The 123335-nt window shown below is 37.2% G+C and overlaps 2 protein-coding genes across 4 annotated transcripts; both read right to left on the minus strand.

Annotated features, from left to right (window-relative positions):
- Positions 1–20446: 20446 nt before the first annotated feature.
- Positions 20447–109985, minus strand: LOC127453086 (inactive phospholipase C-like protein 2). Of its 2 annotated transcripts, XM_051719148.1 has the most exons (6): positions 109394–109980; positions 72832–75318; positions 64633–64836; positions 52569–52644; positions 30506–30615; positions 20447–21953 (listed from the first exon to the last, which is right to left on the minus strand). In XM_051719148.1, the coding sequence occupies exons 1-6, from the start codon at positions 109613–109615 to the stop codon at positions 21753–21755; spliced, it is 3300 nt and encodes a 1099-aa protein (XP_051575108.1). In that variant the 5' UTR covers positions 109616–109980; the 3' UTR covers positions 20447–21752. The 2 variants fall into 2 exon arrangements, with proteins under 2 accessions (XP_051575108.1, XP_051575109.1); XM_051719149.1 differs by lacking the exons at positions 20447–21953; positions 30506–30615; positions 52569–52644 and adding an exon at positions 61866–62258 and having other exon boundaries at positions 109394–109985.
- A 6124-nt stretch (positions 109986–116109) lies between these two features.
- LOC127453217 (cysteine-rich venom protein ENH1-like) lies at positions 116110–121480 on the minus strand. 2 transcript variants are annotated; one of them, XM_051719462.1, is made up of 8 exons: positions 121455–121480; positions 121232–121320; positions 120354–120454; positions 119800–119890; positions 117463–117605; positions 117064–117149; positions 116875–116957; positions 116110–116714 (listed from the first exon to the last, which is right to left on the minus strand). In XM_051719462.1, exons 2-8 carry the CDS (start codon positions 121293–121295, stop codon positions 116572–116574), a joined length of 711 nt encoding a protein of 236 aa, XP_051575422.1. In that variant the 5' UTR covers positions 121296–121320; positions 121455–121480; the 3' UTR covers positions 116110–116571. The 2 variants fall into 2 exon arrangements, with proteins under 2 accessions (XP_051575422.1, XP_051575421.1); XM_051719461.1 differs by lacking the exons at positions 121232–121320; positions 121455–121480 and adding an exon at positions 120563–120708.
- Positions 121481–123335: the final 1855 nt, after the last annotated feature.

The raw sequence follows: 123335 nt of genomic DNA on the forward strand, positions 1-123335 counted from the left end.
CTGGTCTTAACAGTATTGGGGGCTCTAAACCCAGGACTTCTCGCACCTTAAGCAAGAATCAACATTTAAAGGTGAAAGGTCACCGTGTGACTGGTTACACCTTTAAAGAGAGTTGTCTGTCCTCTGGAGACACCTCTGGCTGTTAAACGTTCAGTTAAGCTGTACACACAACCTCTGCCATACGATATCCTGAGGGAATTATGAGAAAGGTTACTCTATGAGGGATGCTTTTAGTTTTGCAGACGTTGCATGTTTAGGGTGCAGGTGAGCGACGCTTCACGCAGGAGTACAGACAGGTGTCAGGCTTCTCTCCCTCTGCTGGCCCTCAGGGGACCCGAGCCATAATAAGATACACACAAACACTCGCTAAGGGCATCATGAAGATGCACACACAGATGCATGTATGTGTGTACACGCACACAAAAAACAGTATTTTCTGAGCTGCACCTGCCCTCTAGTGGTGCCCTGTGTCCTCTTCTAGTTCACTAACAAGTGTTCAACAGAGGAAAATGCCAACTTTACAGTGTAATTACTGTACATAAATTTTTTCTAGTGTTGAAAAAATAGAACAACTGATCCCAAAAGAAATGTTATTGCTCAGAGGCTGATTTTTCATTGCTCGGGAGACTTAAGAGACAAACAAATGGCGAAATTGTTGACATACAGTTGACAAAGAGCTATAATAGTAATTTTAACAGCATACATTAGCTCAGTTAATTCAGTTTTGAGATAAATTGATGAGAAACGTTTGTGCATACATTTTGACTGCAGACATTGATATCTCGACAAATCTGAGCACAGTTTGAGAAACTTTGAGACTCTCATCTGTAGTAGACGTGAGATTACTGGGATTGTTTTCTTAGTAGGAAAAACCTGAGAAAAAAGTTAGATATATATCTATCTATATCTATAGTGTTCTATAGTTGTACTTTGATTATAATGTACAGTCAAAAAATACCTATTTTGAAGATTTATGCATTTAAATTTCATAGCAAAATTCCATAAAATTGACTTGTGTAATTTTAACAAAATTAAATTAGTAAAACCTAAAATATTTAGTTTGTTTTTTATTATTATTATTACAAAAAAATTACTAATTTCAATTTAAAGGAATTTTTGTTATGAAATTCAAATATGTTGGTTTACAATAAGGTTCCATTTTTTAACATTAGTTAAAACATTAGGTATCATGAACTAACAATTTATTACACCATTTATTAATCATTATTAATATCAGTTAATAAAAATAAAAAACATGTGTTCATTATTAGTTCATGATAGTTAATTTGCATTAACTAATGTCAACAAATACAGCTTTTTATTTTAATAAGGTATTAGCATATGCTGAAATTACAAAACAAAGAATATTAAATGCTGTAAAAGTATTGTTCATTGTTAATGTTAACTAATGTTGTTAACAAATGTTGACAAATTGAACCTTATTGTAAAGTGTTACTAAACATTGAGTGCATATAATAAGATGTATTTGTTTATTTATTTATTGGTTTATTTGTGTAGAGACAGTGCAAAAACATGATTCCAGCACAAAAACTAAAAAGATGCATTGTACATGGAGATTATAGCACATGCTAATTTGCATCTCAGGTCCCTAGATAGGCTTTTTTCATTAAAAACAACATAAATCAAGCAATATAAACTAATCATATACAGTTGAAGTCAGAAGTTTACATTCACTTAGCAGCTCTACTCAATTGTATGATGTGAGGTATGTAGACATTTTAACAAGAACAAGTACACGAGTAAAGTATCTAACCTGATGCCATTCCTTTAATAAATGCATCATTCTTTCTGTGTGACGTTTCATCACTGGAAATAAGGAGTCCAAACTCCTGTTGAACTGCGCCAGTGGATGAAGCTGATGGTGACAGGCAGCACAGAACGCACTAGTGGAGACAATGCGCTGTGAATTGTGGCTGTACGTGATAGCGACATGCAGTGTCCAGAATATTAATTTGATATAATTCTCCATAGTGGGCCTAATTCTGTTCTATTTCTAAAATCTCTGGCCGGACTTTGGACACCCCTGGCTTAAACCCTGCCTCTTTCTTATAAATACCACAACCTTGCGTAGAGTTGAGCGAAGCATCAATTGCATGTTGGTGAAGATGGCAAGGTGTATTGTCGTCTGTTTTCCTTCAAAACTATCGTTCCTTAACCCAAACTTTCTTGGTTACGGGTCAGCTGGCTTGAATATACATTTCGAATGAGGAGGAATAACGGCGAATTTGTGGTTGTGGTCGAGACATTTCACTTCTGAACTGCTGAGGTGATCACTAATGAATACAAGCTTCGGATGCCTCAGGAGTTTATTTATATTTTTGAATGCAGTTATCTTGGATGCACAGCACAAGTAAGTGTATTTTTTTTTCTCCTTTTTATTTTGTGTATTGTGATTCAAAATGTTAAAATATGGTTATCTTTTACTCACTCGTTTTTCAATGGCTACAGCCTGTTCATAAGCAAAGATCGCGATGTGCTCATGTGTTTATGTTGTCAGTTTGGTCATAAATGTGTTGAGATCGCTGCTCAATTTCACCGATAACTGGCTCTGACTCGAGCAGCATGGTGGTAGGGGTGTGTGTCCGCTGTAAACTCACATTCAGATCTGCCTCCATTCTGCTATGCAATGCCCATATATTTTACAATCCAATCAACAACCAGTGGATAAACTCAAATCCCCGCCCTACACTTTTTTCTTGTTCGATAAGTTCGATTGTTTCACCCGGAAATACGTCACGATACAGAAGTCGGTCGCAACTTCCCTTTCATGCCAACTTTATCTTTTTCGAAAGTTTCTTTACGTCTCTATCAAATGTGAGTTGAGAATCTAAAATTATACCTAAGAACTTTAACTCTTTTACCTCTTCTATTTCTTTATTTAGTATCTTAATTTTCATTGTTCCTTTTTTTTCATTGTTCCCCTCCATGTTGTCATTTAAAATCTCAGCTGCCTTTGCTGGTGATTAGCTGATGTGTAAAAGACAGTGTCGTCAGCAGAAAACTGACACTTAATATCTGGGCAGCAACTTGGCAAATCATTTATAAATAAACTAAAAAGCAATAGACCTCAAATTGAACCTTGGGGTATTCCTAGTTTATTGTTAATAAAAGATGATGTTTCCTGCTCAATTATCAGACATTGCTCTCTTTTTTGTAGGTAAGAGGCAAACCACTCAGATGTTTGTTTACTAAAATTAAAAGCAGTTAATTTAGACAAAAGAATATCATGGTTAACAGTGTTGAATGCCTTTTTCAGGTCAAGAAAATCTGCTCCCACAACATACCCCTGATCTAAAGAACGTCTTACATTTTCCAAAAAATAACAGTTTGCAATTTCCGTAGAGAGCTGGGGCCTAAAAACTGTTGTGGGTGAAGGAAATCATTACTCTTTAAGTGATTTATTAATTGTTCTGCCACTACCTTCTCTAAGACCTTAGACATGACAGTGAATAAGGACTTAAATTTTGATCAGTTTTTCAACCAAAGAAACTGTATCATTTCAGAAGACATGGATTAAACCACTCAAGCCATACTTTTATACTGCCTTTGTTTTTGTTTTTTTACTATTTGGACCTTGAAAGCTTTGGACCCCATAAACTAACATTTTAAGGACAAAAACATTTCATACATTCTTCAAAATATCTTTGTTTGTGTTCCACCGAAGAAAGAACGTCAAATGAGCTTTGGAAGGCATGAGGATGAGTAAATGATGAGAGAATGATCATTTTTGGGTGCACTATCCCTTTAAGCAATTGTCTTAAATAGATTGTGATTACATTTTAAATGTAAAAGTATGCCTATTTAGTAAATGTCTTATATGCAAAACCCTTTTAATCATAGTTAAAAATGCATTTCAGAAATGTACCATTTTTACCTGATCATCTGAGCGTCTGCTTTCCTCACCATAAAAACAACTGATCATTTCTATGGACGCCTTTAACATCTTGACTGACTCATGTGATATATTTCATGTTTCATACACAAGTTTTGAGTGAGTAACATACCCACAGACCAAAACTGCACATTGTCAGCCACTGACTGTCTTGTGAGTTTTATTCCTGCAGGGGGCGTTTGATGCTCAAAACACCGAATCCTCCATGCATCCGCATTTTAATCTAAGAACGTTTTATATCCTTTTGAAGATATTTTACAGTGGATAGTTATTTTTAATAAAAACGATAATTGCAAGGATTCATACCTGTGAATGAAAATACACCTCAGTATTATCTATAAAAGCATTTTTTAAAATCCTCATCCAGTAATAATAAACGACTGCGACTGGCCCATCCTGGCCAGCGCTGAGAAAAGTAACAGGTACCACATGACAGTGCTATCTAGTTGGGTGATACCAACTCGTACAACTGAGGGGGGACTTCAGTTTATTGTCTGAATATGACAGACTCACAACCATGCAGTTGCAAGGTATCTCATACTAAATTATTTTCAGCGTTGATACAAATATACAAACAAGGACAGATGCATGATTGGGGGGACAAATCACCCCCTTCACAGCATTGGGGGTGACGTGTCACCCCGTCTCCCCCTATTCCACGCCAATGTTCAGATGTATTCAGATGTTTTTGCATTTGCTCGAAGTGAATAATGAGGGGTGAAATTGCCTGCTCAACCTATTAGAACTGCTTCATAACCATCTTAAAGCCATTTTAATGTAATGTTCTTTCATATGTAACAATTATTAATCTTATAGTTCGTATAAAATCCTTTTAAGTTTAAACATTGGCCACCAACATCTACTCCGTTTACTTATTTAAAACAAGACTTACATTTTGTGGTTCTTTCCACACTGGCCTTCGGCTTGCTCACTGGGGCATACTTTCAAATCTCATTGTTCATATTAACCGCACAATGAGGACTTAAATAGCATTTTTATTTGTATTAATTTTTTTTAACAGTGCAATTTTCTGTAAAGCTTCTTTCAAACATAATGTGTTGTTAAAAGCACTATACAAATAATAAAGACTCGACTAAGAGTGTTCCATATAGCTGCTTTTTCAGTGTTGCAGTACCCTCAGTCACCACCAGAGTGCAGCATAAGATCAGGTGAGCAGTAAGAAGTGGTACAGTCACAGTGCACCTGTGACTATGTTTAGAATAGTACACTTGCATACTATTACTATTTCTGCTGTATTTAAAAAGTTTACTAAGCGCAGAATGCACATATCCCACAATGTAATGCATTCGACATTACATTTTCACTGGGACAAATGAACCAGAAGACTTTTAACATCTCTTTCTCCACTTCACATTTGATCAGACTGACAAAAATTGAAGCCATTTTTACACCAACTTGGATTAAATATGCAAAATGATTTTTGTTACATTTTTTATTTCAGATAAACGGATGCCGCTCGTTGAATTAAACATGCATGTGATGAGGTTATGTGATAACAATATACTATGGTTTGAAATGTTTATAGATGTATACTGTTTCTCATATTATTTTTGAAAGCTAGCACACAGTGTACAGTATATTCTGCACAGTATTCAGTAAGTAGTAAGCTAGTAGTCCATTGCAAACACAGCCTAGGTGTCCGTTTTTGTCTTTTTTTTTTTTTTGTTGTTGTCTTTTTTTTGTTTTGTCTTTAACAGTGTTCATACGTGATTGTGATCTGTTGCCACTGACCAGTCGAATCAACAATAGCAGTAAAATGGACATATTGCGAGGTATTTGTGGAATGGAGAAAAGTTTATAAAGTAGATGGAATTGCCTGTGCACTTCCTATCTTCAAATATTGAGTCATATCTCATTTGAGCAGAAGAAATGAGAGTCAGGGACTATATCCCTCCGTCATAACGGGTGAACTGGCATATGATCAAGTGAAACGAATGAAGCTTACTTGAGGGGAATCATGGTTTTTGGATAAAATGGATTAATACTGGGGTTTTATGTTTAGTCATTAATAGATGATCCGAAACAAATTGGCTAATCTAACTAATGGCAGTGTTTTTGATGACGGCTACAATTATCGTGATGACAACCACTGAGGTCTGAAAAAACCTTCAAATGTGGAAATAATTGGGGGGGTTATAAACATTGTGGTGTTTATGAGACTAGTTAAGGTTGACTATTGATTAGAACTTCCGATTTTTACAATTTCTGGAGAAAATGTGTATTTTCTTTGTTTTGAATTGAATACTACTATTAAACTACTCTCACCATTTTACCAGCATATGAAGTAGTTTGGATACTGTGCACAATATGCAAATTTTCAGTATGCATAGAATTTCCAGAACAAATGCTGTGTCCCACAATGCAACACTCTTGACTTGACCTCCCATTTCTAGTGTGATGGATGAACCTGACGCAATAACAACTGTGTGATTTTATTGTCTTCTTTTTAACTCATTGTTTGATTCTGTAAAAGCATTTTTTCACACAGAATTTGATAAAAAAAAAACAAAAAAACAAATGCAAAATAAGCATTTTAAAGATAATATTTAGATCCCACTGAATTTTAACTTGCATAGTAGAAAGACATGATGAAATAGATTTTTAAATAGTTGAAATATGTATTATTACATAATGCCTGCAGCAAAAATACACTATATGGCCAAAAGTTTGTGGACACCCCCTTCTAATGAACGAATTTGGTTACTCCATTAAATCCAGTAAAGAAAAATCTTAATGTTTCTTTATGTAATGGCTTGGGCTTTGTGTGCTTCCAAATTTGTGGCAACTGTTTGGGGATAGCCCTTTTCTGTTCCAGCATGACAATGCCCCTGTGAACAAAGTGAGGTCCATACAGAAATGGTTTACTGTGTCTGGCGTGGAAGAAATTAACTGGCCTGCACAAAGCCCAGACCTGAATCCCACTGATCACTTTTGGGGTGAACTGGAACAGCAACTGTAAGTCAGGCCTCATCGACCAACATCAGTTCCTGACCTCACCGATAGCCTTGTGCCTGAATGAGAGCAAATCCCTTCGGCCATGTTACTACATACAGTATAGTGGAAAGCCTTCCCAAAAGAGTGGAAGCTGTTATTACAGCAAAGGGGGAAGTTGATGCCTAAGGTTTTGAAATCAAATGTTCATCAAGCACATATAGTGTCCACAAACCTTTGGCCATATAGTGTATATATGAGACAGTATACAATGTGTATTGCACAGTATTCAGTAAGTAGTAAAATTGTAGGTTTGGGAACCGATAACCGGTCCTCACTCGAAAAACCAGTGACGAACAATCTCCAAACAAATAAATGACTCTAATGAGCCAGTTCATTTGAATGTACAGTACAGCACGAAAATATACAGAGTGACAAGTGTAGTCTGATTCCTGAACAACAGACTCTAATGAGAATTATTATTATTTTTTTTTTAAATCTCCAGCGCAACCAATGTTGTCAGATTTCTGAATGAACAAAAGACTCTGATGAGCCGGTTCTTTTGAATCTAAAGCACGAAACACATAGCGTGATCAGTGTAAAGTGATTCCAGAATGAATGACTCTAATGAGCCAGTTCTTTTTAGTGAATCAAAAACACTTCGGTTAAAAATAGTTCTAGATATTGCGGATATACTTTACAAGTTTTGTTCTAATTGGTGGAATTTTTATTAAATAAATAAATGAAATGCGTTAGCACCTTTTTTTTTTTTTTCAGAACTTCTTAATATGTACTGTAGGAAGACATATTGGATTGCATTTATACATTAAAAAAAAAATCTTTGAAAAGTAATTAAAAAGTTGGTTATTATGCCTTTTGCCAGAATTGTATTAAATGTATCTCTAGAATTTGTTCTATCTGCTTTGTTGACATCTGAAATGATCTCATCATTTGGCAACAGACTGCTGAGGGAAGTGAATGCAATAAAAAATTGCATTTAATTTCAAATTTTATATTTTAATAATTTTATTTCTCAAATATAAGAGTTATTAATGGAAGCGAGGAATTCGAGGAATCTGAACTGTAATCTTTAAATTCCTCACGAGCTCATCCCTATAAACTAAAATACTATTTCTGACATGGTCATAGTGATGCTTGACTGTAGCTTACACAGTTACAGTAACTTCCCCCCTTATTGCAAACATTCAAGTGTTATTAAACTCAACAGATTGAGAGGGAAATGCACGATTCATCACATGGCCTGCATTAAATAATAATAATTCTCTCCATCTTAAGTGAGTTCTAATAAAGCCATTGATACACAAGCCTCTTGAGCTCTCGTTTAGTATTCTGCATGCACAATAGCCGAACATCTTGAGTGGAAAATGAAATGACTAATTATGCAGTCTTGCTCCATAAACGTTCAAAACATGGGGTCCTGTGGGGTCAAACGTTTCTATTGTTGTCTTAGTTTTGGGGATTGAAAAACACATCATTACCGACACAAACTAGTTCACACACACTCGGACTAAAGCTTTCGACAGAAGAAAGATCCACACAGTTGGTTGACCAGCATAAGCAGTCATTGTCTTGTGACTTTGTTAATGGGTGACCATATGAAACCTCAGCCCTCCCTTGACCTTTGGGAAAATGTGCTTATTGTGGAATCCACTCAGCAAGACTGCTCAAAAGAGGACAGATAATTAAAAGAGTAGGAAAATGTCTTTCATAGCTCAGGAGAAATAATGGAGTTTTCGTTGAAATAGCTGTATTGCAGATGTTTCTCTTAATTTCTTGGCAGAAATGAAAAAGAGACAGTTGTTGACAAAGTAAGAGGAGAGAGTAATGACATAAATGTTGATCACATAGATCATTTGGTCTTGGAAGAATTTAATAAGATTGTGTTTGTATTAAAATCTCTGACTTTTGATTGCAGACTTTGGTGTCTTGGCAAATCTGAGCACAGTTTAAGACTCTGTTGAGATCTCATCTGAACTTCTAGAGGAGTTACTGGGTTTTTTTTCCCAGGAGAAACATCCGACAAGCAGGAGACTTCAGCATTTGCTTTTCATTTAATTTCCTTGCTGTCAAGGTTATACAGATATTATGGAGATCTCATTGGTAACCCTTCTGGTAACATTTGGAGAGTAGTTTGAAGTTCCTCCTTCACTTCACTTTAACTTTGACTTCCTTAATAAAGTTAACTGTATAAACCAAAGAGTTTAAACTAAAAGCACTCTCAGTGACCTGTGTATTTAGTTTGGCCCATCTCACCAAGCGCAGTTAACATAGAGTCAGGTGAGGTTTTAATCTTGGAGGTTTGCTTTTACATAAACATCTCCTCATGATTAAGCAGAGAATAAATCATGACATCTGGGGTTAGAGTATGTTTAATTCTGAAACTAAAAAACATGAATCTGTATGCCATCAGGTTACGCTCCACCTCTTGTGAAATCCTTCAAACAAAACCAACTTTAAGAGACGGGACATTCCATATTTCTGAATGGTTCCCCTTTTATTCCCAAAAGCCGAAGGACAGCATTCCATCTGAATGATTATTAAAGTAATTTTTTCACCCAAAAATTACAATTCAATCATTATTTACTCACCCTCATGTTGTTCCAAACACACATGCAGCATTTATTTTTCTGTGAAACACAAAAGGTTTTGTTGTTGTTTTTAAATAAAGTTAGAAGAAGCTTCACACTGCTGTTTTTCATACAACAACAGTTCTTTGTGGCCTTGTCTGTCAAGCTTGTTGTATTTGTTAACATTAGTTAATGCACTATGAACTAACAATGAACTAACAATGAACTAACAATGAACAGTTGTATTATTATTAACCAACATGCTGTAAAAAATATATTGTTCATTGTTTGTTCATGTTAGTTCATAGTGCATTAACTAATGTTAACAAATGGAACCTTAATGTAAAATGTTACCATATTTTCTTCTTTAAATAGCTTCAATGTAGTTAGCTACTTTTTATTAGTAACTTGTAATGTAGCTAACTACTTTGTTTTTTAAAGAGTAGCTAGACCAGGGGTAGTCAATAGGTGTGCTCAGGTCCAGATCCGAACCGAAGGACAATTCAATCTGGACCGAGATCTAAATCTTTGTGCTAGTTATCTGACACCTGGCTAAGTGATTGTGTAAGCATACATGTATACACGTGCGGAGCAGGAATAAAGCATGCCCAGAGCTAGAGAAAAATATTTCTCTCTAGAGCTGGAATAAAGCATGTCCAGTGCTATGCGATTATTCCCTAGTGCTGAACGCGCTTTTATTCTTTCTCTCAGCGCATTGCCTCTTTCCACGCTATAGAGACGCCGCATAAAGCCTAATTCATTGTACGTAGTTGCAGGCAAGGTTATTTTAACAACAGTGGCGGAGACGCCATTACGGATACTGGCATCTTTTGCTTAAACACTGCAGAAAACAAAAATAAAGCAAAGTGAAACTATCTTCATCTGTCTGATGTGTGATTCAGATGGTTCAGCTAAGCCAGGTTTGTGTCAGGACAAGTTAACGTGCTGCCTTAAGACTATAACGTTTTTTCCATCTAGATTTTGCTTTATTATTCAGCATGTTATGAGTCTTTCATAAAAACAAACAGATTTTTGTTCTAATTTTGTGAAAATTAATCAGAGATGTCATCATGGCATGGGTGGCAAGTAAAGCCTATTTATACTTAAATTAAGCAAACAGTATTTGAATTCTTCACTGATGTTGGAGGGGTCGAGGAGGCCGATTGCACCACCTTTAGTGATCCGCTTGCGCCCCTATGCATTGCATACCTTGCATATATGTTTTTTGCGCCTCTGACTGTGGCTGTCTCTGGGCCTCCAATGTCCTCATCCCTGCCCAGTCTTGAAGAGACTATTTTGACTGTTTAGGATTTGCTTTTTTTATTTTTATTTTTGTAATTTTTTTACAAAGTACTATTGCTTCCAATGTGGCAAGTTATGAAAACTATTTAAAAATCTATATTATATAATTTCATAGCCACATGACACTGTGTAAGATACGTATTATTATCCGGACATTTGCTGGGAAGGAAATGTAGAGACCGGACCTCTTGGAACTTTAAATGAATACCCCTGAGCTAGACTGTAGTTTAACTATTTTAAATTAGTAGCTTCCCCAACACTGAAAGTTATTGTATGGCTTCAGGACACTTGGTATATAGCACCGAATTTGTATTTTTTTTGTATTTTATTTTTTAAGCTTGATGGATGTGGTCTCTATAAACAATAGTTGTATGGAAAAGAGCCATGTAAATAGTGACAGAATATTCCTTTTTGGGTGAACTATTCATTTAATTTGACTCTAGAACACATAACATCTCTGTTACACTGAAGGAAGGCAGAGTGTTTCTAATAAATTGCAACTTGAAGATTCTTCAGGCTTTATCTCAGGGGAGAGCAGCTGTATTCTCGATGGGCTTTATGTGAGGGCACTGAAGAGAAATAGGCCACCATTAGCACTGTAAGCAGCTCATATGTGTGTTTATGGAAGCTATTTGCAGGCTTGTTTTGGTCTTGCCTCAGGCTCCATGTCCCGGTCATGATCCCAGTGCTAGTTCTGCAGGGACACAATCTGTCTCCAAAGTGCAGGAGGTGCCATGCTTGACCACAACAAAACAGCCCGTCTCAGGACAGAGTGACTCGGAAAAAGGGTTCGTTTAGCGTTAAGCCAAGCATTAAACACAGACTGCTCGACTCGAAGTTTGAAAAGAGAAAGAAAACATGTCTAACCCCTCGACCTGACTGTCGTTTATTCAGAAAGAAAAGGGATGGATGTTGAATAAACATGCCACTAACACTCCTCCATAACAAAAGCTGTAAGATTGCATTTGAAGCACTTTACAACCAGTCCTGTTAGAGTAAATAGTTTTCTTTTTCAAAGACTTGGAAGATGCAACCGTTTCAGAATTTCTTTAAAGGAATACTTCACAGTGCTGGGTAGTAACAGATTACATGTAATCTGGATTATGTAATCATATTACAAAAATCAAGTACTTGTAATTGGATTAAATTACATTTGAAAATACTCAATCAGATTACAGTTACAGTTAAAAGTAACTTTTTATAGATTACATGATTACATATTAACAAGGCAACAGCAGTCAATTGTTAATTTGATCATACTAATCCTTTTTTTTTTTCTCAGTCTTTTAAATTCACACTGCTTATATATGTTCGGTAATCGAGTGTTTTCGGAAGAGAGGGGGAGGGTTGTGTGTAATGCACTCAGAACTGATACTCGCTACTAGCCAGTCAGGTGAAGATGGAGTGGTGTACCTCAGCATTTATCTACTGGATCTATAGAGATAATTTCATTTTTAAGAATGAAATTACACCAATGGTGTGCAGCTCACACACTGACCTTAATTGCTTCAAAGGATCTAGTGGATGCCATCTCTAAGGGTCCTGCCCGCAGGTTACACACTAGTTCAACTGCAAAATGTGTAGCAATATGAAACAAAGCCCATCGCTCTACTGTTGCTGCTGATGCAGTGGAGTCCACTGCATGAAACTTGACAAAACTGTTCCTTGTGTGACTCGGTGGAACTCTGCTGCTTTAAAATATTCTGCTCTTTTAGAATATTCCTACTGTTCGGGGCCTGGGTAGCTCAGCAAGTAAAGAAGCTGACTACCACCCCTGGAGTCGCGAGTTCAAATCCAGGACGTGCTGAGTGACTCAAGTCAGGCTTCCTAAGCAACCAAATGGCCCGGTTGCTAGGGTGGGTAGAGTCACGTTGAGTTAACATCCTTGTGGTCGCTATAATATGGTTCTCGCTCTCGGTGGTGCGTGTGGTGAGTTGTGCGTGGATGCCGCGGAGAATAGCGTGAGCCTCCACACGCACTAGGTCTCCGCAGTAACGTGCTCAACAAGCCACGTGATAAGATGCACGAATTGACGGTCTCAGATGCGGAGGCAACTGAGATTCGTCCTCCGCCACCCAGATTGAGGCGAGTCACTACACCACCACGAGGACTTAGAGCACATTGGGAAATGGGCATTCCAAATTGGGGAGAAAAGGGGAGAAAGATAATATCTTGCACCTCAGCTTTGGAATAAGTGATGGACTATCAATAAGCAGTAAGGGTTCAAAGTGTTTCAGTGTTTTTAGATGAAAGCTTTGACCTAGCAACGTCATTGCTGTTGATTTTATGGTCATTAATGTTTGTTATGTTGCTATTGTTTTATGCACTTAAAATGAACTTGATGTCTCAGTGTTTTGAATTATAAACTTTGGCCATGCACTGTCATTGTTGTTAGATTTAATGTTTATTTAGTTCATGTAATGTTTAATGCACATTTTAAAATGGCATAAGGAGCTCTTTTTGTTAGTAATAAGGAGTGGAATACATTTTCTTCCTGTTTGTACTTTTATGATATGTTTAGTACTGCAAAATTCAAAAGAACTGGCATATAAAAGCCATTCATTTGGGAATCGGACTAAACTTGTCTGTGTTTTGCGCTGTAGAATTAGAAGAACCGGCTCGTAAGAGTCATTTGCTTAGGAATTGGATTACATAAACTGCGCTGTATATTTTGCGCTGTAGATTCAAAAGAACCGGCTCGTAAGAGTAATTTATTCTGGAATCGGACTACACTGGTTGTGCTGTGTGTTTTGCACCGTAGATTCAAAAGAGCCAGCTAATAAAAGCTATTTGTTCGGGAATCGGACTACACTGGTCTCACTGTATGTTTCATGCTGCTGATTTGATTTAGTATCAGTGTTGCAGTGCTGTTGAATCGCTGCACAGAAAGCACTGTCATCGAGTATTTTAGTACTGTGTTCCATCCGTATCGGTGGAAGAATGCACATTCAAGAACTGTTAACGGCGCCGAAAGTCATGAACGTCATTCAGTTCCAGTATATTTTCAATAAATAAACCAGTTCTGAATAAGAACCAGTTCTCAGATCACAATGCTACTCTTACTGTATGTCAACAAATGTCTCTTTTGCTTTCATTTTTATTTCCCCTAAGGAGTTTTAGAAGACATCAGAGGCAAAGTTGATCCTCATAACTGATAACTCCATTACTTCTGAGCTATGAAAGAGCAACATCTGAGCATCTTAATTTTCAACCTGGGGACATCAAAACAGCTTCAGCTTCAGGGCACTCTGTGTTCTGATCCTGAGTATAGATCAAAGCTTGCAGCTATAAAATTAGAAGGCAGCGGTGAAGCCAATATAGCCTTCAAATTCATTTTGAATGGAACTTGCAATGAAAATGTTATTGTATCAGTCGTGATCGCGAACCTGCTGAACACTACTATTGTTTTGCGAGGAACAGATTGATTGGTTTGCTGTGTATTGTGTGCATTTGAGTGGATGCATATAGCGTGGCCTCCATTTGACGGCCACATTTGTGCTTTATTGTTTTTGTTTGTTTTTTTTGCTTCAGTTTAACATCCCAGAGAGAGCAATATAACAATATAGAAACAAAACCTTCTCTGTTTGTTGTGTTTTGAAGAAGCATATGGAACTATGGAATGAACAAGTGTCTTTGTGCCAACTCCTTGAATCTTTGGCTTTATTTACACTGCACCCAAATACAGTTTGTTTTTCAAATCTGATCTTTAAGACTGACTGTGCACAGTCATTTTGCGGGTGGTGAAAGAGAATAGCGTTGTCTGATTCTGAATTTTTTTTTTTCAATGAATTATTGGTTGATCCAGTTTACAAAGCCTGTCTGAATGATTAGTTCATTAATTGGACTGATTTGACTTAATGATTTGGTCTTTTCAGTGATAAAATGACTAAAATTCATCGTTTTCTCATATAAAGCTCATAAATGACTTCAGAAGACTTGGAATATAGCACACAAGTCATATGGACTTCTTTTATGGTGCTTTTGCATCCTTTTTGTGAACGTGTTAGTTCCTTTCAGACGAATATGTTTTTTGTTTTTTTTAATCCGATACAGAGTACTATCAAGACCAATATTGTTGATGTCGATACCAATACAGATATCTCTATTAAATGGATTTTTGTGCCATTTCTGAGGATTAAATGGGTAATTTTAGCCATTTAACATTATATTTAGCCATATATATATATATATATATATACTTTAGGATTGATCCACTGATCCCTACTGATGACTAAAATTACATTAAATCCAATCTGATCAATTGGACTGAAAATTTCCCTAAAAAGCAGATTTTAATTGGATTTTAAACATATGGATATGGTTTGAATTGGGTTTGTAATTCTTTTTTTATTTTTTTTTGCCGTTTTACCAATTTGAGTCAAAAAAGCTACATTGTCCTGCCTGCACAAAGTCTTTGTAAGCACACACTTAGACTGGTATTTGGCACGGTCACGAGTTAAATGTGCCTTGCTGTGTTTGTATATCATTTTCTGCGATTTGTTGACTGGTTCTGTCACACATCCTGCTCACTCAGCGACACATTTGATCTAACACAGATCTTAAACTCTGTGGTTGGCATCAACTCTAATGAACTCTAATATAAAGTAATCTGACAACTTACTAAGAGGTAGTGGTCATTATAACCTTAGCTTTTAAGCTTGTGAAAGACACTGCGCAAGGTCTGAGTTAAGTGTTACTGTTAAGGCCAAAGTATCCTTTGTTTTTTATCCACTTTTTTGGCGCAAATTTCATCAGCACAGTATGTGCGTACTGTCCACGTGCAGCCCACAATCCGCATCGACTGTGCGTGCATCAGCCACCGACTGCACTAAAGAGTATCACAAAGCACTCGTAGTGAGCATGCGAAGAATGCCCCCCTACGGGCTCACATTCAAAAGAGTTTATGTGCGTGAGACGTATTGGCATGTGGAAAAACAAAGTAAATCCTAGCCTCTAGGTAACTGATTAATGTGTGATATTCCAAATAAAATCACTTGTAATGTAATCACTTGCTCTGCTTCTGAAACCAACCACCTATCTCCATCCTGGTAACATCCACTTTTTTACAATCCAATCAGTTAAAGGGATAGTTCACCCAAAAATGAAAATTCTCTCATTATTTACTCACCCTAATGATATCCGAGGTGTGTATGACTTACTTTCTTCACCAGAACACATTTGAAGAAAAACAGAAAACGTTCTTAGCTCAGTTGGTCTTTAAAATGCAAGTGAATGGAGATTTATCTTTTGAAGCTCCACAAATCACACACAGTCAGCATAAATGTCTTCTAAAGCGACATGATCGCTTTTGGTGTGAAAAAGATCAATATTTAAGTACTTCTTTTAACTCTAAATCAGGGGTATTCAATTAAATTTCCAAGAGGTCCGATCTCTCCATTTCCTTTCCAGCAAAAGTCTGGATAATAATAACTTAATCGGTGTCAGTAGTCAGTATGGCTATATATATATATTTAAGCAATATCGCAAGAGTGCGATATGGCCCTACATCAGCACTGCTGTGATTCGGCCGTATGTCGAGTGCCGTAGGTAATCACAGCAGTGCTGATGAAAATTACAGCCCTTACATCTTGGTAATTTCTTGTCTTTTGACCATTTAAATTTAGTCAATATTTCATCATGTCATATTCATTAATTCTAGTCAATTTTACTCCAAGTAAAATGGCATAATTTTAGTTGACAAAAATAACATTTTAGTTGATGAATGTGCAAAAGAGCATTTTGAAAAATGCATAAACTACTTAAAATTATTTGAACATACAAATCAAATTGTATTGTCTATTATGTAAGATTAAACAACATAGGAAAACTGTCCTTTAAAGGTCGTTTTCCTCTTGTCTTTGTAATTGGTGACAAAAAAAAAACAAAACAAAAAAAACTTTGTCGATGAACAAAGTAATTTCTTTGACGAGATGAACACTGACTGTGTTTTCGTTATACTGGGAAACAGTGTTGTAGTCAAGACCACCTAAACCGAGACCAAGTCAAGACCAAGACCAGAGTGTATCGAGACCAAGTCAAGACCAAGAATTTGAGGGGTTGAGACCAAGTCAAGACCAAGACCAAGGCAGGGCGAGACCATGTCAAGGCCAAGACCAGACCAGTGCGAGTCCCACACTGCATGACACACTTACGATAACATGTGGAACATGCAAACCATAGACACTCCACAAATTGATCTGAAAGATCCACATTACCATAAAAACACCCACAGAAAACAAATGAAGATTCCTCTTCATTCTCCTCTTTTATTGGCATATATAAATATGTGTGTGCGTGTGTGTATCAGGGTACCATAAGAAATGTCTTGATAAAATAATCAAAAGGCACTGCAGAGGTGAATTTTTTTTGTTCTTTGTTTTCTATGAGCAGACAAATACAAACAAACACTAAGGAGCTGAAATCAACTTAACCATCTTTATTCAGCACTCCTTTTCCAAGTTTTACCATCCACCTAAAACAATACATTTTTTGTGCAAGCATCGCATCAGGTTTTCTGGATGACTCTTCCCCTAGAAACCATCACAAAGTACAGAATATATCAAACAATTATTCAATACTTAACTCTTGACTTTTTTCTGTCTTTTCTTAAACACTATAGTAAGTTTTTTGTTGTTTTTGAACCAACAACAAGCCTTGTATAAGTGTGGCAATTTGCTAACCACATAGCTAAATCTAGAAAATAGAACAAAGAATGCCAAACATAAGCTAAAGCAGCTTATTTAAAATGTTAATCTTTCATACAATTGTAGCGTTATGTCGTAGCTGGCATTAGCTAACGCTGATGTAACGTAACTTTATATACATAACCTAGGAACAACAATGTCACCACATGCCCTGTCCCCTCAATCTCTCACAAAGTTAACACTGCATTAGCTACATCCCTCAATATATGTTAACTAAATTAGGTAGCTTGCGCACCTAGCTAGGTGGCAAATAGCTGGCGAGTAAAAATGCAGTCGATTCCAAGATGAGACCGAGACCTTCAAAAAGTGGTCCGATCTCGAGTACTACAACACTGCTGGGAAGATACACCAATCAGCCACAACATTAAATCATCAATCATACCACCTGCCTAATATCGTGTAGGTCCCCCTCGTGCCACCAAAACAGCTCTGACCCGTCGAGACATTAACTCCACAAGACCTCTGAAGGTGTCCTGTGGTATCTGGCACCAAGTCATTAGCAGCAGATCTTTTAAGTCTTGTAAGTTGCAAGGCGGGGCCTCCATGGATCGGACTTGTTGGTCCAGCACATCCCATAGATGCTCAATCAGATTGAGATCTGGGCAATTTGGAGGCCAAGTCAACACCTTGAACTCTTTGTCATGTTCCTCAATCCATTCCTGAACAGTGTGGCACGGCGCATTATCCTACTGAAAGAGGCCACTGTCATCAGGGAATACCGTTGCCATGAAGGGGTGTACATGGTCTGCAACAATCATTAGGATGGTGGTACGTGTCAAAGTAACATCCACATGAATGCCGGGACCCAAGGTTTCCCAGCAGAACATTGTCCAGCGCATCACACTGCCTCGCCGGCCTGCCTTCTTCCCATAGTGCATCCTGCTGCCATCTCTTCCCCAGGTAAACGATGCACACGCACCCGGCCGTCCACATGATCTAAAAGAAAAAGTGATTCATCAGACCAAGCCACCTTCTTTCATTGCTCCATGGTCCAGTTCTGATGCTCATGTGCCCATTGTAGGCACTTTCGGCAGTGAACAGGGGTCAGCATGGGCACTCTGACCGGTCTGCGGCTACGCAGCCCCTATACGCAGCAAGCTGCGATGCACTGTGTGTTCTGACACCTTTCTATCATGGCCAGCATTAAGTTTTTCAGCAATTTGTGCTACAGTAGGTCTTCTGTGGGATCAGAAAAGACGTAATAGCCTTCGCTCTCCACGCTCATCACTGAGCCTTGGGAGCCCATGACCCTGGTCCCTCGTCAAAGTCGCTCAGATCCTTTCTCTTACGCTCATTATCTGTTTTTAAATCTTCTCTTAAATCTCATCTCTTTTCACTGGCTTTTAATAGTATGTAATGTCCTGGTCTTGAATCGTTGTGTTTTTATAATCTTGTATTGTACAACACTTTGGTCAGCCTTAATGCTGTTTTAAAATGTGCTATATAAATAAAAGAGCTTGAACTTGCCCATTTTTTCTGCTTCCAACACATAAAATTCAAGAACTGACTGTTCACTTGCTATCTAATGTATCCCACCCATTGACAGGTGCCATTGTAACGAGTTCATAAATGTTATTCACTTCACCTCTCAGTGGTTTTAATGTTGTAGCTGATCAGTGTATGTTGAGGGGTCTGCCTAGCTCTCCTAATGCTGTCACATCTTTCAAAAGAACTATTTAAGAAACCTAGAAGAGCAGATGCTTCCTCTGGAAGGACTTCCTCTTTGGGAGTTTTGAGGAACTGTCCCATTCAGGACGGAACAAAATAAACTGATTTTGAATGGACTGTGAGTATATGCGTGTATCAGTGTCCCATTCCGTGTCTAATCTTCCCAGGTGTCCCCAGCAACAAACCCAGATCTCTCCCCAAGGCTTTTCCATTGCTTTCCACGAACTGTAGTTTAATCAATAGTAATGCCTTCAGTCTACGAGCGTCATGCCATTGAGTGAAAAATCTCTACTGGCTCACTGGGGTGGCTATAGATCTCCCAGGATAGGTCGTGTTTTAAACTCATCTGTCGGAGAAAGATCTATCGGGTAATAACAGCAGAGAGTCTCATCGCTGGCATTATAACGATTGCTATTATGCAAGCTCATGAGCAGGAGCCAAGTGTGATTCATCTAATGACTGGAAGGTAAACAGAGGTACAGTGTATATATCATCTGTTTCAGGTGTCATTACTGTGTACTTTAGAGAGCTGGACGTGTTGTGAGAGCCAGTGCTGTGATTTAATGATCTTTCACATACAGTATACGCACTGCTGGATAAGTCTTTGTTGGTCTTACCTGGATATATTTTTATGACGAAAAATGACAGCACTTCAGATCTGTTGAAGTACGTGACGTCTCAGTAATGACTTGATGTATTCTAAGTAAATAACTATAAATCTAAAGCAGCAATTTTAGTGTTTCTCACAAAAAATGTCAAGAACACACAGTTTCACTGCAAAATTAAAAGGAAGCAAAAATAATTTTTTGCATACATTATTACATTATTTCAGTTGTAAACTGTTTAATTTATGCAGCCATTGTTATATTTTATAAAATACAATTTTATACAATTGATATTAAGAAGAATGGGAATTACAACAATATTATGGAAAATTCTTAATATATATATATATATATATATATAGACGGAATACACACTTATTCTTTTTAAAACTCAGAAACATAGTCCCTGATTTACAAGGATCCCAAATAAAAGTTTTGTTTGCTTGTGCAATCAAACAACTTGCGTACACATAGTTTGGTTGAGTTTGGTTGAATAATTGCACAAACATCCACCCATATTTTTAAGGAGGCTTTTAAGTGTAGTAATACTAAATACCACCCATGCCACTAGCCACCCGGGGCACTCACTTGCAGTTCACACTAAATATCACAGGTTTTGAGTATAAAGTTTTATATGATTTATAAAATACACATTTATTTTTGTGTGCAATAAGCATAAGACGTGAGACTTGAGAGAATCTTGACAAGAAATAGTTCAAAAATTTAATTAACGATTTATTTCAGAGCGTTGGGTCTAAACAGGGTTTAACAAAACTTATATTTTCTTGGAAACTATCATCCACTCCTCACTGGTATAAATGGTTCACTATAGTTATAAATACACAACAACAGCACTGAAATTCATCAACAAACTGTTTCTTTTTTCATGTCTAGTTAAATCTCTGGTCACAACTTGTAAAGTCCAATGGAAGTAGTTCACAAGATCCAACAGTAGCATGGCACAATGAGAAGACCAACGGAATGAGCCGAGAGGCAAATGCTGACAAACTAGAAGCGACTTGTCGGATTAAAAAAAAGGCAATGAAAGACAGAGCTTCAAAAACATGGCAGAATTATATTTTAACTGTATTCTCATGTTAACTACATTGTTTCCAGGAATGGTTGAGAAGCTTAACCACAGCACTCGGCGTATAGTATTCAGTTCGTTCTAACAGGCCACGTTCTCACTGCAGCTAAATTTGGTTTCAGGCCACTGAAAAACTTAGGTAGTGACAAAGACATTTACATTAAACAGTAACTTCGACATTTTAAATGCAGTCATCGCTCCCAAAACGTTGCAGTGTGTACATGGCCAAAGAAACTTTACAATCGGCCTATAAGCTCTTCGCTATTCACATGTACAGTAGCTGCTGGTAATATCTAAAACTATACTCTCTCTCGAACCACCAAGTGGCGTACGCCCTTAGATTCCTCCTGAATCTTCTAAGATCATTTCTGGCCACATCTGTACAAGCAAACAAAATATGAACTCTTTTAAAACATCCATTTCTTTTAATAAAATAATCTCCATTAAAAGTTCACATAGCAAAAAAGGTAACAGATCTCCATGTATATATTTTATACTGTATATATACACACACACACATACACTATTTTGGCAGACAGAACATTAATTAGTTCTTATTGTAAACAGCATGCCTCTTGCCTCTTTCCATTCACACTCGGATCCAAATCTGAATTCTATTACATTCATGGCTCCAATTCGAATTTCTCTTAATACTCTTAAAGTTTCTGCTTGTAGAAATGCCCTAAAGCGAGGTTTGGAACGCCCACCTGACCCTAGAGACCGGACACAGGAAGCAGAGGGGGTGGAGACAAGAACAAGAAGTAGACAAGACCTTTGCTCCTCTCGTAAAAAAACCCTTTTCTGTCCGTTTCTTTCAGGGGCATCCATCGGGTGATGTGCTAAGCTCGTTTGAAATGTTCTAAGACACCACTGCTTCACCCTGGGATCGAGAATCAGGATTGGTGGGATTTTTGGCGGAAGGGTTCAGTAACTTCAGTTCTCCTTATCCATGATGTCCTCCTTGCTGACAGCTTTCTCGGGAATGGCGTCCAGACTGCGCCGGCCCTTGGAGTCCGATCCTGATGATGACCCGAGCCCTTCTTTCACCAGGTTACAAGTGACCGCAGCAGAGTGGATCTGTTCCAGGTTTTCGAGCACTTCTGCGCGGGCGTGTTTCAACAGATCGGCCTGGCCCTGAGAAGACAGCAAGACAGAAGTCAAAATGAGATGACATCAAAATGTCACTATATGTGTAAAAGTGCACTCAGTAGGGCTGTGTAAAAAAACTGATTTCCGATTAACTGCTATCTTTATTCGAACGATCCTAATATTGATTCTTAAAATCAAAAGATCGATCTTTTACTCTGTCAGGGGTACTCATTACATCAGTCGCGATTGACCAGTCAATCACAAGACAACCACTGGTTGATCTCGTTAAAAGGGTAGAAAGAGAAATGAAAAAATAAGGAGAATCTTTAAGATCACTTTTTATTTCACCCACGCGCTTTTTGATTTACTGGCAGGCGGCTTGTGTGTGCGCTTTACAGTGGTGTGAAAAAGTGTTTGCCCCCTTCCTGATTTCTTATTTTTTTGCATGTTTGTCACACTTAAATGTTTCAGATCATCAAACAAGTTTAAATATTAGTCAAAGATAACACAAGTAAACACAAAAATGCAGTTTTTAAATGAAGGTTGTTATTATTAAGGGAAAACAAAATCCAAACCTACATGGCCCTGTGTGAAAAAGTGTTTGCCCCACCTGTTAAAACATAACTTAACTGTGGTTTATCACACCTGAGTTCAATTTCTCTAGCCACTCCCAGGCCTGATTACTGCCACACCTGTTCTCAATCAAGAAATCACTTAAATAGGACCTGCCTGACAAAGTGAAGTAGACCAAAAGATCTTCAAAAGCTAGACATCATGCCGAGATCCAAAGAAATTCAGGAACAAATGAGAAAGAAAATACTTGAGATCTATCAGTCTGGAAAAGGTTATAAAGCCATTTCTAAAGCTTTAGGACTCCAGAGAACCACAGTGAGAGCCATTATCCACAAATGGCAAAAACATGGAACAGTGGTGAACCTTCCCAGGAGTGGCTGGCCAACCAAAATTACCCCAAGAGCGCAGCGACGACTCATCCAAGAGGTCAAAAAAGACCCCACAACAACATCCAAAGAACTGCAGGCCTCACTTGCCTCAGTTAAGGTCAGTGTTCATGACTCCACCATAAGAAAGAGACTGGGCAAAAATGGCCTGCATGGCAGAGTTCCAAGACGAAAACTACTGCTGAGCAAAAAGAACATTAAGGCTCATCTCATTTTTGCCAGAAAACATCTTGATGATCCCCAAGACTTTTGGGAAAATACTTTGTGGACTGACGAGACAAAAGTTGAACTTTTTGGAAGGTGTGTGTCCCATTACATCTGGTGTAAAAGTAACACCGCATTTCAGAAAAAGAACATCATACCAACAGTAAAATATGGTGGTGGTAGTGTGATGGTCTGGGGCTGTTTTGCTGCTTCAGGACCTGGAAGACTTGCTGTGATAAATGGAACCATGAATTCTGCTGTCTACCAACAAATCCTGAAGGAGAATGTCCGGCCATCTGTTCGTGACCTCAAGCTGAAGCGAACTTGGGTTCTGCAGCAGGACAATGATCCAAAACACACCAGCAAGTCCACCTCTGAATGGCTGAAGAAAAACAAAATGAAGACTTTGGAGTGGCCTAGTCAAAGTCCTGACCTGAATCCTATTGAGATGCTGTGGCATGACCTTAAAAAGGCAGTTCATGCTCGAAAACCCTCCAATGTGGCTGAATTACAACAATTCTGCAAAGATGAGTGGGCCAAAATTCCTCCACAGCACTGTAAAAGACTCATTGCAAGTTATCGCAAACGCTTGATTGCAGTTGTTGCTGCTAAGGGTGGCCCAACCAGTTATTAGGTTTAGGGGGCAATCACTTTTTCACACAGGGCCATGTAGGTTTGGATTTTGTTTTCCCTTAATAATAACAACCTTCATTTAAAAACTGCATTTTGTGTTTACTTGTGTTATCTTTGACTAATATTTAAACTTGTTTGATGATCTGAAACATTTAAGTGTGACAAACATGCAAAAAAATAAGAAACCAGGAAGGGGGCAAACACTTTTTCACACCACTGTATGTGCGGATACACAGCTAAATGGTTCAAACTTTAAAATTCTGTGATGCACGTCTTGTTGAGGTATTAATGTAAACAAAGTCAATATGTCTAAGTGAATGTAAACAGCAGGACAAAATTGCGCATTTTTTTTCAAAATACTGGACTTGCAGCCTAATAGACCTGCGGCTGTCTAGTATGTCATTATTATTAATCAAACAACAATAACACGAAAATGAGAAAACCGGTCACTGCTTTTGGCTGAATAACTTTATTAGCTATAAAAAGTATGAATGTATTATAATCATACATTAAAGACCAGTAATTAAAGTGAAAGTTCACCCAAAAAATTAAAATTCTCTCATCATTTACTCACCCTCATGCCATCCCAGATGTGTATGACTATTTTTCTTTTGCAGAACGCAAACAAAGATTTTTGGAAGGATATTTCAGCTCTGTAGGTCCAAAAAATGCAAGTGAATGGGTGACAAATTTTTTAAGGCATCATAAAAGTAATCCATACGACTCCAGAGGATTAATGTCTTCTGAAATGAAACGCTAGGTGTTTGTAAGAAATGGACCAATATTTAAAATGTTTGCTTCCGGCCAGCTGTGGTTTGCATGTTGACGGGGGTGGAGTTCAAACTGTTTCTCACATGATGTAAGCCTCCTCTGCATAGATATTCATATACCTTATTAGCAGCTGTTCCTATGGACCGCGATACTGTTTCCACACAAAAGCAGTTTATGCAGCGGTCTGAGCAAGGAGCTCGATCTGAGGCATCACTTGCATTCAAAGTGATTCAAACAGCTTTCCTTGTTGACCGTTCCAAGATGGCACCGCAGTTGATCAGAATCAGAATGAGCTTTATTGCCAAGTATGCTTACACATACAAGGAATTTGTCTTGGTGACAGGAGCTTCCAGTGTACAGCAATACAAAAACAGCAGGAAGACATAGATAATAATAACAAATAAAAAAATAGTTATATACATACATACATACATACATACACACATACACATATGTAGTGCAATCTAATACAAATATGTTATCTGTTATGTACAGTGCAAATACAAATCTGTTATGTACAGTGCAAATGTTTTTTTTGTTGTTTTTTTTTTTTTTAGAGGAATGAAATAGCAGAAGAGGTTGGATGTGTTGGATAAATATAAAAATAGACTAAACTGTGTATTGCACATAGTTATTGCTCAATGGGGCAATTTAACTGTTCATGAGATGGATAACCTGAGGGGAAAAAACTGTTCCTGTGCCTGACGGTTCTGGTGCTCAGGGCTCTGAAGCGTCGGCCAGAAGGCAACAGTTCAAAAAGGTAGTGGGCAGGGTGAGTGGGGTCCAGAGTGATTTTTCCAGCCTTTTTCCTCACTCTGGAAGTGTATAGTTCTTGAAGGGGGGGGCAACCAATAATCCTCTTAGCAGTCCAAATTGTTCTTTGTAGTCTTCTGATGTCTGATTTCATAGCTGAATCAAACCAGACAGTTATTGAAGTGCAGAGGACAGACTCAATGACTGCTGAGTAGAACTGTATCAGCAGCGCCTGTGGCTGGTTGAACTTCCTCAGCTGGCGAAGGAAGTACAACCTCTGCTGGGCCTTTTCACAATGGAGTCAATGTGTGTCTCCCACTTCAGGTCCTGTGAGATGGTAGTGCCCAGGAACCTGAATGACTCCACTGCTGCCACAGTGCTGTTTAGAATGGTGAGGGGGGGTCAGTGTTGGGGTGTTCCTCCTAACATCCACAATCATCTCCACCGTTTTGAGCGTGTTCAGCTCAAGGTTGTTTTGACTGCACCAGACAGCCAGCTGTTCATCTTCCCTTCTGTATGCACACTCATCGTCATCTTGAATGAGGCCGATGAAAGTGGTGTCATCTGCAAACTTCAGGAGCTTGACAGAGGGGTCATTGGCAATGCAGTCATTGGTGTAGAGGGAGAAGAGTAGAGGGGAGAGCACACATCCCTGGGGAGCACCAGTGCTGATTGTACAGGTGCTGGAAGTGAGTTTCCCCTGTCTCACTAGCTGCTGCCTGTCCGTCTGAAAGCTGGTAATCCACTGACAGATAGACACAGAGAGTTGGTGTAATTTATTCTGGAGTATAGCTGGGATGATGGTGTTGAAAGCCGAACTGAAGTCCACAAAAAGGATCCTTACATATGTCCCTGGTCTGTCCAGATGTTGCAGGATATGATGCAATCCCATGTTGACTGCATCATCCACAGATGTGTTTGCTCGATAAGCAAATTGAAGGGGATCTAGAAAGGGTCCAGTGATGTTCTTCAGGTGGGCCAACACCAGTCTCTCAAATGATTTCATGAGCACAGACGTCAGGGCGACAGGTCTGTGGTCATTAAGTCCTGTGATTTTTGGTTTCTTTGGGACAGGAATAATGATTGTGCGTTTGAAGCAGCATGGGACTTCACACTGCTCCAGTGATCTATTGAAGATCTGTGTGAAGATGCGGGCCAGCTGGTTAACACAGGATCGAAGACACGCTGGTGAGACGCCATCTGGGCCTGAAGCTTTCCTTGTCTTTTGTTTCCAAAAGACCCGGCTCACATCATCTTCACAGATCTTAAATGCAGGTTGAGTAGCAGGAGGGGGAGGAGGGGGGTTGCAGGAGGTGTTGGTGTTTGTGTGAAGTGAAGGTCAGTGTGGGTGTGGGGGTTGTTGGTCCACCACAGGGTTGGGGGTAGGAGTCCTGTAATTTGTGAGTTGTTTCATGCCACTCCACACTGATGCAGGGTCGTTAGCTGAAAACTTGTTTTTCAGCTTCTCAGAGTATCTCCTTTTAGCCACTCAGATTTCCCTGTTCAGTGTGTTCCTGGCCTGATTGTACAATAATTTATCCCCACCTCTGTAAGCATCCTCTTTCGCCTGACGAAGCTGCCTGAGCTCTGCTGTAAACCACGGTTTGTCGTTGTTGAACTTTAAATAAGTCCTAGTAGGAATGCACATATCCTCACAGAAACTGATATATGATGTAACAGTATCTGTGAGATCATCCAAGTCTGTGGCTGCAGCCTCAAAAACACTCCAATCCATGCAATTGAAGCAGGCTTGTAGTTCCCGCTCTGCATCATTGGTCCATCTCTTTACAGTCCTTACTACTGGCTTGGTTGATTTTAATTTCTGCCTGTAGGTTGGAAGATGATGAACCAGACAGTGATCAGAGAGTCCCAAAGCTGCTCTAGGAACAGAGCGATATGCATCCTTTATTGTTGTGTAGCAGTGATCCAGTATGTTCCTGTCTCTGGTGGGGCATGTGATGTGCTGTTTGTATTTGGGCAGTTCACGTGTGAGATTTGCTTTGTTAAAATCCCCAAGAATAATAATAACTGAGTCTGGTTATTGTTGTTCCATGTCTGTGATTTGATCAGCCAGCTGTTGCAGTGCCGCATTCACGAGTTTGGCGCGATATACACACTCACCAGAATAAACGAGGAGTAGAAAGGCTTACAGTTAATAAAGAGCGCTTCCAAATTAGGACAGCACATCTCTTTAACGTTGTTACATCTGTACACCAACTTTCATTGATGTAAATGCATGTTCCACCGCCTCTCGTTTTCCCCGTTAACTCCGCAATGCGATCCACTCTGAACAGCTGGAAGCCCGGCAGATGTAACGCGCTGTCCAGAATGGCTTCACTCAGCCAGGTTTCTGTGAAGCACAAGGCAGCAGAGGTTGAAAAGTCCTTGTTTGTGCGGGTGAGGAGATGTAGTTCATCCATTTTGTTAGGAAGAGAGCGGAGATTCGCAAGATGAATGCTCGGCAGGACAATAAACACAGGACAAACAAACATAAACAACAAAACAATAGGAGCGCTCCACACCGAGGCGGCCATCCGCAGCGCCATCATGATGTATAAAGATGATCATCATGCATCCAAACCAGCCAAATGAGGCGTCTATGCTCCTCTGTTGTAAACAACACTGCGCTTCCGTATTTATTTCGTATTTCACGTATCAGTTCTCGCGTGAACTTGCCAATGTGACGAGCTGCATGACCTCGACCCTTGTGAATTCTTTGTAAGAAAAAAACGTTTTAAATATTGATCTATTTCTTACACACACTTAGCGTTTCACATTAAATAAACCACTGGAGTCGTATGGATTACTTTTATGATGGTTATATATGCTTTTTGGAGCTTCAAAAAGTCGCCACACTTTCACTTGCATTTTATGATCCTACAGAGCTGAAATATTCTTCCAAATATCCCAAAATCTTCATTTGTGTTCAGCAGAAGAAAGAAAGTCATGCACATCTGGGATGGCATGAGGGTGAGTGTATGATGAGAGAATTTTCATTTTTGGGTGAACTAATACTTTAAAGTAGTTTTATGTTACTTTTCATTACTTTTTCCAATTTCTGAATGTTTACTTGAATACTTAATACTGTTGTTTTTATTAACTTAAATCCCTGTTTTCTTACTTTGTATCTTTGTTCTGTTGTTTTTTATTTGTTCTATTGCTTGTAGTTTGCTTCTTAATTTCTGACAGTTTACTTGAATACTTCACAACTTAAAACAATGTTTACTCAAATCAATTAGTATTTGGTTGTGATCCTGAACTTGGCATTGAGAATCATCAAATTGCTTTCAAACGACATTATAACTGAAATATAACAAAATGAATTGAAACGGAATCGAATCAGGAAATATGTATCAATACCTAGCCCTAGCACTCAGTCAGTTTTATGTCAATGTTGCGCTGGATTTATACTGACACCTAGCAGCACAAAGCACTAGTTTTCTGTTACAGATGCCTTTGTAGACATTTGCATTCCACCATAATAAATGTATTCCAGTATGAGGTATCATTCATGTCCACAACACAAAGGGTGAGGGATGAGGTACGTCTCAAATTTAAAGTGATAGACACCAAGACATGAAAGTTCTGTCATTATTTACTCACCCTCATATTGTTCCAGACTCATACGACTTTTTGTCTGAACTATCCTTTTAATACTTAGACTTATGGATTCTGAAAAACTCCCTAACCCAAAGTATAAGCTATAATAATATTGGTGCTTGCCATAGCAAATACCACTAATAAAAAAAGAAATGCATAAATGCTGAACTACAGCGAATTAGATGTAATTTGTGTTCTAGATGTGAGAAATCTATAATAATAGCTCTGCGATGGACACCATGTCCTTAGTCATTTTCAACACAAATGCTGTGTTCAGTAACAGGGTTGTGTAATCAAACAGACAGTAATCACACATTCACCATTTAAGTCTCACTGATGCTCTTTAACCAAAGCAAATCATCACCTTAGTGCTTTCTTATAGCTGACTGGGTTTCCCTGACAACGGCGATTTGAAGCATGGGGCAGTGCGTTTCAATTTTGAACAACCTCTGTTTTGACATCTTATTTTCAAGGGCACACACATTATGGGTGTATACAGTGTTGGAGAGCAACTAAATAAAACGACCGACACGTAACCACACGTAACGTAACCACATTTTTGAGTAGCATTACAGTAGTTCAGCTGTTTTCAAAATAATGTCGATTTTTCTGTGTAACATTGCTGAGCTAGTCTAAATTCTGTTATAGGCTATTTGTCCATGTTTGTTTGTTTGATTCCAAAAGAGGTTGCACATCCTTGTATTTAATAGTCAGTGTCCCCCAAAACTGGCACAATGGATGGGAGACCATTAACATTTATCATGTATTCCAAAAAGTTAATTGCGAAACAAAGAAAAAAAGCATCTGAATTCTTTCTGAAAAGGTTTTTGAGTTTAGATATGTGCAAATCTTCATCTCAAATGTTAAAGGGATAGTTCACCTAAAATGAAAATTCTCTCATCATTTACTCACCCTCATGCCATCCCAGATTGTATTTGACTTTCTTTCTTCTGCAGAATACAAATGAGGATTTTTAGAAGAATATTTCAGCTCTGTAGGTCCATAACAATGCAAGTGAATAGTGACCAAAGCTCTGAAGCATCAAAAAGCACATAAATGCAGCATAAAAGTAATCCATACGACTCCAGTGGTTTAATCCACGTCTTCTGAAGCGATCCAATCGGTTTTGAGTGAGAATAGACCAAAATGAAACTCCCTTGTCAATATAAATCTTGACAGAAATCTCCTTGGCAATCGTGATTTCAAGCTCAATTACACTTCCTATAGCGCCATGTAGCGCTCCGAGCATGTGCCAAGCACTAAGGAAGTGTAATCGAGCTTGAAATCATGATCGTGCCCAGAGACTGTAATGGCAAGATGTACAGTGAAAAAAGGGTAATATTTTGGTCTGTTCTCACCTAAAACCAACTGGATCAGTTCAGATGACATTGATTAGACTAGTGGAGTCGTATGGACTACTGTTTGATGCTGACTTTATCTCCTTTATGGAGCTTCAAATGCCTAGACACCATTCATTTGCATTGTATGGACCTACAGAGCTGAGATATTCTAAAAATATTCTGAAATATTCGAAAAATCTTTGTGTTCTGCAGAAGAAATACATTCATAAACATCTTGGATGGCATGAGGGTAAGTGATGAGAGAATTTTCATTTTTGAGTCAACTATCCCTTTAACAGAATTTTTCACCAGGTGTTAATTGGCTGTTTAAAATCACCTTCAGAATCGTGATGTTCCAAGTGAAGCTTTCCACAGATTTATGGAGTTTTCTTCCTTTGAGTCCCTCCTTCACCGCCATGTCATGCAGATTCTCATGGAACTCCATTGCTGAAATGAAACATTCAGAGGTACAAATCAGGGCTGGGCAATATGCAATATTTATTATTTTACAAATTCCATATATATATATATATATATTAGGGCTACAGACGTGTTAATTCAGTGCGATTCATTCTATAAAAAATAACGCATAAAAAATGTAACATAATCGTGGCTGTTTCTCAATGTACGTTCTTGTGTGTTCTTATGTTCTCGTTGATTCGTTCTACGTCGTCATAAACTGCTGAAGTTAAATTCCAATCCTCAAGAACACAAGTACCGAGGATGCAGGAAATTACCCGGATGTGTCCTTGATTTCAAGGTGCATCGGATGGTGACTTGTGGGCAAGAACTCGGTACTACGGTGGCAGACGAAGGACATTTATCATTTGGTTTTTCCTCAAGAGTTTCCCGCTGTAAGCTCGCTAAAGTCTGACGGCTCGTGAGAGTCGTTACTCAGTCAACATCTTTTATTTTCTCATAATGGTTTTTATTAAATGTAATTAATTTTAATATAGTAATAAACACATGGAGAAAATTAGTATTTACAGACTTTATTCTTTTAAAGTGTCACTAGTGCTGCAAAACCTCAATGGTGTGATGATATTAATGCATAATGCCAGTAGTTCTCTCACTGGGTTCAAATGTGTTTTGACGGTTAATTGCGCAACAGGAAGATCGCAGCACATCTCAAAGCTCGCAATAGATGCGTTCTGTGTCCCCCTGTCCTGCTTCCAAGGTAGCTTGGCAAGACTGGTCTTCATAAGAATGCAAGTCCATTCTCTGTGTTCTTCGAATTGAGAAACACCCGAGGACTCATTGTTGCATTCAAACACAATTTGATGGAGCACAAATCTGAACACAGGGATTTCAAGTTTCAAACTACGTTTAACCTGACACAGCGACCTAAAAACGGTGCGTTTATGACGCGATGCAACCAAATTGAGGTGCTCCAAAAGCGTCCATTTGATGCACGTGTACATTAACGTGTCCTTAGACAAGCCCTTATAATAAATCTCAGACTGATTGACGAATTCACCACAAAATCATTGGTATTCATTGTAGTTAATTTTTGCTGTTTATCACTATATTTTTGACGTATATAAAATAGGATATTTTCAAGTTTTATTAGTTATATTTAGTATTTATTTTCTGTTCAATTTACCAACAAATATTAAGCCTATTTTTAGATGTATGCATTTGAATTAAAATAGCATAAAAATTCATCAAATTGAATTGTGTAATTTTTTTATCAAATTAAATTAAAACTTTAAATATTTAGCAGTTTTCATTTAATTTTACTTAGTTTGAGCTTACTCAATTTGATGGAAATTTGTTGAATGCATTGATCTCAAAATATATTTTTTTATGTAGTATAAGTTTGTTTAATATCTTGATAACACTTTACAATAAGGTTGTTTTATTTTACTATTATTAGTTAAGGTGAACTAACAATAAAAAATACTTACAGCATGTATTAATCTTGGTTAATATTATCAACATAACACTTTTTTTTAAATCAAAATTTGTAAATGTTGTATAGTAATAAATTAACATTAAGTAAGATTAATACTACAAATATTTTTCAATGTTAGTTCATAATATCTTATACATTTACAAAGGTTAACAAATACAATCTTACTGTCAATCTTACAATATCATCAACGTAATTAGCTACTTTATGTTAGTAATTTGTAGTGCAGCTAGCTACTTTTTTAAAGTGTAGATAGACTGTTATTTATTAACATTAAGTTGAGTAGCTTGTAGCTTGGGAAGCAACAGGTTCAAAGTAGCTTTCCCAACACTGATATACTCAACAATGTTTTAATGATGCAGTCTTTAGAAAACATAATGGATTCATTTAAAAAAGCATAAAACAAATTGTGAATATAACGTGAATATTCCATATATCCCCCAGTTCAATATTTTGCAGAAATCAGTTGTGCCTTTATATTTATAAAATGCTTTGTTCTTTGACGATTTCAGTTACCAGAATAAAAGAAACGATGGGATGCGGTCTCATTGTGTTTGCTGTTTAATGTCCACACAAGTGTCAACTTTCTCCTCGAGCATCGCCGCGTAAATGAGGATGGTAAACACTAGTGACATGATCAGAACACAGGTGTCTAACAAATATAAAAAAACAGAGAAGGAAGAGTGAGAGAGAGAAAATAGATATGAGAAGATGCAAGATGCGTGGGCGCAGCAGACAGACATTCGGTCCTTTCAGAGCGCATTAGCATCAAGGCAAAGAACAAGAGAAGAGATTTGTCACCCAAGAACCTCACTGTTGCGTTACTCTATTTATTTATTTTTTTCATTTATTTACACTGATCTGTAGAATGAATGCAGAGTAGGAACCGTCCAACAACCAACTAGTTAGTGAGCTGACAATTTTTGAGCATTATATTTTTAACATGACATGTCAAGTTAAGAATGGTTCTACTTTTAAAAATGCACATTGAGACTCCTGCATTCTCTTCCATTCTGTTGCGCTCCGTCCAGCAATTTTTTAACATAAACGCACCTTGTGTGAACGCCCCCACTAAAGAAAGTATCTGATCAGGGTCAGGTGAACCTGAAACCAGCACAATTATTCAGGGTTCCCTTAACACCAATTAGTTAACTAATCATTTGACAACCCACCAACTAACTGATTTTGAAAATATGTATTTTGCACATCACTAATGCAGAAGAGACAAAAAATAAACAGAAAACAATCAGTGACGTCAAGTTGTGTGTTGACAAGTTGAACAATCTATTAGGAAAATGAAAACCAGCAGTGAAAAACTAAATATTTTCATATACATCAGCAACAGTGTATGGGAGTTAATGTGCCTATAAATGCCTTCTGTTCAATTCCGTTGCTCTGTGTCTAGCTGTTTTTATGCAGCAACATGTCCTGTAGGGGGAAATAAGTTCTTAGTGCCGACATCCTTTCATAGCTATGCAAACTCAGCAGACAAAATGATCTCGTCACTGCCTAGCAACCCTGTAAACACTTGCCGGTATTCTGTAGCGACACCTCACTAAAAGGACATCACTGATTTAAACGTCGGTCTCTAGATGCAGATCGCTGTCCAATGAGGCAGCACACAATCCTGGGGAGACAGTGTTTGACTTCGTACAAATAGAGCATATTACTCGAGGGAGGAAAGCCATTACCGGGAATAGCACGGGCATATTTCAAGATGATTTGTAATCATTCTTGACTTTACTTTCACACTGTTAACCTCAGAGGTGGTGGTGTTTGCAAGCCCCTCGGATTTGACGGGCGGTAAGCAAGGAGAGGTGCTGTCGGTTTAATGATGCGTTATCGTGCAGAGGAAGGCGGCCAACGGCAGGGGTTGCCTAGCAACATACTGCAGGCAGAGTGGGAAAAACCGGGCTGTCATTTTACATACACAGTTCCCAAGCGGCGTGTCTGTGAATGCATGCGCTGTGACACAGTGCAGTCACCATGAAAAGAAGTCACGTACCTTGACTGCACAAGTGAAGGCGGCATTGTGCTTCCGAGGCACCTGTGCATCACTTCGTAGCCCTTTATGTGCTTTAAATGACTTCATTTTTCAGGAGGAAAAAAGAGATACTTGTAGTTTGATGCACTGCATACTATAGCCATGCCTTGCGGGTGTACGCTTGCGTGATCTGTCAACTGCAAAGACAAGAGTGACTGCAATGGCAATAATGCTGTTAGCTCTTTACCAGTGCATTCCTGCAGAAAAGACCATAGTATGTTGTTTTGAATGCTGTATTTCCCCACCAGTCTTCTTTGTGACTACTAAACCACCAGCCCTGAGCTTTAACAACTACCCCACACCACCCAATCAGCTAGACCAGCATCAAACCAGTACAAACCAGCACATATACTGTATAACCTATGGGCTGATGCTTACATCGTCTGTCATCTGCAATGAGGAGGGACTGTTATGGCAACATGCATTTAAGTATTTGCTAGTGCACCAAAACTTTTTGTGCAAACCAAGTCATGGTCAGGGTTTGGCATCCGAATTGATAAAAAATAACTTGGTTTAAAATGTGCACACCGTCCCCACACTCTTTCAGAATTTAAAATAGGCAGTCGGATCTGAAACAAATATAAAGTCAGTCAAACATAAAACAAAATGTAAAATTGCACATTTTATTATAAAAAGTAATCTGATGATGTCAGACATTAGTGTTTTACACTGCAAAAATAACTGAATCCCGGTAAAATATCTAACTTAGCCCTGTCTATAAAAACGCACTTAAACGATTTAATAAAAATTCATAAAAAAATTTGTTAAAAAATGTACACAATTAATCATGTCCCCGGACCGTAATATCCTACCATTGGAGCAATTCAAGCTTAAAGAACCACCTTTTTTTCAGCAGGGGGCAGTAATTGATAGGCAACATGCAGCTACAGACAACAAAACACACTCACAGTGTTCAAACTAGTAATGGCAAAATTACACTTTATGAAGCAATGAGGCTTTCAATACAAATGTATTGAAAATAGGTTCATTTCTTAAAGCTTCCATATATGGTTCAATTTACTGCAATTTGGTGGTCAAAAAAAATTAAGCGCATCTTGTAAGCCGCTGTGGCTGACAAATTTTTGAAGCAATAAAATGTATTATCAATGCTATTATGGTACTGTTAATAATACTGTTTTCATGTTTTATAACACGGCTCTCTGGAAAACTCGATTCTGATTGGTCAGTGGCCAAACGCTGTGTTTATGATGCAACGCAACAATCGGCATGAAAAATGTTAATCAATTGACAGCCCTAATTTTAAATTGTTATAAAATAATGTTTCTCAGGTACATTGATCTTGTTTAAAGGATGTCTAGATATTTAACTTAAAAAAACAAACAAGACAAAGACTCTTAATTTTTAACAGCAACATCTATCTTTTTGGCAAATGCATTTGCAGTCTGTAACGCAGTTTTTTCAGGTGTCTGGATGGCAATATGCATATGGAAATGACATGCAGATGAGATTATGCGTAGTAAAAACAGGCATCAAAATATGGTTATTCAGGGCAGGAGACGGGGTGGGGAAAGAAGCTCCTGCATGTAGTGAATATAAGGTGAACTTTATGAAGGTTCTTGTGCAAGTACATTCTTATAAATCTGACACTTTTTGTGTTTACGCAAAATCTGTCTTTTGTGTTTGTATGTGTACTTTTAGGATGAGATCTATGCAAAGATTTATACATAAGGACCCTGAACAGTATTGCTTTAAGCTGTGTGCACATTGTGTGATTTTTATTTTCTCTGCATTTTACAATAAAAGCCAAGACAATAAACATCTTAAGATTTTGGTCACGAATGACAGCGCTCTGTCGCTTTCCGGCATCCTCACTGGTATGCGAAATTGAAATGATACCGTACAAACCAAAGCAAGCCCTTGTGCTGTTGTGTCTGAATTCTGTCGTGGCTGAACGAAAGAGACCATTTGTGGACTGCTCATTCTTCGACGTATTTTTAAGCAAAGTATGATCGTAACGTGAAGGGAATGCTAAATAAGAAATTTGTTGCATATCATGGCCAAACTATTAACATTTTAACTAAATGTCTCTCCACCTCTCTCTCTGTCATACACACCATCAATTGCTGTGCTTTTATTTGTTATTTTTTTAGATGGTTAGCAGCAGTCAAACTGTCCAAATTTTGTTGGAGGTTTCCAGATTCATCAGCCATCTGTGAGTATGCCACACTTAACGATAAAAAACGAATAAGAAAGAAATCTTTTACGCATTCTGAAATTTGTCTCAGATGACAGCATCATGGCCGAAATGACAGCATGCACCTGGCTTTACTCAAAAGGCAGTTTGTCATTTACTCTGCCTGTTGATCAATACCTGGGAGGTCTTTTGCAGTGGCCAGTTTTGATAGATTATTCAAGATTGTCGATGCCAGAGTTTTCCATTGGATGCAATGGGGGGATGACGAAGTATTGACCCACTTTTCCAATTCACAGTGAGCTTGACCTCCTGATTCAACTCCCATTGGAATAGCATTAAACCACAGCAGTACATTTTCTACCTTCGATCTACTGCATATTAAGTGAAGTAATGCTGCTACAGTACCTTCCTATGCAGAGACAATTATAAGTAAGCCATTTGTAAGTTGATTTAAACTAAAAGTGTAAAGATGTGTCTCAGTGGTGCTTTCAAAACATTTCTCTGATTGAGTATCCCGACCAACCTGACACAGCAACATTAGCTAAACTAATGGCGTGACTATTTGTTTGGCTGGCATATAGCAGATTGAGACTAGTCGCACAGAAATCACATACTTCACCTTTAAGGGAGGCAAGTAACTGCAGAAATTGATTTATAGTGTTCGCTTCAGATTAGACACAGCCATTCTCTGTTCGCTTGTGCTGGGACAAAAGAGGATGAATATTTTATGTGGCCACAGAGTCTGGAAATCAATAAAGGCTTTGTGGTGTTGTCACACTTGTAATGAAAGATATTAGGCCGCATTAAAAGTGGTGAAAACAAAAAGGTGTTAAGCATAAGAACAGTGAAAAATGGAAATGTTTGCGTGATGACCCGAACAGATTAAAATAATGTGATTGGTTCTTGCCCCTAAAAAAGTCAGCCACAAAGCTAGGGAGGCAAGGGTATTGTTATACAGTTACTAGGGTGTTCTGGGTGTTTGTTAAGGTGCTATAAGTGGTTGTAAGTATGTTGCTATCTGTGTTGGGGAAGCTACTTTGAAACTGTAATTTCAAGCTAAAAGCTACATATGAACTAGTTAAACTACAGTCAAGCTTCTCTTTTTAAAAAGAGGCTTGCTACACTACAAGTTGCTAACTACGTTGAAGCTATTTAAAGAAGAAAATATTTTCAGATATATAACAATCAGATTGTGTTATTAAATTCCAAAATGTGTATCTAGTTTTAAAGTACAGTATATGTAATTTATGTAGTATATATGTTATATATGACTCTCTTACCAAAATTAAACATGGTACTACTACACTAACTAGCTATTTGAAGTAAAACCATAGTAAATACAAAATGAACAATGGTTACTACGGTCATGGTTACTGTAATATTACTATAGTAAAACCATAGTTGCTATATAGATACTACAGTACTCCTATAGAAAAACCATGGTTATTTGTGTCAAAACCATGGTTTCTGCCAAAAAATAAAATGGTTCCCACAGTCATGTTTACTAATACTACAGAAATAACATGGTTAATTTCTGTCAGACTTAAACAAATAGGGTGAAAACTAGAGGTCGACCGATTGCGGATTTTGTCGGTACCATTAAATAAGCTGTTGAAAAAGGCAGATAACAGATTAATTGGCCAATATTTTATTTTATTTTTTATTTTTTTATCAATTCATTAATCGACCTATTTTGAAAAATAGGTGCTCCCAGCTCACACAAATATACATATGGGAAACAAAACATTAACTCTTCTTAATCATCTACAATGTAGCTACATTGTTATATAGGTTAATATACAACAGTCAGTTCTGGTCCTTGAATCTGATTGGACGAGAGACGTTCCATGAGTACTTAAGTCTCTCACCATCAGCACTTCGGACGCTTCACTGTTTGTACCACCCCGCTTGGGTTCTTTTCATTTTTCCCTGTGACATTAAAGGTTTTAGCCAGCAGGTGCTGACAAAAGACTATTTTTATATGTTATGAGTCAGTAAAATTTGACATGCATAGAGTCGGCCCTGTCAGTGAGCAAGTGGTTTCTTTGAAGTCATCGGCATTGTCTCTCACTCCACGATCGCTCGGATAACTACTACTAACTGACAGCTTAAGCACTAAGGCTTATCACAGCTGAGAAACATATCCGATGGAGTAATCACACATACTGAGGGCACTTACCTGATACTGGAGTTTCTGCATTGTGAAGCGATGCGATCAACATAGCGGAGGAGAGAACGGTTTCTATAGTGAGTGACTCTTGCACACCGTGTACAACGAAATACTCAGGGGGGACCCATGCTTGGACAGTTATTTTAACAGAGATAATAGGATGTTTTTGACAAGAATTCACATTATCACCCCAAATTATCAAATTAGCATAAGTCCCCCTTTTGCTGGAAAGAATGGATTGAGAGGGGTGTTGGAGACCTTTATGAAAATGGAGCTTTGAGATCATTTGAAAATATAATATAGCAATTTGGGATTACTAGGTCTCAATTTCTCAGGTATTTACAGCTGCACCATTTACTTTGTACTATTTTTGGTGGTAGTACACAGACCCTAAAGCTGCAGACACCCACTGTATGGTGCTCAGAGCCTTTGGAAAGGGTCATGAAGCGTCAGTGTATTATTCCTCATTGATTCAGAGTGATGGGGCCTTAACAGCTCTTAAGAGGTTATGGGAAAGAGATTTGAACTTGGTATTGGAGGATCGGGAGTGGGATAGAATTTGTAAAAAAAATTAAACTATGTCTAGGGATGCAAGGGTATGCCTTATTCAGTTTAAGATTTTGCATAGTTTCTACTGGACTGGATAGATTGTTTTGGCTTGGTTTAAAAGACACACCTACCTGCTGGTGATGTCAGTTGGAGGATGGAGACATTGCCCATGCTCTGTGGTGCTGAATTCTGGGTAAGAGTCTAGAATTTTATCTGTGAGGCTCTAGATACTCAAATTTCATTCTGTCCCAGACTATGTATATTGGGTGATGGGGCGGTTATTAACGTACTGTAGGTGACAACTATATAAAAGCTGGGTCCAAACTAATGATTGGCAGACAGATAATTCTTAGAGGATGGAAGTCAAAGGGCGCTCCTTTATTTCAAAAATGGTTCACAGAATTGGGCAGGGTAGCGGCATTTGAAAAGATGTCATATAAACAGTTTGGCAGTTTAGACGTGTATGGTAAGAAATGGGACAAATACTTGACCTTTCTGGAAGGCTCTCAGTGAGGACCATGTGTAGAGAAACATGATTATGGTTGAAATTTTATATTGTATCCATTGTGGAATTTTTCTTTTCTCCTTTTCTCTCTTTATTTGGTGATTGTTATATTTTAATTTTTTCAAAAATCATTTTTTTTTGTGTGTGTTTATATTGTATGTGTGTGACTCAGGCTTGACCATGGTGATGTTTGTTGAGGGTTGGGGACTGGGTGGGGGACAGGGTATTAATGGGGGTTAAAAGGGGATAAAACAGCCCAAGCCTTCGTTAATAGTTCTGAAGTGGTGTTTTTGAATTAGTGAATTAGAGGCTTGTGCTTATCTTTTTAACTAGCAACGGCAGATCCTGATCCGTGGCGTAAGAAAGTAGTTTCATGCACAAGTACGTTTTTTTTTTGTGACAATCCTTAGTTTTTCCTCAATGTTTTATTTACTTGTTTTTGAACTGTTGTATAAAAGCAATAACACTCGCAATCCTGTTGTATGGCCCTAAATCAGCACGGCTGTGATTACCTGCGGCTGAATCACAGCCACGCTGATGTAAGGCCATACAGCATTCTTGCTTGTGTGTTGTCTTGCTGCTTTAGTAAATACTTTATGAGCAGTAATTCATCAACAGTAGATCATCAGTGATCCAGTGATACACTTTTTTCCCCTTTTCTCTAGAGACACCATCAGTGAAAATCAACGTGAACATTAACACGAACTTATGATTAACGTATATCTACTTAACAACAAAACCTCTTCAGAGCGCTAATATTTTTTTTTACCTTAAAAAAGGAATAATAATAAAAGAAAAATCGGTAACTATCGGCTTTGATTTTTGCTGTTAACCGATAGTTCCCAAAACAATGTAAATAAATAAATATCGGCACCGATACATCGGTCGTCCTGTAGTGATAGCATTAAATTGAACATAAATTCATACTTAAATAATTTTGACAAAATAGTCAATTTCAATGAACCATCTAAAAAACTGTCTTGCTAATATGAATCAGAGCTCTCAATGCTAAATATAAGGGAATCGTTTATTTTAACCAGTTAATTTACATAAACTGTCTGAAAAAATTATTCACTTTAATTCCCCAGAGAAAGAGGACAACTCAGGTGAGCGAGTTTGATTACTCCCAAAGCTCCATTGCTGCATTCGCAATAAAATCTGACAAATGTAGCGTTTTGTGATGCTACAGCGCTACTCATTGGAAAATGAAGCTCGTTACATGAAAATCTACACTACTATACTAAGTTAGTAGCATCGCTACTGTAAGTTAACTACTCCTCAATGCTGGTTGCTATGTATTTGCTAGGCCGTTCTGGGTGGTTGCTAAGGTGCTATGAGTGGTTGTTAGTACATTGCTATGCAGTTGCCCAAGTCAGCAGAGCCCAGCTCCAAATTTCTGTAACACTCTAGATATGACTTGGGTCCCTCTCTCAATGTAAGTGTATGATTTATTTTTTCACCCATTTTATTGTCGGCCAAACAAGTCTAAGTAATAGCGCACCTCTCCTGAACAAGTTGCATGATTTGAGGTATCATTCATGTTGATAGCACAAGTGATGCTTCCATTGCAAAAATGTAATATTATGGGCAAGAGTTTTTTTTAATCCCTAACTCCAAGTATGAGCAATAGTAATAGTGATACTTGCCTTAGCAAACATTTCTAAACACATTACAATAAGGTTCCATTCGTTAACATTAGTTAATGGATTAAGTATCATGAACAAACAATGAACAATTTATTTTTTACAGAATATATTCATCTTTGTTAATGTTTGTAAAAAAAAATTGTCCAATGTTAGTTCATAGTGCATTAACTAATACAACTTTTGATTTTATAATGTATTAGTATATGTTGAAATTAACATTAACCAAGATTAATAAAATGCTGTGAAAGCAATGTTGACTGTTAGTTCATGTAAATGTTGTTAACTAATGTTGAAAATGGAACCTTTTTGTAGTGTTACCAACATTTCTAACTCCAGTGCATTAAGATTTATTTTATTTAGGAGATCAATGACCGGAAATGACATGTGTGATAATGGAGTGATAGGCAAACATTGATTCAGTGTTGTCTTGACAAAACAAGGGGTAGTGTTTGCGTTTGTGCGCACCAGTGATAATTGTTCATCGAGAGAACACATAATGAACTCTTTAACAGCTTCCTGTGCCAAGATTCCATCAGCCCAGATCAATAAAAAAACAACGCCAACCCACCGCATCGATTACCTGCCAATTTCATGGCAACAAAACCAAGGTGAAGAAAAAACTAAAATAAATAATGATTATCAGAGTTTCCACTTTGCATCACCAAGCTGATGAGCTGAAATATGAACACTTTCAAATATAAAAAGATAAATGCCAAGGGGAAATTGATGATATATGAATTACAGCAGGAGTGATTCATATTCACGTTTTTTTTTTTTTTTTTTGCCACAGCTTATAAAATGCATGACTTTATACCATGTACTGGTCAAATACGCGATTGTTTTTCCTCATTTATGTGAAAATGACAAAGAATAGAAATTCAATATTTTGAATACTTTTTCTCCCAATTTGGAATGCCCAATTCCCAATGTGCTTTTAAGTCCTCGTGGTGGCGTAGTGATTGGCGGAGGACAAATCCCAGTTGCCTCCGCGTCTGAGATCGTCAACACGCGCATCTTAACATGTGGCTTGTTGAGCACGTTGCCACAGAGACATAGCGTGTGTGGAGGCTTCAAGCCATCCACCGCGGCAACCACGCTCAACTCACCACGCACCCCACCGAGAACAAACCACATTATAGCGACCACGAGGAGTTTACCCCATGTGACTCTACCCTCCCTAGCAACCGGGCCAATTTGGTTGCTTAGGAGACCTGGCTGGAGTCACTCAGCATGCCCTGGGATTCGAACTAGCGAACTAGCAAACTCCAGGGGTGGTAGCCAGCGTCTTTACCACTGAGCTACCCAGGCCCCCAGAAATTCAATATTACATGTTCTTAGGAGTGACAACCAAATCAACAGGAGTGCGTTAAACGATTTGCACTTCACATCAGGTGGTTCTTCGCCTCTACATCGTGCATTAAAAATGAAGCACTAATGCACTAAAGGCTGTGCATTACAATGATTTTACAGTGGTAAATGTGTGTTTTTTGGCCATGTTCGTACTAATCTGTTTTCATTTGAAAACTCATTGATTTCGCTAAGTTTACACCTCTTATCAACACTGAAAAGTAATTTTCCTCCACCAAAAACGGAGACCTTCGAAAACATACTTTGAAAAACGTTGATATTAGGAAACTGAAAACGGAGGTTTCAAACAATTAAAATAATCATTCCGCTCAGTATTATAGTTAAGCCACATCCACACTATTATGTTTTCATTTTTAAACATTGATTTTGCTATGTTTACTCCTCTAAGCCACACTCCACCGAAAATGAAGACTTTCACAAACACGCTCCATGCATACTTTGGAAAACAATGATATTAGGAAACTGAAAACGAAGGTTTTAAACTATCAGTTTCAAATTAATTACTGTGGACATGGCCTTAGAGTGGCTTACTGCTTTTTTAAAAAGGCGGCAACAGCAATATGATAAAAAAAAAAAAATGTTAAATAACAAAAATGATCATTAATACACTGGCATGTGGTGGAGGCAGAGTGCTATCTCAGTGTGGATTATTATTTTATGTTTGTATTAATGTTTATAAGTCAAATATAAATTCCTATTTTAGTTCCAGTTGACATTTAAATAGCTTTAAGGTTAAACCCATATAAATCTGATTTATCACAACATATGATATAAAAAAGAAGTCCTGCATAAAAATATACATATACTATAAAAAGTCACATATTTTGCTTATAAATGCAACAACATAACAAATTACTAAAAATGGCTGTTCTATATGTAACATATACAGAATTTTCATTAAATCAGTTTATTATCATCCAGTTCTGTATAGGCTATGTACATACACTACCGGTCAAAAGTTTTGAAACACTCATTCGTTATTATTATTTTTCATATTTTAGAATAATAGTAAAGTCATCAAAACTATGGAATAACATAAATGGAACTATGGGAATTATGTTGTGACTAAACAAAATCCAAAATAAATCAAAACTGTGTTATATTTTAGCATCTTCAAAGTAGTCACCCTTTGCCTAGAATTTGCAGACATGTACTCTTGACATTTTCTCAACCAACTTCTTGAGGTATCACCCTGGGATGCTTTTAAACAGTATTGAAGGAGTTCCCATTTATGTTGGGCACTTATTGGCTGCTTTTCTTTATTATTTGGTCCAAGTCATCAATTTCAAAAACTTTTATTTTTTTAATTACATTTTAGTTTTATAATGAAATAAATGAATATGGTGGCACAGTTATATTTTTGTCTACAAAACTAATTTTAAACATTTAAGCATACGCCTTCAGATCAAAAGATTTTTAAGATCATGAGAAACATTTCAGTCAAGTGTTTCAAAACTTTTGACCGGTAGTGTATGTGCCCCCAAAAATGAATATTATATATGTTAATTGCCATATATCATATTTCAGTACGGGATGACATATGAAATACCTTTTAACTTACACTGTAAATAAGCATGAAATACTTATTTTTCGAAGTTGATATTAACACTTTTTATTAAATCAAGTCAAATCAAAGGCTCATCAATTTTATGCATTATTTTATCATTATTAAATTTTCATTGCCTCAAAAACAATACTTACAAGAATATTGCAACATGCATATTTCATGTATATTTCATCTGTTTGCCTATTATTTTTATAGTCGGCTTATTTTTGGATCATCCGTCATCTACTTCTCGGTAAACAGGGTTCGTGATGGCACAGATCTGTACCTTTAAGAGCGAGTGCTCACTAAAACGCACGTCACTCACATAGCATTTCAGATTTCAAGTTATTTTAAGTTATTTTTGATTTGGATGTGACCAAAGGTGTGGTTGTCTATGTCAGTTAATTGTTTTCTGTGCAAATAGTTTCTGCACTTCCATCAGTTCGTCCCATTCATAGGGATCTGCAGTGACACGATGCGAGGACGAGAGCATGAGAGGCGGGCACTATCGCAATGACTGATTGACAGCGTATTGAATGAATCGGCATTAATCGGAGCCAATGTCTCCCCTCATGTGACTTTTTCGCTGTATTCGGCAGTTACTCCCCCTCACATTCACACCACACTATCTCTGAATGAGATCGCAATAGACCTTATTCACACTAGCGCCATCTTTGATTTTTAATGGGAATGAAAACGAGGCTGTGAGGGATAGACTTACAGTCTCTTCAATGGGCTGTACTGCAGTTTGAGGTGTTTTTGAATCATTCCGTGGACAAAACATTGATAAAATATCTGTCCAAGAACATTCAGTATACCAAGAACTCCAGACAAAATGAGTTGTGGAAAATCAGATGTGATCTAGGAGCTTTAAACAACTTTATACCGTTTGTGCCATTGAAGAGACTGTAAGTCTATCCCTCAAGCCTCATTGTCATTCCCATTAAAGATGGTGCTAGTGTGAATTAGTTCTATGTGCTGAAGGGAGGCTTGAGAGACACTGCCACCCTCTGAAACTTTATCCACTGGGTGTCGCTGTTTGACAAAGTGACTTAGAAAGACACATTGTTTGAGCAAACATTACATATCATTTTATTTGTATTGTATATGTACAGTCGTTTATTTTGCTCACCCAAATTTTTGAGGAGACACTGCCTTCCTTGCTTACTCTGAGAAATCACCACTGCATTAATTTTTTTTAATCAATATTCCGCTTAGTATTTTAGTTGGGCCACGTCCACACTAATATGTTTTCCTTTGAAAACATATTCATTTTCCTACATTTATGCCTTTCATTCACACTAAACTGGTGTTTCCCTCCACCGATACTTTCAAAAACGCTCTCCATTAGCCCTTGTGCACCCTTCATTACAGGTGCATTCTTCAGGCTTTTGTGGTCAAATTTGACCCCAAACAATAACTGTGTAATTTTGTACCGTAATCATGGAATGTTTTTAAACAAATGTAATAACAAAATTTTTAAAAACTCTAAAGTTTTGCAGTTTTTGGGGGGTTGAGGTATTTGTTTTTTTGTTTTTTTTACTTTATTTTCCTCTAAATTACTAAACTACACCATTCATTTTCATATAAAATAAGAACATTTTATGTCACATTCACTTCAGTGAAGATCTACATTTCTCAATTTAATTCAGGGAGAAAACATGAAAAAGGTGTAATGCATTAGGGGATTGCTTCCATCTGCTGGGGGAAAAAAAAACAACAACAAAAAAACTTTAAAATCAAAAAGTCCTGAAATTATACAATTGTAGCCAGTAGATAGCTGCAGAGGTCCACTCACTTGCCTGATTGTAGCAAACAGATTTTTTTCTGTTCTGCATTTGGATATATATTTAGACATTATCAAAGACATTAAAAAAAAATCACTATTTTTGAAAAAGTTTAGCATTTTTATGGTTTGAGGTGTTTTGAAGTATCAGTTTTTGCAATGATGCCACATTATTATTACAAACCATGCTGTTACAAAGAGAAGACTTAGAATACAATTTGTGTTACCAATCATTTATTTCAAACATCCCAATTCAATAAATCAATAGAATAAATTAATAAAAAAATGTCAATAAAACCAACAGCAATAAACAGGAATGAACAGTGATAATTAATTTTGTATACAAATTTAAGACTTAGAATAATGTTTTGCTCCCGTCTCTAAGCATAAACTTTCTCACAGTGAAAAAAAAAAACTGTCAAAACCTCAGATTTTGATCTGTATGTGTGTGTGCATATGTGTGTGCGTGTGTGTCTGCGTGCATGTGTAAAAGCATGCTTTGTGCTAAGTATTATTTCCTCACCCTTTCATTTATGTGTGTGTGTGTGTGTGTGTGTGTTCTCCGTTCTGGATGTTATGTTCTCACCCCTTCATTTCTGTGTGTTCTGCATTGTGACTATTTTATTTGACAAATTCTATAAAAAAATGCTCTCTTTTATAGTCTCACCTTTTTATTCCTGTGTGTGATTGTGTGTGTGTGGGTGTATGTGTGTGTATGTGAGCATGTACGTTAAACATTGTGGATTTGTTATAGTATCACCCCTTCATTTCTGTATGTGTGTGTTATGCATAGTGGCTGATTTATTGATTTTATTTGACAAATAATAATAATAAAAAATGCTAGTTTTATCCTCTCACACATTCATTTCCTATGTGGGGTCAAATTTGACCCCGAACATCACGAATGTGAGTTTTTTTTGTCACTCCACCACACAACCTCAATCCAGCCCAATTTTATTTGTGTGTGTATAGATAGCAAATGTAGGAAAAGTCACCAAATCTCAGTGGTGTAAAGTAACGAAATACAAATACTTTGTTACTGTACTTAAGTAGCTTTTTTCTAAATTTGTACTTTAAATATTTAATTTTGTTGCGACTTTTACTTCACTACATTTTTTAGACAAATAAATACTTTTTACTCTGATACAAGGAATCTGTCACCAAGACAAATTCCTTTTATGTGTAAGCATACCTGGCAATAAAGCTGATTCTGATACAGAGCCTCTCGTCACTCGTTACCCAGATTTTAAAAAAGTTTGTTTCATTATTTGCAAAAAGAGGACACAGTGTGTGTGTTTGACTGACAGCAGCATGAGGACAGACATTTTGCGCATGTGCTCATCACGAAGTCTGCATCAGACCAGCGCGGCGCACTTTTATGTAGCTAATGTCTGAATTAAAAAGCCTAAACATGCATCCAAATGCACAGATAAGATGCCATTTACCCTAGCTGTATTTAAACCTAACGGTATAAATGTATTTATTACTGTATAAAAGCTACAGAATACGAGGAACACAGAAACAATGGAGGACTTCTAAGATGCTGTGGAATAATGACAGTAGGTGTTTTTTAGCATATGATTTTGTTTAATGCATGAATGATGAATGATTATGAAAGGAAAACTTGAGTGTTGCATGCTTTTGGTTTTCAGTTTGGTGCACGCATGCTGTTTGGCTGCTTTTAAACACTCACGTGTGTGTGTGTCTGCTTGTGCTATAAAGATCGCTCATGTCGAGTTACACTCGTCCACGATTTCCCGGGATTGTCCCGGTTTTAACCGTCAGTCCTGGAAAAATTCAATTCCATATTCCAATCGCAAAATATACCATCATTTTAACATTTTCCTTAAGCGCTTGCCCATATGAGCACTTGTTTTTTATGTGCAAAATATTCAAGAAGGCTGATCAAACGTGCTCTGCTAAACTGCTCTCTCATATGAATCTTTAGAAAGTTCAATTCATTTAAGTGAGTCGGTTCGTTTGGACGATTCATCTGTATGAAGCTCTCCTAAATCATCCTCTCCCTCTCATATGAAGTATTGATATGTTCGATTCATTCTAGAGAATCGGTTTGTTCGGAGGATTCTTATACATAAACCGTATGAAAGGGTGATTTATTTCACACAGAATACCCTAATGTCTTATTTATTGCTGAATATTTAGTTAAATGCTGCTGTTCACCCCTGTTTTCGACTAATTTACATTATCTCTTCAAATACTGTTTATTACTGTTAGTTATATATTTTTTTAATAAAGATAATACTTCTCTGTAGTTAGACCCCTTTGTTAATCGCTTGTAGTGTAGCGAACTATTTTTTAAAAGGGTAACTTCTACTCAAAATTGCTCAGGGACAAAGTAAGTAAATATGTTAAACTTATACAGGATATAATATGATTGATATTTGAATATGCTGTTCATGTTAAATTCCATGGACTATAAGCAGGGCCGGCCCTAGCATTTTGGGGGCCCTAAGCAGATTTTCCTACCTATAAGTATCCAAACACACCCAACATCAATAACTAAGCAAAGTTAAATTATGCAAATAAACAAGTCTATTTATTCAAAAGCATAAAGCTTAAAAATGTGAAACTATCAATTGTAGTTTATCAGCACAGGTATAACTACTTCAGGATTACAAAAAAATAAAGAACAAATCAAACACACATATCACATGCACAAATTAATAAATATATTTAATGAAATTCTGTGCAATTAAATAAAGAATTAAATTACCAAACTAAGGTATGGTACAGTAGATGATATTTACACTTGCTGTAAATAGTAGGATATGCTAGTTGCACCTTGATGTATATTAAAACAGTATTTAATCTAATAAGTGCTGTGACAGAACTTAACTACATCGCTGGAAGCAGGAAGAAATGCAACTGTGTCATGAATGCTGTCTTTAAATGCTGAGCGTGGCTTCAGAGAGAGTCTAAGATCTGATGTCGCCACATATTCAAATTATATTTTAATTTTAAAGACGGGTAAAATCTTCGAGACATCTGAGTTTTAATTTGACGTTGTCTCCTACGTCCTCAAGAGGGCGCAAAAAATCAATATAAACCACTCAGCACTGTTTTAGCAATTGTTTATTGCAAAGAACATATCTGGCTGTTAACAAATGTGTGTAAAATTATAAAGTCAAAAGATTTAGCCAGTTTATATTCTCAAATCAAATGTAAAACAAGAAAAGAAACATATAAAAAAAACGCTTCTATGTTAACTTAGTGTTGCACACAGTACCTATACCAGTGCCAAAGTACTACCACAGACTCAGGCTTTATAATACCTGCAGAACCAGAGTGTTTCTCATTAAATACAGTTGAATGTATGTACCTAATGCTTATGCAGCGAGACGCTGATAAGAGAGCAAGACATAGTCAACACACAACTGCCAAAGACCTGCATCTTGGGGGGGGGCGTTCACTCTGAACGCATCCATCTTTTTCTACGTAAGTATGTGCTAGACGGACGTCTTTGACAGTTGTGGCATGTCTCAGCGTCTCATAAAGAAATTTAAAAGGAAATTCAGCATTTAAAATGCATCGAGACCCGTGTTCTGTTCTATTCGTTGCACTATGTCTGTTTTAGTCCAAGAACAACAGTCATTGTCAGTGCTTGGCACACATCCAATATTCAAATGCTCCTTTTCGCATTCGAAAGTGCATTTTGTTTTATCTTACATTCAACGAATATTTGAATTTCGAATTTTAATTTGACAGTCTTACTCAAAAACTAAGGGGTGAGACGATAACACGCTCACAATGCAGAACATACACGCACACTCAGAGAACCAGGGCATCAATAAGTGGAGCTCTGCAGACATCTTTTGGTCATTGTTAGCATTACAAATCGTCTGTTGTTTTCCAGCTATCTGACACACACACACACATTTGCAAAATAAATTTGTTTGAAATTGCAAGATGTTTGCTTAAGCACCATCAGCCAATAAATTGGTGTGATTGTATAAGGGCTTCTGACCACGTGACACTCAGATGGTGTCCCATAGCGTTCATATGCAGCGTACCTTTCCTACGAGAGGGAACCATGTTTTTTAAGGAAGCTAAGTTCAAAAGGGGTCATTTTTGACTGCAAAGCTACATTAGGGTTAATGCATACTTTGGAAAATGATGATGTAAGGTAATTGAAAACAAAACAGATTAATGTGGATGGATGTGGCCTTATGCTGTGTTCACTTAGGCTATGTTCAGACTGCAGGCAAATTGGATTTTGTCTCGAATCAGGTCTTTTCAAGCAGACTGTCCGCACTATTAATTGCAAGTGATCAAATCAGATTTGCGCGTTCAGACATAACCAACCTATCTGCATGGGTTGCTTTGGTAATGACGTAGGTGTACCCACGTGACGATGCTTTCAAAACAGATACGGGAAAAATGGAGGTGCATCATCTCGCTCTCCAAATAAGCGCCCTGTCCAGTCGCGGTGCAGAACACAAGAAAAACTCAGCGACGGAGGAGACTGGTAAATATTGTGATGTTCCGTGCTGCAGTCACCGATTTTTGACGTCATCGTTGTGTGTCATGTTAAGAGTGAAGCAAAAGACCATTTGAAATCCGATTTGAGCAGTCAGAGCATCCGGACTGAGACGCATCTGAAAAAATCTGATTTCAATCGCATTTGAAACCACCTCCCGATGTGGTTTGAATCAGATTCGGAAAAATCAGATTTCATGTGGTTTTTTGCTGTCCAGACTAAAAAAATCGGATTTTTATTGGCAGTCTGAACAAGGCCTTAGTGTCTGAAGTATTGTAATTATGAGTTTCTATTGGACGTGCCAAATTATTTGTTTCTGTGGCAACATTAATGATGCCAAAACATTTTTTTTTATTGTTGATAACAGCAAAGTATTTATGACTACATTTGTAGATGTGTAATCGTAATTACGGTAATTCTAACATGACATGAACGCACCATTAGGCTACGTCCACACTAATACATTTTCATTCGAAAATGCATTGATTTAGATACGTTTACAGAGATTGTCAGAAACACTCTCCTTTACCGCATATTTTGAAAATGATGATGTTGGGACACTGAAAACGTAGTTTTCAAAATAAAACCAATTAGTGTGGATGCGGTCTTATGGGAATATTCCTTGTTGTAATTCCAACTGTTTACTCTGATTCTTCTGTTTTATACTCTAATTGAATTTTCAGAATTTTGCAGTTAATTGCTGTTTCTTGATGTTCATTTTCTTGACATTATTATGCATTTACTTTGAGTTATTAAATGTTTATGTTTGAAATAAATTATTGGAAGAAAACATATTCTGTGTCTTCTCTTTGTAACACCATGGTCAGGTTTGATTGCAAGCATAAAGACATTATCTGCAAAAATTGACACTTCAAATCAAATTTAAAATGCTAAACTTTGACAAATAATAGTTTTATTATGTCTAAATATATATTCAAATGCATATCTTGTGATAAAATATAAAATTAGGTTACAAGCCATCAGATTACACAGTAGGTGGCTACAGCCATCTACTGGCTTTTACTGGGATTACATGGTTTTCAAGAGTTATTTATATTTTGTTAACCAGATGGCAGCAGTCTGCGTCCAATATATGTCACAGTCTCATATTTTCTTCATGTTTCAACTTATAGAAGTGTAAGTTCTGATTTTTGTTCTTCAAATATTTGCTTATTTGTTTATGCAAATGAATGTAAATAAGATAAAAATAGCATGAAATCCCAAAAGAAATGCATAATTTTATTGTTCTTCAGGGAAGGAAAATTTTTATTATCATTATCATCATCATCATCATCAAAAAAAGGGTTACACATCTAACCCTTCCGGTCAAAAATGACCGCGAATCCCAAAAGGAGGTGCCATTTTTCAATACCATAGGAGGGTTAACTTGAACTGAACCCGGAATATTCCTTTAATTAGCCTAACTGTTGGCTGGCTGTTAGTGGTTGCCAAGCAACATAACAACTTATCACATTATTATAGAATGTGCAGTCACACGTTTTATATTGTTACATTTTGCAAAGAGTGGATGTAAAGCCGTCTGTTTTCTAGATTCAATTTTGATTCTTTCATCTGATTTGATTTGTCAGATTAGAAGTGAAGTATAAGATGAGGCCACTCTACTTATTAAAAAAAAAAAAAATCAAAAAAAAAAATCAATGCAAATTCAAAAGGGCACAGATGCACCTTAAAATTACACAAACGCTTGATAAAACAGACTGCTGCCTTTCTTCTGCATTCAGTGCTTCTCTTTCATTATAGAGTGAATGCAATCAAGACTGATATCCGGCAATCGCATCATGCAGCTGCTGGAGTCACCATTGATTGTGGGGCTTTGATAGGCCATAGATGTTTACCCTTTTTCTGCCCTGTTAATTAAGACAGCAGAGAGCCACTGACACTATTGAGAGTCAAAAAAACACTTGATCGGCGTTTGAAAAGCAGGACATCACACAGGTGAAGAGAAAAGCTTGCGCAATGAGCCTTTTGTAACAAAACACGGCATAATTAGCTTATTCTCTTTGAGCTCTTTTAGATTGACACACTTGTGTATTCTGCGCTCTATTTCAGAGGTAACTGCGATCGAAGGGACGCGTCGATCGAATGTGTTCCAAGAAACATCTCTCCCTGGTGGAACACAGTCTTTTTTTTTTTGGTCTCACACTCGCTTTTATTCACCATCCTGAACCATTCATACTCTCTTACAGTGTTTTTCTCTTACCTGTTTTCTGGACTTGCAGTATTCTGTCGTACATGCTATCAGAGTTCTCGAGCAGCGTTCGACTTGTCTGGATCATCTGGGAAACACAAGATAAAGAGATATATAATGAACATCCATGTAGTTACTGTAGCAACTTGATGAATGAAAGATGATGCCTGGCCTCATTAATAATGTGCTACAGTGCCTGTACACTGGATGTCAAAGATACTTGTGTTATCTCAATCGCCAAATACTGTACAATGGCCCCACAAAGTATTTGTACACTTAACCCACACTTAAAAATGTAAGAATGTCATTGTATTAAATAAAAAAATATCAAACAAAGTGGCACTTTTTTTAAAGTTATGAAGCACTGGGGGCCTGGGTAGCTCAGTGGTAAAAGATGCTGGCTACCACCCCTGGAGTTCGCTAGTTAAAATCCCAGGGCGTGCTGAGTGACTCCAGCCAGGTCTTCTAAGCAACCAAATTGGCCCGCTTGCTAGGGAGGGTAGAGTCACATAGGGTAACCTCCTCGTGGTCACTATAATGTGGTTTGTTCTCGGTGGGGTGCGTGGTGAGTTGAGCGTGGATGCCGCGGTGGATGGCGTGAAGGCTGCTACGTCTCAGTGGCTACACGCTCAACAAGCTACGTGATAAGACGCGCGGGTTGGCTGTCTCAGATGCGGAGGCAGCTAGGATTCGTCCTCCACCACCCAGATTGAGGCGAATCACTACGTGACCATGAGGACTTAAAAGCGCATTGGGAATTGGGCATTCCAAATTGGGGGAAAAATCCACAAAAAAAAAAAGAAGAAAAAAAAGATATGAAGCACAAGCTAACTCTGTGGTATTTGCTTGCCACATGACTTTTGTTAATCCTCAGAAAGCTCTAGCATCATTTGTGTGCAGACGTCACTTGCTTTGATATTTTGTTCTCTAATGTAATGACAGGGATAGTACACCAAAAAAAAAAGAAAAAAAAGAACATTTTGTGAAAATGTACTCGCCCTCGTAAACGTCATATGACTTTCTTCCATGGAAAACATAAAGAGATATTAGGCAATATGTTAGTCTCAATCACCATTAACTTACATTGCATCTTTTTTTTTTTTTCCTCTATACACTTACAAAGGGTGGTGACTGATGCTGTCACCTTGCCAAAACACTTTTGTCTTCCACAGGGAAAAAAAGAGATTTGGAATGACATGAGTGTGAGTATATGATGACAAAATTTTCACTTTTGGATGAAATATCCCTTTAAGTGTAAAAAAAAAGAAAAAAATAAATAAATGCCCAAATACATTTGGGGGCCACTGTAAAAATGTATGTTTACCACATGGTTAGAAGCAGAAGACAATACAAAAGAGGAAGTAAAAAAGAGGAAGTACAGGGCTATTGCATGTACACCGCTCACTTAATGAGTAAAGTCACAGCAGGACAGAAAGTGGGGCAGATTATGTAACAGATACGCTCTTTTGTTGAGCGCGGACCCACACCCTTCTAATGAGGTGAGCTGAATCCTAATTTAATTATGGGAGACCATTAAAACACTCTAAAACTAATTCAGACAGACATCTCAGCACAGGGCCAATGGCTGTATAACCTCCACTGCACCCATAACGACACTAAAGCCACACCATAAACCCATAGTCTAGAATAGATCTACCAACTTCTTTATAGAAGAGTTCCCAAACCTTTTGTCTAAGAATTTCTATGACTTTATCAATTGTTAGTGATTACTAGATAAAGATCAAGTATTAAATGATCATTGAAAATCATTTTATAGAGACTACAAATGCAATCAGAAACCGTAATTGAAATTGATTCTGAGTGGACAGTCTTGTGTTTTTCCAATTTTTAAATTGCATTATTTGTATTTAATTGCAGTATTTACATTGATTTGTTGAACACGTGCTAAAAACCGGTACTGTCACTTTAACAAAACCAGCATTTCTAAGCACAAATAACGAGAGCGACTCGATCTCATCTGTGCTATGCATGATTCCAATTAAATGTTTAGTTTTGTTGTTTTTGATCAACAACTGACTGTAGAAAACAGAAAGGGTATTAAAAGAGACTTTATTCAATGACAAATGGGTTGCATGGATATCGTCCTTGAACACACATTACACGGAACAACTTTTAATCCCAACACGCAGTGAAAGGATATCGCTGCTGAACACTCCCTCACTATACTACACAATTCATTCATGATGAGTGAAATATGAACATTTACCAGCCAGTTGCCAATATGTACATTTTAGCCGCAGAGCGTGAAATTTGGTTGCAAACGCAAGTGATTTCCTCTCATTGTATTGGAGGGATGTGCACAGAGTAAAAGATCAATCTTGGGATTTAAGAATCAATATTCGAAATCGTTCATCTTAAAATGAAGATTGTGATGCATCGGAAGATCGATATTTTTACCCACCCCTATTTGTTATTGTACCTTTAACACTTCTATATCTAAATGACCATATAAAACTTCTACATCTAAATGTAAATGACATTTTACGCTTGGATAGGGCTGAACCTTCATGTCATTCAAAGTAAACAAAGTTGCTGAATCATTAGTAGGTGTTGAAATGACTGGTCACACTGTATGCTAATGTCCTTTATGGTTTTTAAAAGAACCGTTTTTTTTGCAGCTAAATTTCAATAAATGGGATTCAATGGGCTCAGGAGGGACCTTTGTGTTGTTACCGTTACCTATCGTACATCAAACTTTTATTTTAAAAGAGGATAATGCTGTTTTCTGTCATACATCCCCTTTAAAACATTCATAATGTCTTCATAGATTTGTTTGCTCATGTATTTAAAGGTGATGTTATGAAGCAGACCTGAGATATTTCGTTGCTGTCGTGTTTAGTGCCAAACCCATCTAACAGGATATTCTGCTTTACTCGAGTGCTTTACAGGATGTGCTCATCCTGACCTTTAGACTCTTGAAATGCTGGCCCTCATCATAAAACAAAGAACTTTGCGAAGAGTTTAAACACTTGAAAGGTGAAGCGTGTGATTTCAGTGCCGCTAGCATCACCAGAATTGCACATATAATCAGAATCAGAATCAGAATGAGCTTTATTGCCAAGTATGCTTACACATACAAGGGATTTGTCTTGGTGACAGGAGCTTCCAGTGTACAACAATACAAAAACAGTAGCAAGACATAGATAATAATAAAAAATAAAAATAATTATACACATACTTACACACACACAGACACACACATACATACATTACACACATACACATACGTAATGCAAATCTAATACAAATCTGTTATGTACATTGCAAAATTATTATTATTTATTTTATATTTTTTCAGAGAAATGAAATGGCAGAAGATATTGGATGTGTTGGATAAATATATAAAAAAGAATAAACTGTGTATTGCACATAGTTATTGCTCAATGGGGCAGTTTAATTGTTCATGAGATGGATAACCTGAGGGAAAAAACTGTTCCTGTGCCTGACGGTTCTGGTGCTCAGAGCTCTGAAGCGTCGGCCAGAAGGCAACAGTTCAAAAAGGTAATGGGCAGGGTGAGTGGGATCCACAGTGATTTTTCCAGCCTTCTTCCTCAATCTGGAAGTGTATAGTTCTTGAAGGGGGGCAGGGGGCAACCAATAATCCACTCAGCAGTCCGAACTGTAATGAGGGGGGAATTCACTAAAAATTGTGCCTGGTTAAAGGGCAGTTTATTAGCATATGCTGACTGCGCTGGTTTAGCTCCGATTAACTAAAGGAATTATGCAGATCAGGCAATGGCGCAAACACGCACACAATAATGCAATTTGCACAGAACAATTCTGACATTGTGGGCCAGTTCTGTATGCTTTATAGGGAAAGGTGTGGACTGTACTACCACGTCTCTTTTCAATAAAATTCCATTTGCCGCCTGCTTTTCTCAGGCAAGTAGCATGGAGTTTTGTAAATAAAGTGCAATACGTAACAAGCCTAATTTGCATAGAAAGGAGGTGTGTTTGCACAGACAATTACTTCATTTGAAAACTCAAGTCACAGAGCTATTTCAGTGCTGATTGCACCATCTTAAACTAGATTGCAGGTGGTTCTGCTCTGAAATACCACACGCAAAATTTCTTAACTATTTAGTGAATTCGCCCCTGGTTGTTTAACGAACACATTTCCCGAACACAAAACAGATCAGAATCAGAAATGGCATCAGAATTGGTAGAAATAAGTTCAATTCTTTTCTGTTAATCAGATTCAAAATCTGTTTAGTCCGTTTTATGTCATCACTCAGAAATATTTACAAAAGTCTTCACTCATTTCATGTATTAAAGGTGCACTCAGTAACTTTTTGTTTGTGTCATCTTGGACTTACAGTGACACCTAGTGGTGTGGATGCAGCATCATTCAAAATCAATAGTTTTCAGTTACAGATGCCATTGTAGAAATTCACTATTCACAATCAGCCATGATTAACTTAATCCAAGAGTGAAAGTGTCCAATAACAAGATGGTAACTGAGATTAAGCGAGTAGTATTCAGCTGGTCATGTGATTCTAAAATGGCAGCCCTCATGAGGGCACCCCTGCCCCATGTAGAATAAAACAGCTTTAATAAAATCACTGATATGACTAGAGTCCTCATCTCATGTGATTTTATACATATGTTTCAAAATTATAATTCATTTCTTTAGGAAAATCGTATTAGTGCACATTTAAAAAGTTTTATTTAAAATAAACAGATAAAAATTGCTACCCATTACTATTTATTGTTATAGGCAATTTGTGCATTTGAATGAAAATGACTAAATATCAATTTTCCTTGTTTTCATTAAGTGAAAAACAGGGTGGAAAACATGTCATGATTATTTGCAATTAGATTTTTGCTATATTTCACATCTTGCATTAAATATTTTGATTGGAAAACCAAAATCACCATTTTAGAGGGGCCTGGGTAGCTAGGTAAAAGACGCTTGCTACCACCCCTGGATTTCGCCAGTTCGCTAGTTCGAATCCCAGGGTGTTCTGAGTGACTCCAGCCAGGTCTCCTAAGCAACTAAATTGGCCCGGTTGCTAGGGAGGGTAGAGTCACATGGGGTAACCTCCTCGTGGTCGCTATAATGTGGTTCGTTCTCGGTGGGGTGCATGGTGAGTTGAGCGCGGATGCCGCGGTGTGTGGCGTGAAGCCTCCACACGTGCTATGCCTCCGTGGCAACGCGCTCAACAAGCCATGTGATAAGATGCGCAGGTTGATGGTCTCGGACGCGGAGGCAACTGGGATTCATCCTCTGCCACCTGGATTGAGGCAAATCACTACGCGACCACGAGGACTTAAAAGCGCACTGGGAATTGGGCATTCCAAATTGAGAGAAAAAGGGGAAAAAATAAATTAATAAATAAATAATCACCATTTTAAACCACTTAAGAGCAAATACTTACAGTAAATACTGAGATATACAGTATATTTTATATTGACAGCAGGCAGGAAAATATAAATATTTTTTAGCTATATTGCCAAGCCCTATGTGGTTGTACATGAATACCAGTAAAGTGAATTATAGAAAGATGATTTTAAAAACCTCTTTGAGATGACATTGAATCATCTGAATTCATTGTTTTGAGCAATCCCTTGCTCTCATGATGAAGAGGCGATATATTAGCATTAGCTAAAACTAGTGCAGGCTTTTAATTTAATGCAGTCAGGGAGTTTCTGAAATACTATAGAAGGGCACCAGTCTTTTTGTACCTCAGGTTTGCCAAATTGAATTGTATATCCCTATAGTTGCGTAGCACGTGGCAAAGTCAAATATTAGTGGCAGATTATTTTTCCATGCCAATGATGAGAAAAAACAGCTGCCTTAGTTTCCCGCCAGCATCTTTCTCTGATGAGCCGTGCTCAGAAATCTCTCACAGAGATCAGTCATGAAGCTGTGGCAACCTTCCAGGAAGACAAGGCAGAGCGCACACTTTCTGATGGCCTCGCCATGTGGCGATGGTTGCCCGTACCTGACAGAGCGCCTGCGGAAAAGCTGACAGAACACCCGTTTCGGAACAATTTCCTCATACAAGAAGTGCAGTAAAGAAAAGAAAATCTCACCCTCATGACGCTATGCTAAAGGTGTGTGATATAACATATGCAATGTACTTTTTACTAGCGGTCGGCCGATAGTGGGTTTTGGCGATACTGATAACTAAGGTGGGGAAACAGGCCAACAGGCGATTAATCGGCCGATATTTTTTAAAAATCTATATTATGAATGAATACTTTCCACTCAATGTAAAATAGTGCTGAACTTTAGTAAGTATCACTTTCCACTTTGGTGATACTTCAGTACATTTCTCCCACAATGGTACCTTCTTCAAAGCCTTTCCAATCTGAAATTAATGAAACTGAATGAAATTAAAGCAAAAACTCAGGCTGCATTTTCACATAAAGTTGACATTAACATGAAATGTACTTATGATTACTGATGATTAACTTATTAATCTACGCAGCAACAAAACCTCTACGGAGCACTTATGTTTATAACCTAACTGGAACAAACTGGATGCCGCTTAACCTCAACGGATCAGCACAAATTCATAAGTGACGATTTTTTATTCAAAATGACAAATTAAGAGGAAAGATAAGCAGTTTACATTCTTGACTTTGGAACATTGTTCTAACCATTCGATCAGCTAATGTTAGCATCCTCTCCACCTTGTCAGCAATGCAGTTCTCAAGTGCAGCAATTAATAATAGCCAAATTAATTATCAAACCACCTTTGGTTGTCTTAAATGACTGATTTATTGTATATATACCAAGGCTTTTCTCTGCTGATGTTTTAAATCTGCTTCTGAAGCATCTGTTTCTCTGCATAGCCTAGTCACGTTGCACAACAAACTCCACGCGGAGTCAGTGATTGTTTTTATTTAACCTCTAGAGAGCACCATTATACTGTAGAACCAAGGAGTTCAGACTGTAGAATGCTCCAGCGCTGGCCATGAAGAAATTAAACCAAAAATAACTATCAGAAACTATGGGAGTTCATTTTTTACGATTGCTGATAGTTAAAAAAAAAAAAACGATATATCAGTTGACCTCTACTTTTTACCTCAATATTTTTTTCTTGTATCTGAATTAATCGTGCATGTATGCGTAGTAATTATATGTAGTTGTCTAAAAGGTCTTCAACATGTCACAGAAGACTTCATCCACAACATGCATTAAAGGTGCACTAAGTAAGTTCTTGTTCATGTCGTCTTAGACTTACACTGACACCTAGTTGCCTGGATGCAGCATCATTCAAACTCAATATTTTTCAGTTACTGATGCCAATGTAAAAATTTACAATTCACAATCAGCCATGATTACTTTAATCAATGAGTGAAAGTGTCAAATAACAGAATGGTTACTGAGATTAAGCGAATAGTATTTGGTTGGTCATGTGAATCTAACATGGCAGCCCCCATGTGTGGATCCTCTCCATGTAGAATAAAACAGCTTTTATAAGGTTACTGATATGACTGGAGTCTTCATTTTAATGTGAGTGCTCTTGATTTCCTATATAAGTTTCAAAATTACAATTCATTTCTTAAGGAGTACAGCTTTTTTAATGAGGAAAAAATTATTTAGTGCACCTTTAAGGCAAAGAAATGTGTGATGCAGAAGTTATCATGTTCAACTAAGAGAAGCAATAGGAAATGGTGTAATTCTGAAAATGTACTGTGATAAGCCATTTAGACTTTGGTTTAATGAAAAAAAAAAAAAAAAAAAATTATATATATATATATATATATATTAGAACAAAATAAACTGGTTTTTAACTGATTACCAACATTTAAAAATAAAGTTTTCACTCCGGAACAACTGAAAGTGACTTTGTTCTCGTTTTTGGTTATGTTCTGCAAAAGATTTCATACGCTTTCGGTTTTTCATTCCTTGGAACTTTTCAGTCCCTGGTTCCAAACTCTAATGACTTTCTTTTGAAAGGGTTTAGAACATCGTGAGGGTGAGTTAATGATGGAAGACATACTAAAACTACTCCTTTGAGGGCCACACCACCCTTCTTTGGAGTAACTGTAACACAATAAGAGACATGGTCCATTCAATCCATGGGTCTGTGTCCTCATGCACGCACAGCAGTAGCAGCTGTCTCAATTCTGACATGCACTCTGTCATTACATTACTAATGGCTGAAGAAATTGCAGCCTTGGCGGCAGATCCACCACTATAAGAGGATATTTATAGAGCAGAGGACCAGAGGGAGGACAGCAGCACCTCCTTTCCAACTGATACACAAACAGCACTGCTTCTACTCAAAGGTACATGAGCATGTCGTTCAGCTCATTCATATCTGTACGAGTGCTCCATAAGCAGTCTGTAATAGCTATTAGGACTGGGCATATGAAGATAAACAGTACACCATGGTGCAACAGTTGACGTGTCAACCGGAAGAGATTTTGCTATATTGTTTATACCATGGTAGAAATATTTGTACAGTTATCAGTGGACACATGAGAGTGATGAAGAAACATGGAGTTATGTGAAAATGTAATTTGTTTACGGTTGCCAAGCACTGTCACATATTGCTGCATTTATATTAAATTTGCTTGATACGCAGTCACAGCTGTGTGTATATTAGCTATTTTACAATGGCTTCGATGTGGCTCATCCAATCAGAATTTTGAGTCGTAAACATGCATTTTATATGCGTAATTGTAGCTGCTAGACAGACAGACAGATAGATAGATAGATAGATCGATAGATAGATTTAATCATGCCCCCAACCTGTATGTAAATCGATAATAAGGAATGTTCCTACCATCGGAGCAATTCTAGCTTAATGTACCACCTTGATGTGGCAGTAAGGGTCAGTCAGTGCACCAGCTGCACAGGCAACACGCCTAGTCAAACCAACAAGCAGTACACTTGACACAGCCTTCTACAGACATGCTCTTGAGCTCAGTGACAGCTGAGTGGAGCACAACTAGTCATAAGTGTTCACAAAATGCAACACTTATGACTAGAGGTGCTAAAAAAACGAGTGAGACGTGACACAACCAAAGTGAGACACTTCAGAAGCGTCCGCTGGACACAAGTAGCCTAAATAGACCACCAATGAAAAACAGCACTAAGGGAAGTAAGCCAATAAAAGGGTTATGTTCAATGATATGGACATAAAACAAACAGTATTTTGACTTTAAAGCCTTTCCGGCCCTGCCTGCTGGCAGGCCTTCCCCACCTTCCGCGACCTGTGAGGGAGACAAGGGGAGGTAAAAACAAAACAACAAAAAGAGGAGAGAGAAAGGCCAATGCGGAGCGACAGTGAGAGAGAGAGAGGAGAGAGAGGAAAAACTTACTTGCTGGTTCCCAGACACGCCGTCGCCTGGTCCTCGATCACTCCTCCACCCTCTGGCAGACAACAGCCGCTCCTCCCCGGGCAGACCGGAGCCAGTCCTCCGACCCCTGGCAGACGGAACGCCCCTCCGCGTTTCGGCAGCCGGTAGGGAACTCCTCCGCCCCTGGCAGCGGCTCTACCGCTCCAGGCGGTCGGCAGCGAGCCCCTCCTCCCCTCGTGGATGGCGGCCATTCTTCCACGTCCAGGCGGCCGGTAGCAACTCCTCCGTCCCCCGGCGGATGGCACCGGCTGCACCTTTGGGGTGGATGGTAGTGGCGAGGACTCTACGACGGCGCATCCCTCCTCCTTCCCGGGCTTCGACACCAGTGTAACAGGGTTCAATGAAAGGAGGAGGTGGGAACTAGATGAAGCATCATAGTAATTTAATACACTTAAACACACAAACGTAAACGCATACAAGGCAGCTGCCTGTAGCTCTCTCTCTCTCTCCCGAACTGCCGCATCTCGTTGCACTTATCCCTCTCCTTTGCAATTAATGCATTATCCGTTTTTTTGTTTTTTTACTTCCTGAATCTTCACACGAAAGGTGTCCCGATTTGTTCCTGGCAGGCTACTCATTCTTACAGACTCGGATTAGGGTGGGGGCAGGGTTAGGGCACCTGCTGCCTGCCAGGAACAAACCCAGGCACATTTGTACAATGGGTGAAACTTCACTAATGTTTTTCCCCACTTACTGTGGCTAAAACTGGCATTTTCAGGAGATACTCTCTTAAGTCATGTGCACATCCCCGCACAGAAACTGATTGTGTGGAGCAGTGCACACTTATTCATAACATGCGATGCATGTCCCTGGCATAATAAACACGGGAGCGGATTTACTGTATGGAGAATGAAGACTTCATCCCCAAGCGGTGAACCAGGCGTGCAAGAGATACGGGCAAGTTACTGTTTCTCTTCGCATCGCCTGTAAATGAGCAACTACTGTGCTCTGAACCACTGTCAAAAGCGAAACCACGAAAGAGAGACCCAGCATGTGTGCGATAGAGACTGAGAAGGACCTGGACGTTCAGCAAGCTGCACACTGGTATACATGTAGAGACTAAATGGCAGCCAGAGAAAATAATAGTTTTTACATTTTAAACTTCAACAAACTAATCTTCAGCATTCAGTATGTTTTATATCTGTATGTATAGTGTCTAATAACGCATTGTCAATGTACACTTAAGATTTTCTTGCCAATAAAGTTTGATATGAATTGAATCTGCCCATTTGTTCCTATTATTTTAAAATGTCCACTGGAAAATACATAAACTTGTATCAAAGATTAATACCTGTAAAAATGTGCCTAATTAACTTGTATTTTTATAATGGTTTTCCATAGTTTAATTGACAGTCTTCATCTGGGACTAAAACAGTCAAATCTTTTCATAAAGTTTTATTTTAAAACAATTGAAAAAGCCTGATAAAAACGTTCTAAGTCAGTTTTAATGTGACCTTCATGTAACAAAAATGGGAAAAAGTTGAAAGCTGTTAGTTGTAATACAAATAAACCCCTGGAAAAACCCATAGCCTATACTTTTACCGTGATGTAGATTACCGTGACCGATTTTTGTCATTTAGCTTGGCTACCATAAACAACCTACAGTTAGGTTAATGAACTGTATTACTTGGCGAAAGAATTGACTATTGTAAAAAATCACATTTTTTTTTAACACTGATGTTGCTACGTGAAGAAGCAAGAAAACTTGTTACAGTGATTTTTTTTACCACAGTTGAGGGTATTTTATGCATTCTGCTTCAAGTTATGTCTTACATCACCCTTTCCAAGAAACAATTACACATTGTCACAATAACTTCCAGCTGTTGATTTTGAACTGATTTTAGGACAATGTGTGCACAAAACCATGACCTCTGGACTCATTACTATTGAATGTATTGAATAGCAGTGAACTACATAATGACTGCTTGTTTACAGAGTTGTGTGGAGTTAGGTCTCGTATGGATCTGCTGTGGTCTTCTGCGGAGACCGTAATTGCGTTCCTGCTCATCAAACTGCTTAACTTGGCTATTCTCTATTCTGTTTTCCCGGAAGTTTGAATTTACATTTTGCGAAGGTGCATTATTCAAACGCAAACATATTATCATGACCCATATTGCATCATTACAAAGCATCAAATCTGAATCAATATCCAGTGAATGTAAAAGCATGCATACAGTACTTTGAAACATGCTGACAGATTTTAAGTGCCACAACTTTTTAGAACTGTAAATGATGTCACGTTTGACATAATTTATTCCTTCATATGTTCATTTAGACAAGACATCATTTACTCACCCTCATGTTGTTCCAAACCCATATGGCTTTGTTTTTTCCATAGAACACAAAAGGAGATGTTAGGCAGAGTGTTAGCTTCAGTCACCACTTACTTTTTTGCATCTTTTATCCATGCAGTGAAAGTGAATGGTGACTGAGGATGTCATTCCCTTACATTCTGCCAAACATTTCCTTTTGTATTCCACAGAAGAAAGTCATAGAGGTTTGGAGTAACATGAGGTTGAGTAAATGATCGAGTAAACTATCCCTTTAAGCCCCATTTTATTCAGGTCAGTTTCTTCAGTCTGTCACTAAGAACTGTCGTTGAATGGAAAAGAGCTGTGATGACTATTCAAAAATTCTCCTTTTGGGCTCCGCAGAAGGTTAGTGAAATGACAGAATTGACATTCATGGGTGAACTATTCTTTTAAAGTAAAGAATTTTATTCTGAAATGCTCACCATGTCATAAGCAGTGACCACTTTCTTCAGGACTTCAGGCAGCAGACCCTGGGCCTCCACGGTGGGATACTGATCCTTGAGGTTGAACAGCAGAACTGGGCTGTTGTCCGGCCCGATGAGGCGCGGCGAGAGGGCAAGAATACACTGCTTCAGGTTGGCCACCGCAGACAGACCGCAAAGCTCTTTAAATGGCACAATGGCATTCTGTTGAGTACAAGTAGATCAATTTGTGTGTGTTTGCACATTTAAATTTGTCAAAAACTTTTCTGTTTTGCATCAGAGGACTTGTTTATATTTTTTGACCCCAGATTGTTTTATGAAATCTATCTATAACCAAATGTATTTCAAAAATGCTTTGAGAAAGTAGACTTGAAAAAATGGCATTAATGTTTGGAATAGAATACTAGTGAACAGAACGCCATACTGCACAGTAAACACTGTTTAATGCCTAATATCTTTAAAAAATAGCGCATATGCATTATGCAAGTGTTTCAAACAGTAGTATGCTACATTGTTGTCACATGTCCTCATCACTTTGCATGTTTAATTCAGCTGGTGTCATACAGATATCACACTGCAGAAATGTCATGACTTACTGTATGTTATTCCGAACATTGCCAGTGACCTACTTGAGGGAGGTGATATGAAAACAGAAACCAAAAGGCAGAAAGGTACCAGCTTTCTCATAGTGAAAGTCTAAGAACAAGAAATGTGACATGTTTAATGTCTTATGTTTTATATCTGTTTTATTGAGTGTCTTTTACAAAAGCAATGTTCTGAATATGGGCGGATGACAATTTTTCTTGTGAAAGCAGCTCTACTGCTTTGAATATCTAGTATAAATCAGTGATTCCCAACCAGGGGTACGTGTAGCCCTGGGAATACTTTGCTTTGTTAAACCTATAAAACAAAAATTACAACTGTAAAATAAAAAACAGTGGGCCCTATTTTAAGAGCGTTATGCCTTAAGCGCAGCGCTATGCACTATGCGATATGTGATACGCGCAAAGCAGGCATGGCCATGAAGTTTTTATATGTTTGGGCACAAGTCTAGGCGCAAGTGGGTTGAAATCATGTGTGCGCCAAACACTAATGGGCTGGGTCAAGTGAAATTTAATTCGGAGGTTAATTCTGAAGTCTGCGTCCTTTTATGTATATACACTGGCAGCCAAAAGTTTGGAATAATGTACAGATTTTGCTCTTATGGAAAGAAATTGGTACTTTTATTCACCAAAGTGGCATTCAACTGATCACAGTGTATAGTCAGGACATTAATAACGTGAAAAATTACTATTACAAAATGAAAAAAATGTTCAGAACTTAAACTACTTCAAAGAGTTCTCATCAAAAAATCCTCCAAGTGCAGCAATGACAGCTTTGCAGATCCTTGGCATTCTAGCTGTCAATTTGTCCAGATACTCAGGTGACATTTCACCCCACACTTCCTGTAGCACTTGCCATAGATGTGACTGTCTTGTCGGGCACTTCTCATGCACCTTACAGTCTAGCTGATCCCACAAAAGCTCAATGGGGTTAAGATCCATAACACTCTTTTCCAATTATCTGTTGTCCAATGTCTGTGTTTCTTTACCCACTCTAACATTTTCTTTTTGTTTTTCTGTTTCAAAAGTGGCTTTTTCTTTGCACTTCTTCCCATAAGGCCTGCACCCCTGAGTCTTCTCTTTACTGTTGTACATGAAACTGGTGTTGAGCGGGTAGAATTCAATGAAGCTGTCAGCTGAGGACATATGAGGCGTCTATTTCTCAAACTAGAGACTCTGATGTACTTATCCTCTAGTTTAGTTGTACATCTGGCCTTCCACATCACTTCAGTAACTGTCTGGTTTGGTGCAGCTACGAAATCAGATATCAGAAGACTACAGAGGACAGTTTGGACTGCTGAGAGGATTAATGGTTGCCTCCTGCCCTCCCTTCAAGAACTGTACACTTCCAGACTGAGGAAAAAGGCTGGAAAAATCACTTTGGACCACACTCACCCTGCCCACTACCTTTTTGAACTGTTGCCTTCTGGGCGGCGCTACAGAGCATTTTAACAATTAAAATTGCACCATTGAGCAATAATTAATGTGCAATACACAGCTTGGTCTATTTATATTTATCCAACATACCATACCTCTTCTGCCGTTACATTTCCTTGCTTCTGCATATAACAGATTTGTATTTGTATATTGTACATATGTATATATATATATATATATATATATATATATATATATATATATATATATATATATAGTCCTATTGTGTATTTCTATATATACTTTATTTTCTATTCACTTTTTATTTTTATTCAAATATTCTTGATGCTGTATTGTTTGTGCACTGGAAGCTCATGTCACCAAGACAAATTCCTTGTATGTGTAAGCATACTTGGCAATAAAGCTGATTCTGATTCACATCTCTTTCTGTCCTTGTTAGAGCCAGTTGTCCTTTGTCTTTGAAGACTGTAGTGTACACCTTTGTAAGAAATCTTCAGTTTTTTGTCAATTTCAAGCATTGTATAGCCTTCATTCCTCAAAACAATGATTGACTGATGAGTTTCTAGAGAAAGCTGTTTCTTTTTTGCCATTTTTGACCTAATATTGACCTTAAGACATTCCAGTTTATTGCATACTGTGGCAACTCAAAAACAAACACAAAGACAATGTTAAGCTTCATTTAACGAATGAAATAGCTTTCAGTTGTGTTTGATATAATGGCAAGTGATTTTCCAGTACCAAATGATCAATTTAGCATGATTACTCAAGGATAAGGTGTTGGAGTGATGGCTGCTGTCTAAATTTGATCAAAAATGACTTTTTTCAAAAAGTGATGGTGCTGTTTTTTACATCAGTAATGTCCTGACTATACTTTGTGATCAGTTGAATGCCACTTTGGTGAAATAAGTACCAATTTCCTTCCGTAACAGCAAAATCTGTACATTATTCCAAACTTTTGGCCGCCAGTGTACCATTCCCTGTCAAGCACCAACAATATAAATGCAGACACCCTATTCATAAGAATTTGGCTGTAAATGGACTGTATGCAATGTATCCCCTGCTCTCTGACTGTATTGTCGCCTGCACTGCATCAGACCTCGATGGATGTTCTCTATCGGCCTCTCTGTTAGAACTTTTGGCTCTCGTCCTGCTCACCCGTGTCTCGAAATATGCTTTGCTTCTTTCCCACTGTTCATTGTTTTGTAATGTATATTTGTTATATGTCTCTCTGTTTAATGTTTTATGTTTTATTTCTGTAAAGCATCCTTGAACTTTGGAAAGGCACTATACAAAATAAACGTATTATTATTATTATTATTATTATCAATCATTTTGATCTACAGACACAAATCAAGGCTAGTATAAAAAGTGATCGATAGTTCTTTGATATTGTCTGCTGCAATGTAGCAACTGATTTTAGACTTTGCAGCGAGATTAGACTTGTTACTCAAACGTCTTAGCACAATGACCTATTTCTCAGGAAAACAGTAAATTGCGCTTTGCACCACTTCATTAACATAAAACACCCCCACAGATAAATACTCCCACCCATGCCCACTTGTGCTGGCATGAAAATTGCGCTTAGAACTAGTGCTCTGACAAAAATTAGATAAGGTGTTAAGCACAGTCATTGCGCGTAGCGCGCTGCGCCTAGCCCGGTCACGAAAATAGAGAACTGTAAAAAAAAAATTATGAAAATTAAAAACGTTTACCTTCACATGCGGTTACTTTTTAAGGAAAGAAAACCAAATGTACAAGTTTTGTCAATATCAGTGGATGACACTGGTTACGAACATACATACAGTATACAGTGGCCCCAAAAAGTCGAGGTTCTACCGATTAATCGGCACCGATAGCTGGTTTTGGAACTATCGTTATCGTCAAAAATTAACATTGATTGTTTGCAGATCATTTTCTTTTTCTTTACTGCCTTTGGAGAATCCAAAGAAGAAATAAACAATCCCGAACACCTCGTGGTGATTTGCTGTTTCTGTATCTGTCGTATTTGACAGTATACATCCATATTTTATCCTCACTTTAATACATTTTGTTGTTTTATAATGAAGTGTTCTAAATTGAAGCAACCACATGCAAAGAAAAATGCGAGTATTTGGAAATGTGCGCCGTCAGCACATACATTGCATCTCCAACTTTATCTAGTGAATAACAATATAAAAAGCTTAATTTAGCTAAATCTTACAAGTTGAGTCACTGTTTATTGACCGCTTCAAAAGACATATGAAGCATGGGCATTATCGAACGTTTATTCATATAACCTTTATGTTATAAAAATAAAAAAAAGACATATGAAGCATGGGCATTATCGAACGTTTATTCATATAACCTTTATTGATTTTTGAGTTCATGTTGAATTTGATAGATGATGTTCCTGTAGAAAAGATTCAACAGTACTGGAATACTGGACAATTATGACAAGATATCGCTGATGATCTGCAGTTGATGATTTACTGCTCATTTGTGTTATAATGTATGACAATGTTTACCTTATAGTGTTTATATTGTAGGCTAATACGTTGTAGATGATTGAAAGTACAAATGTTGTTTTTTGGACTCTTGTAGCCTCTATGTCTGTGCCCGTCACAGTAAGGAAAGACTAAGGAAATTTTGCACATTCAATAAAGCTATTTAAAAAACAAACAAACAGGTTTTTGGCTTTTCCACCACCTTAGATATGGGCAAAAATCAATATCGGTTGACCTCCATCAAAACGTTTTTGGACACTTTGACAATAAAGGAAAGTTCCAGGTTCAAATCAAGTTAAGATCAATTGACAGCATTTGTTGCACAATGTTGATATCACAAAAAATAATTCAGAAGTACAGAACAACAGAAGTAACTAACTAACTGTAGAATTATTTTTACTGATAAATTATAATCTATAAAATTAGATATATTATATAGATCATTTATAGATTATTCAGTCAAAAATTTCTGTGACCTGTCAAGCTGTCTAAATCGTCATTTTTGAGGTATAGGACTACTGTTTTTAAGTGGATGAACATCTTGATGATGGATGCCTCTTGATTTGATATTTTCTTATATAATATAAACACATTCAGGCCACTGTATATAAAGACTCTATACAGAGGAAGATTTATGCGCCAGGGTACTTTACTTGTCTCGCTCACAATTTAAGTTTTCAAGTTTCGTCCCATCAAAAGTCTCAGCCAATCAAACCAGTATTATACTAAATACAACTGCTTCAGATTGTGAGAAAACTACTTGAGGCTATTTTTCATCCATAGTATTGATTGTTTTCGTTTAAAAGTGAATAACTGTAATAATGGCCATTTTAATGATAGAATTGGTTTGTGGCTCTAGTTCATAAGACTAAAAATACTGGATAGCATTGGTGTAAATAACTGTGAAGATGAAGTAGTGTGACTGAACACACAAGAAGTGTTATAGTCTCTAACCCTGAAACTGTTTCCACGGGAAGAAAGCAATGTAAACATAACTATTAAAATAAACTTTAAAATACAGCATGTTATGAGAAACCATAACAGAATAGGTCATTGCCCAGAGCAGGAGACATTTTACTGTTCCATTATCTGACTTTAAGACTTTAAATGTAAAAATACTGGTGTCTCAGGCTGGGAAATACTGTATATTACATATTCACAATATATTTGAAATTATATAAAATCTCAGTCACCATTCACTTTCATTGTATGGAAAAAAATGCAATGAAAGTGAGTGGTGACTGAGGCTAAAATGTTGTGTTTCACAAAAGAATGAAAGTCATATGGGTGTGGAATAAGATGAAGATGAGAGAATGAGTGAAACCCATGATTAAAGATGCATTTGCATCATCAAAAATGTTCACAGAAGTCCCTATTTGGCATTCATCCTGTATTAAATTTTATGTAGGTAAAAACTGCTGCGTATTACTATGTATTGTTTCATTGGTGCATATAAAGGAAAATGTATTTTACTTTTTGAATTAGGGCTGTCACGATTAGAAAATTTGGCTGAAAATTTATTGTCAAAACAATAATTGTGATTATGACAATTAATTGTCTGTTTTAGGGCTATGACGATTGTCCCTTTAAGGGCTTTCATGATTAACTGTCATATAATTGTCATATTTTTTAAGGTGTACATGTGTGCTTCATACACCGTAAGCATCATACCACCAGAGTGGTGGTGGCGTAGTGGGCTAAAGCACATAACTGGTAATCAGAAGGTTGCTGGTTCAATCCCCACAGCCACCACCATTGTGTCCTTGAGCAAGACACTTAACTCCAGGTTGCTCTAGGGGGATTGTCCCTGTAATAAGTGCACTGTAAGTCGCTTTGGATAAAAGCATCTGCCAAATGCATAAATGTAAAGGTAAGCAGTAATTTTTACACATTTAACTTGAAATATATAAATCAAATAATAAAATATGGATTAAAAACTTATGAATGACATGAAAAGTAATGTTTTAAACATCAAAATATTTCTAAATACTTAAAATATGTCTCTCATTTGTCAGCTTAAGTTTTGGTCAATATTACATTTACACTGTTGTTTTTTGAACCTGCATATTTACATTATATATTTTGTATATATATTTCATTATATTTATATAATATTTTATTATATTATACAATAGTAAAATACTTCTGTCCTAATTTCTTCACTTTCACACATTATTTTAATGCTCTGATTAAACCCACAATCCCATTTTTTGTCATGAAGCAAAACCTTTGAGATTTCGTTTCAAAATATAATTGGAATTAGAATGCCCAGTAATCGTGGTTATCTCAAATTACCGCAGTTATATCAAATAACTGCGATTCAGACGGTTATTTAATAATCGCGAAAGGCCTATTTTGAATTAAACATTTTGAACCTAATTGGTAACAATGACTGTTTGGTTGAAAATATGGTTGTTCTGTCAAAAGTGTAATATTTATCGATATAATATGTGAAAAATGTATTGCTAGCTATTTTCCTAATTTGTAAGTTGCTTTGGATGAAGCGTCTGCTAAATAACTAAATGTAATGGATGGATTTAAATTCTTTAGCATTAAAATAAAGAAGTTGCATTAAAATGTTGTGTTTTGATTATTGATCACAGATCTATAATTAGAATGAAATTATCCCTAGAGTTTGCATGTGTGCTTTTTAAAGCAACAGAAAAAAATGAAAAATAAAACATTTAAATACCACCTGTGGTACAATCTTTTAGAAAGAAAAACAAAATCCATGAGACAACCTAATCTCTTCTTAAATGGGGTATAACAGACACATGTCTCTGGGCATACTAACCCTGTGTTATGTAACACATTTTCCACATCAAATATTAAACAGGAATTTGGCTGATCTTCTACCTGTAGCCTATATATGAATATATTCTCAGTTTTCATGGCTAAATAAGGGAGTTTACTATCTGCAGCTGATCTATAAAGTACACTTGTGCCAGTCCAACAAGTTGTGCAACACTGAGGAATTACAACCTGATTAAAATCAGCAGTTTTGTTTATCTTTACGAGAAAGGCTTCAGTTCAAATGCTGCTGGCCTTGCGAAGAGATACTTTCTGTAATCTGTGGCTACCTCTCAAGGTCATCTTTCTGATGTGTTTGCCATTTGAGAAAACATTCTCACGCCATTGAAAAGAAGATACATGCCACCCATAATTTCCACTAATCCAGTAAGGCATTCACAATGGATGTGAATGGGGGGGGGTTAAAGGCAGAAATCTGAAGCTTAAAAATGTACAAAAGCACTTAATAAATTATTCTGTTAAAACTTGTGTATTATTTGAGGTTGTGTATTATGATCTTTTTAGGGTTTGTGGTGTCATATCGTCATGGCAACAAAGTTTTAAAATTGGATATAACTTTACACAGAAAAGGTTATTACCCATATTATCACACTAAAATCATGTTAGCACGCATATTGTTTATGGTTACTTTTGAAACAGTGAGTATTTTAACATTTACGCACCTCATTCACTTCATTGTAAGTGCTTCTCTGTAAGCCAGATTGTTTTTTTGTTTTTGTTTTTAAGAAAAGGTGGGACAAGTCTAAATAATTTTGTGGTAATCAACATTATGCCACAAATGTTGTTGATTGTAACTTTTATTGAAACCAGAATATTTTTCAGAAAGGATGTTCCTTTTGGGTTTATTTGTTAAGATAAATGGCATTAATTTGAAAATAAATAAATAAATAATAATGTTATCTCACCTGCATGTTCTCTCTGAGGTCTGTGGCTTCCCGAATTGGCTGTGCAGCAGTTTTGAAGACTTCATCTAAAGACTTGATGAGAAGTATCCTCATGGTGGCATATTCCCGACCCCTTTTACCTTTGCGGACAGAAAGCCCCCTTTTGTGAGGCTTACCGCCACCCCGGCGGTTCGTAATGGCCACATGGACAAAGAGCCAGGCGTGTGGTAACACTTCACCTGTAAGTGACTGGAGTGGAATGTGGCGGAAACCTGGCTGAATGCACTCAAAGGGAATGGTGTACTGACCAATAAACTCATCCCCAATGTAGTCGTCATCCAAAACGACAAAGCGCACCATTGCCAGTTCTGGAAGGTTAATTTGAAACTCAAAACTCTCATCAAAGATGGGACTGTCACCATTCTGATGGACCGTTTTAGTCCTTTGCTCCGCGCAATCTGCGGGGATGCCATGAATTTCAACATAAACATAGGGATCTACGACATCACCTTTGGCACCTGAGCCCTTGGGTTTGGGAAAGTTGTGTCCACTAATAATCTTTATGTGAAGAAGCTGTGGAGATACTCCAGGAACTGAGTCCTTAGTATTGGCACTGAAATAAGACACCTGCTCCCTCATGATGGCTGGGCGTAGTACGTAACCACAGTTGCCGTTTTGTCGAAACCAACCGATGTTAAGGTCCATCATGAGACCTGGTGTTTGGTAGTTCATTGCTACTATTTGACAGCCACATTTCCAAAAGTCCTGAGGGTTCATGTTGCTGGAATCAATCCGCATTGGACTGGGGTAAACCCTTGCGAGAAACTTCTTGTTGTAGTTAACAAAGTCACCAGGGTAGTCAGTGGCACATCGACTGGCAAAGACCTCGTTAAGGGAGCAAAGCTCCCAGTGCTTCTGGTTCTGGAAAGCTGTCTGAAAGTCCTTAAACCGAACGGATTTACACAGGGTTACCAAATCAGACAAGTCCTTGGAGAGCTGAAACCGTTTGGGTTGAGCAACCGTTTGCTGTTCCCCTCCCTCAATGTTCATCCGTTGAGACATTTCCGCCCCTTCGTCCTCATCCGTCACCTCACCTTCCGAGCCAATGAAGTTGCTCGCTAGTTTCTTTCCCTTCAAAAGAATCTTGCCCTTCAAGTCCGAGGGGGACGGAAGGTAGTTGTCCTCAGTGTTGGGAGGATCTGAGTGAATTTTGTCCCCAATTATCTTTTTGAGGTGTTGAAACATTACCTTTTGTTGCTGTAAAGAGCAGTGGTTCTCCAAGCACAAAATCAAAGGAAATTCAGATGCCACAAAACCATATTTATTGATGATGTCAATGACGCTGCGGAAGACGATCTGTGTGGTCTGTGTATGGCCAGTGTAGATGACCGGTTCATTGTCTGGCCCGTCCCACACATCAAGTTCCACACTTCTGCAGCCCATCTTTAGGGCACGGATGTACCCGGTTATGTCAGACGGACCCCTGAACTGGTCCTCAATCAGATAGGTATTATGGGAAGAATTGATGTAGTAGTGAGAAAGTGGTTGGTTCATATCTTGGCATACTGTTTTTTGTTCAGGATCAAATATGTGACATTCTGTTGACATGAGGTAATTGGTAAATCCATCCAAGGAAAGCCATCCTTTGAGTTGCCCCTCTTTTGAGGGTTCATATTTCTGAATAACTTCTACACTGATGTCTTCACTCACCTTGGCCATACCCTGTTCTGCCTCCAAAAAAATCATCAAGTCCTTGGTATCGAGAAATTCCTTGTTGCTTGAGAACTGAACCAACAAAAAATAAATCTCTGGTCTTGTGCAGAGGTCATGAAAGACTTCAATGAACTCCTCCTTGGTCACGTCGCTACCTGTTTTATCTTTTGCTTTGTGCAACTCTTTAAACTTGAGCTCTATCTTGACATTTTTCACTCCGGGATTTAATTTTTTGATCAGCTGTACAGCTGAACAAAGACTGATGTATTTTCCGCCAATCACATTGGCTTCATCGAAGAGGTCACCGAGCCAGGAGGCGCGCATGTTGTCCTGGCTACTCTGAATCATGTTAAGGGTATGCTTTCCGTAAGATATGAGGTACCTGAGTCCCGTCACCCATATATTTGCTACATCCGCTGAATTTGACACTAAATCGAGTGACTCATAGTTCTCCCCATAAATGATGGAGAATGCACAATCCTCAGAAATCTGATCCGAAATTCCATTGGTCCTAAAGGTGTCTGTGTTTTTACCAGTTCGCACCTCTTTAATAGATTTGATGTCAATCTTGGCCTTGTCGGACTCTTTTTTGGATGGCTCCCACCGCAGAGACTGCATGTCAGCATCTAGGAGGAAGTAACGATGGTAGACTCTTGAATTGGAGCGTAATTTCCTCAATTCAGAGCCGTCCACCATAGAATTAATGCAGTCGCTTGCACTGCTGATTTTCTTCTCTGTTGGCATGCTACTGAATGACACCGTCTTTTTCCTCTCCTTGCATCGTCTGGAGCCATCCTGGAAAATTAAATGATTTACCATCAGTATTGAACAACTTAACAACTATGGGGGCATTAACACTTGGTCACTTCATGCATTTTACTGATCGATCATGAAAAGACCAAGTGTAAATGCCCTCCAAGACGGATATGAAACGGATATAAATCCGCATTCCATTCAAAACTCGGTCAAGTGTAAAGGCATCTTGCCATTCAAACCACATGTGTAAACTTTACTCCACCCAAACAGTGCTACTTCAGTGCAAAATGTGAAACAAAACAGCTGCTACAGAGTATTTGCATAGGGCTTGCATTGCAGAAACAAATAATACCAAATTAAGAAATGGATGCATGTTTAGTAGAGACAGAAATTTTTTCTTTATTTATTTGATGCAGATCGCTGACGAAACTATAGGCGCAGCTGAATCTCATGGACATATCTTAACTACGACAAGCCCTGAGGGGGAAAATGCAAAGTGCACACAGACACACACGTGCACTTGGCAAAGACACTTGGAATCAAAAAAATAAATCACATATTTTAAATTCGCTGCCCGGCATTAGCGTGAACACAGAAGTGAACTCTGATTTATTTCCATATTGCGCGCGAATAGAATATCCGTTTGGTGGTGAATATTACGTTGATGTGGCCAAGTATAAATGGAATGTGCTTAATCAATCATATAGCAATCCGATCAGTAAAAACGCATGAAGTGACCAAGTGTAAATACCCCCTATAATGTGATAAAAATTATAAGTAACAAAAAGGGTTTTGAAAAAAAATGAAGTATGTTTATTTACATGCACAATGTCTTCTCTTAAATATTTTAATTAATAAAAAAAAAACTTTGACAAGAATTACTGATCAGATTTAATACAAATATGACATCTGACAAAATATGAGTCTATATAACTTTTGTTACAATATGCACATTTAGGTTTAAAACTTAAATGGGTAAAGAGATGATTCAAAACAAGATTTTGTGTCTACTGAGCAAGAAGAATTAATAAGTTATTTCGATGAGTCCTTTCTGGGTTTCATCATCTGTGCTTGTATGTGCAGTAATCACTGTGCATCAATGTGTCCTTTTCTTTAATAACACACCGAGCCCAGAGGCAGGAAGATATTGAACTAAACCGGGCTTAATTAAGAAAATAATTACAACCGTTTCACAAAGACAGAGCAGTTAAAGTCTTGACTGGAATTAGTATGGCCAAAGGAAAAATGTAATATAAACTGAAATGTCCCTGGAACTAAAAAAATCCATTCTGCATTTTGAGTTAAGAGTTGATGAGCGCATATGCTGACAATATTTCTGTATTTTGCGAATATGTCACTTCTAAAGCAGATTACTGCATTCTCAGTAAGTAATAATAGTAATAATAATAATTAAAAAAAAAAAAAAAAAATATTTATATATATATATATATATATATATATATATATATATATATATATATATATATTAACATTTTACAATAAGGTTTTAATAAATGCATTGGGTATCATGAACTTATGATGAACAATATATTTTTTACAGCATTTATTAATCTATAAAGTCACAATTGTTCATTGTCGAAATGCCATAACTAATGTTTACATATACAACTGTTAATTGTAAAAATATATTTGAATATGTTGCAATTAACATTAACCAAGATTAATAAGTGCTGTAAAAGTATTGTTCATTTTTAGTTAATTTGAACTAATATAGTAAACTAATGTTAAAGAATGCAACTTTATTGTAAAGTGTTATAATAATTCTGATAATTGTGACAATTTCACACACAAACAAAACATATGGTTTGGAATGACATTTGGGTGAGTAAATATTGAAAGAATTACATTTTTGGTTAAAATTCTATTCTTTTGTTGCCTTACAGGCATCTGTATTTTTTTAGGAAATGCATATCTTGTCTATAGTGACGTAATTTTCGACAGCCATCAAATGGCAATTATATAGAATAAGCTACTCACTTTTGTAGATGATATTAATGTGCAGTAGCATTCAGTAGTCCAGTCTAGTGGACTTCATCACATTCAACAAACCACTTGTATGTACAAATTGCATCAGACTGTGGGTTCATTAACATATAGATAGCCATTTTAGCCAATGACTGCTGCCTTATATGTTAAAGGGTCCATGAATTTAGCCTGAAAATCTGTTTACAGAGAATGTTAGCCTCAGTCACCACTCACTTTCATTTCATCTTTTTTTTCAATGCAATGAAAGTAAATGGTGACTGAGGCTAACATTTCTACTTAACATTCTGTAAACAACTGAACCGCACGGTTTGCCACCCACGGTTCGGGAAGCATTGGCACCAAGGTCGGTTCACCTCACGTTTACTGACGCATCTGGAGCACAAGTTTTGGTCAAGAAAACCAAAAACAATTAAGATGCTGTTATAGTAATACATTGATACATGATTAACAATTTACGCCGACATCACCCAGGGAAAGAGCCGCAGGTGAGCTGAAACTGCACACACTCCCTTCCATTTTTAAGCAGGCACTCAGTGCTAATTCGGACAGACATGAAACAAAAACTAAAGCGCTTGTTGTGTTCATGTGGGAGTTCCATGTATGATTAAAATACTCGAGCAGCATTATCACAACATCCCTTCTCGTATGCATTCTAATAGCAAGGTTATTCCTTCTATAGTGATGTACAGCTTCCAAATATTGAATATATATGAGTTTGAAGTGCACTTTATGTTGATGCATGTAGCATAATAGTGCAGGTATTAACTTAAAATGTTGATTTAGTAATTAGAGAATATGTTGTTGTTTTTTTAGTTAAGGACTCTGACAAAAATTAACCGTAGCTTTACTATAGTAATATTGTGGTAACCATGACTGCTGTCACCATGGTTTTCTGAACAGAAATCATGGTTTTGATGCAATTAACCATGGTTTTATAACAGTAATACTGTAGTTTCTATATAGTAACCATGATTTTACTATATACTGTAACCATGACAGTAACCATGTTTATATTGTGGTTATTATGATTTTACTAGAAATGCCATGGTTAAACTATGGTTACTGTTGTAAATCAATGATTGTTATTTAAGGGCAAACCTGTTGAAGTGTTTACCAAATAGATTATTCTTTGGATTTGGCAGTAATGTTTTTTATTTTTTATTTTTTTAACAAAGTAAATACTGAACCATCCTGAAACCGTGACCCTTAAACTGTGATACAAACCGAACCATGAGAAATTCGAACCGTTACACCCCTAATATATATATAAATGTATAAATATATATATGTATGCATGTATGTAAAAATACATACATGCATACATACACACATACACACACACACACACACACACACACACACACACAGTATATACTGTGTATATATATATATATATATATATATCTCTATATATGTTCTGCTCAGGTGGCATAAGGTTCTGCCCAATAGAAATAGGTTTTGCTCAGCAAGAACAAAAGTTAGAGGGAACATTGCTAACATCTCCTTTTGTGTTCCACAGAAGAAAGAAACTCATACTGGTTTGGAAAAACATGCGGGTGAGTAAATAATGACAGAATTTCATTTCTGTGTAAATTATGTCCCTTTCTTTTGGACATGTATATGCAGATAATTATGCAGAAAAGTGTTTTGTAAAAACAAGAAGCCTAGAGGTCTGAAGAACAGTGGTTGGCTGTTACATAATACACATTCTTCAAGTCTTCTGAAAAAACTTGAAGAACTTTGAGGAATTAGTGGAAATATTATATTAAGCTTTAAGCTTCTCTTCTCACTGCTTACTGACAGACACTTCCAAGAAATGAATGACTAGTTGAGGGATTTTCAAACTTTTTCATGCCAAGGATCCCCAACGTATGCTGATCCGCTTACATTGGACCCCGTTGCTAAAATAATAAGGCAGATATACATTTCCATGTCTAAAGTCCATTTATATTGTTTCAGAAAAGTAGCAAGTGTAAAAAATTATAAAGACAACATGCTGTTTTCTCTGATTATTTACTCACTCTCATGATATCCCAGGTGTGTATGATTTTCTTTCTTCACCAGAACACATTTGAAGAAAAATGTCTTAGCTCAGTGGGTCCTTAAAATGCAAGTGAATGGAGATTTCTCTTTTGAAGCTAAAAAAAAAAATCACACACAGTCAGCATAAACGTCATCGATACGACTCCAGCGGGTAAATGAATGTCTTCTAAAGTGACACGATCGCTTTTGGTGTGAAAAAGATAAATATTTAAGTACTTTTTATTTAAGTAGTCTCTCGTGTGATGTAATTCGTGTTGCCATGGATACAGTAATCTCACGTTCTCCACTCGGTTGAGACATCCAAGATGAGCACACAAATGCACCATTGTGAGTAAAGAAACAGATCAATACAGATCTAAACCAAAACCAACCAAGATAATGTACAGCGTTCCTCCTCACTTGTAAACAGCGCTGCTCTCCCAACTGTGATGCACGTGCATCAGTTCTCGCGTGTTTCAAATGCCAATGCGATTACGTCACATGTGCTTACCACTACATTACGGAAGCATGATTTAAAGTAAAAAAAAAGTACTTAAATATTTAGCCTTTTTGCACCAAAAGCGATCGTGTCGCTTTAGAAGACATTAATTTTACTGCTGGAGTTGTATCGATGGAGTTTATGCTGACTGTCTGTGATTTTTGGAGCTTCAAAAGAGAAATTTCCATTCACTTGCATTGTAAGGACCTACTGAGCTAAGACTTTTTCTTCAAATAGGTTCTGGTTAAGAAATAAATTAATACACACCTGGGATATCATGAGGTTGAGTAAAAAATTGGAGAATTTTCATTTTTGGGTGAACTATCCCTTTAAATAATTGGCATTTATATTGTCATTGGACTAAAGCATAAAAATGATTACAAATATTATCTGGAGAATATTTTTCTATTAAGTTGATTGTGTAGATTTTTTTTCTATCCACTATTAGGGTAATCTTAGATGTAAAAACCTGAACCTCAAAATTTCAACAAATACATTTGTAACACATTTTTACAGTAAATAATGTTCCAAAGCAGCTAAGGGAGAAGAGTCCCTTACAACACTGTAAAGTCAACAGTGGCGAATAGAATCTATGATTGTAAACAAGAATTGTATAGAAAAGTAATTATTTCAAACCTGTATTTAGAAAACAGAATGAATCAGTAATGATATCAAATTCGGTATGTTACCTTCTTCTGGGGTTCTTCTTCTGGACTTTTTCAGAGACCCCTTCACACCAATTTGAGGCCCTCTGGGGGGCCTTGAAAACCTCTGAACTTGATAATAAAATTTTTTTTAGACAGCACTAAAAATAATTTGTCACAGACAACGCATCAGACATTTACAACCGATAGAAGCCTTTGGCAAGTTCAATCGTGAGAAAAAGACCACCATCTGGGGCTGGAGTCACTTAAGGTCTTGTCAAACAGCACTCAAAACAGACCTTGGACAATCTTTTGTGTAAAGGACAGTTCACCCAAAAATGACAACTCCTTAACATCTCCTTTTGTGTTTCAAGGAAGAAAGTCATACAGGTTTTTAACAACATGAGGGTGAATAAATTATGTCAGAATTTTCATTTTTGAGTGAATTAACCCTTTACATTTTGAGCTGTTCCTCTCAGAAAGCTATTAAAAATGAAGACTTAGAAGAAGACTTAAAATATATCAAACGAGTGATATAGACTACTTTCAATGTGTTTTATGGTGCTTTTTTTGTGACTGTTTTTTAATGCTTGGAAGTAGGGAGTTTTTTACGGTTAGATTGCCATCTGAACAAAAAAAGGCTAAAAAGTCATATATCACAACTGAACATGTTGGTGGAAGCTTTTCTTAAGGATATATAGACTCTAAGCACAGCCAATACATTAGGAAAACTGATAAATACACAACAAATGAATAGGATGTACTGTATATAAAAAGAGATGCTCCAACATAGGGCACAACACCACTTATCTGCCTTCCGGGGGCAGAATGATCAATGTAACTTCAATGTAACCAGAGTGCTTGGAGACTCTTCAAAAGTGCATAACTGTATGATCATTGTGGGTGTGCAACATGTAGTTCACGGCATTCAACAGTTTGTTCTTCTGCAACGGTTTATAAAAGCAGTACATTGTCTGTCAAACACTCCACCATAAAGATTCGGACTCCATAAAAATACTGTCCTTGAATCTGTCCACAACACCTCACAAATAAACTGGTGGACTATGCATTATAGTGGGAACATTGCTTACAGCAGGTGATTTAAAGTCCGATAATGACTAAAACTGACATTTATTGCTGAATGCGGTGAATTTGTATACAAGCAATTCTTTAAATAATGAGGATGAATTAAGACACAACTTCTCAAAGTTAACCACGCTGACAATAATTACAAGCAAATGCTCCAGGGCTCCAGATTTTCCTAACAGTGCGATTCAACCTTGCAAGAGGTCGCACTGGTGCGACTACAAAGTTGGCCGACTCTCTGATTATGCGCTGTCGGTTTTTGTTATGAGAATTATCAAATGGCAAACGTTCCAAAAGCGAAACAAAACTCTACCCGGATGGTCACCACAGCTCAATGGACAGACAGCGAAGAGCATGTGTGTTTACACATCGACAGGTCTCGAACTCGAGCAGATCACCATAAACAGCGCTGCGAGAAGCACGGGCTGGGTTGCGGATTTGCCATTTATTATTGGTTTAAAACCTCTATGAAAACCCCTAATGTGTCAGTGATTAAACTAGTTTAAAAAAAGGCTTTGTTTGTCTTCAGGTGACTGTATTTTAATCTGTAAGATCCTGATGAAAGGAAATCGGGAAATAATTTCTAACTCATTCACGCTGTTAGAGTATTTTAATTTAGCCCAACATAAAAAAGGTGTTAACATTTTACAGATTACTTTTGTAATATCTATATATCTACATCTATCTATCTATATTTATTTATCTATATCTATATCTATATATATATCTATATATATATATTTTGCCTTGTGTAAATAAAACACTTCATGCTTTTTAACCCTAGATTCTAAATTCTTACGGTTAAACCATGACATTTTAATAGTAAACCGTATAATCATGACACACAAATTCTATAAGTTTGGAACTGCGTGAAGGTGAGTAAATGATGACAGATTTAAAGATCCCTTTAAATTTCAGACTGTTCATTGCACATATTTACATTTACGCATTTGGCAAACGCTTTTATCCAAAGCAACTTACAGTGCACTTATTACAGGGACAATCCCCCCAGAGCAACCTGGATTTAAGTGCCTTGCTCAAGGACACAATGGTGGTGGCTGTGGAGATTGAACCGGAAACCTCCTGCTTACCAGTTTTGTGCTTTAGCCCACTACGCACACAGCTATCGGATGACTTCATAAGACTTAGAATATACCATTATTAGGGGTGGATAAAAAATATTGTTTTTCCGATGCATCACAATCTTTATATCAATTCTTAAATCCCAAGGTCGATCTTTCACTCAATGTGCAACCCTCCACTACAATGAGAGGAAATCACTCGCATTTGCAACCAGATTTCACGCTATGTGACTAAAGTGAATATATTTGGCAACTGGCTGGTAAGTGTTTACATTTCACTCACCAGTAATTGTGTAGTTTAGACGTAGTGTTCAACAGCGAGATCCTTTCACTGTGTGTTGAGAATAAAAGTTGTTCTGTGTAATGTGTGTCCAAGACGAGATCCACGCAACCCATTTGTCATTGAATAATGTCTCTTTTAATAGCCTTTCTGTTCTTTACCGTCAGTTGTTGATAAAAAAAACTACAAAAAAACATTTATTTTTAATCATGCATCGCACAGATGAGATTAAGTAATTCAAGTCCTCTCTAGTTAACATGCGCTCATTTAAAGGTGCTGTTTACAGAAATGCTTTTTTTTTTAAGAGACAGTATTGGTTTTAGCACGTGTTCAACAAATCAATGTAAATACTTGTAAACAGTACAAATTATGCATTTTAACAATAAAATGTAACAACAATATCTTATTTATTGATTGAATACATGTATTTGTTGTGACCAAAATTATGAAAAAGTAATAAAATATCATTAGTAAAATGTATATTTTCCTTATGTACCTAGTTAAAAGGTCCCCTGTATAATTAACAGCATTAGCTGGGAAAGAATTGATTTTATATGTAAGCAAAAGGGACATTATAACTGAAATATACCTATATGAATCGATATTGAATCTAATTGAATCGAAATCGGAATCAAATCGAGAGCTTGTGAATCGGAATCGAATTGAATCAGGAAATTTGTATCAATACCCAGTCCTAACCATTATGCCATGTTATTCCTTGCATAATTTAGGAAAGACTGCAACACTTCGAACTTGTCTTCTCAAAAGACAAACCAGAACCAGAAGCTCTCAGGAAAAGCTGAACCGCATGATTGAATATAATCCGTTTGATCTGGGGAACAATGCGGAAGGTCCCGTCTGTCTGAGAAGCGGTTTGAGCAGTGTTGACCTTTAGGTGTGGCTGTATGCAGGATAAGGTTCCTCTCTTAAGTCGTGCCTTCTAGGCAAACTGTCCTTCCCCAGGATTTCCTTAAGGCGTATAGGAGAAGCCATTCCATCCCCGGGCACCAAAAACAATGATGTAAAACCTCCTCTGTGTCTAAACAGCAGTTTTATTGCTTCCATATAAGTCTATTTCAGGAAAGTTACATAATGGCCTCTTTTCAACCCCTGCTAGGATTGGGTCAGGCATTTCATTCAGTTTTAATGCAAACAATATGATTTATGTTCACATGAATGAAAACACTCCTCTTGTAATCTAATTCGTTTGAAGATTTACGCAAAGTTACTTATAGAGTTCTGTTACCTGAATGAAGTACTTTTTCAAGTATTTTTATTTATTTTACCTGAATTAATAAAGTTATTATTAGTAGCACTTTTAATATTGCTTAAACTATGGTTTTATGGATTTGAACAAACCCCTAACCCAAAGTATTAAACTTATTAACTGGCACTGTTTGTGCTACAGACATGAACGATACCTCAAATCAAGTGGCTTTTTTCAGAAAGGTGTACTATTACCTTTCAAAGCGATCAAATATATATATATATATATATATATATATATATATATATATTATTATTATTATTATTATTATTTACGTTATTCTATGTAGGAAAGAAAATGTACAAAGATTAAATAAGTAAAAAAAAAAATAATGCAACAAAATTAAAAACAAATTAAAAAGTTCTGTTTCTTAAAACGAAAATATACAACAAAAAAGTGACTCCACGGGAATTTGCCTCAAGTGCAATTGTAATTCAATAAACTGCTTCAAATCACTTTACAAATAAATATGTCAATCACAAACAGCTGTTTCCTTTTTACTTTGCTGTCAGCACTTCGGTAACCCAAAACACATACCGACTGAACGTTTTCTACAAATAAATGTGCACAAATGTTACTGAGGTATTAGAGCGAATGAGGTACACAGTCATTAAGATAATCCAACAGAGGGATTTTAAGAGTATTTTTGCCTTCAAAATTTGCTCTGTGTTGGTCTGATAAGGGACTGTTCTCCACTCCCACCTGATTATAAGTCCCTAATGGATTGAAATGCATTTTTTCTGGCTAACTGCACCGCTCAAACTGTGTGTCCCTCAGAGATATCCACTGGGGAGACACTATTCATCCACTACTCTTCAATATGTCACTTTTTATGATTACACTGCAGTACAGATAGTATTGCTTTACTGAGAAAAAGGTTTACATCAGCTAGCTTTTAATATACTGAACAAATTCATCAGAAAAACATGACAACATGCGGTAATGCCGATTTTAAAGCCTCTCAGCAAACTTGGGCATGAGAAATATTGTGGTCCCAGAAAGTATGTGGAGAACATAAATCCAGCAACTCTTGTTAAAGAGCATGGCTGGGTCTATGCCTCTAGGCTTGGGCGATATGGCCTAAAAAATTATCACAATATTTTTTTTCATATCATTCCATATCGATATTTATCACAATATGTGCATTTAATATAATTAATGGGGGCAGAACTGCATTCCACATGTTGCTTAGAGAGTTAATTAAACAAAACTTGTTTGTTTACAAGTAAACTCCATAGGGTAAGATACCTTTAAAGTACACTCAGTTTAGGATTTAATCCGACTCATGGTGTGTGACTTCTTTTGGATGAAATTTAGCCAATTTCATTGTCTTCAGCTGATGTTTGACTCCACTGAAAGACTTTCTTGTGACGTTTCACTGTCCAGCTCAGTAGGTGGCAGATATACACCATAAACTGGATTGCCAACCGGCAACAGACGTCACCAGAATAAGAAAACTTTGTGTATGGCTGAGTTCGGAATTGCATACTACCATAATGCTCATACTATTTCTGCCATAGACACATATGGCAGTAGTAGTAAAAGTAGTATGGGTAGTATGCCATTCCGAACTCAGCCTATCTGTCTGCATCCCGCAAGACTACAAGGAACACCCACTTCTTGACACGCCCACTACACGTAATGCCCCCTTTGGATCATCAAGCGATTTTATTGGCTACAGAAACTTTTAAAATCCTATGCAATCGCTGTATGATTCATTTTCTCTTAAGTCTTTAAATATGACAAAGAATGGGGGGCCTGGGTAGCTCAGCGAGCATTGACGCTGACTACCACCCCTGGAGTCGCGAGTTCGAATCCAGGGTGTGCTGAGTGACTCCAGCCAGGTCTCCTAAGCAACCAAATTGGCCCGGTTGCTAGGGAGGGTGGAGTCACATAGGGTTACCTCCTCGTGGTCACGGTTAGTGGTTCTCGCTCTCAATGGGGCGCGTGGTAAGTTGTGAGAGGATCGCGGAGAGTAGCATGAGCCTCCACATGCTGTGAGTTTCCGCGGTGTCATGCACAATGAGCCACGTGATAAGATGCGCGGATTGACTGTCTCAGAAGCGGAGGCAACTGAGACTTGTATTCCGCCACCCGGACTGAGGTGAGTAACCGCGCTACCATAAGTACCTATTAAGTAGTGGGAATTGGGCATTCCAAATTGGGGAGAAAAGGGGATAAAAAATGTAAAAAATAAAAATAAATAAATAAATATATGACAAAGAATAACTTTGAAATTATATGTCACATATCATTTTATTAAACGGAAGATATAAATGGTAAACTGAACTTACTTGTTTAATGTGAAATGTTTTGGAAGTGCTCTTTACTCTATTCCTGAAGGTGTTTGTACAATTTCTGCGTGTTCAATAATAAAAAAAGATATAAATGGTAAAATAAACATTTATCTGTTCTATATTGTACAGTTAGCTACTAGCATACAGCTAGCTTCTTTTCCTCTTCACTTTCATTAAAGCTGCACTATGTAACTTTGTGCTCTCTAGCGACATCTGTGGTTGAAACATAAAATTACAAGCAATTTGCAGAAGAATACTCTTCTGGCAGATGTATCTCATGATTTGAGCTTCACTGGACATCGCCTTTGTGTGATCATGACTGGAGCCGGAGTCATAATGTGCTATTTTCATGTTGATATTATGTTATACGATAACATTCTTACTTACATATTTGAATGAATTTTACACTTAAATCGCTTTTCTGACACTACACTCAAAGCACTTTTAAATAGAGAACAGGGGATTCTCCTTAGCCATCACCAGTAGATCTTAATATGATTATTCAAGTGTTTTATCTACTATTAATGTTTGAATTATACTACAATTTTCAATTTAAGAGGTTAATCTTGTGATATGGCTGATACGAGTTCAATAGAAGACTTTATTATTTTTATACTATATTGTCCAGCCTCAGTTACTACAATAGCATGTCTATGCAATGCACACAATAACACCGTAAACCTAAAACATAAAACGAGGATTAAATTATGATGGGGATAAAATATACTTTATTAAATGTAAAAATAATATGCTTAAATATGCAATATAACAATTACAAAAAGCCGGAACACGAGACAGCCGGCACGCGCCAAATCGAACCTGACAGCTCAAAATACAAATAATTTTTATAGGCTTACCGTAATGAATCTGGGTAAGGTAAGAACATTGTTTTGAACACTGATTGTTTATGTACTAAATCGATAATGGCAATTTGTTCATTTTTAACCAAAAAACCTGCAAACATAGTGCAGCTTTAAATTTCTCCTCACTGTCGCCACCTACTGATACAGCAGTATGAATGAATTTAAAAGAACTTTTAATTTGCAGTATATTTAATGATTTTACAAACTTTTCATTTTTAAAATCTTTGTGGTTATGGTTACGTTTAGAGTTATGGATAGGTGTAGGTGTTTATGGTTGCTGTGGGATGCCAAATAAACATATTCAAACAGTGTATGAATGTGGCATCTAACTGTTCCAAGACTTCAGGATTTCGCTGGTTATTTGGAGGGGGTGTAACTTGTTGTGGGCATGTCTTGTAGTAGTCTTGCAGGTTGCAGACAGACCCTTCTCTGTGACAGCGCTATGGATCACGAAAAGAACGTTTAACTAAAAAGTACATAAATAAACAGCAATGGTGTTGATGTTGGAGTTGTTTGTTGTGTTCAGTCGACAGCTGTTGTATTGCATTTTCAGTGCTGTCTTGTTCGGTACACAACGATATTAAATTAGCCGGTTAGCTAGCTGCTGGCTAGCAGCAACCTAGCCTGACTGAATGAATGAATGAATGAATGAACGTTACATTTATATAACGCTTTTCTGACATTACATTCAAAGCGCTTTACACAGTAAACAGGGGACTCTCCTCAACCACCACCAGTGTGCAGCATCCACTTGGATGATGCGACGGCAGCCATAGTGCGCCAGTACGCTCACCACACACCATGATTTATAGAGCCAATTAATGGATGGGGATTATTAGGAGGCCATGATTGAGAAGGGCCATTGGGGGAATTTGGCCAGGACACCAGGGTTACACCCCTACTCTTAATGAGAAGTGCTCTAGGGTTTTTAATGACCACAGAGAGTCAGGACCTCGGTTTAACATCTCATCCGAAGGACGGAATTGGTTTCCATGACAGGGCAGCCTGCTGATACTTCCTAACAGGCTGATTTCATTTGTGTGATTCAGTTAGCTAGTTGTGTGTATTACTTTTCCAAACTGCTTGCATTTTTAGAGACACGCAGATGCTCCGATTGTTTCAATATAGAACATAGGCTAAATATCGAAAATTACTCAAAAGTTTACTATCGATAACACAAAAATTTATTTTTTTCGATAAATATTGATATCGTTTTATCGCCCACTTGTACCTCAAACCCCCCCAGTCAGACGGCGAAACAACAAAGCCCTCCCAGTCAGATGAAAAGAGAACCTACTGTCCACCCTAAAAGTTAAAATGCGTATGCGTTCATGTACTTGCGTAGAGTATATTTCGACCTTTGAAAACGACAAAACACGGCGCAATGACAAAAGACATCCATCTAGAGTGTGTTTACATAGACAATTAAAAAGTAACGCAGGCAGAACAATAAGTGTTTATGAAGTCATAATCAGCCATTGTAGTCGTGATTTGTGTGAAAGTGAATAAAACGCACAGTTGTTGTAGCATCTTTAGTGTTACTTTCACCAGGAAACTGCGGCTAAACGTAGAATTCGGCATGTAAAATTCAGTTTGCAAATATGTAGTAACGTTCGTTCTATGAGACTTCAGGACCTAAAGTTTTCAAAGTTTTGCATTTTTAATGAAGAAGTTTTCTATAAAGAATCTTCAGCCAGTCCAACTTTAACCTCCTACGCACACTTGCTAAGCATCAGGGCACATCCCAAGATATCATAAAACATGTGAAGTGTTCATCTCACCTCTATAATGGTGGCATGGATTGCTAATCACGTCCTGCATAATGAAGTAAAGAATTGAAAGGGTGGCTATTGCACTTCAATCACGGCTGTCCCCTTTAACACACAAGCTTTTTCCAGATGAAGAAAGAGTCCAATTAAAGTCCTTCCTATTGAATATGAAAATCAAATCTGAATGCAGCATGCTGGGAAGCTTTTCTTTAACTGCAGTATTGAAAGCTTTAAAAATGCATGTTTTCCAATAAATTAATCAATACACTTCTGTTTAATCATAGTACAGAGACGTTTAGGGTTTAATCTCACAAAACCTGACAAGAACACGTTTTCACCCCATAATCAGAAGAAAATCATCAATTGTATTTTGCATTAAGATTAAAAACTATTACAATTATTTGCATTGTTGCTACACTGCACTGATGCTATTTTCATGACTATTAAAGGTGCTATATGTAATATTTTTACTGTACTAAATCATAAAATGACCATAATATGTCATTAGAGAATTAGGAAACATGCTAAGTTGAAATACTGGCTTCTCCGATAACAGTGCTACAGCCAGTTTATTCTACTTTGAAGTTTCCATTCCGGCCGGAATTTCTGTTTCTGTTTTGGCCTGTGTGATCCCGCCCACTGCCCACTCACCAATAGTATTTCGACACCGCCGGGTTGCCAGATTTGAACAAGTTTGCAGGCAAACAACACTGCGTGCTGCAGCCATGGAAGCCAGCAAACGAACTGGATCACGAAAAAATCCACATGAGCTGGTTTATAATTTGCAAACAATCAAAATATTGCAAACGTATACATTAGCTGATCAACTTACAGTGTAAAGCTCGTCGCTTGACATTTTCAGTTTCGCTCGTTGCTGTCGCGTGTCCTCACTCTGGCAACCCGCATGAGCTTTGAGTCTGGGGCGGGGCAGACAACTCTCCAATATTTTGAATTTGGACTGCAGTACCCATTTCAAACGCTTGTTGCCAATCTTACATATAGCACCTTTAAGCATATTTAAGCACATTCTCCCCGAAATGCAAAAAAATATCATTTTCATTGCTGTTGTAATGCAAAATATTTTATTTAAAATGTATTGTCAAATATTTTTACATCATGGTAGGATACTAGTATTTTTGTTCTGCCTTTAATATATGCTGAAGTAAAAAAAAACAACAAAAAAAAACATTACAGTACTTATGTTACTATAATGCAATAAAAATTACTATATTACAATGAGTAATGAATGGGGTACATAACTGTCAGGAAAATAATGTCACAATTCAAAAAAATCTTATTGATCTTTTTAGGATTTGTTTTTATTTTATTTTTTTATTTTTTGGGGGGGTAAAACACTGTTTGGCCAGGACATGTTTTAAAGAGATTTTCCCTTATTATCGCAATCTATGCATTTGTTTAGGTCCTTTAAAAATATTATGAAAAATCTTAAAAGTATATAAAAAAATAAATAAAAAAACAAAAAACACAACTACAGTTTTTATAACTTTTTTACACGACTTGTATGTTCATTTTCAGCATGTATATCAAAGTTTTATTTAAATGCAGCAGGTCGAGGAAAGTGCCCACATGATCTGTGCATTCACAAAAATGTGTCAAATACATAAATAGCACAGTTGAAGCTACTGATTTATTAAAATATAGCAAGACGTATTATTTTGCACTACTGAATATGTGACTGCAGTTCACTAAGAAATGAAAGTGTAAATGTCAACCCAACAGTTATCTGTCTGTATAATGCCTATTAGGCCTATTTTCTATCTAATCCATATCAAGTGGCTTACATAAAGATCGGAGACTGAATGACGCCACAACCAATGAATAGACCATGAACAACGTGGCAGACCTAGAACTGAGATCACAAGTGTCTAAAGCTTTCTAACACAAAGTGCACATTGACCTTTTTAACGACGCACTACACCTACTGTATTAACAGACAGCTGTACTTTCACCATCAAAACAGAAAACACCACTAGCTGTTGATGCCAACTTGTGCTATTACAAAGAGGTGGGTGTATGACCAAAATCTTTTACAGTATGAGTATTTGTAAATCACAGTATCCATATATATCACAATTTAGTTATTTCTGCTCAACAACAAAAAAATTGTTAGGCTCAGTTACCATTCACTTTCATTGCATCTTAAAGGATTCCCACCCATTTTGACTAATGAAATTCCATGACTTTTCCATAATTTTTTTAATCATTTCGATTTAGACCAATTCATTAATAAATCATTCATACCGATTTGTGTACCTTTTAGACTGGTTTGATTCTTTGACTCAAAAGAGCGATTTGCTCACAAATCAGAAATCACTATGACTTATAAGTTTTATTCTAAACAAGAGTAATATCTAGCTGATAATATATTTCTAAATAGGCCTTTCACGATTATTAAATAATCATCTGATCGCGGTTATTTGATTTAACCGCGGTTATTTGAGATAACTGCGATTATTGTGCATTTTAAATTCCAATCACATTTTAATGCCCAAATAAGTGAACCTTAAGCGAATATATAAATGCCATGAACGGCGCATTTGTGTGTCATTTAGCTGAACTTCGAGCGTTACTGAGCCACACTGTGGATGTCAACCAGAGCAGCTCCTGTCCGGAAGAGCGTGCGACGTCAGCAGAGGCTATAAGCAGAGGCCGTGAAAATATAAACGAACACAGATAAACATTGATGTATATATGTATGTGTGTGTGTGTGTGTGTGTGTGTGTGTGTGTGTGTGTGTGTGTGTATATACACACACACACACATATATATATATATATATATATTATATATATATACATACAGGTGCATCTCAATAAATTAGAATGTCGTGGAAAGTTAATTTATTTCAGTAATTCAACTCAAATTGTGAAACTCGTGTATTAAATAAATTCAGTGCACACAGACTGAAGTTCACCAGACCTGAATCCCATAGAGAATCTATGGGGTATTGTCAAGAGGAAAATGAGAAACAAGAGACCAAAAAATGCAGATGAGCTGAAGGCCACTGTCAAAGAAACCTGGGCTTCCATACCACCTCAGCAGTGCCACAAACTGATCACCTCCATGCCACGCCGAATTGAGGCAGTAGTTAAAGCAAAAGGAGCCCCTACCAAGTATTGAGTACATATACAGTAAATGAACATACTTTCCAGAAGGCCAACAATTCACTAAAAATGTTTTTTTTTATTGGTCTTATGATGTATTCTAATTTTTTGAGATAGTGAATTGGTGGGTTTTTGTTAAATGTGAGCCAAAATCATCACAATTAAAAGAACCAAAGACTTAAACTACTTCAGTCTGTGTGCATTGAATTTATTTAATACACGAGTTTCACAATTTGAGTTGAATTACTGAAATAAATGAACTTTTCCACAACATTCTAATTTATTGAGATGCACCTGTATATATATATATATATATATATATCAAATCAAATCAAATCACTTTATTGTCACACAGCCATATACACAAGTGCAATGGTGTGTGAAATTCTTGGGTGCAGTTCTGATCAACATAGCAGTCGTGACAGTGATGAGACATATACCAATTTACAATAACATCAAATTAACACAGGACAATTTAAACATCTGATATACACATAATTACACTCAACAATATACAAATAATAACATACACTGTACAGTATACAATACGCACTATATAGATACACATTATTCAATAAAAATAAAAAATAAAAATATATAAAAAGTATATATAGTAGTAAATATAGAATGTACAGTATTGTACTGTATTGACATTCAGGCTGTCGGTTGATAGTCAGTTGTTAAGAGAGAATATAATATAATAATAATATAATTTATGACAGTCCGGTTTGAGATATAAGAGTAAGGATAATAAAGTGCAGTGCTGATGTATTTTGATTGTGAGTGATCAAGAGTTCAGAAGTCTGATTGCTTGGGGGAAGAAGCTGTCATGGAGTCGGCTGGTGCGGGTCCTGATGCTGCGATACCGCCTGCCTGATGGTAGCAGTGAGAACAGCCCATGGCTCGGGTGGCTGGAGTCTCTGATGATCCTCCGAGCTTTTTTCACACACCGCCTTGTATATATTTCCTGGAGGGAGGGAAGCTCACCTCCGATGATGTGTCTGGCAGTTCGCACCACCCTTTGCAGTGCTTTGCGGTTGTGGGCGGTGCTATTGCCGTACCAGGCGGAGATGCAGTCAGTCAGGATGCTCTCTACAGTGCAGGTTTAGAACCGTGTGAGGATGTGGTGGTTCATTCCAAACTTCCTCAGCCGTCTCAGGAAGAAGAGGCGCTGATGAGCCTTCTTCACAACGACTTCAGTGTGGATGGACCATGTGAGTTCCTCAGTGATGTGGACACCCAGGAACTTGAAGCTGCTGACTCTCTCCACTGGTGCTCCATTGATGGTGATGGGACTGTGTTCTCTGCCTTTTCTTCTGAAGTCCACCACAAGCTCCTTTGTCTTACTGACGCTGAGGGAGAGGTTGTGCTCCTGACACCAGTGTGTCAGAGTGTGCACCTCCTCTCTGTAGGCTGTTTCATCATTGTCAGTGATCAGACCTACCACCGTCGTGTCATCAGCAAACTCAATGATGGCATTGGAGCTATGTGTTGCCACAGAGTCATGTGTGTACAAGAAATACAGTAGTGGGCTGAGAACACAGCCCTGTGGGGCTCCAATGTTGAGGGTTAGTGATGAGGAGATGTTGCTGCCTATTCTAACCACCTGGCGTCTGCTTGACAGGAAGTCCAGGATCCAGCTGCACAGTGAGCTGTTTAAGCCCAGAGCCCGGAGTTTCTCATCTAGCTTGGAGGGCACTATGGTGTTGAATGCTGAGCTGTAGTCTACAAACAGCTTTCTCACATAAGTGTTCTTTTTTTCCAGGTGGGAGAGAGCAGTGTGTATTGTAGATGCAATGGCATCATCAGTGGAGCGGTTGTTGCGGTAAGCAAACTGCAACGGGTCAAGAGAGAGAGGCACCACAGAGCAGATGTAATCTCTGATTAGTCTCTCAAAGCATTTGCTGATGTTGGGGGTCAGAGCAACAGGACGCCAGTCATTTAAGCAAGTTATTTTTGATTGCTTTGGAACAGGCACAATGGTGGATGTTTTAAAGCATGTGGGGACTACAGACAAAGAGAGGGAATGGTTGAAAATGTCCGTAAAAACACCAGCCAGCTGGTTAGCGCACGCTTTGATGACGCGGCCCGGAATGACGTCTGGGCCCGCGGCTTTGTGGATATTCACCCGTCGGAAGGATCGGGTTACATCCGCTACAGAGACGGAGAGTGAACTAACCTCTGTAGCTTCGGCTGCGAGAGCTCTCTCCACGAGGGCAGTGTTATTTCCCTCAAAACGCGCATAAAAATTATTTAACTCATCCGGGAGAGAGGCAGCGGTGTTCATGGTGGAGTTTTTATTCCCTTTAAAGTCCGTGATGATGTTAATTCCCTGCCACATGCTTCTAGAGTTGGTGGTGTTAAACTGTCCTTCAATCTTGCTCCTGTACTGGCATTTTGCGGTTCTGATAGTTTTTCGGAGGGCATAACTGGCTTGTTTATGCTCCTCCGCGTTCCCGGAATTAAAAGCGGAGGTCCACACATTAAGTGCCGCGTGAACATCGTTATTTATCCATGGTTTCTGATTTGGATAGATCCATATTGTTCTGGTCCACGCACTTTTTGATGAAACACATTACACTATCAGCGTAAAGCTCGATGTCGTCATCAGCGGCGGACCGGAACATCTCCCAGTGTGATCAAAACAGTCTTGTAGCATAGAGTCTGATTGGTCCGACCAGCACTGGATCGTTCTGAGGGTGGGTGCTTCCTGTTTCAGTTTCTGCCTGTAAGCGGGCAGAAGCAGAATGGAAGAGTGGTCCGATCTGCCAAATGGTGGGTGGGGGAGGGATTTGTAGCCATCCCGGAAGGGAGAGTGCCAATGGTCCAAAACCCGGTCCCCTCGTGTGTTGAAACTAATGTGCTGGTGGTATTTTGGTGCGACTGATTTTAAACTGGCTTTATTAAAGTCCCCGGTCACAATGAACACGGCCCCAGGGTGCGCGGTTTCCTGCTCACTTATACTCCCATACAGTTCCTTGAGTGCCCGGTCTGTGTCAGCTTGTGGCGGGATGTACACAGTAGTGATAATGACCGCTGTGAATTCCCTCGGAAGCCAGAATGGTCGACACAGAAGCATGAGAAATTCCAGATCAGGAGAGTAGAAAGACTTGATAGAATGTACGTTCCTCTGATCACACCAGGATTTGTTGATCATAAAACATACTCCATCACCTCTGCTTTTACCTGAGAGGTCTTTCGCTCTGTCCGCTCGGTGCACGGAGAACCCCGCGGGTTCAATGGCTGAGTCTGGAATCTCCGCAGACATCCAAGTTTCCGTAAGGCAGATAATGCAGCAGTCTCTCGTCTCTCGTTGGAAAGAGATCCGCGCTTTCAGCTCGCAGAGCTTTTTATCCAGAGACTGAACATTTGCCAGTAGAATAGTGGGTAGCGGGGGTCGATTTGCGCGGCATCTTACTCTGATGAGAACGCCGGCTCTGTTTCCCCTTTTCCTTTTGCGTTTCTGCGGCCGGGCAGCCCAGACAAAGGGCTCCGCTTGCGTGTTTGTAAACAGCGGGTCGGCATTGAGGAATCTGAAGTCCGGTTTACGGTGTGAAATTGCTGAACCAATGTCCAAAAGTGTTTGTCTGTCGTAGACAATAAGGCAGACAACATCCAAGACAAAAAACATAAGTTGTGAACAAAACAAACAAAACACTACTACGTTGTGTCGGAGCTCGCAACGCAGCAGCCATACTCGGTGCCATCTTGAGTCCAATCCTGTATATATATATATATATATATATATATATATATATATATATATATATATATGATAGATAGATAGATAGATAGATAGATAGATAGAGTTGTGCTCAAAAGTTTGCATACCCTGGCAGAAATTGTGAAATTTTAGCATTGATTTTGAAAATATGACTGATCATGCAAAAAAACTGTCTTTTATTTAAGGACAGTGATCATACGAAGCCATTTATTATCACATAGTTGTTTGGCTCCTTTTTAAATCATAATGATAACAGAAATCACCCAAATGGCCCTGATCAAAAGGTTACATACCCCTGAATGTTTGGCCTTGTTACAGACACACAAGGTGACACACACAGGTTTAAATGGCAATTAAAGTTTAATTTTTTAAATTGCAATTAGTGTCTGTGTATAAATAGTCAATGAGTTTGTTAGCTTTCACATGGATGCACTGAGCAGGCTAGATACTGAGCCATGGGGAGCAGAAAAGAACTGTCAAAAGACCTGCGTAACAAGGTAATGGAACTTTATAAAGATGGAAAAGGATATAAAAAGAAATCCAAAGCCTTGAAAATGCCAGTCAGTACTGTTCAATCATTTATTAAGAAGTGGAAAATTCTCTTGATACCAAGCCAAGGTCAGGTAGACCAAGAAAGATTTCAGCCACAACTGCCAGAAGAATTGTTCGGGATACAAAGAAAAACCCACAGGTAACGTCAGGAGAAATACAGGCTGCTCTGAAAAAAGACGGTGTGGTTGTTTCAAGGAGCACAATACAACGATACTTGAACAAAAATGAGCTGCATGGTTGAGTTGCCAGAAAGAAGCCTTTACTGCACCAATGCCACAAAAAAGCCCATTTACAATACGCCCGACAACACCTTGATGCCTCACAGCTTCTGGCACACTGTAATTTGGAGTGATGAGACCAAAATAGAGCTTTATGGTCACAACCATAAGCGCTATGTTTGGAGAGGGGTCAACAAGGCCTATAGTGAAAAGTATACCATCCCCACTGTGAAGCATAGTGGTGGCTCACTGATGATTTGGGGGTGTGTGAGCTCTAAAGGCACGGGGAATCTTGTGAAAATTGATGGCAAGATGAATGCAGCATGTTATCAGAAAATACTGGCAGACAATTTGCATTCTTCTGCATGAAGGCTGCGCATGAGATGCTCTTAGACTTTCCAGCATGACAATGACCCTAAGCACAAGGCCAAGTTGACCCTCCAGTGGTTACAGCAGAAAAAGGTGAAGGATCTGGAGTGGCCATCACAGTCTCCTGACCTTAATATCTTCGAGCCACTCTGGGGAGATCTCAAACGTGCAGTTCATGCAAGACGACCAAAGACTTTGCATGACCTGGAAGCATTTTGCCAAGACGAATGGGCAGCTAAACCACCTGCAAGAATTTGGGGCCTCATGGACAACTATTACAAAAGACTGCACACTGTCATTGATGCTAAAGGGGGCAATACACAGTATTAAGAACTAAGGGTATGCAGACTTTTGAATGGGTCATTTCATTTTTTTCTATGTTGCCATGTTTGGTTTTATGATTGTGCCATTCTGTTATAACCTACAGTTGAATATGAATCCCATAAGAAATAAAAGAAATGTGTTTTGCCTGCTCACTCATGTTTTCTTTAATAATGGTACATATATTACCAATTCTCCAAGGGTATGCAAATTTTTTAGCACAACTGTATATATATATATTTTATGAGTTTCAAAAACAACAGTGTACATGTAAAATTGACCAAAACTAAAGTTGACCAAAAAGACAGACATATTTTAAGTATTTAGAAACTTTTTGATATTAAAAAATATTTTATGTCATTCATATAGATTTAAAGCCTTAAAAATAAATCATATATCCCTATTTTATTATTTGATTTATAAATTTGAAGTTAAATATGTAAAAATGACTTCTTAAGGTTTATGAAGCACACATCCACCTTAAGAAATATGACAATTTATATGACAATTAATCATGAAAGCCCTAACAGAGACAATTAATCATCATAATCGCAATTATTTGTTTGACAATTAATCGTCAGCCAAATTTCATAATCGTGACAGCCCTATTTCTAAATAGATGAAAACTAGAAAAACATATATTCAAAATATACATTTCCATTACTTTTCCATAATTTAACTTCATAATGAATACTGCCTTGATTTTTGCCTTGAACATGGCTGCCCTGAAAGTGAACTGACTTGTATCAAATGGACTTTGGCATACAGTATAATGCAATTTATTTTCATGAATGACATCTTGATTTTGACTGGTTCATTCATGTTATATATGCCTCTTAAGGTTGCATGTGATAAACTGCTGTGGCATCTCTTATATCAACTGCTGATTGATCTACAATTTCATGACATGACTGTGCTGAACTGTGCTGTTTTAGTCAACCTATTAGGTTTATGAAACAAAACAGAGATCTTGTGAAACTAACAAATGTGTGCAGGCCTTACAACAGCTCCTGCAATCAGTCGGCATGAAAAATGTGGTTTAACTAAGGCTGGAGTTGTTCAAAAATGGTTTGATTTTATATGAACAACATGAGGCTGTTTATTCCCAAATGTCCAAAGTGTAAACACAGCAGCTCACTATAGTAACAGGGTTGCCCTTAAATTACTGTCAGGCCATTGTTTTCATCTCAAAAAGGAGATTTGTATGTTAGCATGACTGGGCAATGTAGCTAAAAAAAATAATTCAATATTTTTCAGCCAGTTTTAGGATGATATGCGACATGCATCTTGATATTAATGTATTTGCTGTGAGATTTTTGAACTGACTCAATAGATAGCATGTGTGGCATAATGTTGACTCCCGCAAAAAATATTTTGACTCGTCCCACCTTTTCTTTAAAAAAGACAAAAATCAAGGTTACACTTACAATGGAAGTGAATGGGGACAGTTTTTGGATGGTCTAAAGGCAGAAATGTGAAGCTTATAACTTAATAAAAGCATTATGTCATCATGGCGACAAAGTTGCAAATTTGGATGTAACTTTATACAGAAAAGGTTAGTTAGGTATTTTATCATATTAAAATCATTTTAAAATGTATTTTGTTTACATCTTGTGGCTGTACTTTTGCAACAATGATTGGCCCCATCCAAATGCTGTCAGTTGAGCTTAACTTGTATTGAAATTTGAATACTCCAACACATTTTTTTGCTACTAAAATTTAAAATCTGATGCTTTTTAAAACGCCCTCATGGCCAACTTAAAAGCACATTAAGTGATTTTCACAATGTTACTTAATATTGTGAATATGTTTTGAACATTTGATAAATTGCCCAGCTTTACAAATTGTTGCACTAATTTTGTCCTAACCTTGCATATAACCTATGCAGTGCAGTCTCATTACAGTTTCTAAATTTGAAGTCTAGTCCCTGCGTTAACGTAGCCAACACCCCAAAGAGACCTTTATCAGACTGAAGTGAATATGTCCGTTAATGTTGAAACCACATCCTCTGACAGCAATGTAGAACTCTCACATACTAAACCGCAGTTTAGGACAGCAACAATCCTTCAGAAGCAATTCATGTGTACTACTGACTTTATCTGCTACCTGCAACAATTGGCCATTTCAATTCGCTTTTTTGCCATGCTGAAAATTACCTTTAAATTTTTACTCTTTGCTCAAAGTGATTCTGGAAAAAAATTGATGTTTTATGCTTTTAAAAGCACTGGCTTCTGTGGTGTCCTATTTGACCAATTTTGCTTCTGAGAGCTGAAAATGCTTCTTGAAATGTAAAACAGTCTCTGCAGCATTTGGGTAAACTACCATTATATCAAATTAACTTTAAGGATCTTCTTGGAGACATAGCCTGGTGGTCAACGCACATTTTCCAAAATGTTGTGTAGCAATGTTCCCTTTAATTTAAGTGTAGAGTATATGTGGCCATGTGCTTGTTGCTTCTGCGCAAGGCATTAACTCAAGGGCTTACCTGGGCTGAAGACTATTCTTCCCTGTCAACGTTCACGGGAGCACGCGCATATAAATGCGTGCAGCGGGAGTCGCAAATGTAAACACGGAATGGTACAACCCCCCCAACCCCCCCGCTCACAAGACTGGCAGGGCCCTGTGGAGGGGTAAGCCCCTGGGCCCAACAGTACCTTAATGCACCCCTGCTTCCGCACAAACTCTCCAAACTGCAAATGCAGGAACTGAGTTTGGACTTTGCACTGAAAACAGACCCGCTTTTCAAATGTCTTAGCACTATGACCTATCACTCAATACACCCACAGTTTGCACAAATACACCCACATATAGCGCAAACACTCCCATCCATGGCCATTTGCACTGGCATGAAAATTGCACTTAGAATTAGCACTCTCACGAAAATTGGATAAGAAGTAGCGCATGGTCTTTGCTCACTCATGAAAATAGAGCCCCTAGTATTTGTAGTAAAACCATTATTGCCAAAATTACCATGGTTTTACTACAGTAACCATAATTCAACTATGTTTGTCATAAAACCGAACTATAATATTTTACCATGGTTTTACTAAAGTATATTTTACGATGATATTTGTAGTAAAACCATAGTAATAATACAGGAAAACCAAAACTATGGTTAATTTACTTGGGAAAATATGGTTAATTTGTAGTACATATTATGTGCTCATTTGTGGTACATGGTTCCAACCAAAAAAACAAAACAAAAAAAAAACCCTGGTAACTATAGTCATGGTGATTGCAGTTTTATTCCAGTGAAACCATTGTTAATTTTTATATGGGCATTTATTTTCTTTTTTTCACTGTAGTACAATTTTTTGGGCAGAATGATCATAATTTTTATTGCCATAGTTGTAGTTTTCCTTTATTATTACTATGGTTGTGCTACAAATATCATGGTTAAAAAATGGTAGCTGTAGTAAACGGTAGCACTTTATTTTACAGTACTGTTCTACATTTACATACAGTACTATATAATTACAACAACTACAGTAATTACTAGGTACTAAACCCAACCCCAAACTTAACCCATATTAAGTACATGTAGTTACCTAATATTACTCAGTACTTTCTTGGGTAAGTACACTTGAAATATACTGAAAGTACTGTAAAATGAAGTGCAACCAGTAAAACCATGGTCAATTTTGTGGTAATAGTTTTAGTACAAATACAGTAGTTTAACTGTTTATATTTTTTTAGTTCATATGGTCTTACTACAAATACCATAGTTGAACTATGTTTACTGTAGTAAAACAAGGTTCATTTTAGTAAGGGATGGATAAAGCTGTTGCGAAATAATCCAAAATAACCCAAAACAATTGCGAGGGAACGTAAAACTTATTGCAAGAGAACGCAAAACAATTGCAAGGGAAGAAAATATTATTGTGAGGAAACGCAAACTTTTGCGAGAAAACGCTAAATTTATCATGTGGGAAAACAAAACTTATTGTGATGGAACGCAAACAACAAAACTTTTTACGAGGGATAGCAAAACTTACTAAGAGAATGCAAACAATTGCATGGAAACACAATCTATTGCAAGGGAATGCAAATTACTGCGAGGGAATGTGAAACGCATTGCGAGGGAACTTAAAACATATTGCGAGTAGGCATGTAACGATACGCAAATTTCACGATACGATATAATACGATGCATAGCCTCACGATACGAGCAAAGTTTCTGACATTGGCAACAAAAAGCAGAGCTCTACAATAAAGTACCTTAAACAACAGCACTGCATTTATTTTGTTTGTCTGTTATGAGAAAAACTAATATGAACTTTTTATATATATTCTTGAGAAAATAAGTTTGTCTAACTGTAGCAAGAAAAAACTCCTTTCAATGTTATTTTGTGGTGAAAAAAAAAAAAAAAAAAACACTCCAGAGTAACCTGACCTCTGGCTTTACTATATATGTACAGTACATAATCCAGTAATATTTAGCCGTGGGGGCCTGGGTGGCTCAGCAAGTAAAGACGCTGACTACCACCCCTGGAGTTGCGTGTTCGATTCCAGGGCGTGCTGCGTGACTCCAGCCAGGTCTCCTAAGCAACCAAATTGGCCCGGTTGCTAGGGAGGGTGGAGTCACATGAGGTAACCTCTTCGTGGTCACTATAATGTAGTTCGCTCTTGGTGGGGTGCGTGGTGAGTTGAGCATGGATGCCGCGGAGAACAGCGTGAAGCCTCTACATGCGCTATGTCTCCGCAGTAACGTGCTCAACAAGCCACTAAGATGTGCGGATTGACGGTCTCAGACGCGGAGGCAACTGAGATTCGTCCTCCGCCACCAGGATTGAGGTGAGTCACTAAGCCACCACGAGGACTTAGAGCACATTGGGAATTGGGCATTCCAAATTGAGGAGAAAAAAATATATATTTTTTAGCCGTCTGAGCAAAACCAATCGGCTCGTTTTTTTTTTTTTTCCTCTTCCCCGTTTCACTTTGAATGTAAACTTTACCGGCATTATTACCGGCTTATCCAATGCGCACAAGTGTTGTTCTCAATTCTGTTTACATTTTGAAGTTAAAAGCAGAGAATTATCAATCTCATGTAATTGCGGGTTTTTTGAATAAGCTGTTTTTTTTATAGTTATGACTCATAATTTATGAGCATATTTTTGTGCATGTCACGCTCAGTGTCGGCAAGGAGAGGCGGCTGTTAAACTTGCTGCTGATGCTTCTGCCTCACAAATCCACAGATTTGTGTGGTTATGTCAGTGTGAATAAAACGACATGTCTGCTATACTGCAGCGCCGGGACATGACAAAGTTGTTTGGCAAATTCGACAAGCTGTACCGCTACAGTACAATCTACTTGCCATTTGCCATCGATCTTCTCGCCTAAGTACTGTAAGTGTGAAGCTCTGTTTTACTGTGAGCGCTCAGCACCGCCTCTCCATGGAGGAGCTCTCAGTGTTGCGCTTTTTGGTTTTAATTACACTATAATGTGTTTGTCTACATATTGTAGGATACGTATGGTATTTTTTATACCCATAATTGCGTGGAAATGCAACAATTTCAAGAGAACGCAAAACTATTGTGAGAGAATGCAAACTATTGTGAGGAAACGCAAACTGTAGCGAGGGAACACGAAACATATTTTGACAATGCAAACTATAGTGAGAGAACACAAAACAGATTGCAAGGGAACGCAAAAACCATTGCGAGGAAACGCTAAACTTATTATGAGGGAACACGAAACGTATTAGGAGGCAACACAAAACTATTATTGTGAGGGAATGTAAAAGTGTCTTTAGATGGAACGAAAAAACTATTGCGAGGGAACGCCAAACTTCTTTTGATGGAACCCAAAACTATTCCAAAGAAACACAAAATATCGCAAGGGAACACAAACTACTGCGAGGGACCATAAAACATATTGCGAGGGAACTTATAACGTATTGTGAAGGAACCTAAAACTTATTGTGAGGGAACGCAAAACTATTGTGCAGGAACATAAAACTTTTTGAAAGTAAATGCAAAACTATAAATACATAAATAAATCCCCTCCCAGTCTTCGAAGGGGCTCAGTAGTATTCAGACAACATTGAGCGGGAAACAGACAGAAATTTAAGTTACTTTTCACTAATATTTACATTCACATTTACATTTATTCATTTGGCAGACACTTTTATCCAAAGCGACTTACAAAAAGAAGAAGAACACAACACAAGTGATTCATTTTAAGGAGACAGTAGTACAAAAAGTGCTGCATTACAAAGTTTTAACTGCATCAGAAAAATACTATCCAAGACAGAGATTAGAGTGCAACAAGAATATATACGTTTTTTTGTTGTTGTTTTTTTTTTATCATTATTATTGATATTCTTCCCCTCCACTCAAGGGTTCCACAGAAAAAAGTAAGCCATACATGTTTGGAACAACAATTTGGTAAATTACATAATTTTTATTTATGGTTTTCAATCAAATTTTCATTCACTATCCCTTTAAGAAAAGCAGCAAATGTCCTTGAATGGTTTACAGAAATTGGAACTATAGAGGAACTTGCAGAAGAATGATATAGGCTCTACTTTGTTCTAATCATCCCAACAGGCTTTTGTGAGACCAAAGATCAGTCAGAGCTTTCCTGGACAAGACACAAATGTCAATAGCGTCACCATATAGCCTATCTGCTGCTGGAGTGAGTTTCAAAGTTCAGCACTATCAGTGACACAAGAGAAACATCTCCGTAGTTTTGGCTAAAGGCTTCAATTCCAATTTCTCAAAAGTTTGTAGTGGAGACCAATGCTAGCTGTCACACTTTTTACTCTAGTAAATATTTCTTAGGATAGGTATATTTTTGAAAGCCAATTTCTGTATAGACACATACACAAAAATTTTTTTTTATTTTGCACACAGTTTTTTTAAGTTTTAAGTTTTAAAGTGAGTAAATTTTACTTAAACATTTCAGTTAATACAGTAACTTTTACTTAAAAATCTGATGTACATGGTACTTAAATACAATTTGTAAAATTTAAATGACTTTTTTTTAGAACATTTTACATACAGTATTTACATAATTTATGAACACTTAATCATGTACCACATGATATACGGAAGCATTTCATAGGAAATCTAAAAGTATGCGATGTTATCTATTTGACAACACAACCTTTTATTACTGGCAATAGAAACAAGATCATGAATGGGTAATTTTGAGTAGAAAATTAACTTCAAACTTCACAAAATAAGAAATTACCAAAAGTAACAACAAAATCAACAATAAAAACGGTGTAAATAAACTTGCAAACAGTGAGTGAAACCAATGCTCATTAATTATTCAGCACGGTGCATGCTGGGATGGCTAGCTTAAAAATGTTAATTAAAATTTCCTTATTTTATTTATCTTTGATATTTACTCAAATTAGCGAAAAAAATATGACCAAGTTTTCTACCTCAGGACTGATACTAGAGCTGTCGGAATTAACGCGTTAACGCGTGCGATTAATTAAAAAAGTATAACGCGTTAATTTTTCTTAATCACGATTAACACATTTAATGTTAATAAAACATAAACCAGCATAAACACTTGTTGGAAGGGCGGAACCTTTGTAATGTGTCCACCCAGAGTCATTACAATGACGCACACTGAAAGGACCTCGCAACGCTATTTAATGTACAAAACAAGCCCAGATGGGACTTCCGACAGATGTCAAGTATTGTTCAGCCCATGTAAGGTACATTTTAATTACCACAGAAGCACGTCAAGTCTTAACTATCACCAAAACACATTGACTTGGAAAAGATTTTTGAACCCCACGATGTGGGTTTATGTTTTCTCTTTTAATCGTTTAATGTAATTTTGAATGTGACCATGGTTTAAGGAGGGTGTACCTGTATGCTGGGTTGGAAATCTCAAGGATTAATTGTGGCATTTTACTTATTACATGTTATTCTGAATGTAAAAAGAAACAAATGAAACACAAAATGTAGGCTGTCATCCGCGCAGCCAGACCGGAGCAAAGCAGGCGCATTTACTTGCGCGATTAACCGAAAGTGATGCGCTGCCGGCTCGTGATGCGCGAATGGCTTGCATGCGCTGCATGAGTCTGTTGGGTATACTGCAGTCTCATCACATTTTGAAAACATGCTGCGTGTTCATGAGGAAGGATTACATCAAGATGTAGACTGGAATGCAGGTGTGGAATTTATATGAATAATATAGTCTACTCCTCTCTCGCCATTGCTGGCGTGCTAGTGATTACCCCTCCGCGTGCCATAGGTTGCCAACCCCTGATTTATAGTGTCAAATTTCAGCACTTTCAAAATATCTGATTAATTACTGCGATTAACTACAAAACAATTATGTGATTAATCGTGATAAAATAATAATCGACTGACAGCACTAATTGATGTATGATGACACATTGTAAATATAACAAACAATCATAAATAATGTTTACTTAAAAGCTAGAGCAGGGATTTTCAATTAAACTGTGTATGCCACCCGTACACAAACAGGCAGAAAGGGAAAAGTTCCCACACTAGTTAAAAAGCGTATTTATTGACAAAATATTATTTAAGTTTTATATGAAAATGGTAAATGAGAATATATTGATGTATTTTGAATTTAAATGAGCTAGTAATCTACTTCCCTGACGAATAAGGCGTGTTGTATATTAAATGTAGGTTAAGGTTACAATAGTAGTTAAACCATCATAATTAAATCATTAAGATACACTAAACGAGTCGCCACATACTAAAACCATTCCACCAGCTCGGTTGAGAACGGTTGAGTATGGTTAGCTAAAAATGCCGAGAATTCCTGGCCGAGAACGATTTTTAATTTGCCGCACCGAGCCATGTTCAAGTGAAAATGCTACCGTAACTGTTCTGTATTGAATGAATATTAAAAATATAAAATCAACTGTTTGTTTTGAAGCTGAATAACAACAGTCCAATATTTGTGTTTGAAAATATTTAGATACCCAAGGGGCACAGGAGGCCTTGCGACTAAGGAAAGATAATGTACAAGGGTTCAGGGGTTCCCCCCGAGAGAACATTTTGAAAATGTAAAAGTCTGAACGGACCATTTTTATATTTTCCTTAAAGTGAAAATCTACCAACAACAAACACTGTACATCACAATAGTGAAGCTTAAAAATACTGTTAGCTAAAATTAAGTAAGCCTATAAATGGTCGGATTATCAAATAATAATATATAAATAATTATCAAACTTTCTCATGACAACTCCACTATTCTACTAGTAATATCATATTTTTGGTTGTTTTTCCTTGCCATCTATGCCAGAGATGATGACACTGACATCTGATTAATAATCACAAAAAATAGTTTAAAGGTGCCCTGAAAGCACGTTGTCCTGTCACAAACCTGGTTTAGCTGAACGGCCGGATTCATTTCAGACATATGAAGTTGATTTCACTTTGCTTCATTCTCATTTCCTGCAGTGTGTTTTAGTGAAAGATGCCGTTATCCATCTACAGTATATTGCTGCTCACTGTATTTCTCCGCTACGGTCTACTGTCATTAAAATAACCACGTCTGCAACTCTGAGCACGGCACCACATGTCTAGCAAAGCGTGCAGAGTGCGAAAGGGTATAAAAGAAGCGTGTTCTGCAATGGAGAAAACTATTCGAGGATACACTGCTAAAAGATCAGTGCCTTCTATGCCTGAGTGCTTGTGCTGTACACAGCTCCGTTGTTTTGTCACGCCGATCACTTGAAGTGTAGAAACGGTGAGATGGGGCAGCCGATGTCATGATGTCTCGCAATCCGGATGGAACCAAGCCAGGGTCCGGACCCGGACCGCAGTCCGCTAATTGGTCACCGCTGAGCTAGAGCATTCATTTTTACACACTTGAATTGAGTACAAATGTAGAATTTACTTAAGATTTATAAGTTCACACTTAAACTAACTTATAATGTAGAAAGTACTCTTTATGGTTTCTGCTATATTTCTTTTACCACAATTTGTTTGTTTTTTGTTTTTTTTTCTGTGTGCATTGAAGTCTTATGTTATTTAGTCTTTATTATTTTACGTATTATTTTTCTATTTAATCTAAAATGGAATATCTTTATGCCAACACAGGTTGTTTTTGACCCAAAACTCCTGCCATGTCAAAACGTTTTTGTGGTTTTCTTGTGACAGTCTATGATTGTTCTAACCACATGGTTTGACTGAGCAGAAAAGCAAATGATAAATCTTTCCACAGGAAACATCGTATTTGCTACAGGAAAACAAGTGAAACTAATTCAGATGAGAGAAAGCATTTCCTCTTCGACGTCTAAACTCTCTTCTACACAAGCCCTCAAACATGCTTTGTGCTCGCTTCGACACAGGTCTTTGACCAGAGATTTCAACAAAAAATGCAAGTGATGAGACACCAAAGCTTCAAGGAACAGTTCATCCAAAAATGAAAACTCTGTCATGATTTAGTCACTCTCATGTCGTTCCAAACCCGTAATGTCTTTCTTCCGTGGATCACAAAATGAGATGTTAGCATGTTAGCCTCAGTCACCATTCACTTTCACTGCATCATTTTTGTCCATACAATGAAAGTGCATGGTGGCTGATGCTGTGATTCTGCTTAACTTCTCCTTTACCTGTTTGTGTTTTGGTTTGGAACAACATGAGAGTGTTTAAATCACAACAGAATTTTCATTATTGGGGGAACTATCCCTTTAATCGGACTACAAGAAGAGGTTGTTTAAAAGCTGCAAAATGTGCTTTAGTATGACAGGACAGACTGCTTTGGCCAGCAAACAAATATAACCTACATCTAGGCCTAACTGTCATCTGTCCGTCTGTTTGGGTAAACTTCGACTCAGGCCACTTAAAATCAGTTTCTTCAGATCGAGCTGACAAAATGACTTTGTGTGTGCCAGAACAGTCAGCATGGGGAAGTAGTGCAATATTTCCTGTCACAGCTTTGTACAGCAAAATGGTCAGGATTTCCCAACAATGTAGTAAACAATTACTAAATCAAGAATTGAATCCAAACAGTAAGAGAGAGAGAATATGATGTTAAAGTCACCATCTTGTAAACATTGTAAGATTCATTGGGATGAGGTTATTCTCCTGTTCATTTGCCTTGCCTCTCACTAATATCTGTAAAACACACTGATATGTGGCCTTGCAGAAGGAGCTGCATTATGAAAAGTGGAAATGTGTTGGTATCACAACAACATATTTACCATTTTCGACCCATAAAAAATGACGTCCGTATGTGTAACCTACTGTAATGTATGTTAGTTCAGTCGTTTTAAAGGAATAGTTCACCCATAAATATAAATTGACATTACTTACTCACCCTCATGTTGTTCCAAACATTCCAAAATGTTGTGTGGTTTGAAAAGAACTACTGTGTGGACTACTTTTGTGATACTTTAATAGTGCTATAATGTCATTTTTAGGAGCTTGATAATCCCAGTTCCCATTCACTTTCATTATATGGACAAGAGCGGCCAGGAAATCCTTCAAAAATTAATCTTTTGTGTTCCACTAAGGAAAGAAAGTCATTCAGTATTAAGACGACATGAGGGTGAGTAGCTAAATTACGCCACTTTCCATGTTTGGGTGAAATATTTATTTTAATAATCCTTGTGACCAGTGCATTGAGATATTGCCACAGGAAATACATGTTTAGATTAACTGACAAAACATTTGTACACTGCGTGCAACCTCTAAATAACAACAATACACATTCAGTGACCTCATTATGAACTTATGCTTCACAAATGTATGCAACTAGAGCCCTTAATAGCTTTTTTCATCACAATCATGGTATATGATTGCTAAATATGTATGTAGTAACCACTAGCTCATGATACCCACGATCACTGTATTGCGTGGAATATGTTTCCATTGATCATGGTATTACTATTGGGGGGGGGTGTAATTGGTTACCTCCCCACATCCCCCCAGGAATCTACGCCCCTGGGATGGGGTACCCAATTATACTGAATATGTATCAGGGCGAGGTTTGATATGCCACATTAAGCCTTTAATAGCGTACTGAATTGGTAGTTTACCTTTATAATGCTGGTCTTCCGTGGCATTCCAGCTTTACCGTCCAACACGACAGACGTGGCCGTCTCGAGCCCTTGGTTCTCGGCTCCGCACAGTCCACAGTCCCCGTTTGAGACCGACACCTCGCACGGATCTCTGCCGTCCGCCTCATCGCCGGGCTGGGTAGACTTCCCGCCGCCGTTAGGCGATGATACCCCGCAGTTCTCGACGACAAACTCCGCCATGAGCCCCGTATACGCGCACACAGCACCCTGTGCCTGGCGGTATTAACTGTCGGTTCGAGTATTGCGCGATTGGAGCACTCGAAGAGACGTTAGAGAGAATTGGTGTGCCATATTCCAGGTTTAATTCGCATCAGTGTTGTCGCGCGGCAGCATCTGTCGGGCTCGATACATTGTGTCTCCACGCGCGGTGTTCGGACGTTCGAATGTAACAATGTTGCAACGATACAATGTTGCAAGTCTCATTGTTGAGCCGCTCTGATAGACACTGCCACCTGCTGAACTCACATCACATCAAAATAATACTCTGCCGTCGCTCAGAAACACAACCGAGGCACATTAGTTTCCCACAATACGCCCGTACTAAGGCTATGTGCGCTGTAGTGTGCATCAGATTTTTGTTGGCTGAACGTGGAAGTGCATGCATGTCAAGACAGATACGGTCACAACTTGTAGCTGTTGCTTAGTATGTCAGATACATACACGTAGGTTGAAGTCATTAAAACTCATTTTTTAACCACTCCACAGATTTCATATTAGCAAACTATAGTTTTGAAATCGTTTAGGACATCTACTTTGTGCATGACACAAGTCATTTTTCCAACAATTGTTCACTGACAGATTGATTCACTTTCAATTGTCTATATCACAATTCCAGAAGTTTACAAGAAGTTAACTGTGCCTGTAAGCAGCTTGGAAAATTCCAGAAAATGATGTCAAGCCTTTAGGAAATTAGCCAATTAGCTTCTGATAGGAATCAATTGGAGGTGTACCTGTGGATGTATTTTAAGGCCTACCTTCAAATTCAGTGCCTCTTTGCTTGACATCATAGGAAAATCAAAAGAAAACAGCCAAGACCTCAGAAAAAAAAATTGTGGACCTCCACAAGTCTGGTTCATCCTTGGGAGCAATTTCCAAATGCCTGAAGGTTCATCTGTACAAACAATAGGACGCAAGTATAAACACCATGTGACCACGCAGCCATCATACCACTCAGGAGGGAGACACATTATCTCTCCTAGAGATGAATGTAGTTTGGTGCGGAAACTGCAAATCAATCCCAGAACAACAGGAAAGGACCTTGTGAAGATGTTGGAGTAAACAGGTAGACAAGTATCTATATCCACAGTAAAACAATCCTATATCGACATAACCTGAAAGGCTGCTCAGCGAGGAAGAAGCCACTGCTCCAAAACTGGCATAAAAAAGCCAGACTACAGTTTGAAAGTGCACACGGGGACAAAGATCTTACTTTTTGGAGAAATGTCTTCTGGTCTGATGAAACAAAATGGCCATAATGACCATCATTATGTTTGGAGGAAAAAGGGTGTGGCTTGCAAGCCGAAGAACACCATCCCAACCGTGAAGCATGGGGGTGGCAGCATCATGTTGTGGGGGTGCTTTGCTGCAGGAAGGACTGGTGCACTTCACAAAATAGATGGCATCATGAGGAAGGAAAATTATGTGGATATATTGAAGCAACATGTCAAGACATAAGCCAGGAAGTTAAAGCTAGGTCACAAATGGGTCTTCCAAATGGACAATGACCCCAAGCATACATCCAAAGTTGTGGCAAAATGGCTTCAGGACAAAAAAGTCAAGGTATTGGAGTGGCCATCACAAAGCCCTGACCTCAATACGATAGAAAATTTGTGGGCAGAACTGAAAAAGCGTGTGCGAGCAGGAGGCCTACAAACCTGACTCAGTTACACCAGTTCTGTCTGGAGGAATGGGACAAAATTCCAGCAACTTATAGTGAAAAGCTTGTGGAAGGCTACCCAAGTTGAACAATTTAAAGGCAATGCTACCAAATACTAACAAAGTGTATGTAAACTTCTGACCCACTGGGAATGTGATGAAAGAAATAAAAGCTGAAATAAATCATTCTCTCTACTATTATTCTGACATTTCACATTCTTAAAATAAAGTAGTGATCCTAACTGACCTAAGACAGGGAATGTTTACTATGATTAAATGTCAGGAATTGTGAAAAACTGAGTTTAAATGTATTTGTCTAAGGTGTGTGTAAACTGACTTCAACTGTATTTGTTGAAATATCAATTCTTGGTGCATGAAATCTCCTCAACAAATTTTAAAAGACTATAGAGTGGTGCTTGCTTATGCAAAAGTTGCCACACACAATATTGGAGTTCCCCTGACAACTTTCCTAAGACATTATGAGCAAGGTGTCATTGCTGGTGTGATTTTGGTGGTTGCCAGGGCATTGCTATACAGTTTCTTAGGTGTTCTGAGGAGTCTTTAGTGTGTTGCTTCTCTATCTATGCTGTTATTTCTTTCTGGTCCTATGATATTCTGGTTCCTAGATATGGCTTGGGGTCCCTTCTTCAATGTAAGTAGATGGGATTTTTTTTTTTTTTTTTTCTCAGTCTAATTGCATAAAAAAGATTATAATTTTTGTCCATAGCACCAATGGTGCAAGAAGAGGTATGTGCCAATGTTTAATACTAAGGGTTAGAGGTTCATTCAGTTGAGCAATTCTGTAGCAATAGCACCACTTATTAAGCAAGCTTAAGTCGTGTAGTTAATATAATTCAGCCTGGATGCTAAAAAGCATTTCACTACCACACTTAATTAGGAATCAAAGCCACAGATTAAATAATTATGTAATAAATAATAACAATAACATCAGGTCCTATTAAATAAAGCAAAACTTAGCACATCGTACATTCGTTTTTGGACGCAGAATTTTTAAATGAAGATGCATGCATGTCCAGACAGATATCTGTTGCACAACGCATCACAAATGTGCTGAAAAATCATTTCTTAATGTATTGAATCTACGCCAACAACTATGAAGAGATTAAGCAAGCTTAAGTCCTAAAGAGCATTCAATTTATCATCTTATCAAAGTCACAGTATATTCAGAAAATACAGATTATACAATAATAATAACGATTTTTACTATTGCAGTCACTTTTGGATGGTAAGGAGACAATAGCGTTCCCTTTTTAAGCCTATAAAATCAACTTTGATGTAAAAAATATTTATCACAGGCTAAATAAAGCTTTTAAGCCATAAGCTCTAAAAGTGTCATTCATGTTATAAAATAATAGTTTTTGTTAATTTTTTATTGCATTTTTAATTTATAAAAAGACACACAAGTGTACTAACAATTAATAAACATTTATCAGAATTCCAAACGATAATGTTTTTTTAAACACTGATAATCAATATCATCTAATGTTATATGTATTAAGAAAAATGTATAATTGAAAACTACTTTACAATTACAGCTGTTGTATGAATTTCTATTCATTTTAATTCTTCCTCCTTAAACTGAAACTCTGCATCATGTTTGCTACCTCAATTAGCATTCAGGAAATGAATTGGAAAGGCATTCTCAGTTCAATTCTGAATGGCACACCACACAACTCCAAATCCACATCAAATACTGTTGCGTCTGGCACATGAAAGCTGTATTTGTCATTTGACCGCCCTGAAAAATAAAGGCCGCCTCTTTGCATTGTGTTTCAGTGCACATGACATGCACATTTCAACAAGTTGAGTTCAAGAAGGTGAAAGTTGCACTCAAGCTCACAGGACACAGAGCAGACACGGATGTGCAATGGTTTATTTTAATATTCTCAGCACATTTAAGCAGTGTCATTATTTGAAAGGACAGATGAGTATTCAACTACTCATAGACAGGAAGTATAAAACGTTTGTGCTGTTTCATTTCAAGTACTGTACAACAGAGGCACCTGCTGTAAACTCAATGTATTACAAAAATGTTCAGGAATCAGGAAATATGTTGTACTTTCTGCACTGGAAAGACGTGAACAAAATGTGCCTGTAGCTAATTATTATTTGCTGGATATTGAAATAAAATTTGTTATCTTTATTTCAATTTTTTTTTTTAACTATATGGCTGAATATATATATATATACACACACACTACCGGTCAAAAGTTTTGAAACACTTGACTGAAATGTTTCTCATGATCTTAAAAATCTTTTGATCTGAAGGTGTATGCTTAAATGTTTAAAATTAGTTTTGTAGACAGAAATATAATTTTGCCACCATATTCATTTATTTCATTGTAAAACAAGAATTTAATAAAAAAAAAAAAAGTGTTTGAAATTGATGACTTGGACCAAATAATAAAGAAAAGCAGCCAGTAAGTGCCCAACATAGATGAGAACTCCTTCAATACTGTTTAAAAAGCATCCCAGGGTGATACCTCAAGAAGTTGGTTGAGAAAATGTCAAGAGTACATGTCTGCAAATTCTAGGCAAAGAGTGACTACTTTGAAGATGCTAAAATATAACACAGTTTTGATTTATTTTGGATTTTGTTTAGTCACAACATAATTCCCATAGTTCCATTTATGTTATTCCATAGTTTTGATGACTTTACTATTATTCTAAAATGTGAAGAAAAAAATTATAATAAAGAATGAGTAAGTGTTTCAAAACTTTTGACCGATAGTGTGTGTGTGTGTGTGTGTATATATATATATATATATATATATATATATATATATATATATATATATATATATATATATATATAAAAGTGTATTGTGTTTTTTTAATTACCTTTTTGTTTTTTGCTGTTCACCTAAATAGTCATGCAGTGTCAAAAATAAAATGTTAAAACTACAAATATTCCATGTAGCCTCTCAATTATTATAAGGTCATAAAAACTGCATATATTATAATTAAAAGAGAATAAGAAAGATGCTGTTTTTCGAACTGGAGTTCACTACATTTATTCCTTGGAGTAGCTATAATTTGGCTGTGTCTGCAAGGTAAACCTCCAGCAGTCAAAGTCTTGTGAGAGTCTCATTCGCTGTAAACAAGGGGTTATGGTTAGATTTAGGGGTAGGGTTAAGGTTAGGTTAAGGTATAGGGGTAAGTGTAGGGTTTCTGTAGGACTCCAAATATCACGTGTGACTCGCACAAGATTTTCAGCAACCGGAGGATTACCTTCTGAACAGTGTGCAGCTCCTTATTTTCCCTCGTGGGCCATTACACGAGAATCGCCTCGCTATTTCCCTTATCATTAAAATACATTAAAATAGAAGATGACGGGCGCCTGGGTAGCTCAGCAAGTAAAGACACTGACTACCACACCTGGAGTCGCAAGTTCGAATCCAGGGCGTGCTGAGTGACTCCAATCAGGCTTCCATAGCAACCAATTGGCCCGGTTGCTAGGGTGGGTAGAGTCACGTTGGGTTAACCTCCTTGTGGTCGCTATAATATGGTTCTTGCTCTCGGTGGGGTGCGTGGTGAGTTGTGCGCAGATGCCGCGGAGAATAGCGTGAGCCACCACGTGCACTAGGTCTCCGCGGTAAGGCGCTCAACAAGCCACGTGATAAAATGAGTGGACTGACGTCTCAGAGGCAGAGGCAACTGAGATTCGTCCTCCGTCACCCAAATTGAGGCGAGTCACTACGCCACCACGAGGACCTGGAGCGCATTGGGAATTGGGCATTCCAAATTGGGGAGAAAAGGGGAGAAAATCCCCTCAAAAATGTAGAAGATGACAATTGTAGTAAAGTGATGTGTGTTAAGCTAAATAAACATAATGTTGTTGTTTATTGTCAAGTTCAGCCAAGGTAGTTCAAAACAGATGACCATCTATTGACAGAATGCAGGTGAAAGTTCCTATACACAACTATCGGTGAAGGCATATTTTTCTGTATTAGAATCAATGTTCCATTCCTGGATGCTGATTGGTCAAAAGTGTTCTAGCTGTGCTAAAATACACATTATAGTGACTATGATACAGAACACCTGTTGACCTAGCTATTGTATGTGTTTAATTTTCATTCTGTTGTTGTTTACATGTCGGGGGGGGGGGGGGGGGATTAATGAATTATATTCTTAATAAAGAATGTTTTGATGAAAGTTTGTGTCCTTAATTTGATTGAATGGTTACTATATAAAAATATTAAGCACTTTTCACAAATAGCTGGCCTCTTATTCTATATTGCTTTATTAAGGGTACATATGGATCTGTGGACCCTTATGATTTGGCCTAAAATCACTTTGCAGATTATGCTAATTAGTTATGCAAAATGTAAGATTAGGGTGGAAATTATGGAAGTATATTAATGACAAATGTTTTTAGCAAAAAGCACACTGAATTGTGCTTACTGGAAAAGAAATGCATTGCATTAACGGTGCTTGAATTTTTTGGGGCATGCAGTTTCATATGCTTGTATATTTAAACTGTGAATATTTAAATTGATAACATTTCACACAAAAATGTATCATAAAAAATAAACATTTTAATGATGAAGTGTTTTCAATTGAAATATTCAGTTTAAATATACAACCATATGACATTGCATCCCCCGAAAATGCAAGTACTGTTAATGCAATCTGTTTATTTTTCAATTAGTGCAATTCAGTGTGCTTTTTGTTTTTAAGGCATTTGTCATTAATATACTTCCATAGAAATGACCATTTTGGCAAGAGAACTACAGTAAATGTATATATACTATAAATACAGTGTCTGGGTGGCAGTAGTCTTTATTCTGTGCTTTCATTTGTGCTTTCAGCTGATTTTATTTTCAGTGTCAGGGTTTATAAGGCTTAGAAAACACAAATGGTTTTTACTTATATTTTGTTATGTAAGTTTTACTGAAAAAGAGGTAATATAAATACAAAACAGTGTTGATAGTAAATGAAACTGGATTTTTACATAGTCTTGTCAAATCACTGTTTCCTTGTTCATGTTTCAGTGTCATGGCATGAAATGTTCTGTTGTAATAAACATCAGGAAATGCACTCAGGAAATGTTGCAGGAAATGTAGTCATATTTGAGGTTATCTACATACTGTAGAAAGAAATACATGATTTGTGTGCTATAGGATGCACAAATTTCACATTATAGGAAAGAGACGCTACAGATAAACAGATTTTAACATCAGATTGACTGAAATGTTAAAAAATATGGCAGTGTTTCATGGAAAATGGCAATAAGAGACTCATTTTCTTGCGACGGGGACGATTTTGTCGTCACATTGACAGCTAGCAGGACACCATTTGCTCACAAAGTAGTTGTCGCATGTTGCCTTTTCTTTTAAGGCGGCACAGTTGATGTATTTGTTGATATATGGACAAGGATTAGCTAGAAGAAAAAGAGAGAATTGAAAGTCAATGAAGTAATATATCTTTCATTTTATTACGAAGTAAGAACACTTAGTAATGCAAACTGCGATCGTGAGTCAGCACAAGTCGCTTTTCATGACAGTTTTGCAACATTGTACTAAGAACTGAAATGCACTTACTGCAAAGGTTGTCTTCGCAATTGTTTGGGCAGTCAGTGCAAGGATTGCCCAGTGAGTATGGTGGTACGTTTCTGAAATTTCCTCTGAAATGAACGAGTAACAAACTTTTGACTTAGCTGTGTTACATTCAGAAACAAAACAGAGTGAAATCAACTTGTCAATATTGAGAGAATGGGTGGAGCAACGTACGAGCGGTAATAATGGCATCCATAGAAGTAGAAGCTTCCACATTCAGCCACGGCACATCCGACCTGGTATGAGCTGTACCACACCACCTTTGAAGATTTACATAAAGAGAAGCATTACTTTAAATTTAAAATCATAAACCTCTATAAATAGTGCCAATCAATACAGTAAAAGTGACTTTAGTCTTATTTAATCAGAGGTATTTAAAGATGAAGTGTGTACTTTCTTCACCACTAGTGGCATCAAAGGGAATTGCAAAAACAATCACTGTTTTTAAACTGGTTTCCCACATTTTCAATAGTCTCAAACTGGCTGCTTGCCTCACACAAAACAGATTGCAATTCCGTTTTGTGCCACAGAAATTGCACCCTTCATCTGTTAATTATTTTAAGGTATTATCACCTGTGTGTAATGTCCAGTGTGTTGACCATTGATGGATCCATATGCATATTCATAATTGTTGACTTCGCTGTGCCAGGCAGTTACTACATCAGTCCACTGATAGACAGCGGATGCCTTGAAGAGATTTTCACCCAACTCGTATCCTGTCCATCAGAGAGAGAAATTTAAAGGGATAGTTCACCCCCAAAAAGAGAAATGCTTAGATAATGTTCTAACTCTTATGTTGTCCCAAACCCATATGACTGTCTTTCTACCATGGGACACAAAAGGAGATATGTATCACAAAAGGAGTTGTTTAAGCTGCTCTTTTTCATAAAATGAAAGTGAATGGTGACCAGGGCTGTCAAGCTAGATTTTCAGTGAATAATTATTTACATTTCCATCTGTTCCTCACAGAGAGCTATCTTGAAAATAGTGCACAAGTCATAATATTTTTATTATTACTTTTATGAAAGTAAGACTAATCTTATGATGGATTTATGGTGCAAAATTATCATGAATGGTGACTTGTGTTGACTCATAATGACAGCCCCTGGTTACTATCCACTTTTAATGTTTAAAAAGAATGCAGATTAGACTTCCTGCTAAACTTCTTCTTTGGTGTTCCACCAGTTTGGAACAACATGAGGGTGAGAAAATGCTGACAGAATTAGCATATTTAAAAAGGAGCTTTATATCAAATAAAAAAACTAGTACATGAACTGCATGTTTGACGGAAACGGGGTATTTTCTTACTGAGCATAAGCTCTATTGATATCATTTGTGACATAATTACCACAGAATTTCTTTTTAATAGTTTAGAAATTAAAGCAAAAATCAGCCATGCACTTAAAATGGAAGTTCATTATATATATATATATATATATATATATATATATATATATATATATATATATATATATATATATATATATATATATATATCTAAACGTATATATACCATATATACTGTGTATACAGTATATATATATATATATATATATATATATATATATATGAATTTATATATAAATAAATATCTAGACCAATATATACAGTATATACTGTGTGTGTGTGTGTGTGTGTGTGTGTGATATATATATATATATATATAAATTTATATATAAATATATAAACGTATATATACCGTATATACTGTGTATACAGTATATATATATATATATATATATATATATATATATATATATATATATATATACACACACACACACACACACAACTGTAGCAGCTCAAACAATATATGTTTTTTACTGATTAATCCAGGTGCTTTGACAAATCTATGAGCTTCACATTTCTACTCTAAAACCCTCCAGAACGCTGGTCCCACAGACTTCCATTGAAACCACTATTTTTTTACTCTTTTTTCCCTTTTTTCCCTTTTGTTTTTTCAATGATAGACAAATCAATATATATATATATAAAACATTTTGTGGTAAACAAAAATTCTGTCGATAGGCTTGTACTGAGCCTGGAACATTCCTTTAACATACACAGTTACACAAAACAGTGTAAATATTAAGACTATAGAGAAGTTTTCTTATTGCTATATTGCTTTGATTGCACACTGTAAAATATTTTAGAGTGAGTTTACAGTAAATTCCTGGCTACTATTTCCATGACTTTCACAGTATATTTTACAGTAGTATTTCTACAATTTATTACAATTAAAAGACAACTGTGTACTGTGACTTCACAATGAACAGGTCCAAGAAATTACTGTAATGTACTGTAGCAATGCTGAGTTGAAGAATCACGATCATCTGTGTATTTTTATCTACAGTGTTTGTTAATTGTCACCATCGTTGAGTTTTATATGCTGAATGCTGAATTCAGTGCGTGCCTGATTGACATATGAGAGATAAAACCAATCATATCATAGACTAGCACTGCAAACATCTCTCCTTCTTTTTATATTTGACATGATAGTTTTTCTTTACTTTCAGTTACATTATACAATGTAGCCTCCACAACATGGCTAGAAATAGAATCAGTCATTAAATTGAAATTATTTTCTCCATACATCGCAGTGCAATAAATTGTGGGTTTAAACACAATTGCATCAGCTGGAAGAAAATTAATTCAACATAAGTCAAAGTTCCCATCCAAAGGGAACACTAAACACTATAAAGGTGACTTCAAATGAAACACTATTATCCCACAATGCAGTGAGATATTGTATTTTCTTTTTTCCACAGTAATTTGTTGTGTTATAACACAACAACCTGACCTAGCCTGCATTAATTTTACAGTAAAATTCTGAATACAGTATTTTATGGTAAGAAATTACTGTTAAACCTTGTAAAATCCTGGCAATTTTTTACATTGCAGGTAACATACCGTTAATCATACGGGTGCTTGCTGGACCATGTGTCATGTTACACTGATCAATCCAATCCTGAGCAGAATCTGCCGCTGCCTGACTCCAGCTCTGAAAACAAGTTTTCAGGCGAAACATGCATTTTAGTGAATTATTACGTGCTGTAAATACAGTTATGTGACTGGGTGAATCTCACAAAACCTGTCAAGAACATATCCAGGTCACATTTCACACCAAAATCAAAAGAAAACAGTTAGAAATTATATTTTGCATGAAGAAAATTGAGCTATTATAAGATATTGTGGTCATGACAATCAAGCAGACCCCGCGCACCCCAGTTTCTTATTACTTTAATGTTTCTGTGTGTTCTACTGTGAATTGCAATGTTGTTGTTGTTTTTCTGTTACTTGCAAAGAATACTTAAAATGTATTAATTGATAAACATGACCCGGACATGTTCTTGACAGGTTTCGTGAGATTCACCCTGTCACATAACTCCTTTAAGCATTTGACACTAAAGCAGTAATTCACTTAAATGCATTAAAACGTAAATATAAATTATAAGAGAGTTCACCATTTTCAGCATGTTGCTGGCCGCTGGCGTCACAGCCCTTCTGAAGGCATTGTGCACATTCACAATCTCCTGCTGAACTGAAGTCTGGTCCGTACAGACACCTGTGAAGTTATGAAGCAAAATAATATGTGTGAGGTTGTATCAGATAATGCATATTAATGTGCGAGCAGGATTTTACGCAGCGTGGTGGTGTGTTGTTAAGTGCTTACCTGGCTGTAAACCCCACAGCAGGAATGACGCATCCATTCATGCAAAAGATATTAGATGTTAGATGCATTGTTTATAGGAGAATTTAATCAAAGCTTAAATTTACATATATAATAATGGGCATTCTGTTTGTTTATTTATTTTAATTCATTTAGTATTCTCTTTTTTATTCTAAAAACATATATATAAAATACTTAAAGTACTTTATTAATTCATATACAGTACACAACCAGTCTAAAGTTTGGACACATCTACAGTACTTATTCTTTCTTTACTAATATTATAAAATGTGGTAAAGTAGTAAAAGTCATCAAAACTATGAAATGAGTCATTAAAGTGTAGGAGTTATGTAATGACCAGAAATGTTAAACAAATCAAAACAAATATCTTTAGCTTCAAGGATGCTTTTTAAACAGTGTCAAAGGAGTTCCCATGTATGCTGGGCACTTTTCCCTCAAGTCCAACTATTCCATTTAAAGCAATAAATTAATCTAATAAAATGTTGGTTTTGTAACGGAATTCATACGTTGGCAAAAATAAATTTGTCTTCAAAACTAATGAAAGAATTTAAGCATAAATCCTTAGACCAAAACATTTTTAAAATAGCTTGTTCTGTAGTATAAAAATCACATTTTGCTCACTATAATAATGCAAATGTATTGAAATCAAACTCACCAAACTGCAGGCAGTGCTCATATGGAGCAAGCCCAAGATACACAGCGTCACCACAAACATTTTGTGCAAGGTCCAGCTCTTAGATCTATCAGTTTCAAATTAAAATCTAATTAAAATTCTTGTAATATGTTGAAATATTTGATTTAAAAAGCATTATGCATACCCTCATCTTTATCAGATAATACGTCTTTGCAAACAAAAGCGGCATTAGTAACTCACCTTTCCAAACGAGTCAAGGCATCCAAGTTGTTGTGGCCCTAATGAAGAGACTCATTATTGTTTTATACCTCCAGCATCTTAATAAACTTAAGGAACCTGATCCCATGTCACCATTGACATTCATATGACACCACTTAAGCAATGTGGTCGCAAAACAATACAACCCTCCGAGGTTAATATTGGAAGCAAACATGAGATTGTAAATGCAAGGGTGTAGTTTTAGGTAAAAGCATGCTATGAATTAATAGAAAAGAATGGAGAGAGCCATCTAAAGAATTGGCAAACAGAGCAACAATGACAAATGGAACAGACAACGTGGCACTGGATTAGAGCTTTTAGTTAAATAATACTAATTAAGTTTCCTATTGTGCACAGCTATGAGTCAGAGTGGGGTTTTCTCAATAAAACAGAAAGTGTAGACTTTACTTTCTCTAAATCACTCACAGATTGTTGTATTCAGACTATTATGGTGTGACGTTTGCTATTGTGTTTTGTTAATTCATCAAGAAAACAAGATTTGTAATATATGTGACACTATAAAAATAGCGTAAGAGTGTTGTAACTAAAATGACCTACTATATGGTTACAGAACAACATGATTCAGCTCATTAACAAAAAGCAATAAAAACATTACACTTTCATCAGATAATTAAAGCTATTACTGAGCGTTCATATTAACTTTATCTTAGGGATTTTAATGTGTTTTTTGTTAAGAGGATTACTGCATTGGTAAGGTGATGTAATTCAGTCTTTCAAATCAAAACCCAGGAGGGTCCACACAGCACCTGTTCTTTTAAATCACTGTAGTTTTTAGATTATAACAATGATTCAATTTAAATTGTACAATTTATTCCTCTTTCTTAATCTATCAATTTAAGATATTTTATGTCATTATTCTGATACAGAAGAAATGGCAGGTTTATATAGTGTATTTGCTGGAGGACTTTGAAATTCAGTACAACGCTTCTCGTATTAACAATTCAAGAATTATGACATATTTACAGTGGATCAAATCTATCATTGATGTTCTCTATTCATTCTGGATATTCCGATGTCAAAAAATGCTTATTAATTGATACTGAGTTAAGTAACTATGTAATGGATTTGTATTGGATGGATGGATGTATGCATTGATGGACAGATAGACCAACTTAAGAAATTTTTATTTGTGAACATCTAGTGTGCCTACTGTAAGACTTTTTCACAGTACTGTGAGGAAAATATTTTAATGTGTTAATTAAATATTTAATTTTTATAGGTTTTTTTTTTTTTTTTTTTTTTTTTTTTTGCAGTTCATTTAAGTAGTCCTGCAGTGGATACTGTTAGTCAAACTTAATATAAGTTTTTTTTTTATTTTTACAAAAAGCATTGATAATTGTACAAGAATTAGAAAATGTTGTTTAATATTGTTTTAGATAGGGTTTGACATTCCACACTTTGGCAACGGTTTAACTTGATTTGGTTTATTTAGCAAGTCATAAAAGTTTCTACATGGAAGTAAATAAAAAATAGCTGTAATTTTTGTCAAATTAAACAATTTCCACAAAAAGATTCTCACAAGGAACACACAGTGTACCCACACTAACATGTGCTATAATGCTACACAGCACAGGACAGGTTTGAACAGAAGATGGCAGAGTGGAACCAACATTAAGATTTCACAGATGGAACAGATAGATAGATAGACAGACAGACAGACAGACAGATGACAGATAGATAGATAGATAGATAGACAGACAGACAGACAGATGATAGATAGATAGATAGACAGACAGACAGACAGACAGACAGACAGATGATAGATAGATAGACAGACAGACAGACAGACAAACAAACAAACAGACAGATGATAGATAGATAGATAGATAGATAGATAGATAG

The sequence above is a fragment of the Myxocyprinus asiaticus genome, chromosome 15 (genome assembly GCF_019703515.2).
Source record: "Myxocyprinus asiaticus isolate MX2 ecotype Aquarium Trade chromosome 15, UBuf_Myxa_2, whole genome shotgun sequence".
Lineage (NCBI taxonomy): Eukaryota > Metazoa > Chordata > Actinopteri > Cypriniformes > Catostomidae > Myxocyprinus > Myxocyprinus asiaticus.

Excerpts from the sequence above, each read along its gene's own strand:
- LOC127453086 (XM_051719148.1), bottom strand. The coding sequence starts at position 109,615 with ATGGCGGAGTTTGTCGTCGAGAACTGCGGGGTATCATCGCCTAACGGC. Across the intron at positions 64,837-72,831 it reads ACCTCAGAGAGAACATGCAG|AATGCCATTGTGCCATTTAA; the intron begins GTGAGATAACAT and ends TGTACTCAACAG. Across the intron at positions 52,645-64,632 it reads TGGTCACTGCTTATGACATG|ATGATCCAGACAAGTCGAAC; the intron begins GTGAGCATTTCA and ends TGTGTTTCCCAG.
- LOC127453217 (XM_051719462.1), bottom strand. The coding sequence starts at position 121,295 with ATGTTTGTGGTGACGCTGTGTATCTTGGGCTTGCTCCATATGAGCACT. Across the intron at positions 119,891-120,353 it reads CCAGCAACATGCTGAAAATG|AGCTGGAGTCAGGCAGCGGC; the intron begins GTGAACTCTCTT and ends ACTTGTTTTCAG. Across the intron at positions 116,958-117,063 it reads GGATGCCATTATTACCGCTC|AGGAAATTTCAGAAACGTAC; the intron begins GTACGTTGCTCC and ends CGTTCATTTCAG.